The 144,179-nt window shown below is 30.5% G+C and overlaps 9 protein-coding genes and 1 long non-coding RNA gene across 10 annotated transcripts; 5 read left to right on the top strand and 5 right to left on the bottom strand.

The window, feature by feature from the left end:
• Positions 1-46,301: 46,301 nt before the first annotated feature.
• On the top strand, positions 46,302-51,452 carry Smyd4-4 (SET and MYND domain containing, class 4, member 4). The gene is made up of 3 exons (XM_075309984.1): positions 46,302-47,060; positions 47,130-48,253; positions 50,495-51,452. Exons 1-3 carry the CDS (start codon positions 46,797-46,799, stop codon positions 50,973-50,975), a joined length of 1,869 nt encoding a protein of 622 aa, XP_075166099.1. The 5' UTR covers positions 46,302-46,796; the 3' UTR covers positions 50,976-51,452.
• Positions 51,453-60,022: 8,570 nt separating this feature from the next.
• OSCP1 (Organic solute carrier partner 1) lies at positions 60,023-68,731 on the bottom strand. The gene is made up of 2 exons (XM_075312674.1): positions 68,470-68,731; positions 60,023-61,063 (listed from the first exon to the last, which is right to left on the bottom strand). The coding sequence occupies exons 1-2, from the start codon at positions 68,606-68,608 to the stop codon at positions 60,051-60,053; spliced, it is 1,152 nt and encodes a 383-aa protein (XP_075168789.1). The 5' UTR covers positions 68,609-68,731; the 3' UTR covers positions 60,023-60,050.
• A 5,499-nt stretch (positions 68,732-74,230) lies between these two features.
• On the top strand, positions 74,231-74,671 carry LOC142237831 (uncharacterized). The gene has a single exon (XM_075309262.1). It carries the CDS (start codon positions 74,261-74,263, stop codon positions 74,669-74,671), a length of 411 nt encoding a protein of 136 aa, XP_075165377.1. The 5' UTR covers positions 74,231-74,260.
• Positions 74,672-74,689: 18 nt separating this feature from the next.
• On the top strand, positions 74,690-76,334 carry LOC142237829 (putative methyltransferase-like protein 25). Its single transcript, XM_075309260.1, has 3 exons — positions 74,690-75,079; positions 75,143-75,343; positions 75,401-76,334. Exons 1-3 carry the CDS (start codon positions 74,690-74,692, stop codon positions 76,310-76,312), a joined length of 1,503 nt encoding a protein of 500 aa, XP_075165375.1. The 3' UTR covers positions 76,313-76,334.
• Prosbeta5 (Proteasome beta5 subunit) lies at positions 76,319-77,353 on the bottom strand. The gene has a single exon (XM_075309261.1). The coding sequence runs from the start codon at positions 77,256-77,258 to the stop codon at positions 76,413-76,415; it is 846 nt and encodes a 281-aa protein (XP_075165376.1). The 5' UTR covers positions 77,259-77,353; the 3' UTR covers positions 76,319-76,412.
• Positions 77,354-81,890: 4,537 nt separating this feature from the next.
• LOC142239648 (uncharacterized) lies at positions 81,891-103,432 on the top strand. The gene is made up of 5 exons (XM_075311439.1): positions 81,891-82,520; positions 86,353-87,135; positions 88,784-89,083; positions 101,689-102,981; positions 103,055-103,432. The coding sequence occupies exons 1-5, from the start codon at positions 82,056-82,058 to the stop codon at positions 103,331-103,333; spliced, it is 3,120 nt and encodes a 1,039-aa protein (XP_075167554.1). The 5' UTR covers positions 81,891-82,055; the 3' UTR covers positions 103,334-103,432.
• A 7,474-nt stretch (positions 103,433-110,906) lies between these two features.
• On the bottom strand, positions 110,907-122,867 carry LOC142241258 (cytochrome P450 6g1-like). Its single transcript, XM_075312993.1, has 3 exons — positions 122,365-122,867; positions 112,157-112,936; positions 110,907-111,294 (listed from the first exon to the last, which is right to left on the bottom strand). The coding sequence occupies exons 1-3, from the start codon at positions 122,824-122,826 to the stop codon at positions 111,001-111,003; spliced, it is 1,536 nt and encodes a 511-aa protein (XP_075169108.1). The 5' UTR covers positions 122,827-122,867; the 3' UTR covers positions 110,907-111,000.
• geminin (geminin DNA replication inhibitor) lies at positions 113,728-115,116 on the top strand. The gene is made up of 2 exons (XM_075312995.1): positions 113,728-113,926; positions 114,035-115,116. Exons 1-2 carry the CDS (start codon positions 113,905-113,907, stop codon positions 114,640-114,642), a joined length of 630 nt encoding a protein of 209 aa, XP_075169110.1. The 5' UTR covers positions 113,728-113,904; the 3' UTR covers positions 114,643-115,116.
• Positions 122,868-129,910: 7,043 nt separating the features above from the next.
• LOC142242028 (proteasome-associated protein ECM29 homolog) lies at positions 129,911-138,747 on the bottom strand. The gene is made up of 19 exons (XM_075313942.1): positions 138,672-138,747; positions 138,220-138,350; positions 137,914-138,146; positions 137,615-137,861; positions 136,657-137,546; positions 136,319-136,595; positions 136,079-136,256; positions 135,817-136,010; positions 134,330-134,498; positions 134,099-134,266; positions 133,564-134,043; positions 133,311-133,494; positions 132,759-133,246; positions 132,323-132,438; positions 131,919-132,263; positions 131,740-131,856; positions 131,516-131,656; positions 130,354-131,443; positions 129,911-130,232 (listed from the first exon to the last, which is right to left on the bottom strand). The coding sequence occupies exons 1-19, from the start codon at positions 138,688-138,690 to the stop codon at positions 130,015-130,017; spliced, it is 5,685 nt and encodes a 1,894-aa protein (XP_075170057.1). The 5' UTR covers positions 138,691-138,747; the 3' UTR covers positions 129,911-130,014.
• Positions 138,748-139,263: 516 nt separating this feature from the next.
• Positions 139,264-139,737, bottom strand: LOC142241879 (uncharacterized). The gene is made up of 2 exons (XR_012723852.1): positions 139,535-139,737; positions 139,264-139,477 (listed from the first exon to the last, which is right to left on the bottom strand). It is a non-coding gene; the product is annotated as an uncharacterized LOC142241879 (long non-coding RNA).
• Positions 139,738-144,179: the final 4,442 nt, after the last annotated feature.

Genomic DNA, 144,179 nt, shown 5'->3' with positions numbered 1-144,179 from the left:
TAACGACCTTCCAATTTTTGATACCATTTTGGTGTACTCCTTCGGTTTTACCTCAAAATAGGCCTCAGTTTTGGCGATCACCTCTTCATTGCAGCCAAATTTTTTCCCTGCGAGCATCATTTTGAGGTCTGAGAACAAGAAAAAGTCACTTGGGGCCAGATCTGGAGAATACGGTGGGTGGGGAAGCAATTCGAAGCCCAATTCATGAATTTTTGCCATCGTTCTCAATGACTTGTGGCACTGTGCGTTGTCTTGGTGGAACAACACTTTTTTCTTCTTCATATGGGGCCGTTTTGCCACGATTTCGACCTTCAAACGCTCCAATAATGCCATATAATAGTCACTGTTGATGGTTTTTCCCTTCTCAAGATAATCGATAAAAATTATTCCATGCGCATCCCAGAAAACAGGGGCCATTACTTTGCCAGCGGACTTTTGAGTCTTTCCACGCTTCGGAGACGGTTCACCGGTCGCTGTCCACTCAGCCGACTGTCGATTGGACTCAGAAGTGTAGTGATGGAGCCATGTTTCATCCATTGTCATATATCGACGGAAAAACTCGGGTGTATTACGAGTTAACAGCTGCAAACACCGCTCAGAATCATCCACACGTTGTTGTTTTTGGTCAAATGTGAGCTCGCGCGGCACCCATTTTGCACAGAGCTTCCGCATATCCAAATATTGATGAATGATATGACCAACACGTTCCTTTGATATCTAGCATGTGCTACCTCGATCAACTTCATTTTACGGTCATTCAAAATCATTTTGTGGATTTTTTTGATGTTTTCGTCGGTAACCACCTCTTTCGGGCGTCCACTGCATTCACCGTCCTCCGTGTTCATTTCACCACGCTTGAATTTTGCATACCAATCAATTATTGTTGATTTCCCTGGGGCAGAATCCGGAAACTCATTATCAAGCCAAGTTTTTGCTTCCACCTTTTTTTCCCCCTTCAGAAAACAGTATTTTATCAAAACACGAAATTCCTTTTTTCCATTTTTTTCACAATAACAAAAGTTGCTTCACAATGACGCTTCATCCCGCAAACTAATTGACTTACAGACGTTAAATTTTGACACGAAGCATTTGAAGGTTGGTACTACCAACCTTCAAATGATTCGTGATCTATGTGTCAGACCGGGGCCTTATCAGCCAACCTGTTAAGAAGAATGAGATCCGATCAGTGAACCTTATAGCCTCTGTGACGATCTATCAACCTCTTATCAAAGGAAGAGAACTAGAACCGAGTATTTTATATTACTCCCTATACTTTAAAGATCAATCATCCAACATCACCACATTCGCATTTTCTTCTTTAGCAAAAATGCGAACATGGCTGCTAGACGATCCTTATTTACGTAAGTGGCGAATTTATAGATCAATTGGTCGGAATGAGGAAGAAGAGATTGTCGATGAGGCATAACACACTTTTTTCAAATGTAGCCGATGTAGAGAACAACGCAAGGAAGTGGATAATGAGATTGGCCGTTTCAAGTCTTCAATTAAAGTCTTGGAATAAAGAGGTCAATTAGAAGCTCTAAATCTACCCACGTGGCTAGATCATATCCACGTTCCAAAACGCCAAGTTTCAAAGCGTGAAGATTGGATCTTATGAGTGGAAGTGATCTTGCGTTGGGAATGAATACTTAACTCCTATCCAATTAGAGTCTACATTGCCAACACGGTATATTCACATCAAAAATTGCTAAATTTCTCAGCGTAAAATTTGACAAGCTATCCTCCTTTAATGGAAATGCTGATGAGACTTTTAGGTGATCCGAAGGACTTATGTTATATGGCGTTAGTGGAGCGTTTGAAGGTCGAAATCGCGGCAAAACGGCCACATATGAAGAAGAAAAAAGTGTTGTTCCACCAAGACAACAAAACCGTGCCACAAGTCATTGAGAACAATTGCAAAAATTCGTGAATTGGGCTTCGAATTGCTTCCCCACCCACAATATTCTCCAGATCTGGCCCCAGCGACTTTTTCTTGTTCTTGGAAAAATTTTGGCTGCAATGAAGAGGTGATCGCCGAAACTGAGGTCTATTTTGAGGCAAAACCGAAAGAGTACTAGCAAAATGGTATCAAAAAATTGGAAGGCCGTTATAATCGTTGTATCGCTCTTAAAGGGAACTATGATGAATAATAACAAGTATATACGGCCGTAAGTTCGGCCAGGCCGAAGCTTATGTACCCTCCATCATGGATTGCGTAGAAACTTCATCTAAACACTGCCATCCACAATCGAATTACTTAAGTTGCGGTAACGCTTCCCGATGGCAAGGTATCTTAAAACCTCCTAACACCATCTTCTAAATTGTATGTAAGTCCATACGTGGTATAAATTAAATCAAAAAAGATCGATCCAATACGTATATAATTCAGTTTGACAAAGTAGACATAAAATTTTGACAAAATTTTCTACAGAAATAAAATTGTAACAACATTTTCTATAGAAATAAAATTTTCACAAAATTTTCTATAGAAATAAAAATTTTGACAAAATATTCTATAGAAAGAAAATTGTGACAAAATTTTCTACAGAAATAAAATTTTAACAAAATTTTCTATAGAAATAAACTTTTGATAAAATTTTCTATAGAAATAAAATCTTGGTAGATTATTTGTGGCTCGAGTGGCAACCATGATTATGAACCGAATAAAATTTGAACAAAATTTTCTATAGAAATAAAATTTTGACAAAATTTTCTACAGAAATAAAATTTTGAAAATGATGAAAATTTTATTATGAACCGAATAAAATTTTAACAAAATTTTCTCTAGAAATACAATTTTGACAAAATTTTCTATAGAAATAACATTTTGACAAAATTTTCTATAGAAATAAAATTTTGGTAGATTATTTTTGGCTCTAGTGGCAACCATGATTATGAACCGATATAGACCAATTTTTGTGTGATTGGACCAATTTTGGTATGGTTGTTAGCGACCATATACTAACACCACGTTCCTAATTTGAACCGGATCGGATGAATTTTGCTTCTCCAAGAGGCTCCGGAGGTCAAATCTGGAGAACGTTTTATATGGGGGCTATATATAATTATGGACCGATATGGACCAATTCTGGCACGGTTCTTAAAGATCATATACTAACACCATGTTCCAAATTACAACCGGCTTGGATGAAATTTGCTTCTCTTGGAGACTTCGCAAGCCAAATCTGGGGATCGGTTTATATGGGGGCTATATATAATTATGAAGCGACCAATTTTTGCATGGTTGTTAGAGACCATATACCAATACCATGTACCAAATTTCAGCCGGATCGGATGAAATTTGCTTCTCTTTGATGCTCCGCAAGCCAAATCTGGGGATCGGTTTATATGGGGGTTATATATAATTATGGACCGATGTGGACCAATTTTTGCATGATTGTTAGAGACCATATACCAACACCATGTACCAAATTTCAGCCGTATCGGATGAAAATTGTTTCTCTTAGAGGCTATGCAAGCCAAATCTGGGGATCGGTTTATATGGGGGCTATATATAATTAAAGACCGATATGGACCAATTTGTGCATGGTCATTAGAGACCATATACTAACATCATGTACCAAATTTCAGCCGGATCGGATGAAATTTGTTTCTCTTAGAGGCTCCGCAAGCCAAATCGGGGGGTCGGTTTATATGGGGGCTATATATAAGTATGGACCGATGTGGACCAATTTTTGCATGGTTGTTAGAGACCATATACTAACACCATGTACCGAATTTCAGCCGGATCGGATGAAATTTGCTTCTCTTAGAGGCCTCGCAAGCCAAATTTGGGGGTCCGTTTATATGGGGTCTATACGTAAAAGTGGACCGATATGGCCCATTTGCAATACCATCCGACCTACATCAATAACAACTACTTGTGCCAAGTTTCAAGTCGATAGCTTGTTTCGTTCGGAAGTTAGCGTGATTTCAACAGACGGACGGACGGACATGCTCAGATCGACTCAGAATTTCACCACGACCCAGAATATATATACTTTATGGGGTTTTAGAGCAATATTTCGATGTGATACAATCCTATGGTGGAGGGTATAAAAAGTGTTGTTCCACCAAGACAACAAAACCGTGCCACAAGTCATTGAGAACGATGGCAAAAATTGATGAATTGGGCTTCGAATTGCTTCCCCACCCACAGTATTCTCCAGATCTGGCCCCAGCGACTTTTTCTTGTTCTCAGACCTCAAAAGGATGCTCGCAGGGAAAAATTTGGCTGCAATGAAGAGGTGATCGCCGAAACTGAGGTATATTTTGAGGCAAAACCGAAGGAGCAAAATGGTATCAAAAAATTGGAAGGTCGTTATAATCGTTGTATCGCTCTTGAAGGGAACTATGATGAATAATAAAAACCAATTTTGACAAAAAATGTGTTTTTCTTTGTTAGACCGGGGACTTATCAGCCAACCTGTTATAGGTCGATTATGCTTCTCTCGTTTGGACTCTGAGTATCAGAAGAATGGGTAGGGTCCTGCCTTGACTTCATCCCCCATTTCTCTTCCTTCTTATGTGTAATATATATTTCCAGTGTGTTCGGTACTGGACAAACACTATATTGGCATATACTTTTTTTCTGTGTAGTTTTAACTATTTTTCATCAGAAATAAACGACTCACTCTGGCAATTTGACAAACATAGAGGTCGAAGTAGTGTCGAGACATCCAAAGGATCACCAATCAGTGAATACAGTCGTTTTGAAATTGTAGTACAGGGGTTTTTGTGCTGTGTGCTCAATTATGGTTTGAAAAGTTGTTGTGGTTGTTATCCGTCAATGTGTTATCCGTCCTTCAAAATGCATTGAATAAAAATTGTATCGAATGAGTGCACAAATGGAATAGTGTACTTGACACAGACACAAACAAGCAAGTACAACAAACACAAACAAGCAATCAAACGATAGCCAACATATACATATGAAAAACTTAACAATTACAGTTAAGAGACATATAAAACATCATCATCATCATCATCATCATCTACATCAACGATATGGCAAAAACCAGACCACATTTGATATCAGTCTATTATCCTTTGGGATTTTGTGTTAAAAAGAAATTAAATTGATGCAAAAGCTATATAGAAAATTATAGTTTTTCCTACTTCTTCCAGGAATATTTCTAATTGAAAGGCAATTACATGGTACATTAGTTAAATACCAAGAATGACAATTCATGGAATTGTGAAGAGATCATGAATTATTTTGTAATATCTTCATAGCTTTATACTCATTGTATTTAATTTATATGTGGTATTTATACCCTGCGCCACACTGTGGAACAGGGTATTATAAGTTAGTGCATATGTTTGCAATACCCAGAAGGAGACGAGATAGACACATGGTGTCTTTGGCAAAAATGCTCAGGGTGGGCTCTTGAGTCGATATAGCGATGTCCGTCTGTCCGTGAACACATTTCTGTAATCAAAGTCTAGGTCGCAGTTTTAGTCCAATCGACTTCAAATTTGGCACAAGTATGTGTTTTGGCTCAGAATAGAACTCTATTGATTTTGGAAGAAATCGGTTTAGATTTAGATATAGCTTCCATATATATATTTCGCCCGATATGCACTAATATGGACCCAGCAACAAGAGTTTTATACCGATTTGCTTGAAATTTTGCACAAGAAGAACAATTAGTACTATAGTCAAGTGTGCCAAATTTTATTGCAATCGGTTCAGATTTAGATATAGCTCCCATATATATCTTTCCCCCGATATGGACTAATACGGTCCCAGAAGCCAGAGTTTTATCCCAATTTGGTTGAAATTTTGCAATAGGAGTACAATTAGCAGTGCAGTCAAGTGGGCCAAATGTGGTTGAAATCGGTTCAGATTTAGATATACCTCCCATATATAACTTTCGTCCGATTTACACTCATATGACCACAGAGGCCAATTTTTTACTCCGATTCAGTTGAAATTTTGCACAGGGAGTAGAATTAGCATTGTAGCTATGCGTGCCAAATTTGGTTGAAATCGAAATCTGATTTCGACAAAAATTGCCAAAATACCAACATTTTCCTTGTAAAATCGCCACTGCTTAGTCGAAAAGTTGTAAAAATGACTCTAATTTTCCTAAACTTCTAATACATATATATCGAGCGATAAATCGTAAATAAAGTTTTGCGAAGTTTCCTTAAAATTGCTTCAGATTTATATGTTTCCCATATTTTTTTACTAACATTGTGTTCCACCCTAGTGCATTAGCCGACTTAAATTTTGAGTCTATAGATTTTGTAGAAGTCTATCAAATTCTGTCCAAATCGAGTCATATTTAAATGTATGTATTTGGGACAAACCTTTATATATAGCCCCCAACACATTTGACGGATGTGATACGGTATTGAAAATTTAGATCTACAAAGTGGTGCAGGGTATAATATAGTCGGCCCCGCCCGACTTTAGACTTTCCTTACTTGTTTTCTGTGTTGTAGTGAAACCACTTAGAGAAGCTTTGAAACCCTCAGAAATGTCACCAGCATTACTGAGGTGGGATAATCCACCGCTGAAAAAACTTTTTGGTGTTCGGTCGAAGCAGGAATCGAACCCACGACCTTGTGTATGCAAGGCGGACATGCTAACCATTGCACCACGGTGGCTCAGATTTAAATATAGCTCCCATATATATCTTTCGCCCGATATGGACTTATATGGCCCCAGAGGCCAGAGTTTTACCCTAATTTGCTTGAAATGTTGCACTATGAATACAATTAGTAGTGCGGTAAATTGTATTGAAATCGGTTCAGATTTAGATATAGCTCCCATATGTATCATTCGCCCGATTTGGACTATGTTAATATGACCACAGAGGCAAAAGTGTTACTCTGATTTACGTGAAATTTTTGCAGAGTGAATAGAACTGAACTTGAAACTTTGCACAGGGAGTAGAATTAAGGTTCTGCATATGCGTGCTAATTTTGGTTGAAATCGGTTCAGATTTTGATATAGCTCCCATATATATCTTTCGCCCCATTTTCCGTCATATGACCACAGAGGTCAAAGTTGTAATCCGATTTACGTGAAATTTTGCACAGGAAGTAGAATTAACATTGTAACTATGCATGTGAAATTCGATTGAAATCGGTTCAGATTTCGATATAGATTCCATATATATGTTTTTCCGATTTAGGTAAAACTGGCCGAAATACCCATATTTTTCTTATCAAATCGCCACTGCTAAGTCGAAAACTTATCAAAATGACTGAAATTTTCCTATTTCTCTAATACACATCTATCGACCGATAAATCATAAATACACTTTTGCGACGTTGCCTCGAAATTGGTTCAGATTTAAATATTTCCCATATTTATACCCTGCGCCACATTGTGGAACAGTTAGTGCATATGTTTGTAACATCCAGAAGGAGACGAGATAGACACATGGTGTCTTTGGCAATAATGCTCAGGGTGGGTCCCTGAGTCGATATAACCATGTCCGTCTGTCCGTCCGTCCGTCTGTCTGTGAACACATTTTTGTGATCAAAGTCTAGGTCGCAATCCAATCGCCTTCAAATTTGGCACATGTTCCTCATTTGGGTCAGAATAGATCCCTATTGATTGTGGAAGAAATCGGTTCAGATTTAGATATAGCTCCCATATATATCTTTCACCCGATATGGACTAATATGGTCCTAAAAGCCAGAGTTTTGGCCCAATTTGGTTGAAATTTTGCACAAGGAGTATATTTAGCATTGTAGCTATGCGTGCCAAATTTTGTTGAAATCGATTCAGATTTAGATATAGCTCCCACATATATCTTTCGCCCGATATGCACTTATATGGACCCAGAAGCCAGAGTTTTATCCCGATTAGCTTGAAATTTTGCACAAGGAGTACAATTGGTAGTATAGTCATGTGTGCTAAATTTTATTGAAATCGGTTCAGATTTAGATATAGCTTCCATATATATTTTTCGCCCGATATGGACTTATATGGTCCCAGAAGCCAGAGTTTTGGCCCAATTTGGTTGAAATTTTGCACGAGGAGTACAATTAGTAATATAGTCATGTGTGCCAAATTTGATTGAAATCGGTTCAGATTTAGATATAGCTCCCATATTTATGTTTTTCTGATTTCGACAAAAATGGTCAAAATACCAACATTTTCCTTGTTAAATCGCCACTGCTTAGTCGAAAAGTTGTAAAAATGACTCTAATTTTCCTAAGCTTCTAATACCTATATATCGAGCGATAAATCATAAATAAACTTTTGCGAAGTTTCCTTAAAATTGCTTCAGATTTAAATGTTTCCCATATTTTTTTACTGATTGTGTTCCACCCTAGTGCATTAGGCAACATAAATTTTGAGTCTATAAATTTTGTAGAAGTCTATCAAATTCTGTCCAAATCGAGTGATATTTAAATGTATGTATTTGGGACAAACCTTTATATACTTTTTCTTCATAGAATTCATATTTAAAGAGATATGGGCGACAAATGTATTTTTTAAGTTTTTATCGAAATTTTGATTTGTTTTTAGGATTTTTAGTGAGATTAACGAATAAGCATCATGTTTATCACAATGGACTGAATAGTCTAAGTGAGCCTGAAATTTAATCGGGCTGCCACTTTAACTTTAACCTAAGCATCATGTTCGGTATTGGATGGATTTTATAAGGCGATGTAAATAATTTTTTGATAAAAACGAACGAAACAAGCTATCGACTTGAATCTTGGCACAATTAGTTGTTATTGATGTAGGTCAAATGGTATTGCAAATGGGCCATATCGGATCACTTTTACGTATAGCCCCCATATAAACGGACCCCCGTAATTGGCTTGCGGAGCCTCTACGAGAAGCCTATTTCCTCCCATCCGGTTGAAATGTGGTACATGGTGTTGGTATATGGTCTTTAATAGCCATGCAAGAATTGGTCCACATCGGTTCATAATTATATAGCCCCCATATAAACCGATCCCCAGATTTGGCTTGCGGAGCCTATAAGAGAAGCAAATTTCATCCGATCCGGCTGAAATTTGCAACATGGTGTTGGTATATAGTCTCTAGCAACCATGCAAAAATTTGTCCACATCGGTTCATAATTATATATTGCCCCATACAAACCGATCCCCAGATTTGGCTTGTGGAGCCTATAAGAGAAGCAAATATCATCCGATCCGGCTGAAATTTGGAACATGGTGTTGGTATATGGTCTCTAACAACCATGCAAAAATTGGTCCACATCGGTCCATAATTATATATTGACCCCATATAAACCGGTCTCCAGATTTGGCTTGCGAAGCCTCAAAGAGGAGCAAATTGCATCCGATCCGGCTGAAATTTGGTACATGATGTTGGTATATGGTCTCTAACAACCATGCAAAAATTGGTCCACATCGCTTAATAATTATATATAGCCCCCATATAAACCGATCCCCAGATTTGGCTTGCGAAGTCTCCAAGAGAAGCAAATTTCATCCAATCCGGTTGTAATTTGGAACATGGTGTTAGTATATGATCTTTAACAACCGTGCCAGAATTGGTCCATATCGGTCCATAATTATTTATAGCTCCCATATAAACCATTCTCCAGATTTGACCTCCGGAGCGTCTTGGAAGAGCAAAAGTCATCCAATCCGATTCAAATTTGGAACGTCGTGTTAGTATATGGCCGCTAACAGCCATAACAAAATTGGTCCTTATCGGTCTATAGTTATATATAGCCGATCTCCAATCACACAAAAATTGGTCCATATCGGTTCATAATCATGGTTGGCACTCGAGCCAAAAATAATCTACCAAAATTTTATTTCTATAGAAAATTTTGTTAAAATTTTATTTCTATAGAAAATTGTTGTTAAAATTTTATTTCTATAGACAATTTTGTCAAATTTTTATTTCTATAGAAAATTTTGTTAAAATTTTATTTCTATAGAAAATTTTGTTAAAATTTTATTTCTATAGAAATTTTTGTTAAAATTTTATTTCTGTAGAAAATTTTGTCAACATTTTATTTCTAAAGAAAATTTTGTCAAAATTTTATTTCTATAAAAAAATTTTTGAAAATTTTATTTCTATAGAAAATTTTGTTAAAATTTTATTTCTATAGAAAATTTTGTCAAAATTGTATGTGTATAGAAAATTTTGTCAAACTGAATTATATACGCATTTGATCGATCTTTTATGATTTAATATATACCACGTATTTACATACAATTTAGAAGACGGTGTTAGGAGGTTTTAAGATACCTGGCCATCGGCAAGCGTTACCGCAACTTAAGTAAATGAAGTTTCTACGCAATCCATGATGGAGGGTACATAAGCTTCGGCCTGGCCGAACTTACGGCCGTATATACTTGTTTTAATTGATTCAATTAAAAATTTAATTGATGTTGATTGCAAAACTCAATTAATTTATTAATTAAAAAAGGTAACTATTTTTATTACTTTCTAAATTGGCTTAGAATTTTTATTTGGATTAACAAATGATTGTTTGAAATACATTTTTAATTGAAAATTAAAAAAAAATCAGGACTTTTTTTAACTGAATTAGTCTTCCGAATTTGATTAAAAAGTTAATTGTATCAATTAATTTCTTAATTGAAAAAATTTTCAACTTCAATTAACTTTTTAATTGGAAATATTTTGGTGATATTTTTTTCTGTGTTGTAGTGAAACCACTTAGAGAAGCTTTGAAACCCTCAGAAATGTCACCAGCACTACTGAGGTGAGATAATCCACCGCTGAAAAAATTTTTGGTGTTCGGTCGAAGCAGGAATCGAACCCACGACCTTGTGTATGCAAGGCGGACATGCTTACCATTGCACCACGGTGGCTCAGATTTAAATATAGCTCCCATATATATGTTTCGCACGATATGGACTTATTTATATGGCCCCAGAGGCTAGAGTTTTACCCTAATTTGCTTGAAATGTTGCACTATGAATACAATTAGTAGTGTGGTAAATTGTATTGAAATCGGTTCAGATTTAGATATAGCTCCCATATATATCATTCGCCCGATTTGGACTATGTTAATATGACCACAGAGGTAAAAGTGTTACTCTAATTTACGTGAAATTTTTGCAGAGTGACTAGAACTGAATTTGAAACTTTGCACAGGGAGTAGAATAAGGTTCTGCATATGCGTGCTAATTTTGTTTGAAATCGGTTCAGATTTTGATATAGCTCCCATATATATCTTTCGCCAGATTGTCTAAAGCGGCTGACCTCAAACATTTTCAAAAATCAATTTTTCAAAAATGGATGTAATATTTTTCCGACAAAATTTAAATAATTTGTACCATTTTATTAATGATTACTCTGTTTTAATTCAAATTCAAATAGGTTATACTTGAAACAAAAAAAGTTAAAAATACCCCTTATAAAATATTGTATTAAAAGAACTTCCTATGTAGTTAAAATAAATAACATTTTTGGGAGGACATTTTTAGAAGTTGTGCTTTGAGAAAAAATTTCAATTTTTTTGCTGGGATATTAAAGCAGATATAATCAAAAAATATGTTTAAAAAAAACGGTGTTTTGTTGAGAATTAATGAAATAACCTGATTTTCATCATAAAACACATATGGACAACTAAATAAGTCTTGCATAGAAAATTTTTATTGGATCATATGCGTAGATAGGATTTTACAAAGTCCTTTCTAATTAAGATGACATTTTCAATATTTACCCTTTAACCACAACCATCCCCTTAAAGAGTTTTTCCAAATGTTGGTTTTCTTCAAATCGAAGTGATTTACACACCACAACCGTGAGTTTTCCCTAAATTAACTCAATTTAGGGAAACTCACACAGTAACATAATGCAACCATAGGCACACATACTCACACACACCCACAAACAAACACCAATTAACAATTTCAAATAAATTGCTGTAAGATTGTTTTCTCATATCAGTGTTGGTATAGCTGCTGGTGGTGTTGATTTTGTTTGCTTCCTGTTGTGTGAGGAGGAGCTATGTTACATGGTTTTGTGCTACTGCCTATGTAACTGGATAATGCTGTTGCCTCGTGGAGTCTTCATTTGTTTGGATTTCCAACACGTGTTGGTTATGTGAAACTTTAGCCTCTAATGAAAATATCTATGTATCCGGATGCATGCATCATGGAGGACGGGTTTGAAATGTTATACACAGCTTCTTGGCCTTTTCAGGATCCCTTGTTTTTTTTTTTTTGTTTTTTTGCTCCATTGTTTTTCTAACTCAAATAGCACCTTTGGTTTTTATGGCTTTAGCCTGGTGAAAATTGTTAAGCGTGGATCATGTCATGCCATGCCATATGAGATGCAATTTTTTATTCCATAGTTGAACATTGGCATTGAAATCTTAAACATGATGGTCAGGTATGTACCAAGGTAGGTGGAGATAACATTGTAAATTGCAAATGTAGACAAAACGAGTTTAACATTTAGGGTTCATGGAGAGGGGGGGTAAAAAAGGCGGTTTTAGATGAAGAAAAAAATATAAAAAAAATCTAAAGGTCAATGGCGACCTACATAAAGGAAATTAAACGCAATAAGCTCGGACTGTATTCAAGGTTGCCGCAGTTGGTAGAGTTCTAGCAAAAATTGTAGATTTTGCAAAATATTCCTCTCCTATAAAAATAAAATTTTGATAATTTTTCTTATGGAAATAAAATTTTTGACAAAATTTTCTATAGATATAAAATTTTGACAAAATTTTCTATAGATATAAAATTTTGACAAAACTTTCTATAGAAATAAAATTTTGACAAAAATTTCTTAAAAAAAAATTAACAAAATTTTCTATAGAAATAAAATTTTGACAAAATTTTCAATAGAAATAAAATTTTGACAATATTTTCTACAGAAATAAAATTCTGACAATATTTTCTATAGAAATAAAATTTGACAAAATTTTCTTTAAAAAACAAATTAACAAAATTTTCTTTAAAAAAAAAATTAACAAAATTTTCTATAGAAATAAATATTTGATAAAATTTTCTATAGAAATAAAATTTTGACAAAATTTTCAATAGAAATAAAATTTTGACAAAATTTTCTATAGAAATAAAATTTTGACAAAATTTTCTATAGAAATACAATTTTGACAAAATTTTCTATAGAAATAAAATTCTGACAAACTTTTCTATGGAAATCAAAATGTCGACAAAACTTTCTGTAGACATAAAATTTTTGACAAAATTTTTTATATTAATACAATTTGACAACATTTTCTATAGAAGTAAGATTTTGATAAAATTTTCTATAGATATAAAATTTTAAGAAAATTTTCTATACATATACAATTTTGACAAAATTTTCTACAGAAATTAAATTTTGACAAAATTTTCTACAGAAATAAAATTTTGACAAAATTTTCTATAGAAATAAAGTTCTGACAATATTTTCTATAGATATAAAATTTTAAGAAAATTTTCTATACATATATAATTTTGACAAAATTTTCTACAGAAATTAAATTTTGACAAAATTTTCTACAGAAATAAAATTTTGACAAAATTTTCTGTAGAAATAAAATTCTGAAAATATTTTCTATAGAAATAAAATTTTGACAAAACTTTCTATAGAAATTATATTTTTGACAACATTTTCTATAGATATAAAATTTTGACAAAATTTTCTATAGAAATAAAATTTTGAAAAAATTTTCTATAGAAATAAAATTTTTACAAAATTTTCTATAGAAATATTTTTTTTAATTTTCTATAGAAATGAAATGTTGACAAAAAATCTCAATAACATTTTCTATAGAAGTAAAATTTTGACAATATTTTCTACAGAAATAAAATTCTAAAAATATTTTCTAAAGAAATAAAATTTTGACAAAATTTTCTATGGTAATAAAATTTTGACAAAATTTGCTATTGTAGTAAAATTTTGACAAAATATTCTATAGATATAAAATTTTAAGAAAATTTTCTATGCATATATAATTTTGACAAAATTTTCTATAGAAATTAAATTTTGACAAAATTTGCTATAGTAATAAAATTGTGACAAAATTTTCTATAGATATAAAATTTTAAGAAAATTTTCTATGCATATATAATTTTGACAAAATTTTCTATAGAAATTAAATTTTGACAAAACTTCCATAGGAAAAAACTTTTGACAAAATTTTCTATAGAAATAAACTTCTGACAATATTTTCTATAGAAATAAAATTTTGACAAAATTGTCTATAGTAATAAAATTTTGACAAAATTTTCTGTAGTAAAAAAATTTTGATAAAATTTTCTATAGAAATAAAGTTTTGATAAATGTTTCTATATACATAAAATTTTGACAAAATTTTCTATAGAAATAAATATTTTTGGAAAAATTTTCTATAAAAATAATTATTTGACAACTTCATTTATAGAAATAAAATTTTGACAAAATTTTCTAGAGAAATAAAATTCTGATAATATTTTCTAAAGAAATAAAATTTTGACAACATTTTCTATATATATAAAATTTTGACAAAATTTTCTATAGAAATAAAATTCTGACAATATTTTCTATAGAAATAAAATTTTGACAAAATTTTCTATAGTAATAAAATTTTGACAAAATTTTCTGAAGTAAAAAAATTTTGATAAAATATTCTATAGAAATAAAGTTTTGATACATTTTTCTATAGACATAAAATTTTGACAACATTTTCTATAGAAATAAAATTTTGACAAAATTTTCTATAGAAATAAAATTTTGACAAAATTTTCTATAGAAATAAAATTTTGACAAAATTTTCTATAGAAATATAATTTTGACAAAATTTTCTATAGAAATAACATTTTGACAAATTTTTCTATGGAAATAAAAATGTCGAAAAAATTTTCTGTAGACATAAAATTTTTGACAAAATTTTTTAAAGTAATACAAGTAATACAATTTTTACTTCTATAGAAAGTAATACAAATTTTACTTCTATAGAAAATGTTGTCATTCTATAGAAGTAAAATTTTCTATACATATATACTTTTGACAAAATTTTCTACAGAAATTAAATTTTGACAAAATTTTCTATAGAAATAAAATTTTGACAAAATTTTCTATAGAAATAAAGTTCTGACAATATTTTCTATAGAAATAAAATTTTGACAAAATTTTCTGTAGAAATAAAATTCTGAAAATATTTTCTATAGAAATAAAATTTTGACAACATTTTCTGTAGTAAAAAATTTTTCATAAAATTTTCTATAGAAATTATATTTTTGACAACATTTTCTATAGATATAAAATTTTGACAAAATTTTCTATAAAAATATTTTTTTTTAAATTTCTATAGAAAATGTTGACAAAAAATTTCAACAAAATTTTCTATAGAAGTAAAATTTTGACAATATTTTCTACAGAAATAAAATTCTGACAATATTTTCTAAAGAAATAAAATTTTGACAAAATTTTCTATAGACATAAAATTTTGACAAAATTTGCTATAGATATAAAAATTTAAGAAAATTTTCTTGCACACACAAAAAAAAATTTTTCTGATTCAATCACGAAATTAATTGATCCAATTAATTTTTTAATTGAAATGTCTTCAATCACGAAAATGATAGTATCAATCAGAGTTTTAATTGGGCATAGTAAAAATTCTTGATTAAAAAATTAATTGATTTCATTACCAAATTTCAATTAATTTTTTAATTGATTCAATTAAAAATTTAATTGTTGTTGATTGCAAAACTCAATTAATTTATTAATTAAAAAAGGTAACTACTTTCAATTACATTTTGAATTGGCTTAGAATTTTTATATGGATTAACAATTGATTGTTTGAAAAAAAAAATTTTAATTAAAAATTTCAAAAAATGTTCATCACTTTTTTAACTGACTTAGTCTTCCGAATTTGATTAAAAAGTTAATTGTATCAATTAATTTTTTAATTAAAAATTTTAAAATTTTCAATCATTGACTTAATTAACTTAATGTTTCTATCATGATTAAAAAGTTAATTGTATCAATTAATTTATTAATTGAAAAAATTTTCAACTTCAATTAACTTTCTAATTGGAAATATTTTGGTGATATTTTTTTCTGTGCATATATAATTTTGACAAAATTTTCTATAGAAATTAAATTTAGACAAAATTTGCTATAGTAATAAAATTTTGACAAAATTTTCTATGCATATATAATTTTGACAAAATTTTCTATAGAAATTAAATTTTGACAAAACTTCTATAGAAAAAACTTTTGACAAAATTTTCTATAGAAATAAAATTCTGACAATATTTTCTATAGAAATAAAATTTTGACAAAATTGTCTATACACACAAAAAAATATTTTTCTGATTCAATCACGAAATTAATTGATCCAATTAATTTTTTAATTGAAATGTCTTCAATCACGAAAATGATAGTATCAATCACAGTTTTAATTGGGCATAGAAAAAATCCTTGATTAAAAAATTAATTGATGTCATTAGCAATTTTCAATTAATTTTTTAATTGATTCAATTAAAAATTTAATTTATTTTGAATGCAAACCCCAATTAATTTTTTATTTAAAAGGGTAACTATTTTCAATTACTTTCTGAATTGGCTTAGAGTTTTTATTTTGATTAAGAAATGTTCATCACTTTTTTAACTGACTTAGTCTTCTGAATTTGATTAAAAAGTTAATTCTATCAATTAATTTTTTAATTAAAAATTTTAAAATTTTCAATCATTGACTTAATTAACCTAATGTTTCTATCTAGATTAAAAAGTTAATTGTATCAATTAATTTATTAATTGAAAAAACATTCAACTTCAATTAACTTTTTAATTGGAAATATTCTGGTGATATTTTTTTCTGTGTAGTAATAAAATTTTAACAAAATTTTCTGTAGTAAAAAAAAATTTTGATAAAATTTTCTATAGAAATAAAGTTTTGATACATGTTTCTATAGACATAAAATTTTGATAATATTTTCTAAAGAAATAAAATTTTGACAACATTTTCTATATATATATAAAATTTTGACAAAATTTTCTATAGAAATAAAATTCTGACAATATTTTCTATAGAAATAAAATTTTGACAAAATTGTCTATAGTAATAAAATTTTGACAAAATTTTCTGTAGTAAAAAAATTTTGATAAAATTTTCTATAGAAATAAAGTTTTGATAAATTTTTCTATAGACATAAAATTCTGACATTTTCTATAGAAATAAAATTTTGACAAAATTTTCTATAGAAATAAAATTTTGACAAATTTTTCTATAGAAATAAAATTTTGACAAATTTTTCTATAGTAATAAAATTCTGACAAAATTTTCTATAGAAATAAAATTTTGATAAAATTGCCTATAGAAATAAAATTATGACAAAATTTTCTATAGTAATAAAATGTTGATAAAATTTTCTATAGAAATACAATTTTCAATAGTAATAAAATTTCGATAAAATTTTCGATAGAAGATTTTTTGTTTGGTAGGTTTTTGGTTTCCAAATATTTGTAGATTATTTTTGGCTCGTGTGGCAACCGTGGCTGTATTGCATCTATGCAACATCAGCAACAGCACCAGCATCTATTGCCACATGCCTTGCTCTGTGTAAACATTAATGTTCTGGAACAGATGCACGACTACTACTACAACAACAACAATGCTGACAACAAGAAAATAACATAAATTAACTTTATGTTGTTCATTTCTTCTTCTTGTTCTTCTCTGGCATTTGTTGGAGTTTTTGAAATGCGTAAGGAAAAGTTGAAAGTTCAAAAATAATGAAACCAGGAAATTGAAAATTGATTCCGGAAAGTAAATAAAAAACGGATGTTAAGATTTATGCTAAAATGGAATTTCAAATATATTTCACTACCAGGATTTATGCTAAAATGGAATTTCAAATATATTTCACTACCTTTAGGATGTATTTGCTCTTATAATAAAATCGTGGGGAAAAGGTTTAAGGTCAAAAGATAAGCGATTTTATATCGATGCCTATCAAGAAAGTCTATTTAATACATATTTTTATTCAATTCACTAAGCCTAAGATAAATTGAACGAACTCCTAATAAAGATGTGTTTTATCCACTACACTGAAAAAAAATCCGTAGTTAAACTAACGCTAAATATAATTTAATTTTTATTTCAAAAAAATTTTTTGTTTGTAGATAAATTTGATTAAATTTTTTGAAATTTTCCATATAAAATTTTGCAAAAATTTTCTATAGAAATAAAATTTAGCGAAAATTGTCTACATGAATAAAATTCAACAAAAATTTCTATAGAAAAAACATTTTGCAAAAATTTTCTATAGAAAAAAAATAATGTAAAAATTTTCTATAGAAATAAAATTTTGCAAACATTTTCTATAGAAGCAAAATTTCGTAAAAAATTTCTATAGAAATAAATCTTTAAAAACAAAATTATGTACAAATTTTCTGTAGAAGTAAAGTTTTGTAAAAATCCAACCCAATAAAATTTTTCTTTTGTTCTAGATTAGATTATGCTTTTTTCCTGTGTAGAATTCTACCATAAATGGTCGATTTTTTCTGTTTGATAGATTGGTAGTATTCTTGATTTTGAGGTAGATTTTGCAAAACATTCCTCAATTTTCTGTCGAAATAAAATTCAGCGAAAATTTTCTATAGAAACAAAATGTAGCAAAAATTTGTATAGAAATAATATCTTGCAAACATTTTCTATAGAAATAAAATTTTGCAAAAAAAATCTTTAGAAATAAAATACCACATTCCTCATCAGCATCCTCTACTTGCAGCAAACCTATTATCAGAATAAATTCGGGCAGTCACTAAACCCAAAGTGAACCACACTTGAACCTTCCGAAACAAGGTTTATGATAGCCGGCTTATGCCGAAATAAATTCATACACACATTTCTCTTTTCCTTTGCCACCATCAAATCATCGATTTGAGTGCAGTTGGCTGGGTTTATTTTGAGGGGTGCTTCCTCTTACAACATTTCAAAATTTTATTTCTACGGAAAATTTTTGCTACAATTGTATTTCTATAGAAAATTTTGTAAAAATTTTATTTCTACGGAAAATTTTGTCAAAATTTTATTTCTGTAGAAAATTTTGCAAAAATTTTATTTAATATTTGTTGTTTGATCTCAGCTTAAAACATTGCGTTGACTAAACAACAAGAGTAGCTTAACCAACAGAGGAAAAGAATGTTTGTCAAATTTATCTCGGCAAAGCCCTATAGACTGCAAGATGTTTGGATGGACGCACGTTTCGGAAGTACCAACCTTAATTTTATTTTATTACGCAACCTTAATTTTAGGATACGCAATTTATACAATGTTAATGAAAAATCTGTTTAAAATAATGAAATAGTAAAAAAATAAAAGAAAGTTCATAATCTATGCTTCAGAAATATTTTTTATTAAATTTAGGACACAAATTTTGGAAATTTTCTTCCCCCTATTAAAGTCATATGTGTTTGAACTCAAGCAAATTTTCTTAAAATTAGAAAAAAAAAATTATTTCTATGTCAAATTCTATTTCTATAGAAAATTTCGTCAAAATTTTATTTCTATAGAAAATTTTTGTCAAGATTTTATTTCTATAGAAAATTTTGTCAAAATTTTATTTCTGTTGAAAATTGTCAAAATTTTTGTCAAAATTTTATTTCTATAAAAAAATTCTCAACATTTTATTTTTAAAAAAATTGTCATTATTTTATTTCTATAGAAAATTTTTGTCAAGATTTTATTTCTATAGAAAATTTTGTCAAAATTTTATTTTTATAGAAAATTTTGTCAAAATTTTATTTCTATAAAAAATTTTGCCAAAATTTTATTTCTATGGAAAATGTCTCTTCTATAGAACATTTTGTCAAATTTTTTTTATTAAGAAAACTTTTGTCAACGTTTTATTTCTATATCTTTTTTTTAATTTTATTTCTAAAATCTTTTGTCAAGGTTTAATTTCTATAAAAAAATGTTTCAAAATTTTATTTCTACAAAAAGTTTTGTCATAATGTTATTTCTATAGAAAATTATTCAAAATTTTATTTCTATTAAAATTGTTTTCAAAATTCTATTTCTATAAAAATTTTGTCAAAATTGTATTTCTATAGAAAATTTTGTCAAAATTTTATTTCTACAGAAAATTTTGTCAAAATTTTATTTCTACAGAAAATTTTGTCAAAATTTTATCACTATGAAAACTTTTGTCAAGGTTTTATTTCTATAGAAAATTTTGTCAAAATTTTATTTCTATAAAAAAATTTTTCAAAATGTTATTTCTATAGAAAATTTTGTCTAAATTTTATTTCTATTGAAAATTTTGTCAAATTTTTTTTATTAAGAACATTTTTTGGTTTTATTTAAATATTTTTTTTTCAAAATTTTATGTCTACAACTTTTTGTCAAGGTTTAATTTCTATAAAAAAAATTTTCAAAATTTTATTTCTACAAAAAATTTTGTCATAATGTTATTTCATTCGTTTTGTTTGTTATTGTTGGCTTCCCTTCAATCGTTATTGTTGTTTTTGATCTCAGCTTAAAGCAATGCATTGACTAAACTACAAGTGTAGCTTTACCAACTTTTTTCGGAAGGTTCAAGTGCAGTTCACTTTGGGTTGAGTGAATTACCCGAATTTATTCTGATAATTGGTTGATAGTTTTGCTGCAAGTAGAGGATGCTGATGAGGAATGTGGTAATTCCGAAACAGCTGTACATCCAACCATCTTGCAGTCTATAGGGCTTTGCCCAAATAAATTTGACAAGCATACTTTTCCTCTGTTGGTTAAGCTACACTTGTAGTTTAGTCAATGCATGGCTTTAAGCTGAGATCAAAAACAACAATAATAATGTTATTTCTATAGAAAATTATTCAAAATTTTATTTCTATTAAAATTGTTTTCAAAATTTTATTTCTATAAAAATGTTGTCAAAATTTTACTTCTGAAGAAAATTTTGTCAAAATTTTATTTCTACAGAAAATGTTGTCAAAATTTTATTTCTACAGAAAATTTTTGTCAAAATTTTATTTCTATAGATAATTTTGCCAAAATTTTGATTTCTATAGAAAATTTTCTCAAAATTTTATTTCTATAGATAATTTTGTCAAAAATGTTTTTTCTATAGAAATTTTTGTCAAAATTTGATTTCTATGGAAACTTTTATCAAAATTTTATTCCTGTTGAAAATTTTGTCATAATTTAATTTCTATAAAAAAATTCTCAAAATTTTATTTTTAAAAAAATTGTCATTATTTTATTACTAAAAAAATTGTTATTATTTTATTCCTTTAGAAAATTTTGTCAAAATTTTTTTTTTTATAGAAAATTTTGTCAAAATTTTATTTCTATAGAAAATTTTGTCAAAATTTTATTTCTATAAAAAAAATTCTTAAAATTTTATTTTTAAAAAAATTTTCATTATTTTATTACTAAAAAAATTGTCATTATTTTATTCCTATAGAAAATTTTGTTAAGGTTTTATTTCTATAAAAATTTTTCTGATAGTTTTATTTCTATACATTTTTTTTTAAATTTTATTTCTATTGAAAATTTTGTCAAAATTTTATTCCTGTTGAAAATTTTGTCATAATTTTATTTCTATAAAAAAAAATTCTCAAAATTTTATTTAAAAAAAAATTGTCATTATTTTATTCCTATAGAAAATTTTGTCAAAATTTTATTTCTATAAAAAATTTTTGTCAAGATTTTATTTCTAAAGAAAATTATGTCAAAATTTTATTTCTTTAGAAAATTTTGACAAAATTTTATTACTATGAAAACTTTTGTCAAAATCTTATTACTATCAAAACTTTTGTCAAGGTTTTATTACTATAATTTTTTTCAAAATTTTATTTCTACAAAAAATGTTGTCAAAATTTTATTTCTATAAAAACCCTATGGGAAATGGATCAACCGCAGGACCGGTACAGGACTAGTCTCTGGTATGAATGGACCAGTCCTGGTCAAGACGTATGGAAGGGATCGGCCACTTTAACATGGATTTGACGGGGTATTTTTTACACTTTAGGACACGCCTTGGAGACGTCCTGGGGCATTTTAGTAGTAGCACTCCATAGACAGGTCCTCATGAACCAGTCTCGGACAAACTGTTAGAAATCTGTTTCAATTTGGTTATACGAATCGCACCAGAAATTAAAACCTTTTGAAATATGTTGAACAATAGGTTATTGTGGTAATTCTACTTCACTAAATGTGTAGATCCAATAAGATTTTTATATCAAGCGAGCATGTAAATCATTAAATTATCACAATTTAAAAACTGCGACAAACTGGATCACCGGTACCAGTCGTGTGATAGGTCCGTCAGTGGCAATTTGCACCAATTTCCCGTAGGGAAATGTTGTCAAAAGTTTTATTTCTAAAGAAAATTGTGTCAAATTTTTATTTCTATTTTGTCAAGGTTTTATTTCTATATTTTTTTCAACATTTTATTTGTATAGAAAATTTTGTGAAAATTGTATTTCTAATAAAATTGTTTTCAATTTTTTTCTATAGAAAATTTTGTGAAAATGTTATTTCTATGTTAATAAAATTGTTTTCAAAAATTTATTTCTATAGAACACTAGCGTAACCCGGCCCGCTTCGCTGCGCCTTCCGAAGCGTATTTGGAGGAACATTTTGCGTTAACTTAGTCAACTATATCCTTCGTGCTGAAAACAAATTCGAAAAGATTTGAATTCTTTTAAACAAATCGGACTACTTGATTTTTCGTTTATAGGTACAAATACGGCGGTAGAGGGTATACCCTTTCCTCCAATTTTTTTTAATAATGTTCTGTATTCAAGTAGTTGGACAATCTTCTATATTTCTTGTGAATTTTAAGTGTGGTTTGTCAAGGAAAGGTATCCTTTTCCTCAACAAATCTGAAAATTAAGCACTATATTATCCAATAAATCGGAAAAAGCAAACGTAGTAAAAAATTTTACCACATTAACATTTGCTAAAATGTTGGAAAATGATGTACCCTCTACGTTGGCTACCAATTTCATGTAAATTTAAGTTCTTTACTAAAAAGAAGTCTGGCAGAAGCCTGTGCAAAAATCATAAAATTATGTACCGAGTTCCAATTTATGGACAACCCTCTACTTTCAATTTAAGAAAAAAAAAACGGACAAAAGGGCACCCTCTCCCCACCTTCGCACCACTCCGACCTGATATCGGACTATCACGTACCCTATATTAATTTCGCAACTACTCAATGGTCCCTATAAATTCTATCGAAGTAAATCGATAGAATTTACTTAGATAGAATTCCCACGTTCCCTGTAAATTTCAAGTAGATCGGCGATGTTCCCACGTTCCCTGTAAATTTCAAGTAGATCGGCGATGTTTAAATTTTGCTCTATTGTTTTAAAGGGACGTCACTTTCCCCGATACAATATCGACAAACACCGTAGTGAATAGCACCTAACCTTCCCTGAAAATTCTTTAAACCTTCCTTCAAGTGTGGGGCAAGGAAGGTTGCCTCTTCGTTCATAACCTTCCCCCACTGCTTTTGTAAATTTCAAGAAAACTTATTTTTTTTTTTTGCAGTTTTAGAGGAGGACCTCCTCCCCGACCAAATATCGAAAAGTGATGTAGCGTATCTTTTGTAAACGTCCCAGAAAATGTCAAACAAATTATAAGCCTAAAGGGTCGGCCTCCCTTTCTTCCAAATATCACAAAATCAGGTATCAACTATTAATATCGTAACCTCTCCCCAGTCCTCAAGTAACTCAGTGAAGTTTAATTGTTTCTCTGTATGTACTTAAGAGAAGCGGATGTTTCCCTATGCCCTTTTATTTTTATTAAAAAATCAGGAAAGTGATATAAATTTCATAACCCGTTTTTCCGTAAATTTCAGTCGGGGGAGTTTAGTTTTGTTTGTACTTTCAAAAAAAATCGGCAAAGGGGAGGTCCCCCTCCCCGACCAAATACCGAAAAATAATGTACCGGATTTTTGTCTAGATGCCAACCCCAACATTCAATGAAAATTTCAAGCAAATCGCATAATTTTGTTCCAAGTTTCAAAAAGTAGGGCAAGGGGGAGGTCCCCCTCCCCATCCACATATGAAATCATCAGGTACCCCATATTAATTCCATAACCTCACCACATGTTTTCTGTAAATCTCAGATAATTTAGAGAATTTTAGTTTTTTCACTGTACTTTAAAAAAGTCGAACAAAGGGGAGGCCCCCTCCGCCGCCAAAATATCGAAATAAAAAGTAGCGGATCTTTGTCTAGATGCCAACCCCAATCTTCAATGAAAATTTCAAGCAAATCGGTCAACTTTGGTCTAATTTTCAAAAAGTCGGACAAAGGGGAGGTTCCTCTCCGCGACCATATGTCAAAAAATGAGGTACCCTATTTTCAGCACATGAGTGCCCCGCACGATCTCTGAAAGTTTCAAGTAAATCGGTTCAGCCGTTTTCGCGCCAACCCGGAACATACAAATAAACAAACAAACAAACAAACAAATAAACAAACATAATTTAATATATATATATATATATATATATATAGATAGATAGATAGATTTTGTGAAAATTATATTTCTAATAAATTTTTTTATTCAAAATTTTATTTCTATGGGAAATTTTGTAAACATTTTTTTCTATAGAAAATTTTATCAAAATTTTATTTCTATAGAAAATTTAGTTGTGGAATTTTTGCAAAATCTACCAAAACATCAAGAATTCTATCAATCTACCAAACTGTAAAAAATCTACCATTTTTGATAGAATTATACCAACTGTGGCATCCACGGTCGCAACATTGTCAATAACGAGCAATGGTATAATAAACAAAAGATTTGTACATATTTAAATAACGATAGCCACTTGTTGCTTTTCAGCCAAATATCAATAACATTATCAAGCTTTAATTTCATCACGAATAGCTTTATATCTGAATGTAATAGATGACAATGTGTTTGCTCTCTCAGCTGTAGAACGACCCAGCAAAAAAATTGGAAGTTCTACTAAAGGCACAACTTTAAAAGCATGTTCGTTATTTTAACCAGGGCTGTGGAGTCGAGCCAATTTTGCTCGACTCCGGCTCCAGCAAAATCTTCAGAGTCCGACTCCAAGACTCCGACTCCGGCTCCACAGCATTTATTTGAACTACACAGGAAGTTCTTTTATAGTTTTAATGGTTAATTCAATAATTTTTGTAGTTGTTTTTTTTTTTTTTAAGAAGAAGAAATATCTATTGTTTTTGTAATTTTTAGAAATATTTAAATTGCAATTCCCAACAGATGTCTTTTTATATTATTGAAATAACAAAGGATTGCTTTGAGAAACCGAACCCAAAAAACGTGAAATCAAATTATTATCAGACGAAGTAACAAAAAACCAACTTCATCTTTGTTCTATTTTACGAGAGGATATCACAAGAAAAAATTCAGTATTATTTTTGTTTGCAAAATATAAATTTCGGGGAAATTTATACCATTTAGGATTCGCATATCTAGAATTTGAAATGATGGCTTTTGGTATTCCTAGAAAAAATCCTTTGTTTCAATTTCTATTTCAAGATACCTGTCTACGGCTATAACATTTCACTGAGAAAATGATAAGGATGGGACTTCTCCTTGCTTCATATCTTCAATCTCTCTCTCTACCTTTATGGTTTCGTACAACATAGATGCTCATATTTCTTCAGGCAATGTTAAGTATCTTTCTTGACATTTTCTCACCAAATTTTGGAGTTGCCTTACCCGCCCACCTAACAACCTACTCATTCCCAAGTAGAGCCACTCGAAAATAAAAAGTTCAAAAACAAAATATGTATATAAAAAAACCAACATTGAAGAAAGGCGAAACAAATTAACGAGAAAGATTTTTTTAAGTAATTTGTCAAGGGATCATGTTCCTTATAGAGCTTTCCCACAAAAAAAAAGAGTAAAAGAAAAAATTGTTAGCTTCTAAATGTAGCCTGCCCTTGGTTTGTTTTTGTTTGGCAACATTTGAATGGGAAAGGGTGAAATATGCAACAAGTGAAACTTAATTTTCATAAACTCAAACCATTTCGTCACCTTGGCACAATCAAGTGTACAATGGAAGCGAGTTAATGTTAATACACTTACCATCCATTACTGGAAATCCCAAGGTGCAAGTTATAACCCAGCAAACTATTTCTTGTTAACACAAGAATTTAAGCTTAAACAAATTTCAAGCTAAATTTGAGATACTCATTTCTTTAAAATTTTGATGAAAAAAAGACATAAAATAAAATAAAACAAGTATATACACCTGTAAATTTGGCCGGGCCGAATCTTAAATACCCACCAACATGAATCAAATATAATAGCTTCCTTTGAAAACTCTTCCTCGCAGCGGGTTACTTGATAATATATAGAATTTCAGGGGGTTTGATGGCAAATATTCTCCCATGCAGATCAATTCAACTAGAACACTTCCCGAAGATAAATTTAAAGATTCTATCTATCAAGAGTAAATCAGATTTATAAGAACCATTTAAATTTGAATTTTAGAGGAGTCATAAACATCTCGTGTAAGTTTACTAGAAAAAGATTAAATAACGCCTTGATATTCATCACACCTAATTGGGGTTCTGAAAACCCTACAGAATCTAGCATTACTGAGGTAGGATAATCCATCGCTGAAAAACTTGTTGGTGTTCGTTCGAAGCAGGAATCGAACCCACGACCTTGTGTATGCAAGGCGGGCATGCTAACCATTGCACCACGGTGGTAGATTGGTAGAATTCTTGATGTTTTGGAAGATTTTGCAAAATATTCCTCTCCAACTAAGAGGTGCTTCATAAATTTCTATAGAAATAATATTTTGACAAAGTTTCCTAAATAAATAAAATTTTGACAAAATTTCCTAAAGAAATAAAATTTTGAAAATTTTTTCTATAGAAATATAAATTTTTGACAAAATTTTCTATGACAATAAAATTTTGATAGATTATTTTTGGCTCTGGGGATCGGTTTATATGGAGGCTATTTTCTGAATTTTAATAAAGTCGAAAAGTCGACTTTTTCAATTTTTAGAAAAGTCGAAAACTCGAAACATTTACTTTTGTAAATTCGACTTTTCCAAATTTTCATAAGTCGAAAACAACCTACCTCCCAGAATGAGATGGAGGGGTTTGAAAACATTAAAGCAACACCTTTTCACAGAAACAAAATCCATCGTCGTATGCCTACACATATCCTCGACAAAATATTAATCACATGGTGTGTTGGTCTTTATATATCTCCCCAACTATTCATCACAATTTTACCTTGTCCATTATTCAACAACCCTATAACTTTCTCTTGTATATTAAATTACTTGTAAGTGAACTGCTAATTTTCCCCCTATATCATCAAAACCCAAAATTTTGTATTCTTTCCTTAGCACCTTCGAAAACTTTAATATTCGTTGTTAATGCAACACAATTTATGCAGTTGTAATGAGGGGTAAACCAGTGTTAATTTTAGAATAGGAAAAGCCAAAAGAAAGTGTTAAAATATAACCATCAAAAGATGTTAAACATGTTTGGAATATATGTGTAAGTAAATCGATAGGGTGGTGTTTGAAGGTAAAATTTTATTCCTATGGAAAATTTTTCTAAAATTTAATTTCTATAGACAATTTTGTCAAAATTTTATTCTTATAGAAAATTTTGTCCAAATTTTATTTCTAAAGAATTTTTTTTCAAAATTTTACTTCTCTAGAAAATTTTGTCAAAATTTATAGAAAATTTTGTCAACTTTTATTTCTATAGATAATTTTGCAAAAATTTTGATTTCTATAGAAAATTTTCTCAAAATTTTATTTCTATAAATAATTTTGTCAAAATGTTGATTTCTATAGAAAATTTTCTAAAAATTTTATTTCTATAGATAATTTTGTCAAAAATGTTTTTTTTATAGAAATTTTTGTCAAAATTTTATTTCTATAGAAAATTTTGTCAAAATTTTATTTCTATAGAAAATTTGTCAACATTTTATTTCTATAGAAAATTTTATCAAAATTTTATTTCTATAGAAAATTTTGTCAAAATTTTTTTTTCTATAGAAAATTTTGTCAAAATTTTATTTCTATAGAAAATTTTCTCAAAATTTTATTTCTATAGATAATTTTGTCAAAAATGTTTTTTTCTATAGAAATTTTTGTCAAAATTTTATTTCTATAGAAAAATTTGTCGAAATTTTATTTCTATAGAAAATTTTATCAAAATTTTATTTCTATAGAAAATTTTGTCAAAATTTTATTTCTATGGAGAATTTTATCAAAATTTTATTTCTGCAGAAAATTTTGTCAAAATTTTATTTCTATAGAAAATTTTGTCAAAATTTTACTTCTCTAGAAAATTTTGTCAAAATTTTATTTCTATAGAAAATTTTGTCAAAATTTCATTTCTATAGAAAATTTTGTCTAAATTTTATTTCTATAGAAAATTTTTTCAAAATTTTGATTTCTATAGAAAATTTTCTCAAAATTTTATTTCTATAGATAATTTTGTCAAACATGTTTTTTTCTATAGAAATTTTTGTCAAAATTTTATTTCTATAGATAATTTTGTCAAACATGTTTTTTTCTATAGAAATTTTTGTCAAAATTTTATTTCTATAGAAAATTTTGTCAAAATTTTGATTTCAATAGAAAATTTTCTCAAAATTTTATTTCTATAGATAATTTTGTCAAAAATGTTTTCTTCTATAGAAATTTTTGTCAACATTTTATTTCTATAGAAAATTTTGTCAAAATTTCAATTTCTATAGAAAATTTTGTCAACATTTCATTTCTATAGATATTTTGTCAAAAATGTTTTTTTCTATAGAAAATTTTGCCAAAGTTTTATTTCTATAGAAAATTTTCTCAAAATTTTATTTCTGTAGAAAATTTTGTAAAAATTTTATTTCTGTAGAAAATTTTATTTCTATAGGAAATTTTGTCAAAATTTTATTTCTTTAGAAAATTTTGTCAAAATTTTATTTCTATAGAAAATTTTGTCAAAATTTTATTCCTATAGAAAATTTTTTCATGCAGTAGCCGACTATCAAACCCTTTTTCGGGAGGTTCAAGTGTAGTTTACTTTGGGTTGAGTGAATTACCCGAATTTATTCTGATAATTGGTTGATAGTTTTGCTGCAAGTAGAGGATGCTGATAAGGAATGTGGTAATTCCGAAACAGCTGTACATCCAACCATCTTGCAGTCTATAGGGCTTTGCCCAAATATATTTGACAAGCATACTTTTCCTCTGTTGGTTAAGCTACACTTGTAGTTTAGTCAATGCATGGCTTTAAGCTGAGATCAAAACCAACAATTTTATTTCTATAGAGAATTTTATCAAAATTTTATTTCTATAGAAAATTTTGTCAAAATTGTATCTCTATAGAAAATTTTGTTAAAATTTTATTTCTATGGAGAATTTTACCAAAATTTTATTTCTATAGAAAATTTTGTCAAAATTTTGATTTCTATAGAAAATTTTCTCAAAATTTCATTTCTGTAGAAATTTTTGTAGAAATTTTATTTCTATAGAAAATTTTGTCGAAATTTTATTTCTGTAGAAAATTTTGTCGAAATTTTATTTCTATAGAAAATTTTGTCAAAATTTTGATTTCTTGAGAAAATTTTGTCAAAAAATTACTTCTATAGAAAATTTTTTCAAAATTTTATTTCTATAGAAAATTTTGTCAAAATTGTATCTCTATAGAAAATTTTGTCAAAATTTTATGTCTGTAGAAAATTTTGTAGAAATTTTATTTCTATAGGAAATTTCGTCAAAATTTTATTTCTATGGAGAATTTTATCAAAAAAAAATTTTGTCAAAATTTTATTTCAATGTTATTTCTATAGAAAATTTTGTCAAAATTTTATTTCAATAGAAAATTTTGTCAAAATTTTATTTCTATAGAAAATTTTATCAAAATTTTATTTCTATAGAAAATTTTGTCAAAATTTTATTTCTATAGAAAGTTTTGTCAAAATTGTATCTCTATAGAAAATTTTGTCAAAATTTTATTTCAATAGCAATTTTTGTCAAAATTTTATTTCTATAGAAAATTTTGTCAAAATTTTATTTCTATAGAAAATTTTTTCAAAATTTTATTTCTATAGAAAATTTTGTCAAAATTGTAGCTCTATAGAAAATTTTGTCAAAATTTTATTTTAATAGAAATTTTTGTCAAAATTTTATTTCTTTAGAAAATTTTGTCAAAATTTTATTTCTATAGAAAACTTTGTCAACATTTTATTTCTATTGACAATTTTGTCAAAATTTCATTTCTATAGAAAATTTTGTCAAAGTTTTATTTCAATAGAAATTTTTGTCAAAATTTTATTTCAATAGAAAATTTTGTCGAAATTGTATTTCTAAAGAAAATTGTCAAAATTTTATTTCTATAGAAATTTTTGTCAAAATTTTATTTCTATAGAAAATTTTGTCAAAATTTTATTTCTACAGACATTTTTGTCAACATTTTATTTTTAATTTTATTTCTATAGAAAATTTTGTCAAAATTTTATTTTTAATTTTATTTCTGTAGAAAATTTTGTCAAATTATAATTTTTAATTTTATTTCTATTGTTTTTATACCCACCACCATAGAATGGTGACGGGGGTATAATAAGTTTGTCATTCCGTTTGTAACACATCGAAATATCGATTTCCGACTATATAAAGTATATATATTCTTGATCAGGGAGAAATTCTAAGACGATATAACGATGTCCGTCTGTCCGTCTGTCTGTCTGTCTGTCTGTTGTAATCACGCTACAGTCTTCAATAATGAAGCAATCGTGCTGAAATTTTGCACAAACTCGTCTTTTGTCTGCAGGCAGGTCAAGTTCGAAGATGGGCTATATCGGTCCAGGTTTTGATATAGCCCCCATATAAACCGACCTCCCGATTTGGGGTCTTGGGCTTATAGAAATCGTAGTTTTTATCCAATTTGCCTGAAATTGGAAATCTAGAGGTATTGTAGGACCACAAATACGTGTGCCAACAATTGTGAGTATCGATCCATATTTTGGTATAGCCCCCATATAGACCGATCTCCCGATTTTACTTCTTGGGCTTATAGAAACTGCAGTTTTTATCCAATTTGCCTGAAATTTGAAATCTAGAGGTATTTTATGACCATAAAGAGGTGTGCCAAAAATGGTGATTATCGGTCCATTTTTTGGTATAGCCCCCATATAGACCGATCTCCCGATTTTACTTCTTGGGCTTATAGAAATCGTAGTTTTTATCAAATTTATCTGAATTTGGAAATCAAAAGGTACTTTAGAACCGTAAAGAGGTGTGCCAAAAATGGTGAGCATCGGTCCATGTTTTGGTATGGTGCCCATATAAACCGACCTCCCGATTTGGGGTCTTGGGCTTATAGAAACCGTAGTTTTTATCCAATTTGCCTGAAATTGGAAATCTAGATGTATTTTAGGACCATAAATAGGTGTGCCGAAAATGATGAGTATCGGTCTATATTTTGGTATAGCCCCCATATAGACCGATTTCCCGATTTTACTTCTTGGGCTTCTAGAATCCGAAGTTTTTATCCTATTTGCCTGAAATTGGAAATCTAGAGGTATTTTCGGGTCATAAAGAGGTGTGCCGAAAACGGTGAGTATCGGTCCATATTTTAGTATAGCCCCCATAAGAACGATTTCCCGATTTAACTCCTTGGGTTTCTAGAAACCGTAGTTTTTATCTGATTTGCCTGAATTTGATAATGCCTCCATATAGACCGACTTCACTTCTTGACGGTGTAGAAGGCGCACTGATCATGAAAATTGCTTGAAACTCAATGTAAAATTTCCAGATTTAACTTCTACAGATTTAAGATTTCAAATTAAGACGTTATTTTATAATTTTCTTGCACGCTTACAAGAGATGTTAATGATTCCTCTAAAACTCAAACAAAAATGGTTCTTGTAAATCTAGAATCTGATATAGTCTTCATAGGTGAAATCTTTAAATTTATCTTCCGGAAGTGGCCTCAAGCCCTGAATTTTCAAAGGAAACCCTAATATTTGGTTAATGGTGGTGGGTATTTAAGATTCGGCCCGGCCGAACTTACTGCTGTATATACTTGTTTTATAAAATTTTGTCAAAAATTTATTTCTACAGAACATTTTGTCAAAACGATGTACAGGATGCACTAAAAAAACCATAGGAGAAAAGGAACTTGCGAAAAAAAACTTGATCTTAAATTCCTTTTTATTAGACTATTTCTCATTACTCAATCGCCCACACAAAAATGATTTATATCCCCTTTTTAGCATAAGAGGCAAAAATCTATTTATAGACAAAATACATTTAACTTATGTTTTCACAATTATGACAAAAGGAAACTGCTGTTTCCAAATACCTTTAGGAAATAATACAATAAAAAATGCCTACAAATGCAGCACAATAAACCGCAAATGATGATTTCAAAGAATCCTTAGACATTTGTTTAAATTTCTACAATTGTTATTTTATTTCTCCCTCGTCTTGTTTCTACGCCCTTTATAATTTCCAATTCACCTTCATGACTCCAAAGGCCTGGTCGTCGTCATAAAGGTTCCCCACCAAAGTGGAATAATTTAAATTTAAAAGGAATCATCTTCATACACACCAACAGACACACACAAATTGGTGGCATGTATGCGTTGGCCACGTTGGTCCCTTGACTTCTAGCAATTCGCTTTCCTTTGACTTTCTCTTTTTTTTCGTTCTCCATTACGTTCGCTGATTTGCAATGAGGCAGCCAACAGCTTTCCTTATGCTCAGCTCAATATTCTTTTAGAATTTAATGGAAATTTACCCCCGAGACTATTAGCCAAAGCAGAATTTCAAAGTCAGGATGCATTACCGTACAATAGGATGAGGAGCGAAAGTTAAAAGGAAGGAAATAAAAGTTTCGATGCTGCTAGTTGGCGAGGGGAACAAGTAACTCGGAAATTATTATGATAGGAATAATTTGACTTTAAACGAATGGGGTTTTATGCTAAGCCCATTTGGAAAAGGTCATTTGTGATTCTTCCTGTTAATAGGGGAGAATAATAGAGTCCATAAAATTATTTAAAAACTACCTACAACTATGATCAAATAACAAGGGTATTGGTAGCTCTACAAAGCCTCTGAATGGCGATGGAACGCTTTGGTATGGCGTAGCAGATAATGCGCTTTAAATACTATTCAGTTATTCCGGACGGAATGACGGTGTTTGTAAAAAATCTTACAGTGTGTCGGATCGATACGACTTGTCGGCGATGACTAAATAATCGGTAAATGTGTTATCGGTCCCATAAACATGCAGCAGTATCGATTATGCCTTCGGACTTAACTTATAGTGTACACAATATATGGGATATGTTTGACACGAGCTCTGTCGTCCGGAAGAACTCATAGTCTGTAAAGCGCATAAAGCCTCGTATGTATCTCTAACGAAAACACCCGTTGCATTCCAATAAGACAGTTTTGACATATATTTCTTATGGGAGAAAAACAATCCACAATGACGTCTCACGAAATTTTCGTTAGCAAATTAAGGTAAGATTAGAATAGGTATAGTGACAGAACGATATTTCAGGCTTACTTAGGCTATTCAGTCCATTGTGATACCACAGTGGTGAACGTCCCTCTAATCACTGAGTGTTGCCCGACTCTATGTTAAGCTCAATGATAAGGGGCCTCCTTTTTATAGCCGAGTCCGAACGGCGTTCTACATTGCAGTGAAACCACATAGAGAAGCTTTGGAACACTCAGAAATATCACCAGCATTACTGAGGTGGGATAATCCACCCCTTAAAAAGCTTTTGGATGTTTGGTTGAAACTGGGTTTGACCGACCCTGTGTATGAAGGGCGGGTATGCTAACCAACGCACCACGGTGGCTCCCTGCCTGAGGCCCTTTGGATTATACAAATGAGGCTCAGCAGAAACGGCGAGATGAGCGCTGTCGTGCTTATTCCTTCCCTAGAATCAGAATCTGAATCCAGAGATTAGTAAAATAGTCGACGAGCGAAACACATGGTTAGAGCACCTGAAACACCAATGTAAACAGTATATACGACCATAAGTTCAGCCAGGCCGAAGCTTATGGACCCTCCACCATGGATTGCGTAGAAACTTCTTCTAAACACTGCCATCCACAATCGAATTACTTAAGTTGCGGTAACGCTTGCCGATGGCAAGGTATCTTAAAACCTCCTAACACCGTCTTCTAAACTGTATGTAAGTTCATACAAGGCCGTAGCCATGATTTTAATTCGGTGGGGGGGGGGGGGGGTTTCAATTTAAAAAACAAAAATATTCATATAATCTCATGTGTAGAAAATTTTATTTATGCATAGGTATGTATACAATATTTTTATAATATTAAATTGAGCCAACGGGCTTTTTGGTCAGCAAATAAATCAATGACTTCTTCAGTCGGCACATTTATTCGGCGATGAACCGACATTAATGCCAATCTATTAAGTCTAGTCTTGCTAGTCGAATTTCTAAGATACGTCTTTAATCTCTTCATTGCTGAAAATGAACGTTCGGATGAGCACGTAGTAACTGCAGGGATGGAAAATGCAGTACTATAGTACTTTTTTCAATACTTTTTCACCCCGGTCAGTACCGTAGTACCACCGCGAATGATTTAGTACCTTTTGTGTAGACATTTTTGAGTCGATATCAGATTTATGGTACAATAGCAAAATTTTCTATAGAAATAAAATTTTGGTAGATTATTTTTGGCTCAAGTGGCAACCATGATTATGAACCGATATGGACCAATTTTTGTGTGATTGGAGATCGGCTATATATAACTATAGACCGATATGGACCAATTATGGAATGGTTGTTAGCGGCCATATACTAACACCACGTTCCAAATTTGAACCGGATCGGATGAATTTTGCTCCTCCAAGAGGCTCCGGAGGTCAAATCTGGAGAACGGTTTATATGGGGGCTATATATAATTATGACCGATGTGAACCAATTTTTGCATGGTTATTAGAGACCATATACCAACATCATGTACCAAATTTCAGCAAGATCGGATGAAATTTGCTTCTCTTTCAGGCTACGCAAGCCAAATCTGGGATCGGTTTATATGGGGGCTATATATAATAATGGACCGATGTGGACCAATTTTTGCATGGTTGTTAGAGACCATATACCAACACCATGTACCAAATTTCAGCCGGATCGGATGAAATATGCTTCTGTTAGAGGCTCCACAAGCCAAATCTGAGGGTCCCTTTATATGGGGGCTATACGTAAAAGTGGACCGATATGGCCCATTTGTAATACCATCCGACCTACATTAATAACAACTACTTGTGCCAAGTTTCAAGTCGATAGCTTGTTTCGTTCGGAAGTTAGCGTGATTTCAACAGACGGACGGACGGACGGACATGCTTAGATCGACTCAGAATTTCACCACGACCCAGAATATATATATACTTTATGGGGTCTTAGCCCAATATTTCGATGGAATGACAAAGTTAATATACCCCCATCCTATGGTGGAGGGTATAAAAATCTCTCGAATCCCGCTAAAATAGTTGATGTGATCTCAGTAATTTTGGCGACGTGACGGTGAATGATTCGAAAAGCTGCGCGAGGTATTTCAACAGACAATTTGTTGAGAGTGGTAAAGCGAAAGGGGAGCCATTGGTCGCATTCGTGGTCTTCGAGCCAGCGACGTTACTAATGTCAGGAATGCAAAGCCATCCAATGCGTTAGAGCCCGAAGAAATTTAAATGCTTCTATTTAGTAACTTCTAAGAATAGGGGAAGTTGAGTGATTGTCCTGGGAATCACTCAGTACACCCGATGCCTGTTAAACCCGGCTGATCTTTGAATCAGGGAACTGAAGCTAGAGTTTAGAAAGATAGTCGATGAGTATAAGCGAAACACAGGGTTAGAGCACCTGAAGCCATGTAACATAAGAGCCCTCTCGAACCCCGCTACAAGGTATGATGTGATCTCAGACATCTTTGCGACGTGACGGTGACTGATGTGAGGAGATGCGCCAGGATTTTCAACCGAAAAAAAGGAGAGGAGCCATTGGTCGCCTTCGTGGTCTTTGAGCAATTTACCCAAGGCTAAGTTACCAATATTGATGTTGATAATCTGAACGAAATCTTTGCGCGTCAATCCATTTCTACTAATGCGTCAAATGATTTAGCATACCCGATTATAACATCAAATTATGATGATTCTAATATCGAATTCAATTTTAACTGTGTTGAACAATGTGAAGTCCTGAAATGTTTCCTATCTATAAAATCAAATGCTGAAGGAACAGACGAACTAAGTCCAAAATTCATTAAATTATTGCTTCCAAAGTGCCTGCCCTATTTCACTTTCATTTTTAATACAATTCTCACAAAATCTGTTTTCCCCAAGTCATGGAAATTTACCAAAATTATTCCTTTACCTAAGCCTAAATCAAATGAATTTCGTCCCATAGCCATACTGCCATATCTGTCGAAAGTTCTGGAACGTATTATGTGCAATCAAATGAACACATATATTAAATCGCACAACCTTCTAACAGATAAACAATCAGGATTCAGACCTCAAAGAAGTTGTATCACCGTGCTTACGGATGTAATTGAGTATCTGAGATCAAAACTGGATGAAAACATGGTATCTGTACTTGTACTGCTTGATCATAGTAAGGCGTTCGACACTGTGAACCATGGAATCTTAACACGAAAATTAAAACAAATGTTTTACTTTTCTGACTCTGCCTGCAGGCTTCTTTCTTCGTACTTAAGCGGCAGAACACAATCTGTTTATCACTGTAATCAAAAATCTAGTGCGCTGAATATCAACAAAGGTGTTCCACAGGGATCATTGCTTGGTCCGCTATTATTTTGCTTGTATGTAAATGATCTGCCTGCAGTTTTACGGTATTGCAAAGTCCACCTATATGCTGATGATGTTCAAGTTTATGCTAGTACATTTGTTAATAAACTGCCAGTATGCATCGAAGAAATTAATAAGGACTTGGAAAGAATAAATAATTGGGCACTAACGAATGAACTTATGATCAATCCCACCAAATCGAAATGCTTGTTTATTTACAAGAAAAATGTCAAGATAAACAAGCAACTTCCGATATATATTAATAATGAGGTGATAAACACTGTTCAATCTGCAACAAATCTGGGAGTTACTTTTAATGAGCATCTAACTTGGACTAACCATATTCAAAGCAATATTGCTAAAACCTACGGAATGTTGCGTAACTTGTGGACTGTGCAATCATCAACACCACATCATATTCGAATGCTTCTATCCAAAACGTATCTTATTCCTGTTCTTCTGTATGGAGTTGAAATATTTGGAAACTGTAGCAGCGCTGATAAGCAAAAGCTAAGAGTAGCTTATAACAATATTGCAAGATATGTATTCAATAAAAAACGCTATAACCGAATTTCTACATTTGCCTACCAACTATTCAACATGACTTTCGACAGCTTTTTAAATTTCAAATGTCTTGTATTTTTCCAGAAAATTATTTATACTGGTGAACCAACATATCTATATGATAGACTTCAATTTTCTCGATCAAATGGAGGGAAGAGGATCACTCAACTTCGCTATAAATACGCTGCATCTGAGAATCAATTCCTGATCTGCGCAATACGTCTTTGGAACAATCTTCCTACCCATATTCAGTTAATAAGCAACGCATTTCAATTTAAGAAAACACTTCAATCATTTTTTAATAACCAAGTTTAAGTAAATTTTTTTTAATTTTCTTTCATTTTTTACTTATTATCCATATATAAATTCATTATTAATTTTAACAATTGTAAGCATTTACTTATCTACCTTACTATTCTTAAATGCTTTTTTTTTCTACTTTTTTTTTTTTTTGTTTTTTTTTTTTTCAATCATATTTTACAATTATTATTATATTTATACATCTTTTTTATTATTATATTTTTTTTTTTCTTTCAATTGCAATGTTAATTATCAGACTGTGATGCGAAAATAACATTATTTTTACCTAGTACTGTAACTTATAAGATATAAAATCTTGTTGTGCTAGGACAAATCAAATTTATAAAATAAATAAAAATGTAAATAAATATCATCATCAGCGGGCCCTAGGGCCCGACAGAATTCCTACGCTAATGGTGAAGTATCTGGGAATATTGGGAGAACTCCTCAATACTTGGGAACTCCCAACTCCTTAGAGCTTCAGGTGCTCTAACCCTGTGTTTCGCTTATACTCATCGACTATCTTTCTAAACTCTAGCTTGAGTTCCCTGATTCAAAGAAGAGGAGGAAGGAGAATTGAATCTAGAGATTATTAACATAGTCGACGAGCACACATGGAATACATGGTTAGAGCAAACGAAGCACTTTAACCTAGGCATAGACACAAGTAAGTGATCAAGAGGAAGAGCCCTCTCGAACCCCTCTACAAAGGATGATGGGATCTCAGACATCTTTGAAGACACGACGGGGAATTGGTCGCATTCGTAGACTATGAGTCAGCGACACACCACAATTTACCCTAGTCAAAGTTCCCAAAGTCATCAATAGCCCAAAACCATCCAAGACACTTTAACCTCACAGAATTTCCGCGCTAATACCGAAGCATCTGGGAATACTGGGAGTTAATTACTTGACCAGACTCCTCAATTTGTTCTTGGAATCAATCCTTATACCCAATGCCAGGAAACCTCTGCTGATCTTTGCATCGGGCAAGTTGAGGCTCTTGGACTGACTCACTAAACTCAATGTATGGAAAACGCTGCTGCTCCTAGAATCGGGGAACTGAATATAGAGATTATTAACGTAGTCGGCGAGCACAAGCGGAATACATGGTTAGAGCAATCGAAGCACTGTAACCTAGGCATTGGCACAACTAAGTTATGGTCAAAAGGAAGAGCCCTCTCAAACCCCACTACAAGGGATGATGGGATCTCAGTAATTTTTGCGACATGACGGTGAATGATTCGAAAAGATGCGCCAGGTTTTTCATCCGACAATTTGTTGAACACCCCGAGAGTGATAAAACGAATAGGAGCCATAAGTCGCATACCTAGTTTTTGAGGCAAAGATACATCACAGCATCAACGCAAAATCATCCAAGGCGCTAGGAACCGCCAGAATTTCCGCGCTAATACCGAAGCATCTGGGAATACTATGAGTTAAATACTTGACCAGACTCCTCAATTTGTTTTTGGAATCACTCATTATAACCGGAGCCTGGAAACCCCTGCTGATCTTTGAATCAGGTAACTGAATATAAATATTAATAAGATAGTTTTCCAACAGACAGTTTGTTGAGCATTCCGAGAGTGATAGTACAAAAGGGAGAGCCTTTGGTTGCCTTCGTGGTCTCCAAGCCAGCGACACACCACAATTTATCGCAGCCGAAGTTACCATCAAGAGCGCAAAACTATCCAAGGCGCTAGGTTAGGTTAGGTTAGATGGCAGCCCGATGTATCAGGCTCACTTAGACTATTCAGTCCATTGTGATACCACATTGGTGAACTTCTCTCTTATCACTGAGTGCTGCCCGATTCCATGTTAAGCTCAATGACAAGGGACCTCCTTTTTATACCCGAGTCCGAACGGCGTTCCACATTGCAGTGAAACCACTTAGAGAAGCTTTGAAACCCTCAGAAATGTCACCAGCATTACTGAGGTGGGATAATCCACCGCCGAAAAACTTTTTTGTCTTCGGTCGAAGCAGGAATCGAACCCACGACCTTGTGTATGCAAGGCGGGCATGCTAACCATTGCACCACGGTGGCTCCCATCCAAGGCGCTAGGATCCGGAGGAATTTCTTTGCTTCTATTTTGAAGAATCTAGGAATACCGGGAGTTAAGTACTTGACCAGACTCCTCAATTTATCTTCGCAATAACTTATTATACCAGATGAAACCTTGTTGACTACCAATAACGCAATTGGCAGGTCAATGGTAAACTATGCAACGACAGTGTAGTCAGCTCAGACGAGTGATACGCAGCTGAATAACATACAAAGCTTTCAGAACACTGTCCTTAGAATTGTGACAGGATGTCGCCACAATAAAACCCTGGTTTATCTTTACCACACAGGAAGGGTTTATATTCTGTACCTTGAATGGGAGATCCAGCGTTACAAAAGAGACCTCCTAGATAAAATAGCATATCAGCAGTTCTAAACAGGATACTGAGGATTCTACAACTGAAGAACATACAAAATTAATCCTGTTCTCGACACGACAGACGAGGGTAGCTTTGGCCCAACTAAGATAATTTCCTTTGACTTCTGCAAACTAATTTTCGTTAGGCCGATGTTATCGATTGTTTACACTTTCTTCTATAGAAAGACATGGCAAATCTGCCTTATAGGTGAGTATTAAGTTCGAGTTTAGCCGCTAATTTTCACTAAAGTGAAAACTAAATCAGTTAAAACAGTCATAAAATTATACATATTTGTTGCAGATTTCATTATAACTTGATGGGGAATATCCCAAAACAAATTTTTAAAAAGTTTGTATTCCTTAAAATGGAGTAGTAAAGAAAAGTAATCGTGAAAAAAATTACGATTTTAGCGGCTAAACTCGAACTTAATACCCACCTTAAGTCTGATATGCATACGATAAAAAAATTTAAATCAGCTGGCTTCTAACTTAAGCCAGCTGATTTAAGAGCTCCATACCGAGCTTTATGGGAGAAAATGTAACTAATCGATAACATCGTCCCAAGAAATTTTCACTGGAGCCAATATGTAAAAAATGTTTGGTGAATCATTTGTACCATACTTTAATTTAATCATACACTTCAATTGCAACATTTAATGCATTACATTTCTCAATTAAGAAAAGTTTTTCAATGGCATTGTCAACGTTGTTGAAACCTCAACATTGTACACACAACAAAGTCATCTTCCACACGAACCAGAAATGTCGCGATACAATTTTGTATACATTCTTTAGTGGGAATCATGGGAAACATCAGTTGTGTTGTATCCTCTGAGAGAGACAACAATGTCAAGTTATGTCCCGTATAAATGCAACAAAAGCAACAAAGTGAGTAAACGATTTCATTTATGGAGGACTAATAATGAAAGCATTTCATGCAGATGCTAACAAAGTCATCAACGGATTTATGCCCTTGACGTAGAATTTTTTTTTTTTTTTTTTTTTTTTTTTTTTTTTTTAACACAGTAGGTATTGTAATGAGAATAAAAACGTCGATATTTTCGAATTTTCGTCATTTTGAAAATGTGTAATAGTTGACTTTTCGAATTTTCGACTTTTTCAAAAATTCGATAAATCGAGTTTTTAACTTTAAAAATGTTACTTTTAAAAAATTTTCAGCTCGGATTAAAACCTTCAGCTCTTAATGCAATGTTGACTTTTCGACTTAAATTTTGCCGGCTTGGTTCGATTTTTTTCGATGCCAAAAGTCGATTTCGACTTTTATGACCCTAGTAGACAATATCTTTACTGGATTCTTTAACATTCTTATAAAGATTTTTAAATTAAACAAGTATATACGGCCGTAAGTTCGGCCAGGCCGAAGCTTATGTACCCTCCACCATGGATTGCGTAGAAACTTCTACTGAAGACTGTCATCCACAATCGAATTACTTGGGTTGCGGTAACACTTGCCGATGGCAAGGTATCTTAAAACTTCCTAACACCGTAATATATACCACATAGTCCATACGTGGTATATATTAAACTAAAAAGGCCGATTAAATACGTTTATAATTAAGTTTAAAGTTTCTATAGAAATAAAATTTTGACATTTTCTATAGAAGTAAACTTTGGAAAAAATTTCTATAGAAATAAAATTTGGAAAAAATTTTCTATAGAAATAAAATTTTGACAAAATTTTCTATAGAAATAAAATTTGGAAAAATTTTTCTATAGAAATAAAATTTGGAAAAAATTTTCTATAGAAATAAAATTTTGACAAAATTTTCTATAGAAATACAATTTTGACAAAATTTTCTATAGAAATAACATTTTGACAATGTTTTCTATAAAAATAAAATTTTGGTAGATTATTTTTGGCTCGAGTGGTAACCATGATTATGAACCGATATGGACCAATTTTTGTGTGACTGGGGATCGGCTATATATAACTATAGACCGATACGGAGCAATTTTGGTATGGTTATTAGCGGCCTTATACTAACACCACGTTGTAAATTTAAACCGGATCGGATGAATTTTGCTCCTCCAAGAGGCTCCGGAGATCAAATCTGGGGAACGGTTTAAATGGGGGCTATATATAATTATGGACCGATATGGGCCAATTCTTGCGTGTTTCTTAGAGACCACAATCTAACACCAAATTTCAACCGGATAGGATGAATTTTGCTCCTCCAAGAGGCTCCGGAGGACAAATCTGGGGATCGATTTATATGGGGGCTATATATAACTATGGACCGATATGGACCAATTCTTGCATGGTTGTTAGAGACCATATACTAACACCACGTATCAAATTTCAACCGGATCGGATGAAGTTTGCTCCTCTAAGAGGCTCCGGAGGTCAAATCTGGGGATCGGTTTATATGGGGGCTATATATAATTATGGGCCGATGTGGACCAATTTTTGCATGGTCATTAGATAACATATACCAACATCACATACCAAATTTCAGCCGGATCGGATGAAATTTGCTTCTCTTAGAGGCTCCGCAAGCCAAATCGGGGGATCGGTTTATATGGGGTCTATATATAATTATGGACCGATGTGGACCAATTTTTTCATGGTTGTTAGAGACCACATACTAACACCATGTACCAAATTTCAGCCAGATCGGATGAAATTAGCTTCTCTTAGAGCAATTGCAAGCCAAATTTGGGGGTCCGTTTATATGGGGGCTATACGAAAAAGTGGACCGATATGGCCCATTTTCAATACCATCCGACCTACATCAATAACAACTACTTGTGCCAAGTTTCAAGTCGATAGCTTGTTTCGTTCAAAAGTTAGCGTGATTTCAACAGACGGACGGACGGACGGACATGCTCAGATCGACTCAGAATTTCACCACGACCCAGAGAGACCATATACTAACACCATGTACCAAATTTCGGCTGGATCGGATGAAAGTTTCTTCTCTTAGAGCAATCGCAAGCAAATTTAGGGGTCCGTTTATATGGGGGCTATACGTAAAAGTGGACCGATATGGACTAATTTTTTTCATGGTTGTTAGAGACCATATACTAACACCATGTACCAAATTTCAGCCGGATCGGATGAAATTTGCTTCTCTTAGGGCAATCGCAAACCAAATTTGGGTGTCCGTTTATATGGGGGCTATACGTAAAAGTGGACCGATATGGCCCATTTTCAATACCATCCGACCTACATCAATAACAACTACTTGTGCCAAGTTTCAAGTCTATAGCTTGTTTCGTTCGGAAGTTAGCGTGATTTCAACAGACGGACGGACGGACGGACGGACGGACATGCTCAGATCGACTCAGAATTTCACCACGACCCAGAATATATATACTTTATGGGGTCTTAGAGCGATATATCGATGTGTTAAAAACGGAATGACAAAGTTAATATACGCCCATCCTATGGTGGAGGGTATAAAAATAAATAAAACAACAGGCATTGTTTGATAAAAATTTCCTAGCAAGACCCTATATTTTTTCTACACATAAGAATTGTATTTTTATTTTTACTAGCGAAATTTTTGTTTTAATAATGTTATCGATTGTTTACATTTGCTCTAATAAGAATTATACTGTAAAACTGCTTTATTGGCACGTAGCAAGAATTTCCGTAAAGGTGGGTATTAAGTTCGACTTTTTTCACTAAAGCCTAGTACTAAGATAACGTTTTCGCACGAAAAACTGTTATACTCCATATAAAAAACGTTAGCGCGGAATAAATGCGAAATCTAATTTGGGCGCGGAATAAATGCGAAATCAAATTTGGGTGTCCGTTTATATGGGGGCTATACGTAAAAGTGGACCGATATGGCCCATTTTCAATACCATCCGACCTACATCAATAACAACTACTTGTGCCAAGTTTCAAGTCTATAGCTTGTTTCGTTCGGAAGTTAGCGTGATTTCAACAGACGGACGGACATGCTCAGATCGACTCAGAATTTCACCACGACCCAGAATATATATACTTTATGGGGTCTTAGAGCGATATATCGATGTGTTAAAAACGGAATGACAAAGTTAATATACCCCCATCCTATGGTGGAGGGTATAAAAATAAATAAAACAACAGGCATTGTTTGATAAAAATTTCCTAGCAAGACCCTATATTTTTTCTACACATAAGAATTGTATTTTTATTTTTACTAGCGAAATTTTTGTTTTAATAATGTTATCGATTGTTTACATTTGCTCTAATAAGAATTATACTGTAAAACTGCTTTATTGGCACGTAGCAAGAATTTCCGTAAAGGTGGGTATTAAGTTCGACTTTTTTCACTAAAGCCTAGTACTAAGATAACGTTTTCGCACGAAAAACTGTTATACTCCATATAAAAAACGTTAGCGCGGAATAAATGTATATTATTTCGCATAAATAAGTTAACATCCCTGGGCTTGAGATCCTATTTACGGATATAAATGAAGATATTCGTTTTTCGCAAAAACGAACTTAGTAAAGTGAAAACTAAATCAGTAAACGGCATACAATTATACATATTTGTTGCAGATTTTATTATAACTTGATGGGGAATAGCCCAAAGCAAGTTTTCACAAAGTTTGTATTCCTTAAAAAATATTAGTATAGAAAAGTAATCGTGAAAAAATGGCGATTTTAGCGGCTAAACTCGAACTTTATATTAACCTTAAAGATTTAAAAAAAGTCTTCACGATTTCTTTTTGAAGCATGAGCCAGTTTTTAGGCGTCAGTAAGACAGCATGTTTAGAAAAATATCCACATCGCTTTATTCCACATTATAATGCACACTGAACTGCCTCATCGGCACATATGAGAAACTTTTTGTAACGATTTCTTTCTACACAAACTCTGGCAGCCAGTGTTTTTATGCGTCAGCGAGGCAGTATGTTTATAAAACTCTCCGCATCGCCTTTTTCTTATTAAAAATACAATTGAAACTGTTTTATCGGCACAAGAATTTTCGTAAGAACTGCATATCAGGCTCTAGTGATATTATAGTTGGTTTCTATAATTTTTTTCGCAAGAATGAACATAGTACCGGCCTTTATTCCACATTAAAATACACCATAAACTGCTTTATCGCCAGGCAGTAAGAATTTCCGACGTATATATGGCTTAAAGTCCGATATGCACCCCCTGCCAACATTTTTTGAATTTGACGGCGCTTCTGAGAATCCCCACCACGTCGAAAACAATCGTATACGACATTCAAAACTCGTCGGAAAAGCGCAGTCACTATTGAGAAGTTGTACCACGCCAAGTTACTACAAAAAAAGTATCGCATGAGTTCAATTATTAGGTGCCTTTTTTTAATAAATTTAGAACGACGCCAATAAGAGCCCTTTCAAACAATCAGAAAAATTGTATTTTAAGATAAGGCCGGTATGCACCTCTCGCGAAATTTTCGGTAGCAAAAATTTATGTAAGTCTACAACAAAAAACAGGGCTGTGTACACAAATTTTAAACCAGCTAATCGCTTTTAAAAATTGTTAATATATGTTCCAAATATTCCTCAAATAAATTGTTTATTATTTACAGACCTTTTAAAACTTTTACGCACACAATGATTGTAATAAATTAAATGTTTGCTGCCAAAATATGCTTTTGACAACCCTGTTATTTTCATTAGAGGTGCGTACCAACTTACGAAATTGAACGCTACCGAAAATTTCGTTAGCATAAATAGCAATGCATTTCTTATGGGAATGAAATTTTTCGCTAGAGGTGCATACCGGCCTTTAACAATTATAATAAAAGTATATTTTTATTCCATTTGAACCACCCTGTTACCATATCGATTAACATCAACAACACCTCCTTACCGACTTTACATTCAGCCAATGTAATCGATTACAACCAGATTTCGAAATCGAGGCAAACATTAGTAATGCCACAATGCGGCCAAAGACAATTTTTCCCAAGATGAATTTTCATAGTGGAGTTTAACAATTATAATAAAAGTATATTTTTATTCCATTTGAACCACCCTGTTATCATATCGATTAACATTAACACCTCCTTACCGACTTTACATTCTGCCCATGTAATCGATTACAGCTAAATATCGAAATCGAAACAAATTTTAGTATTGCCACATGTGGGAAAAATCCGGCTAAAGAAATTTTTCCCAAAATGAAATTCAATATTAAAAATCAAATAACACATTTTTCCTTTGGCAATTTTTAAGTTATAATAATAGAAAAAATAATTCCCTTATTATAATTGCCTCAATGTCTTAAGTCTCTCAAAAATTTTCTCCATTCACTTCAATATGGAATCAATAGGCAAGAGAGATTTTTGTATGCTGCCACGGGGGTGGTGTACGAAATAAATTTCTGGCAACATAGGCTAATTTGCACCGTCTTGGAGGAATTGACTAAAAAGATTTCTTTGATTTATTTTATCATTTTTACAACAAATCACGACGAATTATTCAATCTAGAACCTTCTAAAACATCCATCTTTGACGATAACAATTTGTGCAGAAGTTTTATGCAGTGAGAGTGAAATTTAGTTATTTGGTGAAGAAGACAAAAAACAGGCGGTGTAACAAACACCTGACACACATCGAGACACTTCCATAGCAAGTCCTACGGGAATCCCAATTCTTATAAATGCTGAAAGGGAACTTTGTTTTTGAAAGTGCAATTATTTAATACATCCGTTTGGAGTCATTTTACAGTAAAATTGGAGTTGTGGTGTTGCCTTACATAAGGACTATTGTATTGGCCTAGCCCTGAAGACCTCCCACAAACAAGTGTGGTAGACCAAGGGGTTAATTTAACGTGCGTCGTTCTTTTACCGTGGCGCCAGCAACATTGTAGAGAACAGCAAAATGGATGTTTACGATGTTAGTGATGATTTGGTTAAAAAACTCAATGATTGGAAACTTATAGGAATTATATCGGGTAAATTTAATGAGCTCAAGGAGAATCATTCAAAAGTAAATTTTGTGGAGCATGCATTAAAAGATTTCAAATATATCGAAAAGATCAGATTGAATGTGAAATTACGCGAGGAGAAATCAAATAAGCGTAGCTCTGAATATCGGATGCTGGGAAACGAGCAGTTCTCATTGAAGAATAAAAAATACTTCCAAGTAAGTTTTCCCATTTGGCCGTATAATTTCTTAGCATTATTTAATGGCTAATGTTTTTATTTCTTATAGGCTTTGGAATTGTACAACAAAAGTATTTGCTTCTCCGAGCCAGGTTCCGAAAATATAGCCATTGGCTACGCTAATCGTAGCGCGGTTTTATTCGAATGGAAACGTTACCGGGAATGTTTGCTAAACATAGAATTGGCACGCAAAGCTAACTATCCGGCCAGACTAATGCACAAATTAGACAAACGCGAAAAGGATTGTCGCAAGCTATTGGATTCACAACCTCCGGATGTGCAGCCTTATGACTTTGAAATGGAATTCGAGCCACACCCACAAGTGCCCAATATTGCCAACTGTTTGGAAATGCGTTCGACACCTGAGGAAGGCCGCTATATATGTACAAAAAGGGATTTGGCCGTTGGCGATTTAATAGCCACCGAAGAACCATTTTGTTCCACTCTACTGCCACCTATGAAATTTATACGTTGTGCCACCTGTAAAATTGAGAATTATCTCACATTGATACCCTGTGAAAGCTGTTGTTCCGTTATGTTTTGCTCCGAAGAGTGCAAGGAAAAGGCCGTGAACACCTTCCACAAGTACGAGTGTCCAGTTATAGATCTTCTGCACACCATGTTCAACAAGATCCATGGTATTGCATTGAGAGTATGCCTTTCGGCACTGGAATTGTTCCCCACCATTGAAGAGCTAATGGCTTTTTGTGAAGATCCCGAAAATCAAAATCGCTCATCATTTGATTTGGATTACAATAATTTCACACCACGTGAACACTATCGGGCCATCCATGGCTTAGTTACTAATCAACATCTGCGTTCAGTATCGGATTTGTTTCAACGTTCTGTCGTCTGTGCTGTCCTCAAGCATTTTATGATCAATTTCACACCCCTTAAAGATTATTTGGGTGGTGAGGATGGACAGAATTTCTTTACAGAATTATTGTTTCGACACTTGCAGACATCACCATCAAATATGCATGGAATCGATTTGGTTGAACAGGTGAATGAGACCAAGGATGATACGACTCATTCGTCAGGTGCTTTTGCTTTCCTATCACTTTTAAATCATTCTTGTGCCCCAAATACTGTGCGCATTTACAAGGGTTGCAAGGCATATCTGTTTGTTTTTCGTCCCATACCAGCTGGCGGTGTGCTCTATGATAATTATGGGTAAGTGGAATAATATTTGGTACTTAAAAACTTTTTGTTTTTTTTTTAAGTAAGCCTATGACTGAACTTTGAAGGCTTTGATGCTGGTTAAAAAGTAGAGAGTATTGGTTGGCCGGGGGAGTCACCGTGGCGCAAAGGTTAGCAAAAACAATTTGGCGACTACTGAACACCAACAAGATTTTCGGCGGTGGTTCATCTCCTCTCAGAGCTCATTAAATCTTTTGCATGTGGTGGTCACACATGTTGTGAAACACCGTTCTAACTCTGCTATAAAAAACAGGTCTCTTGTCATTGAGCTAAATATAGATTTGGACAGCATTCATTGATAAAATGGATCGGATCACGTTTTACTATAGATTTCATATACAGAGAACGCAAAGTCAATAGATGAATGAACACGGGAGACACATAAAATGATGTGGACCAATGCAGCGGTCGGAAGGGCGACGAAAATACTATGAATATCTGGAGATGCCAGATATTAGCCGACCTGATCTCTCTATACAGCCGTCTCTCGTCATCGCTTACAGGCGGCGATCTTCCAACCAATACAACGCTTAACTGGTAGGAATCTATTGCTTGTAGGACATGGTTTGAGAATAATGAGACCTTGGTCACTACCCTGCCTTTACTAGGCAGAGTTGTTGTTGTTGTTCTAGCCCTGCGAAATGATGTATGAGAAAAAATAGGGAGAATAAACGACAAAACAAAACAAATTATTAGGATTATACATTTAGGCTTCTACATCCAGTACGAAGAAGGGAGCTGCCTCTACTAGATGAGTCCAGAGTGAGATAGATGTCAGGTCTGTCGGCTTCGCAGGACACGCGAATAGATGTCTCGTAATGTGAGGCAAGTGTCCACAAGTTGGGCAAAGATCTTGAATTGCCGGGTTCAGAAGGGCGAGGTAACTATTTAAATATCTGGTGATGCCACATATTAGCCGACCTGATCTCTCTATGCAGCCGTCTCTCGTCATCGCTTACAGGTGGCGGTCTTACAACCAGCACAACGCTTCACTGGTAGGAATCTATTGCCTTCTGAATCGCTGCCGTGTGTGTGGCCCTCAATGCAAAGATTTAACCATGGCGGTGAAGAGGTGATTGGGGTTCTTTCCCAGTTCCGGGAATAAAGGAAGGTTACGATGGAAAGAAGAAGTTAGAGCCCACAATAAGCCGAATACTACCTTCGGTATATGTCAGCCGACATCAGAGAGGGCAACCAGAATCCTCTTTACAGCCTAACCTAACTTATACAGTGTAAACCCTCTGAAGTGGACACCACGATCGCAATAATTTTGTCCCCATTTGGAAGGTGTCCACTTATGAGAAGTTACTTTTAAAGCGATAATATAGCAAACGTCTCACGAAAATAATTGTCCACTTTTGCGATGTGTCCAAGTATACAACATATTTCATCGTAGATCCATCCTCTCTTTTGACACTTAAACATCTTTTTTGTCCGAGTCGCCTAAATTTATATGTTGGCTACATAAGCATCTGGGATCTTAATTTTTTAATCCGAATCGCCTTAAATTATTTGCTGATGTTATTTTAAGTGGGCTGAAGATGGTTGACAATGGTTCTTTGTTTGGTATACCACCGATCTTCACAAATAGACCAAATTGGAATTTAGTGTTCTGTTAGACCCCACCGTGGTGCAATGGTTAGCATGCCCGCCTTGCATACACAAGGTCGTGGGTTCGATTCCTGCTTCGACCGAACACCAAAAAGTTTTTCAGCGGTGGATTATCCCACCTCAGTAATGCTGGTGATATTTCTGAGGCTTTCAAAGCTTCTCTAAGTGGTTTCACTGCAATGTGGAACGCCGTTCGGACTCGGCTATAAAAAGGAGGTCCCTTGTCATTGAGCTTAACATGGAATCGGGCAGCACTCAGTTATAAGAGAGAAGATCACTAATGTGGTATCACAATGGACTGAATAGTCTAAGTGAGCCTGATACATCGGGCTGCCACCTAACCTAACCTAACCTAGACCCCATATAAACTAATGCCTTGGTCTCTCCCGAATTTGAGTACCTCAGTATCTGAAAGACGACATTTATCACCGAGTTATCTAGAGTTTCTTTAGATTTCAAAAACCTGGACATTTAGGCATATAATAATCAGTCAGCTTCCTTTTTGGAAAGGAGTTACTACAATTATTTCCCTTTTCTATATGAAAATTAAAGTAAAGTTTGTTATTAACATTTCTTTTCTGTTTTTTTTTTGTTTACTTTCAGAGCTCATTTTGCAATATTCCCCAAATCAAAACGCATTGAAACGCTTTCGATACAATATCGTTTCACTTGTAAATGTGAAGCTTGTGAAAAGGATTATCCGACATTTATAAGACTTCAGCCCAAACTATTTGTACCATATGTAATCGATGAAACTCACACAGCTAGTCTGATAGCTTACGATTTCGATTTCGCATTGAAAAATTATAGAAAATATTGCGAATTTCTAACCAAACATGGTGAAAACTATCCCTGCCATCAAATTAGTTCGGCCGAAGAAAGTCTCAAAATGGCCTTACATATACTGGTCGATGCGGTTCCTCTAAAGGCAAAAATGAATCAAAGCAATGCCAATTTATTCGAAAAAACATCTGAAGCTAAATTTACCGCAATCAAACAAGAACTGGAAGAATCTTTAAAAGCCGAAATAAAAACCACAGCAACGGAAGTTAAGACGGAAGTGCAAAAACAAATCAATGCATGAACATCAAAAACATCATACCCATAACCTTCTTCCCCCCAACAAAAACAAAATCAACTGCATAACGAAACAACATAATGAAACAAACCCTAGGTTTACATAATATTCGTATGTAGGTTCTCAAACCTATAATCTATTCATTTGTGAATATAACGAGAAAAGATATCAGCATATTTTTTAGTGGAAACAAAACAAAAAGCAACAAACAAGCATATATCATACTGAGCAACATAAACCATTTTGACTGTTCTATTATCTGGATTTTTTTTAATGAAGACGAAGAAAAGAACTTCGCCTGTAGTCCTTTCTTTTTAATGAAACTTAAAGTAACAAGACACTATACTTTTCTCTATGTTTTCCTTAATTACTTCTAATTTTCTGCATTGCTTTTAGAGGTTTTTGTTTAATTATATTTTTCGCCTTATCATGTAACTTTTCTTTAATGACTTAAGTGAAAAAAGAGAAACACTTTGTAACGAATTTAATTGTGTTTATTTTGTTTTTAATTCCAAAGTGTTCACAGCACAGTTGCCCCACTGGTACCTATCTATCAATAACCCACCTGGTCGGCTGTAACAGTAAGGGAAAGAAAAGGGGATTTTATTTTACAGTGTTGGACCCTTTGTTGTTGTTATTGTAACAGAGTTTTATTTGGTTTCATCCATTTTATTCTATGCTTTGGTACTTCAGCTAGTATCCAAATCAAGAAACTTTACGACAGATGAGATGCGTTCAGAGTGATCTGGTGGTGAGCACGTTTACCACAATTGGTAGAATTCTACCAAAACGGGTAGAGGTAAATCACAACTGTAATTTACCTCTACCAGATGTAAGAGGTCCTTTCTATAGAAATAAAATTTTGACAAAATTTTCTATATAAATACAATTTTGACAAAATATTCTATAGAGATCATAAGGCGGTCAGCTCGCACTGATAGGAGAAAATACATTGAGAAAATGGCCAAAGATGCAGAAGCAGCGGCTGGTTGCCAATAATATGAAAGAGTTATACAGAATAATTAGTCGTCTGACCAACCAGTCACTAAACCATACACATCCGGTAAAAGACAGCGACGGAAAACTATTAACTAATGTAGAACAACAAATAAAGCGATTGAAAGAACATTTCGAGGAAATAAGTAATATAGCAGATGGAAATGATGACGCAAATTATCAATACACGGAAGAAATGCATCACGAAGATGAATCTATCGACACCGATCCACTCACCATAGAAGAAATTACTTTGGCAATAAAGAAACTGAAAAAGAATAACTCCCCAGGAGAAGACGGTATACCACCAGAATTACTACAAGTGGATGCAGTAATATCAGCAACAATAATACAACCACACGTACAAGATGCTTGGAACTCCTCCCGGCTGATTGGATAAAAGGAACGATAATAAAGTTACCGAAAAAAGATGACTTAAAACTCTGCGACAACTGGCGGGGAATAACACTCCTTAATACAATCTATAAAATAATCGTAATAATAATAAACTAGACTGCAAGTCATTGAAAAATCACTACGCGATGAACAAGCTGGTTTTCGCCAACATCGAAGATGCGTAGACCAGACGAATACATTGAGAGTCGTTATAGAGCAGTCAATAGAATGCAGATCCCCCCTATATCTAGGTTAGGTTAGGTTAGGTTAAAGTGGCAGCCCGATTAAGATTCAGGCTCACTTAGACTATTCAGTCCATTGTGATACCACATTAACTAAAAGTACCTATTACATATGGGCACTTCTAGTTTTAACCGCTGAACCTTCTTGATTATTTTTCTTTGTTGAACCAACCAGATTGTTCCAAAAACAGTAGCAGACTGCTTAAGTTAACGTTTTCCAGATCCGCCAGTAATCTGAAGCTATATGCTCCTAAAAGTTGCTTGCGCTTTACACAAAATGCAGGACACTCACACAAGAGGTGTTTAATTGATTCTTTTTCCTCCGCATCATGACAGCTCATACAATAGTCATTATACTTCGCGCCAATAGTTTTTGCAAAATCGCCTATCAGGCAGCGACCCGTTATAGCAGATATCAGGAGTGATATCTGACGTCTCGAGAACATTAGCATATCTAGTGTGCGGTTTAAGTTGAAATGGGGCCATATTTGCTTGGTGTCGTTACAACCCTTGCAATTCTCCCATCGAACATTTGCCATCATAACAGCCTTCTCACGCAGCATGAGCTTGCAGGTAGCTAGGGGCATACCAACAAATTCTAGTTCCCCTGGAATATGTAAGGTAGTCCCTAGCCTTGCCAACTCATCCGCTTCGCAGTTCCCCGGTATGTTCCTATGGCCAGGCACCCATATTAGGTGAATATTGTACTGCTCAGCCATCTCATTGAGAGATTTGCGGCAGTCGATGGCCGTTTTCGAGTTGAGGAACACAGAGTCCAAGGATTTTATTGCAGGTTGACTGTCTGAGTATATATTAATGCCCACATTTTTTGGAACATTACTTCTCAGCCAATTCGCCACCTCTCTTATTGCTAATATTTCAGCCTGAAAAACACTACAGTGATTAGGTAATCTTTTCGCTATTCGAAGTTCCAGATCATTAGAATATACTCCGAACCCCACTTGTCCATCCAATTTGGAGCCATCAGTGTAGAAATCTATATATTCTTTATTCCCCGGGGTCTGTGTGCACCACGCCTCACTGTTGGGGATTAGAGTCTCAAACTTTTTGTCGAAAAGTGGACTCGCCAAAGTGTAATCCACTACGTTAGGCACATCTGGCATTGTTTTGAGGACAGAACTGTGACCGTAACCTTTTTCCGACCACAGCGATAGTTCGCGCAACCGCACAACCGTTGTTGCAGCTGACTGTTTGGCCAAAATGTCTAAAGGCAATAGATGCAGCACGACATTAAGGGAATTTGTTCCTGTCTTGCTGAATGCGCCTGAAATACACAAACACGCCATACGCTGAACTTTATCTAAACAAGTCGGTTTCTGAAGTGCCGGCCACCAGACTACAACACCATATAGCATTATAGGTCTAACCACTGCCGTGTATAGCCAATGCACAATTTTTGGTTTCAGTCCCCACTTTTTTCCTATTGCCTTTTTGCACGAGTACAAAGCTACAGTTGCCTTTCTCGCCCTTTCTTCAATATTAAGCTTAAAGTTCAGCTTCCTGTCCAAAATAACGCCAAGGTATTTTGCACATTCACCAAAGGGAATTTCAATACCCCCTAAGGAAATAGGCCTAACCGTGGGAGTTTTGCGATCGTTGCAGTACATGACTAATTCTGTCTTTGCAGGATTTACCCCAAGACCATTGTCTTTCGCCCATTTCTCAGTCATCCGGAGGGCCCTCTGAATAATATCTCTGATTGTGGATGGGAATTTTCCCCTGACTGCCAGAGCCACATCATCTGCGTATGCCACCACTTTTATCCTTTCTTTTTCTAGAGTAACCAGAAGGCTATTTATAGCAACATTCCAAAGAAGAGGTGATAGGACTCCTCCTTGGGGAGTGCCTCTGTTCACATACCTTTGTATGTTTGCTTGTCCTAGTGTGGCTGAAATACGTCTCTTCATTAGCAGTTCGTCTAACAGCCTGAGTATACATGGATCAACATTCAGAGTTGTCAGTCCATTTAATATCGAGCTCGGATGGACATTATTGAACGCCCCTTCGATGTCTAGAAACGCCACGATTGTGTATTCTTTGACAGATAGTGAGCTTTCAATAAAGCTGACTAGTTCATGTAGTGCGGTCTCAGTAGACCTGCCCTTCGAGTATGCATGCTGTCGTTTCGAGAACAAACTTGAATCGATGCTAGTTCTAAGATAAATATCTATCATCCTCTCCAGAGTCTTAAGTAGGAATGAGGATAAGCTGATTGGTCGGAAATCCTTCGCCCTCGAGTGAGAGGCTTTTCCCGCTTTAGGTATGAAAACGACTTTTGTTTCCCTCCACTTTCCTGGGATATATGATAAGTTGATACATCCTTTATATATCACCGACAACCAGGTGCGTAGACCAGACGAATACATTGAGAGTCGTTATAGAGCAGTCAATAGAATGCAGATCCCCCCTATATCTAGTATTCGTTGACTTTCGCAAAGCTTTCGACTCCATCAAAAGACACGCAATTTGGGCGGTATTGAAGAGAAAACATGTACCTCAGAAAATAATAAACATCATAAAAGCAATGTACATCAATACAACACTACAAGTCAAACATAGCGGAATGATGAGCGAACCTTTCACGACGAACGCGGGGGTAAAACAAGGATGTCCTCTATCTTCACTCTTATTTGCAATAGTGCTCGACGACGTAATGGATAGGATCTGCACGAAAAAGAGAGGAATAGTATGGAACTTCCAACACCATTTGGAGACCTAGACTTTGCTGACGACATTTGTCTCATGTCACACAAGCACTTCGACATGCAAGACAAATTAAACGACCCCGTACTCCGAGCAAAAGAAGTAGGACTTGACATAAATATAAAAAAGACCCATGTCATGCGTATAAATAATACATCTGACAATCAATTAAAGATTGACAACGAACCCCTAAATATGTAAAATCTTTCTGCTTCCTAGGATGTTTCATGAGTGCAGATGGAGGAATAGAAGATGATGTTAAGAATGGACTGAACAAAGCCAGGTCCGCATTTGGCCGTATGAATAAAACATGGAAATCGCCGCATTTATCTCTCCGAAGGAAACTAAATAACAGGTTGGCTGATAAGTCCCGGTCTGACACATAGATGGCGTCGCTAGTATTAAATGCATATTATTTTTATATAGTACCAACCTTCAAATGATTCGTGTCAAAATTTGACGTCTGTAAGTCAATTAATTTGTGAGATAGAGCGTCTTTTGTGAAGCAACTTTTGTTATTGTAAAAAAATGGAAAAAAAAGGAATTTCGTGTTTTGATATAATACTGTTTTCTGAAGGGAAAAAATACGGTGGAAGCAAAAACTTGGCTTGATAATGAGTTTCCGGACTCTGTCCCAGGAAAATCAACAATAATTGATTGGTATGGTGAAATGAGCACGGATGACGGTGAACGCCCGAAAGAGGTGGTTACCGATGAAAACATCAAAAAAATCCACAAAATGATTTTGAATGACCGTAAAATGAAGTTGATCGAGATAGCAGAGGCCTTAAAGATATCAAAAGAACGTGTTGGTCATATCATTCATCAATATTTGGATATGCGGAATCTCTGTGCACACACAGACCAAAAACAACTACGTGTTGATGATTTTGAGCGGTGTTTGCAGCTGTTAACTCGTAATACAACCGAGTTTTTCCCTCGATATGTGACAATGGATGAAACATGGCTCCATCACTACACTCCTGAGTCCAATCGACAGTCGGCTGAGTGGACAGCGACCGGTCAACTGTCTCCGAAGCGTGGAAAGACTCAAAAGTCCGCTGGCAAAGTAATGGCCTCTGTTTTGTGGGATGCGCATGGAATATTTTTTATCGATTATCTTGAGAAGGGAAGAACCATCAACAGTGACTATTATATGGCGTTATTGGAGCGTTTGAAGGTCGAAAACGCGGCAAAACGGCCCCATATGAAGAAGAAAAAAGTGTTGTTCCACCGAGACAACGCACCGTGCCACAAATCATTGAGAACGATGGCAAAAATTCATGAATTGGGCTTCTAATTGCTTCCCCACCTACTGTATTCTCCAGATCTGGCCCCCAGCGACTTTTTCTTGTTCTCAGACCTCAGAAGGATGCTCGCAGGGGAAAAATTTGTCTGCAATGAAGAGGTGATCGCCGAAACGGAAGCCTATTTTGAGGCAAAACCGAAGGAGTACTACCAAAATGGTATCAAAAAATTGGAAGGTCGTTATAATCATTGTATCGCTTTTTCAGGGAACTATGTTGAATAATAAAAACGAATTTTGACAAAAAAAAATATGTTTTTCTTTGTTAGACCGGGGACTTATCAGCCAACCTGTTATATTCAATGCGTGTGTCAAATCTATATTGTTATACGGAAGTGAAACTTGATTGTTATCAATATCAATCGTTCAGACACTGCAAATCTTCATAAATAAATGTCTGCGTATAATTTGTCATATATTTTGGACGAACAAAATATCAAATATGGAATTGTGGAACAAAACGAACGAAGAACCCATTGAGCGCCAAATTACAAAGAGAAAATGGATATGGATAGGCCACACACTTAGAAAAGGTCCTGAGAGCATAGCCAAATCCGCCCTGGATTGGAACCCCCAAGGCTCAAGACGACCTGGGCGTCCTAGAAATACTTGGCGCAGAACTGTTGCAATGGAAATAAGAAAAATTAATAAGTCATGGGATGAAGTTAAAAAAATCAGCGGAAATAAAATACAATGGAATTCTCTTGCAAATGCCCTATGTTCCCAAGTGGAATGAATAAAGGAAAAAAATCTATAGAAATAAAATTTTGACAAAATATTCTATAGAAATAAAATTTTGACAAAATTTTCTATAGAAATAATATGTTGACAATATTTTCTATGGAAATAAAATTTTCACAAAATTTTCCATAGAAATACAATTTTGACAAAACTTTCTATAGAAATAAAATTTTGACAAAATTTTCTATAGAAATAAAATTTTGACAAAATTTTCTATAGAATTAAAATTTTGACAAAATTTTCTATAGAAATTAAATTTTGACAAAATTTTCTATAGAAATTAAATTTTGACAAAATTTTCTATAGAAATTAAATTTTGACAAAATTTTCTATAGAAATTAAATTTTGACAAAATTTTCTATAGAAATAAAATTTTGATAAAGTTTTCTATAGAAATAAAATTTTGACAAAATTTTCTATAGAAATTAAATTTTGACAAAATTTTCTATAGAAATAAAATTTTGACAAAATAATAAAATTTTGACAAAATTTTCTATAGAAATAAAATTTTGACAAACTTTTCTATAGAAATAAAATTTGGACAAAATTTTCTATAGAAATAAAATTTTGACAAAATTTGTTTTAGAAATAAAATTTTGACAATATTTTCTATAGAAATAGAATTTTGACAAAATTTTCTACGGAAATAAAATTTTGACAAAATTTTCTATAAAAATAAAATGTTGACAAAATTTTCTATAGAAATAAAATTTGACAAAATTTTCTATAGAAATAAAATTTTGACAAAACTTTCTATAGAAATAAAATTTTGACAAAATTTTCTATAGAAATAAAATTTTGACAAAATTTTCTTTAGAAATAAAATCTTGACAAAATATTCTATAGAAATAAAATTATGACTAAATTTTCTATAGAAATAAAATTTTGACAAAACTTTCTATAGAAATAAAATTTTGACAAAATTTTCAATAGAAATAAAATTTTGACAAAATTTTCTGTAGAAATTAACTATTGGCAAAATTTTCTATAGAAATAACATTTTGACAAAATAAATTTTTTAACAAAATTTTCTATAGAAATAATATTTTAGCAAAATTTTCTATAGAAATAAAATTTTGACAAAATTTTCTATAGAAATAAAATTTTATATAGAAATAAAATTTTGACAAAATTTTCTATAGAAATAAAATCTTGACAAAATATTCTATAGAAATAAAATTTTGACAAAATTTTTTATAGAAATAGAATTTTGACAAAATTTTCTATAGAAATAGATTTTAGCAAAATTTTCTATAGAAATAAAATTTTGACAAAACTTTCTATAGAAATAAAATTTTGACAAAATTTTCAAGAGAAATAAAATTTTGACAAAATTTTCTGTAGAAATGAACTATTGGCAAAATTTTCTATAGAAATAAAATTTTGACAAAATAAATTTTTTAACAAAATTTTCTATAGAAATAAAATTTTAACAAAATTTTCTATAGAAATAAAATGTTGACAAAATTTTCTATAGAAATAAAATTTTGACAATATTTTATATGGAAATAAAATTTTGACAAAATTTTCTATAGAAATAAAATTTTGACAATATCTTCTTTTCTTTTGAGAAAATTTTCTATAAAAATAAAATTTTGACAAAATTTTTTATAGAAATAAAATTTTGACAAAATTTTCTATAGAAATAAAATTTTTACAAATTTTTCTATAATATAAAATTTTTTGAAATAAAATTTTGACAATATATTCTATTTAAATAAAATTTTCACAAAATTTTCTATAGAAATAAATTTTTGACAAAATTTTCTATAAAAATAAAATTTTGACAAAATTTTCTATAAAAATAAAATTTTGACAAAATTTTCTATAGAAATAAAATTTTGACAAAATTTTTTATAGAAATAAAATTTTGACAAAATATTCTATAGAAATAAAATTTTGACAAAATTTTCTATAGAAATAAAATTTTGACAAAATTTTCTATAGAAATAAAATTTTGACAAAATTTTCTATAGAAAATAAAATTTTACAAAATTTTCTATAGAAATAAAATTTTGACAAAATTTTCTATAGAAATAAAATGTTGACAAAATTTTCTATTGAAATAAAATTTTAACAAAATATTCTATAGAAATAAAATTTTGACAAAATTTTCTATAGAAATAAAATTTTGACTACATTTTCTATAGAAATAAAAGTTTGACAAAATTTTCTATAGAAATAAAATTTTGACAAAAAATTCTATAGAAATAAAGCTTTGACAAAATTTTCTATAGAAATAAAATTTTCACAAAATTTTCTATAGAAATAAAATTTTCTATAAAAATACAATTTTGGCAAAATTTTCTATAGAAATAAATTTTTGACAAAATTTTCTATAGAAATAAAATTTTGACAAAATTTTCTATAGAAATAAAATGTTGACAAAATTTTCTATAGAAGTAAAATTTTGACAAAATTTTCTGTAGAAATAAAATTTTGACAAATTTTTCTATAGAAATAAAATTTTGACAATATTTTCTATAGAAATAAAATTTTGGAAGGTTATAAGAGATTAATTTTCAAGTATTGACATATCAAACATTTCACGAGAATTGTCCACTTTTGAGAGGTTTCAGCTTTCCAGAGTGTCCTCTTTGTGAGGTTTCACCGTACTATACTTTCATAGATTTAACACTAAAAATCTCTAGTTATTTTTGTTTTGTATTTTTCAGACTAATTCAATTTGCTATATAAATCCAAAAGATCTTTATTAATCACATTCGATGATTGCTGATTACCACTCGTAGTTGGCTGAGTCTCTGCATTTAATGGTGCTGTATTTTGACCGGCGGCCATACCTTCCAAACTTTGACGATTATAAATTGGATTCAAATGAATAAATTCTCCAGCATCATCTTTGTGTACATTACCCGATGAACTGGAGGCACAATTCCTATGCATAACATTAACATCCAAATCTTCAAATAGAATATTGCATTGTTGAAGATTTTTCTCAAATTGTTTTTGAAAATCTTGAAAATTTATTGGTTTAAAATCATCCGAATCCGATGTGTTATGACTTGCGGAAATTCCAGTCGTAGATGGTGTGTAATTCAACATATCCGCTAATTGATTAACACAATTCGCTGAACTATTTACAGTGTGGGACGATGGCGTCATTTCTTGTCTCTTAAGTTGAGCAATTTCGGCACTTTTCATATAAATATTATCACCTATGCAATCTCGAAAATCATTGAAATACGATTCATTGACATGAGCATAGAATGTTCCATCCATAGCTTGAAAACCCAAACGTATCAATAATGAAATCTTAATGCGAAAATCTTTTAACCATGTGATATTAGTAGCATATATACAATTTTGTTCATCATCTGTACAAGCATTCCAAAAATCCAAAAGAGTATTTTTCGTATAGTCAATAAGAAGTGAATTTTTTTCCTCCGGATACAGTTGGCCAATTGACACCAAATGGCGAAATGTTATGTCCATTAATTGATATTGATATTTCGTATGAAATAACTGCCATTTATAGATCATTGTCATAAGATTCCATAATTTATCCATGGAGACTTCATCGAGACGCATTAGGGAGCAGGTGGCTATGTCTTTGAGCATAAATTTACAATGTTCTTCAGTCAAAAGTTGTCCTCCGTCAGCGGAAGAGCCTACTATTAGCGATTCTATGAATTTTGGCTCCAACAATACCGAGGTTACATCGTGTAAAACTGGAAGTATAGCAAAATTATTTAAAGAAATAGTTATTAATAATTACAAAATGGGTTAAGTAAAACCCAATAAACACAAGCATTAGAGAAATGTTTATATTCAATACGCTTTCAAACAATTATTCAAAGAATTAGCTTAGAATTCAATTTGAGAAATTGTTGAGAAAATCGCGTTCTCAACAAAAAACAGACATTGCCCTCAACAGTAGAATTCAACACGTTAGTAACAATTTCTCAACATAGTAGCAACAACTTTTCAAACTAAATTTAATTTTAATGTTTCAAACCCATTGGAAAATTTGTTGAAGGCAATCAATATGCAAGGCCATTTGAACTAATGTTGAAGGTGGGATTCACTATCAAATTGATATGGCGTTACCTACGAAAAATGATCATCCTTGTGTTTGTTGGGAATGGTTTTTATATTTCATCTGGATCGGGTAAAATTTGTTCTCCATGGGGCCTCAGATGTCAAAATCTTGGGGGCTTTATCTAATTGTGAAACGATATGGGCCAATTTTGCACGATTATTATAAAGCATATACTAACACCGCGCTACAAATTTCAACCGGATCGCTCGAAATTAGCTCTTCCAAAAGACTCCGGAATTCAAATCTTGGATCGGTTTATATTTGGGCTATATATAATTATATATGATATAAAGGGTGATTTGTTAAGAGCTTGATAACTTTAAAAAAAAAAAAAAACGCATAAAATTTGCAAAATCTCATCGGTTCTTTATTTGAAACGTTAGATTGGTCCATGACATTTACTTTTTGAAGATAATTTCATTTAAATGTTGACCGCGGCTGCGTCTTAGGTGGTCCATTCGGAAAGTCCAATTTTGGGCAACTTTTTCGAGCATTTCGGCCGGAATAGCCCGAATTTCTTCGGAAATGTTGTCTTCCAAAGCTGGAATAGTTGCTGGCTTATTTCTGTAGACTTTAGACTTGACGTAGCCCCACAACAAATAGTCTAAAGGCGTCAAATCGCATGATCTTGGTGGCCAACTTACCGGTCCATTTCTTGAGATGAATTGTTCTCCGAAGTTTTCCCTCAAAATGGCCATAGAATCGCGAGCTGTGTGGCATGTAGCGCCATCTTGTTGAAACCACATGTCAACCAAGTTCAGTTCTTCCATTTTTGGCAACAAAAAGTTTGTTAGCATCGAACGATAGCGATCGCCATTCACCGTAACGTTGCGTCCAACAGCATCTTTGAAAAAATACGGTCCAATGATTCCACCAGCGTACAAACCACACCAAACAGTGCATTTTTCGGGATGCATGGGCAGTTCTTGAACGGCTTCTGGTTGCTCTTCACTCCAAATGCGGCAATTTTGCTTATTTACGTAGCCATTCAACCAGAAATGAGCCTCATCGCTGAACAAAATTTGTCGATAAAAAAGCGGATTTTCTGCCAACTTTTCTAGGGCCCATTCACTGAAAATTCGACGTTGTGGCAGATCGTTCGGCTATTCATGATGAAATGTCAAAGCATACTGAGCATCTTTCTCTTTGACACCATGTCTGAAATCCCACGTGATCTGTCAAATACTAATGCATGAAAATCCTAACCTCAAAAGAATCACCCTTTATATATATGAAATAATTTTTGCATGGTTGTTAGAGGGCGTATGTTAACGTCACATACCAAATTTCCATCAAATTGCTCTCTTTTTTTTGTAAAAATTTTTTACAAAAAAATTTTATTATAAATTTAAATTTATTTTTATGGAAATTTTTAGATAAAGTTTTGCCAAATTTTAATTTTTATAGAAAATTTTGTCAAAATTTTATTTCTATAGAATATGTTGTTATAATTTTATTTCTATAGAAACTTTTGTCAGAAATGTTTTCAAATTTTATTTTTATATAAAATTTTTCAAATTTTATTTTTATGGGAAATTATTTTTATATATATTTTTTATATATTTTTATGGGAAATTATTTTATAGATTAATTTTTTTTATAGAAAATTATTTTTAGATAAAGTTTTGTCAAAATTTTATTTCTATAGAAAAATTTGTCATAATTTTATTTCTATAAAAAATTTTGTCAAAATATTATTTCTATAAAAAATTTTGTCAAAATTTTATTTCTATAGAAAATTTTGTCAAATTTTTTTTTTCTATAGAAAATTTTTTAAAATTTCATTTCTATAGAAATTTTTGTCGACATTTTATTTTTATAGAAAATTTTGTTAAAATTTTATTTTTATAGAAAATGTTGTTAAAATTTTATTATAGAAAATTTCTATGGAAAAGTTTGTCAAAATTTTATTTCTATCGAAATTGTATTTTTATGGAAATTTTTTCATTTTTTTTTTTGGTCATAGAAAATTTTGTCATAATTTTATTTTTATAAAAAATTTTGTCAAAATTTTATTTTTGTAGAAAACATTGTCAAAATTTTATTTCTATAGAAAATTTTGTCAAAATTTTATTTCTGTAGAAATTTTTGTCAATATTTTATTTCTTTAGACATTTTTGTCAACATTTCATTATTATAGAAAATTTTGTTAAAATGTTATTTTTATAGAAATTTTTTTTCAAAATTTTATTTGTTTATAGAAAATTTCTATAGAAAAGTTTAATTTATTTAAATTTATTTTTATGGAAATTTTTTTAAATTTTTTTTATAGAAAATTATTTTTAGATAAAGTTTTGTCAAATTTTAATTTTTACGGAAAATTTTGTCAAAATTTTATTTCTATAGAAAATGTTGTCATAATTTTATTTCTATAGAAAATTTTGTCTGAAATGTTTTCAAATTTTATTTTTATATAAAATTTTTTCAAATTTTATTTTTATGGGAAATTATTTTTATAGAAGATTTGTCAAAATTTTATTTTTATGGAATTTTTTTTTCAATTTATTTTATAGAAAATTATTTTAGGTAAATTTTGTCAAATTTTAATTTCTATAGAAAATTTTGTGAATTTTTTTTTCTATAGAAAATTTTTTAAAATTTTATTTCTATAGAAATTTTTGTCGACATTTTATTTCTATAGAACATTTTGTTAAAATTTTATTTTTATAGAAAATGTTGTTAAAATTGTATTTTTATAGAAAATTTTGTCAAAATTTTATTTTTTATAGAAAATTTCTATAGAAAAGTTTGTCAAAATTTAATTTCTATCGAAATTGTATTTTTATGGAAATTTTTTTCCTGTTTTTTGTTATAGAAAATTTTGTCATAATTTTATTTTTATAAAAAATGTTGTCAAAATTTTATTTTTGTAGAAAAGATTGTCAACATTTTATTTCTATAGAAAATTTTGTCAAAATTTTATTTCTGTAGAAATTTTTGTCTATAGAAATTTTTGTCAACATTTTATTTCTATAGAAAATTTTGTCAACATTTCATTATTATAGAAAATTTTGTTAAAATGTTATTTTTATAGAAAATTTTTTCAAAATTTTATTTGTTTATAGGAAATTTCTATAGAAAAATTTAATTTATTTATATTTATTTTTATGGAAATTTTTTTAAATTTTTTTTATAGAAAATTATTTTTAGATAAAGTTTTGTCAAATTTTAATTTTTACGGAAAATTTTGTCAAAATTTTATTTCTATAGAAAATGTTGTCAAAATTTTATTTCTATAGAAAATTTTGTCTGAAATGTTTTCAAATTTTATTTTTATATAAAATTTTTTCAAATTTTATTTTTATGGGAAATTATTTTTATAGCAGATTTGTCAAAATTTTATTTTTATGGAATTTTTTTTTCAATTTATTTTATAGAAAATTATTTTTAGATAAAGTTTTGTCAAATTTTAATTTCTATAGAAAATTTTGTCAAAATTTTATTTCTATAGAAAATTTTGTCAAATTTTTTTTCTATAGAAAATTTTTTAAAATTTTATTTCTTAGAAATTTTTGTCGACATTTTATTTCTATAGAACATTTTGTTAAAATTTTATTTTTATAGAAAATGTTGTTAAAATTTTATTTTTATAGAAAATTTTGTCAAAATTTTATTTTTTATAGAAAATTTCTATAGAAAAGTTTGTCAAAATTTTATTTCTGTCGAAATTGTATTTTTATGGAAAATTTTTTCAATTTTTTTTATAGAAAATTTTCTCATAATTTTATTTTTATAGAAAATTTTGTCAAAATTTTATTTTTATAAAAGATTTTGTCAAAATTTTATTTTTATAAAAAATTTTGTCAAAATTTAATTTTTATAAAAAATGTTGTCAACATTTTATTTCTGTAGAAATTTTTGTCTATAAAAATTTTTGTCAACATTTTATTTCTATAGAAATTTTTGTCAACATTTCATTATTATAGAAAATTTTGTTAAAATTTTATTTTTATAGAAAATTTTGTCAAAATATTATATTTTATAGAAAATTTCTATAGAAAAGTCAAAATTTTATTTCTATCGAAATTTTATTTTTATGGAAAATTTTTTCGATTTTTTTTTATAGAAAATATTCTCATAATTTTATTTTTGTAGAAAATTTTTTCAACATTTTATTTTTATAGAAAATTTTGTCAAAATTTTATTTTTATAGAAAATTTTGTACGTCTTGCGGCCATTTTCATGTATCTCCGTTAGAGTTTGTCAAAATTTTATTTCTATCGAAATTTTATTTTTTTGGAAAATTTTTTCGATTTTTTTTTTATAGAAAATATTCTCATAATTTTATTTTTGTAGAAAATTTTTTCAACATTTTATTTTTATAGAAAATTTTGTCAAAATTTTATTTTTATAGAAAATTTTGTACGTCTTACGGCCATTTTCATGTATCTCCGTTAGACTTTAACTCCCAGTTAACAGAAAGTAAAATAAAAATATCTTCTCTCCGGTTAACTTTAACTGAAAAATTTTTAGCAGTTAAGTTGCTAACTGGCATATGGAATATATAGACATGATGACAGACATGTCCATAGAACGGTTTAAAAGTTCGTTAGCTAACGTAGCACTAACGGAGCTTCCTGAAAATAGGGGTTAGTTGAGAAGGAATATTTTGCAAGACATATCAAAACATGAAGAATTCTACCAAAAAATCTACCATTTTTGGTAGAAATAATAATGAACAGATATGGTCCCACGTACCACGTACCAAATTTCGCATCGGATTTTCATCCGATTTCATCTGATCTGCGAAGAGACTCCGGAAGTGGTCCCATATGCACCAGTTGCAATACCATCACCTACATCCATAACAACTGCTTGTGCGAAGTAGATTTCAACATACAGACGGACGTACATCGCTACAACCTCACAAAAAATCGCTTCTGTAACATATACTCCCAAACATATTTTGCTTCAAGCATATACATTTTTGGGTATTGCCCAAACATTTATATGTTTGATCTCTACCAATATATAATATGTTTGAAAGCATATTGGTCTAAACAATATATGTTTGGGTAGTCTAAGTTCCAAACATTTTGTATTTTTGCATCCAAATTCAATAATGTTGTCTTCCAAAAAACAATGTGTTATTATGTGACCATATAATATGTTTGGAAGCATTTTGCACCCAAAAATATTATATGCTTAAAAAAAATTCTCCCAAACAATATTGTGCTCAAAATTTTATTTATTTATTTATATATTTACAATCATAATGAATTATGAAAATAAACAGGTAATATAGGTGCTAACAACATAGGTTTTCGACCTGAATGCTCAAAATTTTGTTTCTGCCTAATTGTATATTCCCTCACATCTTTCTCACTTCCACGAGATTTTTTAGTTCTTAGCTCCTTCTTCTGTAATACAAACATTGTAGAAGAAATTATTCAATTTTATGATTTTTTTTATACCCTCCACCATAGGATGGGGGGATATTAACTTTGTCATTCCGTTTGTAACACATCGAAATATTGCTCTAAGACCCCATAAAGTATATATATTCTGCGTCGTGGTGAAATTCTGAGTCGATCTGAGCATGTCCGTCCGTCCGTCCGTCTGTTGAAATCACGCTAACTTCCGAACGAAACAAGCTATTGACTTGAAACTTGGCACAAGTAGTTGTTATTGATGTAGGTCGGATGGTATTGTAAATGGGTCATATCGGTCCACTTTTACGTATAGCCCCCATATAAACGAACCCCCAAATTTGGCTTGCGAGGCCTCTAAGAGAAGCAATTTTCATCCGATCCGGCTGAAATTTGGTGCATGATGTTAATATATGGTCTCTAATGATCATGTAAAAATTGGTCCATATCGGTCCATAATTATATATAGCCCCCATATAAACCGATCCCTCGATTTGGCTTGCGGAGCCTCTAAGAGAAGCAAATTTCATCCGATCCGGCTGAAATTTGGTATATGGTGTTAGTATATGGTCCCTAACAACCATGCAAAAATTGGTCCACATCGGTCCATAATTATATATAGCCCCCATATAAACCGATCCCCCGATTTGGCTTGCAGAGCCTCTAAGAGAAACAATTTTCATCCGATCCGGCTGAAATTTGATGCATGATGTTAATATATGGTCTCTAATGATCATGCAAAAATTGGTCCATATCGGTCCATAATTATATATAGCCCCCATATAAACCGATCCCCCGATTTGGCTTTCGGAACCTCTAAGAGAAGCAAATTTCATCCGATCCGGCTGAAATTTGGTAAATGGTGTTAGTATATGGTCTTTAACAACCATGCAAAAATTGGTCCATATCGGTCCATAATTATATATAGCCCCCATATAAACCGATCACCAGATTTGACCTCCGGAGCCTCTTAGAAGACCAAAATTCATCCGATTCAGTTGAAATTTGGTACGTGATGTTAATATATGGCCTCAAACACCCATGCAAAAATTGGTCGATATCGGTCCATAATTATATATAGGCCCCATATAAACCGATCCCCAGATTTGACATCCAGAGCACCTTGGAAGAGCAAAATTCCTTCCTTTCGGTTGAAATTTGGTACGTGATGTTAGTATAGGGTATCCAACAACCATGCAGGAATTGGTTCCTATCAGTCCATAATAATATATAGCTCCCATATAAACCGAATCCCCAGATTTTACCTCCGGTGCCTTTTGGAGAAAAAAAATTCATCCGATCTGGTTGAAATTTGGTACGTGGTGGTAGCATATGATATTTAACAACCATGTGAGTTGAAATTTGTGGATGACAGTCTATCGTAGAAGTTTCTACGCAATCCATGGTGGAGGGTACATAAGATTCGGCCTGGCCGAACTTACGGTCGTATATACTTGTTCTTTTTCCCTTTTAAAGAACCACACTTTCAATTTAAAACATCTGTGTCTTCCCATCAATATGCATAATAAAATACTTTAATTCTATTATATGCACTGGTTAACCTATTCTTTTAGACATACAGATTTACACCATGTGTATGTGTTATGTGATTATAACAAAAATATACAATTTTCTTAAAACGTCTTATTAAAAATATATTTCGAACCTTGTCTAGATTTATCTGTTGCAATTTTTTGAGCTTTCAAACGTTGGTCAATCACATAGAGCATTTCACAACCCAAATTGACAATAATAAAGACATTCGCTTTAGGATTTAGTGACGGTAGGTCAGGTGGTGATGACATTTCTTTACACAATTTCGAATTATCCTCGAAGCAAAATAGTATGTCCTTAGACAACGGCTAACAAAAGGAAACTAGCCATGGCAATAGCAAACACACTAGAACTTCTTTACGACCACCACACGAAGCTTCGTGTATTAGCCATTGCCATGTGAACAACGCTCGCTCGTTGCTTATTTTGTCAGCAAAGGAAAAATTAGAGAGCATATACGAGTCCTTCGTTTTTTTTTTTTTTTTTGGCTATGTGTTAGCTTTTTATTTGTTAGCTTGCTTGTTAGCTATTCTAAAGTAGTTCTTTGCTACTCAATAAGAACAGTAAACCTTTTGTACTATCTTCTATTGGCACCGTTCAACAGTTATTTGTTCTCAAGCTTCTTCTGTTATGGGAAATGAAAAAACACCAGGTTTCAATTGTTTATACACCCAACAAAATTTAATAGTACCAATTTATTTTTTTAATTGGATCAATTAATTTTTAACTTGACTTTCAATTAATTTTTTAATTGATACTATCATTTCTGTGATTGAAGACATTTCAATTAAAAAATTAATCGTGATTGAATCAGAAATTTTTTTGGTAAAATTTTTTATAGAAATAAAATTTTGATAAAATTTTCTATAGAAATAAAATTTTGACAAAATTTTCTATAGAAATAAAATTTTGAAAAAAATTTTCTATAGACATAAAATTTTAACATTTTCTATAGAAATAAAAGTTTGACAAAATTTTCTATAGAAATAAAATTTTGACAAAATTTTCTATAGAAACAAAATTTTAACATTTTCTATAGAAATAAAATTTTGACAAAATTTTCTTTAGAAATAAAATTTTGAGAAAATTGTAAAAATTTTCTATAGGAATAAAATGTTGGCAAAATTTTCTACAGAAATAAATTTTCGATAGAATAAAATTTTGGCAAAATTTCCTATAGAAATAAAATTTCGACAAAATTGTCTATAGAAATAAAATTTTGAATAAATTTTGTATAGAAATAAAATTTTAAGAAAATTGTCTAAATTTTCTACAGAAATAACATTTTGAGAAAATTGTCAAAATTTTCTATAGGAATAACATGTTGGCAAAATTTTCTACAGAAATAAATTTTCGATAGAATAAAATTTTGACAAAATTTCCTATAGAAATAAAATTTTGACAAAATTTTTCGATAGAATAAAATTTTGGCAAACATTTTCTATAGAAATAAAATTTTGAGAAAATTTTCTATAGAAATAAAATTTTGAGAAAATTTTCTATAGAAATAAAATTTTGAGAAAATTTTCTATAGAAATAAAATTTTGACAAAATTGCTTTTATAGAAATAAAATTTTGACAAAATTGCTTCCAGTACCCATTAGCGTAGCTAGACAATTTTCCTAGGGGGGGGGGCTATAGCCCCCTAGCTAAATATTAATAGACTGAACTTATAGGTTCAATTAATGTTTGGCAAAATTTTCTACAGAAATAAATTTTCGATAGAATAAAATTTTGACAAAATTTCCTATAGAAATAAAATTTTGACAAAATTTTTCGATAGAATAAAATTTTGGCAAAAATTTTCTATAGAAATAAAATTTTGAGAAAATTTTCTATAGAAATAAAATTTTGAGAAAATTTTCTATAGAAATAAAATTTTGACAAAATTGCTTCCAGTACCCATTAGCGTAGCTAGACAATTTTCCTAGGTGGGGGGGGGGGGGGGCTATAGCCCCCTAGCTAAATATTAATAGACTGAACTTATAGGTTCAATTAATGTTTTATTTTATAAAAATGAATAAAAATCAGACATCAACATAACTAGACAGTTAATTTTAATAAAGCAACTGAAAGTAATTCCACACTTTTTCCCAGCAAAAAAAATGGGAGTTGTTCTGAAGGCACAACTTTAAAATGTCCCCACAATGAAGTTAACTATTTTAACTACACAGGAAGTTTTTTCAGTCAATGTTTTATAACTCGTGTTTTTCATATTTTAATGGGTAATTTTTGTTTGTTTTTTTCAAATAGGTTAAAAAGAATTAACAAAATGGTACAAATGCTAAATCCATTCTAGAAAAATCGACAATGTTTGAAAATATTCCAGGCCAAACCTTTCAGACAAGCATTGGAATGCATTAAAAATTATAAAAATTATTTGGGAAAATATTACAAAATGTTTTAATTCATATTCAAAACACTGAATTCGGATCACACATAAGAAGTGATGCAAATTCAGTGCAACGGCTGTTTAAATGGTAGACATCCGTCCTATGACAAGTTCATATTACAGTCATCGATTCTCCTCCAATTTTGCACCACTCCCAGTTCCAAAAAGAACTTTTTCACTATTTTTTGGCGACGTTTTTTGCAGCATTATGAATATATGCATTTATGAAAAAATTGTTTTAATATCAATTACTATTTAAATTAAATTGACTAAAAATCAGACTAAACAAAATTATAAAAAAGCTTTAGTTATTAAACTAAATATAAATATAGAAACTTAAACCATAAGTTCTACCACAGCTTTATTTCATAAATATCAGACTTCAAGCATTCACTTATAATAAAGAAACTAACTTACAATTTAGAAGACAATGTAAAGAAATAAAACTATATATTGCCATCGGCAACTGCTACTACAACCCAAGTAATTCGATTGTGCATGTGCACTTGATTGTGCACTTTGTGTATTTGCTTGTTTAATTTTATATAAAAACAATGTAAAATCGTAAATAGCTTTTTTAAATTCTGGGGGGTCTAAGCCCCTCCCCCAGAGTCCTTCCTATACTTGTGCCAGTACCAATTTACCATGAACTAATTTTCAGCAGCATTTGTTTGTTTATTTTTTTCAGCAGTTTCAACTAACGGATGTTTGGTTCAACAGATAATAGTTGCTTTTTTAGCAAACTAGTTATGAATAATACATTTTTTGTGTTATGTTCTAGTTTTTGTAAATTTTTTGAATTTATATACGTGGAACTGAAGTTAACCTAAATTTATTTATATTATCATATAAACTTATGTATCAAAACACTATGTCTTCTATTAATGACAGACTTATTTTTCTGGGTGTACAATCCAATTATTTTTATAAGGTGGTTTCTATATGATTTGTGTTCTTATTGTATTCCTACAGAGCTAATACTATTCTATACAAGGTAATTGAGTTAGACTCTTGCCTGCTAGTAGAAGTGTAAGGACTTTCTTGCCAACTACTATTATGTTTATTATATATTAGCTTATTTAATTGTTTATGTACTCATATTACGTATAATGGTATTGCGACATAACGTTTTTCTTGTATTCTTATTGTTTTGTAAGTATCTATTAGTTTTCTTATATATCAATGGAGTTATGACAAAAATTAGGCAAAGGTGGCCTTGACCTTTGTTTCACCGTCATACGAAATTGGGAAATTATTCAAATATTATTCTTTCAGTCTGAAAACGGAAATGCTAATTAAAAAAACAATTGAGATAAATTTATTTAAAAACAATTGTCCCTGAAAATGTTCATTAACCCTTTAATGCCCAAACCCGCCTTTAGGCGGTCTTTTAGTAAAACACATCTAACAACAACAAAAAGGTAGATAAAATAAAAACAAAACTTAGTCAAAACTCTACAATAGACCTTGCAGCATATACAGTATTTTTCCGTATTGATTTCACTTTATTCATTTTCTTGCTTTCGTGTTATAAACCTCGATTATTTTATCAGCTGGCAAAAAATGGGGTATTAAAGGGTTAATAATGAGCGGAGCCGACAATATTATACCCTAGATTGAATCTACTGAGTTGGTAAGTAGATTCAAAAAGAAAAAGTAATATGGCCAAATATAAAACTGAGCCACCGTGGTGCAATGGTTAGCATGCCCGCCTTGCATACATAAGGTCGTGGGTTCGATTCCTGCTACGACCGAACACCAAAAAGTTTTTCAGCGGTGGATTATCCCACCTCAGTAATGCTGGTGACATTTCTGAGGGTTTCAAAGCTTCTCTAAGTGGTTTCACTGCAATGTGGAACGCCGTTCGGACTAGGCTATAAAAAGGAGGTCCCTTGTCATTGAGCTTAACATGGAATCGGGCAGCACTCAGTGATAAGAGAGAAGTTCACCACTGTGGTATCACAATGGACTGAATAGTCTAAGTGAGCCTGATACATCGGGCTGCCACATAACCTAACCTAACCTAGGGATGCCAGATTTTGAAGAGGCAAAAAGAGTACATTCAGCTTATAAAAAGAGCACATACGAAAAAAATAGAGCACACTTTTTCAAATAACAGAAAAACATTTAATTCCAATTTATTGAAATATAATTCATTTAAACATAACAAAAAGGTTCATATCATAAACATAAAATAACCTACATTCATCTCAAGCTAATTTTCTTACGATACTTTGTAAGTCATTTTTTGGTGTTTTTGTGAAAAACGTTATTGAAGAAGTTTGTTTACATTTAGAACTGAGTACAAAGTTAAGAAGCAACATCGGCATGCTCTTCTACGACCCTGATATATAAAGTAAAACAATATTTAATTAGAAAATAACGGCTAGGAAAATCTCTTCGTGCGACATTTACGTATTTTCAGTTTACTTTTATCATTTATTGAATCGCGTGGGATTAATATTTGCTGTGATGCATGAAAAGCGCACTTAACTAAAAATAGAGCACTTTTACGTGCTCTTTTGACCTATCTTGTTTTAAGAGCACATTTTGTAAAAAAGAGCACATGTGTTCTTTAAAAGAGTACGTCTGGCATCCCTAACCTAACCTAAATATAAAACTGAACCGATATGCGTGATATTTCACAGGTTCCACTGAGGATTACCATGAAGGTAGAAATAAAAGCATTTCATGTAAACCATTATTGCAAAACTGTTTTGTTCAAAAAATTCCCATAAAAAATAGTACTAGTAATTAAAGACGAAAAATTAAAGTCTTCCGTAGTTTTCACTATAGGTGGGTATTAAGTTCGAGTTTAGCCGCTAAAATCGCTAAAGTGAAAACTAAATCAGTAAAATAAGGCATAAAATTATACATATTTGTTGCAAATTTTATTATAACTTGTTGGGGAATAGCCCAAAGCAAATATTCACAAAGTTTGTATTCCTTAAAGTGGATTAATTAAGAAAAGTGATCGTGAAAAAATGAAGATTTTAGCGGCTAAAGGTGGGTATTAAGTTCGAGTTTAGCCGCTGAAAACGTAATTTTTTCACGATTACTTTTCTTTAATAATCCATTTTAAGGAATACAAACTGTGAAAATTTGCTTTGGGCTTTTCCCCATCAAGTTATAATAAAATTTGCAACACATATGTATAATTTCATGCATTTTTCTTACTGATTTAGTTTTCACTTAAGCGATTTTAGCGGCTAAACTCGAACTTAATACTCACCTTAAACTCGAACTTAATACCCACCTTAAGAGCTTTAAAAATATAACAACAACGGTCGTAAATTCATATCGAAAACATTTGTTAAATGTCACCCTGTTACTTATTAGTCACCCAGTCTCGTAAGCGAACAGATATATGTACACTTTGATACCAAATTGAATTCAAACACTCCTCAATTCACTATTGAATACCAAGTACTTGCAAATATACTCCAATACCCCACCAAACGTAAACAGCTGATCGTGTTTTGAAAACTGCCCACGTTGTTTACTTACTGCAATGTCTTCAATTGAACGTGATATAAATGATATATTCGATGATATCGCTTTAACTGAAAATCGTTTGGTGGAAGCGAGTTATAAGGAAGGCTTCGCTGCAGGCTGTCAACAAGGAAACGAAGAAGGCTATAGATTAGGCTATGCCCAGGGCATACAATTAGGAGAAGAGTTAGCAGAAATATATGGCAAAGTGGTGGCATTGTATTTACAACCAAAGCATACGGAACGAGTTAAACGTTGTTTGGAGCAATTAAGACTGGCTATAGAATCTTTCCCCAGAGAAAACGATCCAGAAGCAGATATTATTGGAGCTGTGGAAAATATAAGGACATTAAATAAAAAACTACTTGTATTGACGGGAAGAAAAACTGGGGAGAATACAAGCAAAGAAAGTAAAGACTATTCGTTTTAAGATTTTGATATACAGACCATGTCTGTTCCACAAATATGTCGGCGCCTTGATGGAATATTAAAATTTATGGAACCCTATTGGCCATGGGTAAATTGTCACATGGTCAATTTTCTTACGGACAGACATTGGCAAACATTTGTCCCGGAAAAAGTGCAAGCAGAACTTAGCGATAAAGATGATATACTATCATGCATAGAATCGGTATTTTGGAACAATGAGCAAGGTGTTGGTGAACAATTTCCTGAACTAAAATCATTTCTTGGAGAAGCTGATGGCAATAATGTATCAAATTTTCACGAAATTGTTTATACCAAACAATCTTATGAAAAATCTATATTAAATATATGTCGAGAAGAAGAAAGGAAGATTAGCATTAAGGAGTTCTTGAGTGAAAAGAAAAGACATGAGGTAATTTTGAAAATGGATGGAGAACAACAATAAACTTAATATAACTTTGTTTCCTTCTTCCAGGTTGAAATAACAGCCAGCCTCATTAATGATTTAATTCGGGGAATATTGCCAAACTACGAAGCGGTGGTCATAGTTGATGCAGGTGATGGTAAAGGCTATCTATCATCCCGGTTAGCTTTAGAATATCACTACAAGGTGTTGGGTATAGATAGCAATCCTTCCAATACAGAAAATGCGATCGAAAGGAATAAAAAACTTAAGGTAAAATTTATAACAAGTAATGGAAGCCAAGTTCATTAAAAGCCAGTAATATTTCAGAGAGCTTGGAAAGGTCTAAAAGAGAGAGCTGAACTTGAATCGAAAGGCATTACACCACCAAGAAGAGGTAGACAAAAGCAAATAACACAATGTACCGATGGAAGTGATAAAACAACGACGGATAGCAATCTTAGTGATAACTATAAAACAATTGATAAATTCATAACAACCAATATGGATTTACCAGCATTGATCGCGGAAAACTATCCCGAATCACCTGAACAATCTGCAATATGTCTCACTGGCCTTCATACCTGTGGAAATTTAGCTGCCACTTGTTTGAAACTCTTCCACAATCAACCTCAATGTAAACTGCTCTGCAATATTGGCTGTTGTTATCATCTATTAAAGGAAATGTACTCTGGACAAGAGTATTTTGGCAACAAACATATATCGGATTTAAATCAGGAAATTGGATTTCCCCTGAGTTCATATTTACAAAAGAAAAATGTTAAATTGGGCAGGAATGCAAGAATGTTAGCTGCTCAGTCAATAGAGCGCACTAGATCCAGCAAAGAATTACCCAACATTTCGTTGTTCTACAGATCCCTATTTGAGGTATTAGTCTGTGAATACCATCCCGAACTCAAAGACTCTGTACAAGTGGGAAAACTGAAAAAGTTTGAAAATTTTGCTCAATATGTAGAACTGTGTAAAAAGAAATATCCTGAACTCGACAATATACCTAACGAAAGGGTCAACTCTCTACAGGACGAAGCCCAAGCGTACAAATATTTTCTTGACATGTTCTATCTACTGCGTATGACCTTTGCCCCTGTTTTGGAAAGTATCATTTTACTGGACCGCTTGCTTTACCTTCAAGAATGCGGCCATAATAAGAGTTATCTTATTGCAGCCTTCGATGCTGTGGTATCTCCCCGACGATTTGCTATTGTTTCAATAAAAGAATGACAACACTTTGGTGTTCCAAATATCCAAGTTTAGTGTTTATTTCAGGGTTTTATTTATTTAAAAAATACAAGAATTTAATTCTGTTAAACTATTCTTAAAATTAGTGCTTCATATTTTTCTTTTCCTCTTCGTATTTGTAATGCAATTCCATGCAATCCGTGTTGGAAATATTAATCCAACCATTAGGGGTCATGTGATAGACACGTACAATACCACCCGAATATGCGTCTCTGAAGGTTGCATGATAGATGGCACGGCGACCCAATTCTTGAGCTTCATCATCTTTCAAATCCCAATGATATCCAGAATCCAAGACACCAAAAGCATAAATGGAACCACTGCCTACAGAGAAAACATTGCCGGGTGTGCGAGATCCTTCAGAGTCCACATAGTAAAGGCCTGGGCCACGTTTATCGTATCCCGCCAACATCATACCCATGCTTAAGCCCATGCCCTTGTATTCATGGGCTATATTTGCCATAATTTTACTAGCAGCTGCTACTGAGATACGTTCCTTATTACGCAGTTCATGTAAACGACATTCCTTGGCCAATACACGATCCCAGTATACACAATCGGCAGCACCTCCAGCCAAAGTACCCAGCAAAAATTGATTGATCTCCACAATTTTCTTCATTGTTTGTGAACCAATGAATTGACCACCAGTAGCACGAGAATCAACAGCCAGAATGACACCACCCTTATATTTGAAGCCTAATGTTGTGGTTCCATGATCAAATTCAATTTTAATGCCGGTCTTATCACTGCATGCTTGAATTTTGTTTAAATTTTCCACTGGATTCTCAAATGGGGGAGCCAACAAAGTGTAGGGATTCGTCAGATTTGATACATACTGTTCACTATCCTTTTCCAAATGGGATGTGGTAAAGTTACGCATCTGCATGTAAGGAGCATCAGCTATTTTACAAATTTCTGCCAAAGCCATGATTTCTATTAAATTCGAATGAAAAAGAAAAGTGTATGAAAATGCCGTATAATTCCTGCAGAATGACAAACAAGAAATTCTTCTTCTTACTCGTTTTGTTAGTGATTGGCAAATTTTGCAATATCCGATTATCAGAAAAAATCGAGTATAGGTCATTATCGATGATTATTTATCGATTTATATGCTAATTAACTGTAAGTGGAAGCTAATCGTAAATCGGAGCGGGACAAAACAAAATCGCGTTTCCGTCTATTGATATTACGAAAATGCTAATTTTCTAACATTGTATTCAAACCGGGAATGCCGCTAGTGAATATACACTTTGCTAGTGAAATTTACATGCGAACTATTTTATCGGTTATTTACGTTTACTCCCATGTCGCTCTATATGTACCTCAAACGAAACCCATAAGACATATGTATATATCTACCCAGTAAAAAAATTTGGAAGTTCTTCCAAAGGCACAACATTAAAATCACTTCCAGAAGATACACTCCCAATGATGTTCTTTTAATTCAATTTTTTATAACTTGGTTTTTTCATGCTTTTAATGGATAATTTTAACTTTTTTTTCTCAAATAGGTTAAAAACAGAGTAAGAATTCATAAAATGGTACAAATCATTTAAATTTTGTCGACAAAAATGCTAAATCCAATCTGAAAAAATTGTGAATTGTCGAAAATATTTGAGGTCAAACGTTTCCGACAAGCGTTAGAATCCATTAAAAATTATAAAAAATTATAAAAATGATCTATTTAACAAAATATCACAGATTTTTTTTTAATTTATATCCAAAACATTGAAATCGGATCACACCTAAAGAAGTGATGCAAATTCAGTGCAACGGCTTTTGAAATGGAGGACTTCCGTCCTATGACAAGCCCCTGTTAAATTCATCGCTTCTGCGTCAATTTTGCACCACTTCCGGATCCAAAAAGAACATTTTCATTGCATTTTTGGCGACGCTTTTTTTGCTGGGTATGTTTACAACCGTAAATTTACATTATTATCGACTGTTTAAATGTTGCGCCATAACCCTGCCAGCATTTCAATGTTCCATTTCATCCTCATCGCTGTGAAACACCAAGCGCAACTGGCTTATTATAATTTATTTCAATGAAAACGAAAATAAAGTGCTGAAAACATAGTTATTACGCTTAAAATTGTGAAAAGTAAATTGGTGAACAATTTTTGACTTTCCAAATGGAATAAAGTGATAGTTTTTCAATTTTTTTTCCCGACACGCTGCCTCCATTGGAAATAAAAGTACTGGCTGATAGACGCTACAACATTTAACTTACAACTTGTAACTCAACATCAATCTCTTATTAATGCATAAAAATGTGTTAAATGTGATGTGATAGTCGTATAAATGTTATATTTATAAGAATTTATAAATGTTTCATAAAATTAATAAACATCTAAACAATCGTGTTTTACTTGACCACAATGATTCTTTTACAACTATCTTAAAATGCACTTTGTCTGATTGTTTGAAGGGGCTCTTATTGGCGTCCTTCTAAATGTATCCAGAAGGGCTCCTAATAATTGCACTCATGCGATACTTTTTTGTAGTAACTTGGCGTGGTACAACTTCTCAATAGTGACGGCGCTTTTCAGAGGAGTTTTGGATATCGTATACGACTGTTTTCGACGTAGTGGGGATTCTCAGAAGCGCCCCCAAATTCAAAAAATATTGGCAGGGAAAGCCCGATATGTGTAATTTCGTTTGTATGCCAATAACACAGTTTTGTCATGTATTTCGTATGGGCAAAACTGTGTTATTGGCACGAAACAAATTTTTGCTAGAGGTGCCTATCTTCAAGGCCGGTAATAAATTCCTGCGAATTTTTTGATTCTGAAATGCATACACACATAGAAAAAATCTGGTAAAAAGCAACCCAAAGCCTATTTAAAAAAATAGGTTTTTGTATATATTTCTGAAATCTAATATCCTTGAAAGTTTCCAAAATGCGACCAGTAAAGATGTTGTTTGCTGTTATGCCTTATTTTGATAAATATTCAGAGTTTTGGGCAAATTAAAGACAATTTTCAAAAAAACAATATATATTTTTTGTTGTTTCAGTTTTAGTGTAATTGAGTTTAAACAAGTATATACGGCCGTAAGTTCGGCCAGGCCGAAGCTTATGTACCCTCCACCATTGCGTAGAAACTTCTACTGAAGACTGTCATCCACAATCGAATTACTTGGGTAAATACGTATATAAATAATTAAGTTTGACAAAATTTTCTATAGAAACACGATTTTAACAAAATTGTCTATAGAAATAACATTTTGACAAAATTTTCTATAGAAATAAAATTTTGACAAAATTTTCTATAGGAATAAAATTTTGCTAGATTATTTTTGACTCGAACGGCAACCATGATTATGAACCGACATGGACCAATTTTTGTGTGATTGGGGATCGGCTACATATAACTATAGAGCGATATGTACCAATTTTGGCATGGTTATTAGCGGCCATATACTAACACCACGTTGCAAATTTGAACCGGGTCGGATGAATTTTGCTCCTCAAAGAAGCTACGCAGTTCAAATCTGGGGAACGGTTTATATGGGGGCTATATATAATTATGGACCAATTTTTGCATGGTTGTTAGAGACCATATACTAACACCACGTACCAAATTTCAAACGGATCGGATGAATTTTGCTCCTCTAAAAGGCTCCGGAGTTTAAATCTGGGGATCGGTTTATATGGGGGCTATATATAATTATGGTCCGATATGGACCAATTTTTGCATGGTTGTTAGAGACCATATACCAACACCATGTGCCAAATTTCAGCCGGATCGGATGAAATATGCTTCTCTTATAGGCTCTGCAAGACAAATTTGGGGGTCCGTTTATATGGGGGCTATACGAAAAAGTGGACCGATATGGCTCATTTGCAATACCATCCGACCTACATCAATAACAACTACTTGTACCAAGTTTCAAGTCGATAGCTTGTTTCGTTCGGAAGTTAGCGTGATTTCAACAGACGGACGGACGGACGGACGGACATGCTCAGATCGACTCAGAATTTCACCACGACTCAGAATATATATACTTTATGGGGTCTTAGAGCAATATTTCGATGTGTTACAAACGGAATGACAAAGTTAATATACCCCCCATCCTATGGTGGAGGGTATAAAAATAGCAGGCAATGTTTGTTTTTTGCTGCTTTTCATTTTTCCAGCATATTTTTTTGCTGTTTCAGCAGACTTTCTGTGTGTGTGTACAAACAATTTTCTATAGTTGTATTCATATTTGCTAACGAAATTTTCGTAAGGCCTATGTTATCGATGTTTTGCATTTTTTTTTTTTTTGATAAAAAATATGCCTTATTGGCATGTAATAGGAATGTTTGCAGAAACTGCCGTTCGGCGTTAAGACCAATATGAACCTCTACCACGTTAAAATATTACCTAGTACATTTTTCCATTGATTCCCAGCAAAAAAGCGTCGCCAAAAAAATACTAAAAATGTTCTTTTTTGCACCGGAAGTTGTGCAAAAATGGCGCAGAGGCGATGAATTTAACATGGACTTTTCATAGGACGGATTCCACCATTTCAACAGCCGTTGCACTGAATTTGCATCACTTCTTAAGGTGTGATGGGAGTTCTGTGTTTTGGATGTGAATTAAAAAAAATTTGTGATATTTTGCTAAAAAAATTATAATTTTTTATGATTTTTAATTAATCGCTTGTCAGAATCGTTTGACATCAAATATTTTAAAAAATTCGGAATGAATTTAGCATTTTTTTATACTGTAAATGTAAATAATTTTTACCATCCCATTACTCCTTACTCTGTTGTTAACCTATTTGAAAAAAATCAAGTTAAAATTACCGATTAAAAATATGAAAAAACCGAGTTATAAAAAATTTAATTAAAAGAACTTCCTGTGTAGTTAAAATAAGGAACATCTTTGGGAGTACATTTTTGGAAGTGCTTTTAAAACTGTGCTTTTATAACAACATCCACATTTTTTGTTAGGTTGTTTACCCCATCTCATCTTATTTCTTGCATATTTTCAGCTACGTGAAAACACACATTATTCGTGGATTTTTACAACGCAGTTGAAATCTAGTTCAAGTGCACTGCATTTGTAAAAAAAAATCCATTTCGTGATGCTTTCCAGCTCTTTAGTGTTATTCCTTGAAATTTAATGGAGTCGCGTTAAGTGAAGTGTGACAGAATTGTACATATATTACGTCCTATACGTTTATATTGCATATACATATATTTAAATTATCAATTTAAATTTCTGTTATGTTATGAAATGGAGCAAAATATCTATTATCAATATTTTTGCAAGTAACGTTGTGACAGTAGAGATATCATTTTGTGGTTTATGAGACTTTCAGACTACTTGTAGGGAATTTCATATAAAACACGGACATCATCGATTTGACTTCGAATGATTTTTAAAAGCAGATGAATTTGATATTTTTTCGTTTATTTAAAGAAAATATTATTTGGGGTAATTAAAACGAGAGATAAATGTAAACAATCGATAACGACATCCCTAATAGGAATAGCAGAATCAAGTCATTTTCCACATGCTATAAAAGTTATATGAAATGAATAAAATTCACTTAGTTTAAATAATAACGTATTTCGAATTGTTAAACAATTCCGGTAGTTAAGATATATGAAGTGAATATTTATTAAAAGAAAAACAAAAATATTATACAAAAATCTTTAAGGATATTAAATATTCTTAAAATTAATAAAATAAGCTAGCGTCGTTCGTTATTGAAACAAACCTTCAAAAAAAAAATGATTGCCTCAAGTATCCTTGTTGTCATTACCCTCGTTTTAATGGCTATCTATTTATGGTGTCGCCGAACCTATTCCTATTGGCAACGTCATGGTATACCCTATGTTAAACCCACCATGATCATTGGTAATACAAAGGAAGCTTTTAGTTTAAAAACTAGCATTGGATTACATCTGTCCCAATTGTATAATCTACCTGAGATGCATGATGAACCCGTTATTGGGATCTATATGTTTCATCAACCTGCCCTTGTTGTTCGTGATCCTGAGATTATCAAATCGATATTAATTAAGGATTTCAATTTGTTCAATAATCGTTATGGCAAGTGTGATCCACACGGCGATGTATTGGGCAATAGTAATTTGTTCTTTGCACGCAACAGCTATTGGAAAGAATTGAGAACGAAAATTTCACCAGTATTTACAAGTGGCAAAGTTAAGCAAATGTATCCGTTAATGTTGGAGGTGAGTTTGTTTGTCATGCAATTCCATTCAATGTGATATGATAACTGCATATAATTATAAAATGTAAAGGGTTCTGGTAAATTTTGACAAATTTTCCATAGAAAAAAATTTTGACAAAATTTTCCATAGAAATAAAATTTTGACAAAATTTTCCATAGAAATAAAATTTTGACAAAATTTTCTATAGAAATAAAATTTTGACAAAATTTTCCATAGAAATAAAATTTTGACACAATTTTCTATAGAAAAAAATTTCTACAAAATTTTCCATCGAAAAATATTTGACATAATTTAATATGGCAAAAAAATTACAACATTTTCTGTAAAAAAGAGGTTGAGAAAGTTTTCTATAGAAATAAAATTTTGACCAAATTTTCTATTGAAATAAAATTTTGACAAAATTTTCTATAGAAAAAAAATGTCTACAAATTTTTCCATCGAAAAATATTTGACATAATTTACAATGTCAAAAAAAATTACAAAATTTTCTGTAGAAAAAAAAAGATTGACAAATTTTTCTATAGAAATAAAATTTTAACAAAATTTTCTAGAATATTAAAATTATGACAAAATTTTCGAACGAAATAAAATATTGGCAAAATTTTCTAACAAAATAACAAAATAATATTTTGCCAAATTTTCTAAAAAAATAAAATTTTGGCAGAATTTTCTATAGAAATAAAATTTTGACAAAATTTTCTATAGAAAAAAATTTTGACAAAATTTGCTATAGAAAAAAATTTTGACATAATTTACTATAGCAAAAAAATCTACAAAATTTTCTGTAAAAAAATTTACAAACTTTTCTATAGAAAGTAAGATGTACTTCAGTTTTTATAGAAATACAGTTTTGATATAATTTTCTATAGAAAAAAAAATTTTAAAAATTTTCTATAGAAAAAAATTTTGACAAAATTCTCTATAGAAAAATTGTTGACAAAATTTTCTATAGAAAAAAATGCTGACAAAATTTTCTATAGAAAAAAAATTTGACATAATTTGCTATGGCAAGAAAATATACAAAATTTTCTGTAAAAAAAATGACAAAATGTTTTATAGAAACTAAGATGTACTTCAGTTTTTATAGAAATACAGTTTTGACATAATTTTCTATAGAAAAAAAATTAAAAAATTTTCTATAGAAAAAAGTTTTGACAAAATTCTTGACATAATTTACTATGGTAAAAAAATACAAAATTTTCTGTAAAAAACAAAATTGACACAATTTTCTATTGAAATAAAATATTGAAAAAATTTTCTATAGAAATAAAATTTTAACAAAATTTTCTAGAGTATTACAATTTTGACAAAATTTTCCAACAAAATAAAATATTGGCAAAATTTTCGAACAAAACAAAATTTTGCCAAATTTTCTAACAAAATAATATTTTGCTATATTTTGTAAAAATTAAAATTTTGACAAAATTTTCTATAGAAAAAAAAATTTACATAATTTACTATAGCAAAAAACAAAAATACAAAATTTTCTTTTTGACGAAATTTACTAAAGCATAAAGAATTTACAAATTTTTCTGTAAAATGAAATGACAATAGAAATACAACAAAATTTTCTAGAGTATCAAAATTTTGACAAAATCTTCCAACAAAATAAAATTTTTGGAAAATTTTCTAACGAAATGAAACTTTGCCAAATCTTCTAACAGACCAAATTTTGCCAAATTTTCTAACAAAATAATATTTTGCTATATTTTCTAAAAAAAATAAAATTTTGACAAAATTTTCTATAGAAAAAAATTTGGCGTAGTTTACTATAACAAAAAAAAAAAAATACAAAATTTTCTATTGAAAAAAAATGTTGGCATAATTTACTATAGCATAAAAAATTTACAAAATTTTCTGTTAAAAGAAGTGACAATAGAAATACAAAAAAAAAATTCTAGAGTATCAAAATTTTGACAAAATAAAATTTTTGGAAAATTTTCTAACAAAATAATATTTTGCTATATTTTCTAAAAAATTAAAATTTGTACAAAATTTTCTATAGAAAAAACTTGACGTAATTTACTATAGCAAAAAAATACAAAATTTTCTATTGAAAAAAATTTTGACATAATTCACTATAGCATAAAAAATTTACAAAATTTTCTGTAAAAAAAAGTTGGCAAAATTTTCTATGAAAAAAAAAAATTGGAAAAATTTTCTATAGAAATAAAGTTTTGGCAAATTTTTCTATACAAATAAAATTTTGGCAAAATTTTCAATAGAAATAAAATTTTGACAAAATTTTCTATAGAAAAAAACTTCTTGACATAATTTACTATAGCAAAAAAAATTACAAAATTTTCTGTAAAAAAATGACAATAGAAATACAAAAAAATTTTCTATAGTATCAAAATTTTGACAAAATTTTCCAACAAAATAAAATTTTTGGAAAATTTTCTAACAAAATGAAACTTTGCCAATTTTCTAACAAAATAAAATTTTGCTAAATTTTCTAACTAAATAAAATATTCAGAATTAAGATTTTGAGAAAATTTTCTAACGAAATAAAATTTTGGCAAAATTTTCTATAGAAAAAAAATTTAACAAAATTTTCTATAGAAATAAAATGTTGAAAATATTTTGTATAAAAATTAAATTTTGAAATTTTTTTCTATAGAAATAAATCTTGATAAACAAAATTTAATAACAAAATTTTCTGTAGAAATAAATTTTGACTAAATTTTCTGTAGAAATAAAATTTTATCAAAATTTTCTGTAGAAATAAAATTTTGACATAATTTTGATCAAAAACTTCAAAATAAATATTTTTAAATTTGATAGATTTTTGGTAAAATTTTCTTCAAATTTTGGTAGATTAATTTTGGCACGAGTGACAACCGTGATTAAGGCCCGGTACAGCATTGGTTTAGCGAAATTTCTGATACCCCTAAAAAATGTGCATGCACTTTTGCTAACGTAATTTCCTTTAGGACAATGTTATCGACTGTTTCTACGATATAGTCCGGTAGGCATTTCTAACGGAAATTTGCCATATACTGAGTGCTGATATGTAAATCAACAAAGTAAAACTCTAAAATTTATTTAAAATGTCGGTAATAACATCAAATTTTAGAATCTGTTTAGATTTGTTCGAATTGGCTATCTTTAACAGAATTGTGGCCTTGAAGCACACGAAAAAGCCATCTGCTCTGGGGTATTTTGTCCCATTCCTGGCGAAGTGTCGTCATGGAACAATCGACACTTTCGTAGTTTTAGTGCCAACCAAATGCCCTAGGCATAAAAGTCCAAGGTATTGAGATCCGGAGATTTGGTTCGTCATTGTTTAAATTTTCAATTACCTCTTGGCCAATATATTTTGTTGACAAACTGCTCAATTTGGAATGGCTTCTCATCGGAGAAAACCAAGTTCGGTAGCTGGCTATTTTCATGCAAGCGAAGCAATTCCTTGGCTCTTTGCTGCCTATCTTTTCGTTTGCATCGTTAAGCTCCTGCTTTTATGTAGCTCTTAGAACTTCCACGGCATTAGTCCAAGCTCATTTTTCGATGAGTTGCATCCATTGTCGCGATATGTCTAGCTCACGAGCAAATTTTCTATGACTGCGGCGAAACAGACGATTTATTCACAGAGAGAGTTCTAACGATATCTCGAGTTTAAAAGGGACCCCTACCCCTATTACACGGAAATCCTTTGTACGATTTGTTAACCACAGTTGAAATCCTTCCACTGAGATCTGAAAAGAAACTTGTAATAGGTACCATTCCAGGTACCTATTACGATAGCAATACAACCAAATATTGAATGAACATTGATATCTCGAGTTTAAAATGAAATGAATTGTAAATTTGTAATTCTAATTTTTATTTACAGGTAACCGCACAATTGGAAGAATATTTGTCCCGCCAGGGTAACAATTTCACAACCGAAGTCAAAGAAATATGTGCCTTGTTCACTACAGATCTAATTTCAACCATAGCATTTGGCATTAATGCCAATAGTCTCACAAATCCCAATGGTGAATTTCGTGTCCAGTGTCGTAAAATGTTTACCTTCACTTTATCCAGAGCCTTTGATTTCTCAATGGCTTTCTTTTTGCCAAAACTTGTATCACTGCTAAGGGTGAAAATTTTTTCATCGGAATTTTCGAAATTCTTACGTTCTACCATTAACCATGTCATGAGTGAACGGGAGCGTACGGGTGTACCACGCAATGACTTAATCGATATACTGGTGGCATTGAAAAACGAAGGTGGCCTTAGCGATGTTAAGAACTATCAAGATTGTCTAGTGGCACAGGCGGCAGTTTTTCTAACAGCTGGTTTTGAAACTTCATCATCAACCATGGCCTTTGCCCTATTTGAATTGGCCAAAAAGCCTCAATTACAAGAAAGATTAAGACAAGAAATCACTGAAGCCTTGGTCATGGAAAAGAACGGTTTTTTGTCATATGAAAAGATCCATTCATTGGAATATTTGAATATGATTGTCGAAGAAACTTTACGTATGTATCCTGTACTACCATTTTTGGATCGACAACATCAACGACCTTCGGGTATTCGAAAGGGGTTTAATTTAAAGCCCTATTATGAATACGCATTGCCCGATAAAATGCCAGTGTATATTCCCATATATGCTATACATCGTGATCCCAAGGTAGGTTATAAGTGAAAAAGGTCTGTGTAATTTTTTGTTTTTTAATAGTAGGAAAATAATGTATGAACCTGATGTGCACCACAATTTGAAGAAAATTTTACCAAAAAAATACCAAACAAAAAAATTTTTGTCAAAATTTTATTTCTATAAAAATTTTTGTAAAAATCTTATTTCTATTGAACATTTTCTCCAAATTTTATTTCTATAGAACATTTTCTCAAAATTTTATTTCTATAGAAAATTTTGTCAAAATTTTATTTCTATAGAATATTTTGCCAATAGTTTATTTCTATAGGAAATTTTGTCAAAATTTTATTTCTATAGAAAATTTTATTTCTATAGAAAATTTTGTCAAAATTTTATTTCTATAGAGAATACTGCCAACATTTTATTGCTATAGAAAATACTGTCAACTTTTTATTTCTATAGCAATTATTTTTCAAAATTTTATTTCTATAGAAAATGTTGTCAAAATTTTATGTCTGTAGAAAATTTTGTCAAAATTTTATTTCTATAGGAAATTTTGTAAAAATTTTATTTCTATCGAAAATTTTGTAAAAAAAAAATTTTATAGAAAATTTTCTCAAAATGTTATTTCTATAGAAAATTTTCTCAAAATGTTTTTTTGTAAAAAAAATTATTTTTTTAGAAAATTTTCTCAACATGTTATTTCTATAGAAAAATTTCCAAAAATTTTATTCCTATAGAAAATTTTCTCGAAATGTTATTTCTATAGAAAAGTATTTCAACATTTTATTTCATTTCTATAGAAAATTTCATTTCTATAGAAAATTTGTGAAGTACCTCTTAGTTGGAGGGGAATAGTTTTCAAAATTTATTTCTATAGAAAATTTTGTAAAAATCTTATTTCTATTGAAAATTGTCTTAAAATTTTATTTCTATAAAAAATATTGTCAAAGTTTTATTTCTATAGATAATTTTCTCAAAAGTTTATTTGTATAAAAAATGTTATCAACATTTTATTTCCATAAAAAATGTTATCAAAATTTTATTTCTATAGAAAATTTTGTCAAAATGTTATTTCTATAGAAAATTTTGTCAAAATTTTATTTCTATATTCTGATTCTTTTTTAAGGGCTCTTAGAGTTGTTTTTTCAGGTCTGAATCCGAAATGTATCGCGGACAGACCCCAATAGTCCTGATAGTCTCGTCGAGCCTTGGTTTGATGACTTGTTTGAATAGCTTTCCAGCTGTGCTCAGCATGCAAAATGGCTGTACGACGATTGCAATGTGTGATCGACCTTTCCCTTGCTGATCAGAACTAGTCTGTGCTCTTTCCACGCATTTGGGAAAATACAATAGAAAGTATTTTGAAAAAGAAACTTTCCTGCAAAAATGGTCCATAACAGCCCATAATTTTATATAGTCCCCATATAAACCGATCCCCAGATTTGATCTCCAGAGCCTCTTGGAGTAGCAAATTTCAGCCGATTCGGATGAAATGTTGTACGTTTGGTTAGTATATAGCATCTCACAACCATGCAAAAATTGGCCCTCATCGGTCCTTTTACTTTTATTTTTAATTTAACGTTTCCTAAATATTTCAGTAAAATCATTAAATAATTTATAAAAAAATAATTTTTAAAAATACATCTAAACTATATACCCTTCTCACTCTCTTTCACAGTACTGGCCAAATCCTAATGAATTTGATCCGGAACGTTTTTCAGCTAATAACAAGAATTTAAACAACAATTCCATGTCATATCTGCCATTCGGTACAGGACCACACAATTGTATTGGAAGTCGTATTGGATTACTGCAAACCAAATTAGGTTTAGTACATTTCCTAAAAAATCATAGAGTACAAATTTGTGATAAAACACCAGTTCGAGAGGAGTTTGATCCCAAAGCCCTGGTATTACAATTTGAACAGGGTGTATCTTTAAATGTGGTGCGTGACAATCTTTACAATAATATGTCAAAATAATATTGAAGTTAAATCAACTATAGAATTAACTTATATACAAAAAAAGTTTATATGTCAGAATCTCTCTATTAAGAATGATTCATAAAAAGTTCCAGTGATTGGCTTAAATATAAGTTATACACCTAGGTATATATTTATGGTATAGTAAATGTATGTATTTTCTATAATATAACTAATTGTGCATGACATTATGGTATTTAAATAAAAACAAATGTTTGTGTAACTGAAAACTTTTTTTTTCAAATTTGTGGATTTTTTTGTTCCCTTGTTTCATAGACCTGAAATCTTGGCCGTATTTCCTGTAGATATGAAATTGTGCGAAATGAAATTTTGACATAATATATAAAAAAAATTTAACAAAATTTCATATGGCAAAGAAATATGACAAAATTGCCCATAGCAAAGATATTTTGACAAAATCTCTTATAAATGAAATTTTGACAAAATTTCCTATAGAAATGAAATTTTGACAAAATTTCCTATAGAAATGAAATTTTGACAAAATTTCCTATAGAAATGAAATTTTGATAAAATTAGCTGTACACACAAAAAATTTTTTTTCTGATTCAATCACCAAATTAATTGATCCAATTAATTTTTTAATTGAAATGTCTTCAATCACGAAAATGATAGTATCAATCACAGTTTTAATTGGGCATAGAAAAAATTCTTGATTAAAAAATTGATTATTTTTTTAATTGATTCAATTAAAAATTTAATTGATGTTGATTGCAAAACTCAATTAATTTATTAATTAAAAAAGGTAACTATTTTTAATTACTTTCTGATTTGGCTTAGAGTTTTTATTTGGATTAACAAATGATTGTTTGAAATACATTTTTAATTAAAAATTAAAAAAAAATCAGCGCTTTTTTAACTGAATTAGTCTTCCGAATTCGATTAAAAAGTTAATTGTATCAATTAATTTTTTAATTAAAAATTTTTAAATTTTCAATTATTGACTTAATTAACTTAATATTTCTATCATGATTAAAAAGTTAATTGTATCAATTAATTTATTAATTGAAAAAATTTTCAACTTCAATTAACTTTTTAATTGGAAATATTTTGGTCATATTTTTTTCTGTGTAGAAATGAAATTTTGACAAAATTTCCTATAGAAACGAAATTTTGACAAAATTTCCCATAGAAATGAAATTTAGACAAAATTTCCTATAGAAATGAAATTTTGACAAAATTTCCTATAGAAATGAAATTTTGACAAAATTTCCCATAGAAATGAAATTTAGACAAAATTTCCTATAGAAATGAAATTTTGACAAAATTTCCTATAGAAATGAAATTTTGACAAAATTACCTATAGAAATGAAATTTTGACAAAATTTCCTATAGAAATGAAATTTTGACAAAATTTCCTGTAGAAATGAAATTTTGACAAAATTTCCTATAGCAATGAAATTTTGACAAAATTTCCTATAGAGATGAAATTTTGACAAAATTTCCTATAGAGATGAAATTTTGACAAAATTTCCTATAGAAATGAAATTTTGACAAAATTTCCTATAGAAATGAAATTTTGACAAAATTTCCTATAGAAATGAAATTTTGACAAAATTTCCTATAGAAATGAAATTTTGACAAAATTTCCTGTAGAAATGAAATTTTGACAAAATTTCCTATTAAAACGAAATTTTGACAAAACTTCCTATAGAAATGAAATTTTGACAAAATTTCCTATAGAAACGAAATTTTGACAAAATTTCCTATAGAAATGAAATGTTGACAAAATTTCATGTAGAAATTAAATTTTGACAAAATTTCCTATAGAAACGAAATTTTGACAAAATTTCCTATAGAAATGAAATTTTGACAATATTTCCTATAGAAATAACATTTTGACAAAATTTCCTATAGAAATAACATGTTGACAAAAATTCCTATAGAAACGAAATTTTGACAAAATTTCCTATAGAAACGAAATTTTGACAAAATTTCCTATAGAAACGAAATTTTGACAAAATTTCCTATAGAAATGAAATTTTGACAAAATTTCATGTAGAAATTAAATTTTGACAAAATTTCCCATAAAAACGAACTTTTGACAAAATTTCCTATAGAAACGAAATTTTGACAAAATTTCCTATAGAAATGAAATTTTGACAATATTTCCTATAGAAATAACATTTTGACAAAATTTCCTATAGAAACGAAATTTTGACAAACTTTCCTATAGAAATGAAATTTTGACAATATTTCCTATAGAAATAACATTTTGACAAAATTTCCTATAGAAATAACATGTTGACAAAAATTCCTATAGAAACGAAATTTTGACAAAATTTCCTATAGAAACGAAATTTTGACAAAATTTCCTATAGAAACGAAATTTTGACAAAATTTCCTATAGAAATGAAATTTTGACAAAATTTCATGTAGAAATTAAATTTTGACAAAATTTCCCATAAAAACGAACTTTTGACAAAATTTCCTATAGAAACGAAATTTTGACAAAATTTCCTATAGAAATGAAATTTTGACAATATTTCCTATAGAAATAACATTTTGACAAAATTTCCTATAGAAACGAAATTTTGACAAACTTTCCTATAGAAATGAAATTTTGACAAAATTTCCTATAGAAATAACATTTTGACAAAATTTCCTATAGAAACGAAGTTTTGACAAAGTTTTCTATAGAAATGAAATTTTGCAAAATTTCCTTTAGAAACGAAATTTTGCAAAATTTCCTATAGAAACGAAATTTTGCAAAATTTCCTATAGAAAATAACATTTTGACAAAATTTCCTATAGAAACAAAATGTTGACAAAATTTCCTATAAAAATGAAATTTTGACAATATTTCATATAAAAATGAAATTTTGACAAAATCTCCTATAGAAATGAAATTTTGACAAAATTTCCTATAGAAATGAAATTTTGACAAAATTTCCTATAGACATGAAATTTTGACAAAATTTCCTATAGACACGAAATTTTGACAAAATTTCCTGTAGAAATAAAATTTTGACAAAATTACCTATAGAAACGAAATTTTGCAAAATTTCCTATAGAAATGAAATTTTGACAAAATTTTCTATAGAAATGAAATTTGGCAAAATTTCCTATGGAAATGAAATTTTGACAAAATTTCGTATAGAAATAACATTTTGACAAAATTTCCTATAGAAACGAAATTTTGACAAAATTTCCTATAGAAATGAAAGTTTGACAAAATTTCCTATAGAAATGAAAGTTTGACAAAATTTCCTATAGAAATGAAATTTTGAAAAAAATCCCATAGAAATGAAATTAAAAAAAAAAATCCCATAGAAACGAAATTTTGCAAAATTTCCTATAGAAACGAATTTTTGACAAAATTTCCTATAGAAATGAAATTTTGACAAAATTTTCTATAGAAATTTAATTTTTACAAAATTTCCTATAGAAATGAAATTTTTAAAAAATTTCCTATGGAAATGAAATTTTGAGAAAATTTCCTATAGAAATAACATTTTGACAAAATTTCCTGTAAAAATGAAATGTCGACAAAATTTCCTATAGAAATGAAACTTTGACAAAATTTCCTATAAAAGTGAAATTTTGACAAAATAGAAATGAAATTTTGATATATATATCAAAATTACCTATAGAAATGAAGTTTTGACAAAAAATCCCATAGAAATGAAGTTTTGACAAAATTTTCCTATAGAAATGAAATTTGGACAAAATGTCCTATAGAATAGCAGTTTGGATCAAATTGCCTATAGCAAAGAAATTTTAACAAAAATTTCATATAAAAGTGAAATGTTGACAAAACTTCCTATAGAAATGAAATTTTGATATAATTTCTTATAAAAATTAAATTTTGTCAAAATTACCTATAGAAATGAAACTTTGACAAAATTTCCCATAGAAATGAAATTTTGACAAAATTTCCTGTAGAAATGAAATTTTTCCTAAAATTTCTTATAGAAAAGAAATTTTTACAAAATTTCCTATACAAATAAAACGTTGACAAAATTTCCTATAGCAAAGAAATTTTGATAAAACTTCCTATAGAAATTAAATTTTAACAAAATTTTGAAATTTTAATTTTAGAAAAATTTCCTATAGAAATTAAATTTTTGCAAAATTTCCTATAGGAATGAAATTTTGTCAAAATTTCCTATAGAAATGCAATTATTACAAAATTTCCTATAGGATGAAATTTTGTCAAAATTTCCTATAGAAATGAAATTTTCGGCAAAATTTCCTATATAAATCACTTTTTGACAAAATTTCCTATAGAAATGAAATTTTTAAAAAAATTCGTATAGAAATGAAATTTTGACAAAATTTCCTATAGAAGTCACATTTTGACAAAATTTCCTGTAGAAACGAAATTTTAACAAAATTTCCTGTAGAAATTAAAGTTTGACAAAATTTCCTATAGAAATGAAATTTTTGACAAAATTCCCTATAGAAACGAAATTTTGACGACATTTCCTATAGAAACGAAATTTTGACAAAATTTCCTATAGAAATGAAATTTTGACAAAATTTCCTATAGAAACGAAATTTGGACAAAATGTACTATATATAATAGCAGTTTGGATCAAATTGCCTATAGCAAAGATATTTTGACTAAATCTCTTATAAATGAAATTTTGACAAAATTTCCTATAGAGATGAAATTTTGACAAAATTTCCTATAGAAATGAAATTTTGACAAAATTTCCCATAGAAATGAAATTTAGACAAAATTTCCTATAGAAATGAAATTTTGACAAAATTTCCTATAGAAATGAAATTTTGACAAAATTACCTATAGAAATGAAATTTTGACAAAATTTCCTATAGAAATGAAATTTTGACAAAATTTCCTGTAGAAATGAAATTTTGACAAAATTTCCTATAGCAATGAAATTTTGACAAAATTTCCTATAGAGATGAAATTTTGACAAAATTTCCTATAGAGATGAAATTTTGACAAAATTTCCTATAGAAATGAAATTTTGACAAAATTTCCTATAGAAATGAAATTTTGACAAAATTTCCTATAGAAATGAAATTTTGACAAAATTTCCTATAGAAATGAAATTTTGACAAAATTTCCTGTAGAAATGAAATTTTGACAAAATTTCCTATTAAAACGAAATTTTGACAAAACTTCCTATAGAAATGAAATTTTGACAAAATTTCCTATAGAAACGAAATTTTGACAAAATTTCCTATAGAAATGAAATGTTGACAAAATTTCATGTAGAAATTAAATTTTGACAAAATTTCCTATAGAAACGAAATTTTGACAAAATTTCCTATAGAAATGAAATTTTGACAATATTTCCTATAGAAATAACATTTTGACAAAATTTCCTATAGAAATAACATGTTGACAAAAATTCCTATAGAAACGAAATTTTGACAAAATTTCCTATAGAAACGAAATTTTGACAAAATTTCCTATAGAAACGAAATTTTGACAAAATTTCCTATAGAAATGAAATTTTGACAAAATTTCATGTAGAAATTAAATTTTGACAAAATTTCCCATAAAAACGAACTTTTGACAAAATTTCCTATAGAAACGAAATTTTGACAAAATTTCCTATAGAAATGAAATTTTGACAATATTTCCTATAGAAATAACATTTTGACAAAATTTCCTATAGAAATAACATTTTGACAAAATTTCCTATAGAAACGAAATTTTGACAAACTTTCCTATAGAAATGAAATTTTGACAAAATTTCCTATAGAAATAACATTTTGACAAAATTTCCTATAGAAACGAAGTTTTGACAAAGTTTTCTATAGAAATGAAATTTTGCAAAATTTCCTTTAGAAACGAAATTTTGCAAAATTTCCTATAGAAACGAAATTTTGCAAAATTTCCTATAGAAAATAACATTTTGACAAAATTTCCTATAGAAACAAAATGTTGACAAAATTTCCTATAGAAATGAAATTTTGACAATATTTCATATAAAAATGAAATTTTGACAAAATCTCCTATAGAAATGAAATTTTGACAAAATTTCCTATAGAAATGAAATTTTGACAAAATTTCCTATAGACATGAAATTTTGACAAAATTTCCTATAGACACGAAATTTTGACAAAATTTCCTGTAGAAATAAAATTTTGACAAAATTACCTATAGAAACGAAATTTTGCAAAATTTCCTATAGAAATGAAATTTTGACAAAATTTTCTATAGAAATGAAATTTGGCAAAATTTCCTATGGAAATGAAATTTTGACAAAATTTCGTATAGAAATAACATTTTGACAAAATTTCCTATAGAAACGAAATTTTGACAAAATTTCCTATAGAAATGAAAGTTTGACAAAATTTCCTATAGAAATGAAAGTTTGACAAAATTTCCTATAGAAATGAAATTTTGAAAAAAATCCCATAGAAATGAAATTAAAAAAAAAAATCCCATAGAAACGAAATTTTGCAAAATTTCCTATAGAAACGAATTTTTGACAAAATTTCCTATAGAAATGAAATTTTGACAAAATTTTCTATAGAAATTTAATTTTTACAAAATTTCCTATAGAAATGAAATTTTTAAAAAATTTCCTATGGAAATGAAATTTTGAGAAAATTTCCTATAGAAATAACATTTTGACAAAATTTCCTGTAAAAATGAAATGTCGACAAAATTTCCTATAGAAATGAAACTTTGACAAAATTTCCTATAAAAGTGAAATTTTGACAAAATAGAAATGAAATTTTGATATATATATCAAAATTACCTATAGAAATGAAGTTTTGACAAAAAATCCCATAGAAATGAAGTTTTGACAAAATTTTCCTATAGAAATGAAATTTGGACAAAATGTCCTATAGAATAGCAGTTTGGATCAAATTGCCTATAGCAAAGAAATTTTAACAAAAATTTCATATAAAAGTGAAATGTTGACAAAACTTCCTATAGAAATGAAATTTTGATATAATTTCTTATAAAAATTAAATTTTGTCAAAATTACCTATAGAAATGAAACTTTGACAAAATTTCCCATAGAAATGAAATTTTGACAAAATTTCCTGTAGAAATGAAATTTTTCCTAAAATTTCTTATAGAAAAGAAATTTTTACAAAATTTCCTATACAAATAAAACGTTGACAAAATTTCCTATAGCAAAGAAATTTTGATAAAACTTCCTATAGAAATTAAATTTTAACAAAATTTTGAAATTTTAATTTTAGAAAAATTTCCTATAGAAATTAAATTTTTGCAAAATTTCCTATAGGAATGAAATTTTGTCAAAATTTCCTATAGAAATGCAATTATTACAAAATTTCCTATAGGATGAAATTTTGTCAAAATTTCCTATAGAAATGAAATTTTCGGCAAAATTTCCTATATAAATCACTTTTTGACAAAATTTCCTATAGAAATGAAATTTTTAAAAAAATTCGTATAGAAATGAAATTTTGACAAAATTTCCTATAGAAGTCACATTTTGACAAAATTTCCTGTAGAAACGAAATTTTAACAAAATTTCCTGTAGAAATTAAAGTTTGACAAAATTTCCTATAGAAATGAAATTTTTGACAAAATTCCCTATAGAAACGAAATTTTGACGACATTTCCTATAGAAACGAAATTTTGACAAAATTTCCTATAGAAATGAAATTTTGACAAAATTTCCTATAGAAACGAAATTTTGACAAAATTTCCTGCAGAAATGAAATTTTCACAAAATTTCCTGCAGAAATGAAATTTTAACAAAATTTCAAATAGAAATGAAATTTTGACTAAATTTCCTATAGAAATGAAATTTTGACAAAATTTCCTATAGAAACGAAACTTTGACAAAATTTCCTATAGGAACGAAATTTTGACAAAATTTCCTATAGAAATAACATTTTGACAAAATTTCCTATAGAAATAACATTTTGACAAAATTTCCTATAGATATTAAGTTTTGACAAAATTCCCTATAGAAATGAAATTTTGACAAAATTTCCTATAGAAATGAAATTTTGACAAAATTTCCTATAGAAATGAAATTTTTATATAATTTCTTATAAAAATTAAATTTTGTCAAAATTACCTATAGAAATTATACTTTGACAAAATTTCCCATAGAAATTAAATTTTGCAAAATTTCCTGTAGAAATGATTTTTTCCTAAATTTCCTAAAATTTCTTATAGAAAAGAAGTTTTTAAAAAAATTCTTATAGAAAAGAAATTTTTACAAAATTTCCTATAGCAAAGAAATTTTGATAAAACTTCCCATAGAAATTAAATTTTAACAAAATTTCCTTTAGCAAAGAAATTTTAACAAAATTTCCTTTAGCAAACAAAACAAAAATTTTTAACAAAATTTTGAAATTTTAATTTAAATTTTAGAAAAATTTCCTATAGAAATGAAATTTTTAGAAAATTTCCCATTGGAATGAAATTTTGTCAAAATTTCCTATAGAAATGAAATTTTTGGCAAAATTTCCTATAGAAATGAAATTTTGACTAAATTTCCTATAGAAATGAAAATTTAAAAAAAAATGTCCAATACAAATAAATTGTTTACGAAATCGAAGATAGTACCCACTTTTACATATAAATTTGATATATTGACTTTTCTTTCCATAGAAATAACGATTTTGTAACACAATCTACGTTTCTACCCCAAGTCTTAGGAAATGTTATGACTTGCAATTCTAGATATCACGAACCATGTAATGGTGAATGAAGTGTAATAAAATATATATGATTAAGGTAATTGATGTCACGTAAGATTGTCCTCTCTATGGTACACGCTATTTGGTATGGGATCTGGTGTGAATCAAGTTGGTTGCCATTCGATGATGATGCTAATGCATATAGACTTTTTCCCATTGCTATTTGATGATCCTCTATATTCATAGAAAAAATCTACTAAAAAATTGGATTTTTGTGCAAATACAAGATATATTCCAAATTTTCTTTTATTTTAAACTAAACTATGTTTCGGGTTTAGAACATATCAGATAATGATTGTTATTTCAGCAAACAATGACTGATTTCCCGTTTTCAGCAGGCATTTTGGTGTTTTTGTAGAATTTTATTATGGATATACTAACAAATTTCTTTGGGTGTAACATTTTGTGACTTCATAATGCCGGTATGCACCTCGGAAATTTCCGCTACCCATAAGAAATGCATTGCTTCATATTTGCTAACGAAAATTATCGATAGTTTAAATTTATATTTCATAAGTAATACTTGTTAAAACTGTATTATCGACACGCAAAAGAAATTTTCGCTAGTGGTGCATAACGAGCTATAATAAAAAAATTTCACCGCGTCACTGCTAGTCTAGTAGGAGTGAAAAAATTTATTAGAAGAAGAAGTGTTTGGTTGCTAATATCTATTGTATATTGTGTGTAATATTATCTTAAGAAGAAAATCAAGCAAAGATTAGGATATTTGCAAATATTAATAATTTCGAGCAACACTTTTATAAAACGCACAATATAATCGAATCGAATGACAACGCATAGGTGGACATGACTTTTGTAGTTCATATAAAAACATTGCATGTTAGCATCCATTATAATGCAGTAGTCATTATAATATAGACACTTCATACCTACTAAAATCTAGTTATAATGATCATTTCAAAAGTGATATTCTGTGCAATAATAACGGTTGGTCTTCGCAGATAAGTAGTAATAATCGAAAAGGAAGTTAAATATTTGGTATTTTCAATATTTAAAGAAACTCGTGTGAAAAATCCTGTTACCTGCCCATAAGGTAGTTTTATCGTACCTGTTTTGTGAGAAAAAATTTAAACGATCGATAACACTTCCCTAACGAAAATTATACTAGTAGCAATGACCACGCATTCCTTATGAATATATTTGTTAGTGAAATTTTCGTTTGGCATATATTAGCGTTTGTTATCATTCTCCCATAAGAATCGTGGGTGTTTTTTGAGAGAAAAAGTAAACTATCGATAACACCGTCGTTAAGATAATTCCGCTAGTAACAATGGCCACGCATTCCGTATGGATATATTTGCTAGTGAAACTACCTTTTGGCCTATATTAACGTTTGTTATCATTCTCCCATAAGAATCGTGTGGGTTTTTGAGAGAAAAATTAACGATCGATGACAACGACGTAAGGAAATTGGAGCTAGTAACAATGATCATGCATTCCTTATGGATATATTTCTCAGTGAAATTTTCGTTTGGTTTATGTTATTGATTTTTTTATCTATTCTCACATATGGATCACAGGACAAAAATGTACTTTTGGCACTCAAACGAAAATTACGCTAGCAAAAGTAGTTTGTATTTGTGATTGGTGGTAAAATTTTCTGCGAAAGCACATACCGACTTTTTTTAATTTTCCTTCCTAAAGGCCGGTACTATGTTCACTTCTTAAGTTGAGGACAACCTTATTTTCGCGATTAGTTATGTAAAATAATTAAAATGTAAATTAAAATCGACATGGCTGATTTTGCCAATAAAATTTTTGGAGGTATCGTTATCGACTATTGTTCCCATAAGAAGCGATATTGATGGCATACTAGCATAAATTCTGCTAATGGTGTATACAAGACTTTGATATCAATAATGTTAGACAAAAATAGAAATGAATGGACATTTACGAAGGAACACATACAGGGTGGTTGATATGTAATGCACCAAAGTAAAGTGCAATTTTTATTTATTTTTTATTTTATTGTTCAAGAGCTAAAAAATATCTGAAATAACATAACATAAAATTTTATTCGGATTGGCTACCTTTCGCACGAATTATGGCTTTCAAATGGCCTACAAAGCTATATATATAAGCTGCACGAAAGTGGCTCTGCCCCAATCTCTGCGTAGATCCGTCTTGAGATTACGTCTAAGTGCAAGCGTTTTTTAGTTCAATGGATTGAGATTCGGAGATATTGGTGGCCATTGTGCGGTAGAAATGAGTCGAGGAACCTCTTTTTTAAGTCATTACTTGTTGACACGGGCTGAGTACGATGGTGCTGTATCCTGTTGGAATCTCCATGGTATGTGGTCGTCTGGCCAGGGCTTCAATACTGTCTTTGGGACATTTTGAAAATTCGGCATTAATTTTGAACCCACCATCGATGAATACGAGAGCGGAGCGACCATCGGCCGTTATAGAGACGGTTGTGTTCCGATCGCCACACAAAAGTGTACATTTTCAGCTGACCTCTTTGGCAAGTAAAAATCATTTTGTTTGGTCACAAACTTTTCAAATTGAAATGGCTTCTCAACGTAGAAGCCATTTCATATAAATAAATAAATGAAATGAAAATGAAATTCGGTTACTGACAAAGTCAAGGACAATGTGAGCTGTTGCACTTATTGGAACTTTAATGGCATTAGTCCAAGCTCATTTTTATACCCTCCACCATAGGATATTAACTTTGTCATTCCGTTTGTAAAACATGGAAATATTGCTCTAAGACCCCATGGGTCGTGGTGAAATTCTGATTCGATCTAACCACGTCTGTCCGTCCGTTTATTGAAATCACGCTAACTTCCGAACGAAACAAGATATCGACTTGAAACTTGGCACAAGTAGTTGTTATCGACTTTTACATATAGCCCCCATATAAAACGACACACAGATTTGGTTTTGGACCCTTTTGGACGAGCAAATTTTATCCGATTCAGTTTGTAATTTGAGTTAGTATATGGTCTCTAACAACCATGCAAAAATTGGCCAGTATCGGTCCATAATCATATATGGCCCCCATATATAGCGATCCTCAGATTTTGTTTTGGAACCTTTTGGAAGAGCAAATTTTATCTGATTCAGTTGAAATTTTATAGTTTGAGTTAGTATATGAAGACTAACAACCATGCACAAATTAGTCCATATCGGCCCATAATTATATATAGCCCCCATATAAACCGATCCCCAGATTTGACCTCCGGAGCCTTTTGGAGGAGCAAATTTTATCTGATTCAGTTGAAATTTTGTATTTTGAGCCCCCAAATAAACCGATCCCCAGATTTAACCTCCGGGGCCTCTTGGTGTTAATAGAGACCACATATTAACACAACCATGCAACAATTGGCCCATATATATATGGTCTATAATCATATATGGCCCCCATATAAACCGATCTCCGGATTTGGTTTTGGAACCTTTTGGAAGAGCAAAATTTAACTGATTCAGTTTAAATTTTGTATTTTGAGTTAGTATATGGACACTAACAACCATGCAAAAATTAGTCCATATCGGCCCATAATTATATGTAAACGATCCCCAGATTTGACCTCCGGAGCCTTTTGGAGGAGCAAAATTGATCCGATCCGTTTTAAATTTGGTTCGTGATGTTAGTATATGGTCTCTAACAACCATGAAAAAATTGGCCCATATCGGCCCATAATTATATATAGCCCCCATATAAACCGGTCCCCAGATTTAACCTCCGGAGCCTCTTGGAGGAGCAAAATTCATCCAATCCGGTTGAAATTTGGTACGTGCTGTTAATATGTGGTCTCTAACAACCATGCAAAAATTGCCTCGTATATATATGGTCCATAATCATATATGGCCCCCATATAAAACGATCCCCGTATTTGGTTTTCGAGCCTTAGCAATCTAAAATTGGTTGATATATATATCTGTGACCCTGTATAACATATTTGTAATTCAAGTTGAATTTATGTTTTCTTTTATTGCAGGCCTTCACAATGATATTCCCACTTGTAGTGGCCCTGTTGGCAACATGTATTCTAATATTTATTCTATACTCGGTGTTATCGACCAAACATAAACTGGAATACTGGAAACGTCATCGTATACCATATGTAAAGCCATTGCCGTTATTTGGAAATCTAAAAGATCTATTCGCATTGAAAATTTCTTTTGGAGAACTTTTTCAAAATTTCTATGAAAATTCTGATATACGACATTGTTCAGTTGCCGGAATATATTTATTCCATAAACCAGCTCTAATATTAAGAGATCCAGATCTTATAAAACTAATTTTCATAAAACATGCTGATAAATTCCAAAATCGTTATGAGGCTGCAGATGAAGAATATGATAAAATGGGATCATTTTCCCTGCCCTTATCAAAATTTCCCATATGGTGGGGTTGTCGCAAGAAAATGTCACAAGCATTTACCAGTGGACAAATGAAATTTCGTATGTACCCCCTGATGGTAAAAGTTGCTCAGGAATTGGAAGAGTTTATACAAAACAAACTTCAACGGGCGAAAATACCTGAAGATGGTATAATCGTGGAAGTTAAGGAAATGTTGGCTCTCTTTACAACTGATCTTACCTCGGTTCTTCATTATGGCAAAGATGTTAAAGGCCTAGCACATGGTCATTCTGTGTTAAGGGAACAAACCTTATTACTATTTGATATAAGCTTGCGAAAACTACTCGATTTCTTTATTATCTTCTTTTGTCCGGAGTGGACTACACGACTAAGAGCTAAAGTGTTTAGTGGAGCCTATAGAAAATTTATGCTTAAATTTACCAAAGAAATCCTCAGTGAGAGAAATCAAAATATCTGCAAGAATTCTATCGAATGCGACCTGATTGATATTCTAATAAAATTCCAAAAAGAGAAGCAAGCAGATCCTTTACATTATAGTCAGCATGAAGAATTTATAGCATCACAAGTGGCCATATTTTTGCTGGCTGGGTTTGAGACATCCTCATCGGTCATAGGCTTCATTCTATACGAATTGGCTAAACACCACGAATGTCAACTAAAATTAAGGCAAGAGCTAAAGCAGGCTTTTCAAAGCCAGTCTCATCTATCCTATGAAGATTTACAGAATCTTACGTATCTACAACAAGTCCTTTGCGAGGGTTTAAGGATGTATCCTGCAGCTTCGTTTATCAATAGAGAATGTACCACTAAACCATTGGAAAATGGTTTCCAATTGACTCCGGAACTCTTCATACCACATGGTATGCCGGTTTATGTCTCTATTCTGGGACTTCATCGTGATCCCAAGGTAAGAGATGAATGAGATAATTAAATTGTAGTTACTACACAAAATTTATAATTTCTCATATGTTCATTTCCAGCATTGGCAAGATCCTCATAATTTCAACCCTGATCGCTTTGCTTCTCATCATCTGCAGCATATTAATTCCATGATATATCAACCCTTTGGTGTTGGACCACATTCGTGTATTGGCAGCCGTTTGGGTCTTCTACAAGTAAAATTGGCTTTAGCCCATATACTAAGTCAATACCAAGTTCGTATGTGTTCCAAGACCCCAAAGGAAATCCAATTTGATCCAAAATCATTTATGCTCGCAGCCAAGGGAGGGATTTATTTGAAATTTATTAGAGATACATAGTATGTGAAATTTATTCTATACACCGAAAGAATTTTCTTCGTAAAAAGAACGAAAAATTTCGTTAAAAGTACGAAATTTGTCATTGTTTTACAACCAAAGAAACTTTTCATTAAAAGTACGAAATATTTCGTACTTTTTACGAAGAAAAGTTCTTCCAAAATTTTCGTAGTTTGTAAGAAAAAAATCGTACTTTTTATGAAGAATCTTCGTACTTTTTATGAAAAATCTTCGTACTTTTTATGAAAATGTTTCGTACTTTTTATGAAAAATTTTCGTAGTTTTTATGAAAAATTTTCGTACTTTTTATGAAAAATTTTCGTACTTTTTTCTGAAAAATGTTCGAACTTTTAGAAAAAAAATTTATAGTCGAAAGTGCATTTGGTTGTAGTTGCAAGTGTGAAAAATGACATCACTACTTTACATCTTAAGTTTTTGAATAATTTTTAGTTTTATTGCTTCACTTTTATTCATAGCGCGCTATCACCCAAATGAGAAGTAGCATAGACTTGCATAAAAAAATAGAATAAAGGAATACACTCAAGCACATTATAAAAGACAATTTAATGCCGCGAACGGAAATTTTACAACTTCAATGAAACTTCTTCGTTATTTCAAAGAAAATGTTTCGTACTTTTTATGAAGAAATTTTAACGCAGAATGTTTCGTAAAATATTCGTAAAAACTTCTTCACAAAATTCATGAAATGTGAAGAAAGTTTCGTTAAAAGTACGAACTTTTTACGAAGAAAAGTTAATGTAGAATGTTTCGTAGAAGTTTCGTATATTCGTAAAATGTTCTTCGTAAAATTTACGAAAATGAATGAAAATTTCGTTATTTTAATGAAGAATTCAGGAAGAATAGTTAATGAAGAATTCTTCGTAAAATTAACGAAGAGAATTCTTTCGGTGTATCGACCAATAGGCTGTGTATTATTAGTGTTGTATTTTTATTTATAAGATTTATAAAAATAATAAATATGTATACAAATAGTAATACAAAAAAATTTGGTACTATCAGCATAGTTTATTATATTAGATTTTTTTTTCCTTCATTCCACTTGGGAACATAGGGCATTTACAAGATAATCCCATTCTCTTTTATTGTGACAATGGTGAGAGATCTTCGTCATGTGTTTCTGCAAAATTTTATCTTGCAAAATTTTATTTCTATAGAAAATTTGGTCAAAATTTTATTTCCATAAAAATTTTTCTCATAATTTTATTTCTATAGAAAATTTTGTCAAAATTTTATTTCTATAGAAAAGTTTGTCAAAATTTTATGACTATAGGATGTATGTATGTATGTATGTATATATGATTTATTGTGTATAAATTCAAATTACAAATGATAAATAACAATGGTGTGTTAAAGCAAAAAAGTATGAATAAATAAATCATAGTAAGACAAAACAAATATTTGTTGTGTGTCTGATTGGCTCAAAGAAATTTAAAAAATAAGTATAAAAATAAAATGTTAAATCTGATCGAATTCAGAAATTAACAGGGATCTGTATTTAATGCAATTTTGTAAATATTTGTATAGCCGCATGTGGTCGGTGCTGTTTAATAATTCTCTAATTTCATCGATTGTGAGAACTCTTTTTCCAAAATAATATAGACGATAGCTTGCAAATATTGGGCATAATCCCAGGAAATGATATGTATCTTCCACTTCACCAAGGTTACAAATTGTACATAGATTAGTATTTACAGATCGAAAAGCACGGGAGTTTAGGTCCAACAAACCACCTCTAACCTTCATAATCGAACCTACGAGATGTGCCGAATTACTATCTATAAAGTAAGGAGTTATGTCATACCGTAATGTTGAATATAAATCGTGATTCATTGAGTTTCTGGCATCACGAACAAAGTTATCATACTCCAAAGCCCCTATAGATTCGAGCATAAACGTATGTAAAACTGGTAGATCTGTCCTCCACTGTCCAAAATCTAAACTGAAATCAGCTTGGTTACATAAAGAAACCCATTTCGCGTACCAAAACGTATTCTGACGTACTGTCTCCTCCGCCAACAATCTTGGCAATCTTTCCATACCTAGTTTAAATACTCTATTAATATAATTCAAATGTAGTCGAAGCGTACTGGTATATAGCGAGGGCAAGCCAGTTTCCAAATGGAGCATATAATTAGGCGTGTTCGCAGGAAGAAATAACATCTTCTTGAGAAAGAATCGTTGCAACCTTTCAACCTGTTCAAAAAATTGGAACCCCCAAACTTGGGCACCATAAAACATGATCGATTTGGCTGCGGAGTCAAAAATCTTCAACTTGTTTGATAAGTTTATCTTGGGATTGTAGATGTAGCTTAACCAATTAGCGTTAATTGCCGTCTTGGCAGATATAAGTTTCTGATCAAGATGTTTGTTAGCAGATAGGTTGAAAGTCACAAGAAAACCTAGATACTTATATTCGTTAACAATATCGATGTGTTGCTCACCATAATACCAACCCATATTGCTACTGATTCTAGCGCCTTTCCTGAAAACCATTATCTTGGACTTGTTAAGGTTTATATCTAAAGCCCACAAGGCACAGTACGAAAAAAGCTCATCAATCATAATTTGTAATTCTGATGGAGAATCCGACAGTAGGACAATGTCGTCGGCATACATTAAGACTTTGATTGAAGTACCAGCAATTGACACACCATGTGACAGAAAGTCTGGAAGATCCTTGAGATAAATCGAAAACAAGGTAGGGCTTAGAAGACATCCCTGTTTGACACCACATGTGACATGAAAAGGCTCCGATAGATATGATCCGTCCCAGACTCGACACGACGTATTCTCGTATAACTTTCGCAATATGTTTAGGAACTTGGAGGAAATACCGATCTGGCTGAGTTTGTAGAACAGAAGATTACGCGGAATTTTGTCAAACGCCGCGGAAAAATCAACAAAGAAAGCGTAAATTCTTTTATCCGAAAGAAAATGTAAACGGACTATAGATTCTAAGCAGAATAAATTATCCACAGTCGAATAACCCTTGCGAAAGCCAGCTTGGAATTCAGTAAGACGACCGTTCGTATGAAGCCAGCTGTCGATTCGGTTTAGGAGTATACCAGTGAAACATTTGTAGATGGTATCCAGTAGTGACAAGCCTCTGTAGTTAGACAATGTATTAACGTCACCTTTTTTAAAAAGCGGAATTAATATGGAAGAAAGAAAAGAAGCAGGTATGTCGTCAAACAAGAAAATCTGGTTAAAAAGAAATAACATTTCATTCAGAAATTCAGTTGGGGCATATTTGTAAAATTCATAGGAGATTCTATCGAGCCCTGGGGCCTTATTATGCTTAGCCTTCCCCAATACCATAATGAGCTCTCTGAGTTCGAACGGCGGGTCCAGCCACGGATCAATATGATTGCGCTCACACCAAAAAATATCACGCTCCAAAGAAGCACCGAGAAGAGACTTAAAATAACCGTAGAAGTCAGTAGTAGATAAATTATTGTTTTGCTTATGTGCGATACCCTTAATGGAGTTGGTAATCCTCCACCATTCCCTACTATCCTTAACAAAATTTAGTCTATCGATGTTTCTATTTTGATGAGCAATTTTTCTCTCCGTACATAAAATTCTATATCTAGTTCTGGAATCTATATAAGATTTTCTATCCACATCAGAACCAGAAACCCGGTACTTATCAAGTCTCCGAAACATGTCTCTGCGATATTTCTCACATTTAGAATCGTACCATTTGTTCTTAGGTTCAAAAAATCTCTTACGAGGGGTGGGACCTACCGCAGAATGAATCTTGCCAACTAAAATGTCCACCTTATCTTGAATACTTAAGTCTGTATCTAGGTAATGGCTGTCAGAAAGGCTTGTAAGTTTCGCAACATACTGACCCTGTATCTGTGGTGACCAACGCAAGCTCTGAGGCAAAATCAACTCTTCGGACTCACGAACATCAGAAACTGTGCAGAGTGAAATAGATAATGGCATGTGGTCCGAAAAAGGTTTACTCAGTATGCGGAAGTCCGATAAAAGCTTCAGTACATCATAGGAACAGATACAGTAATCAATGACTATAGGAAATTTTGTCAAAATTTTATTGACATAGAAAATTTTGTCAAAATTTTATTTCTATAAAAAAAGTTTCTCAAAATTTTATTTCTATAAAAAAAATTCTCAAAATTTTATATCTATAGATAATTTTGTCAACATTTTATTTCTATAGATAATTTTGTCAAAATTTTATTTCTATAGAAAATTTTCTCAAAATTTATTCTATAGAAAATTTTCTCAAAAATTTATTTCTATCGAAAATCTTGTCAAAATTTTATTTCTATAGAAAATATTGCCAATATCTTATTTCTATAGAAAATTTTGTCATATATATAGTTTTGTCACAATTTTATTTCTATAGAAAATTTACTCAAAATTGTATTTCTATAGAAAATATTGTCAAAATTTAATTTCTATAGAAAAATTTATCAAATTTTATTTCTTTATATAAAATTTTGTCAAAATTTTACTTTTATAGAAAAATTTGTTAAAATTTAATTTTTATAGAAAAATTTGTCAAAATTTTATTTCTATATAAAATTTTGTCAAAATTTTATTTCTATAGAAAATTTTGTCAACATTTTATTTCTATAGAAAATATTGTCAAAATATTTTTTCTATAGAAAATTTTATCAAAATTTTATTTTTACAGAAAATTTCGTCAAAATTTTACTTTTATAGAAAAATTTGTCAAAATTTAATTTCTATAGAAAAATTTGTCAAAATTTTATTTCTGTATAAAATTTTGTCAAAATTTTATTTCTATAGAAAATTTTGTCAAAATTTTATTTCTATAGAAAATTTTGTCAAAATTTTATTTCTATAGAAAATTTTGTCAAAATTTAATTTCTATAGAAAATTTTCTCAAAATTTCATTTCTATAGAAAATTTTCTCAAAATTTAATTTCTATGGGAAATTTTGCAAAATTTTATTTCTATAGATAATTTTGTCAAAATTTTATATCTATAGAAAATTTTCTCAAAATTTATTCTATAGAAAATTTTCTCAAAAATTTATTTCTATAGAAAATTTTGTCAAAATTTTATTTCTATAGAAAATATTGTCAATATCTTATTTCTATACAAAATTTTGTCATATAGATAGTTTTGTCAAAATTTTATTTCTATAGAAAATTTACTCAAAATTGTATTTCTATAGAAAATATTGTCAAAATTTCATCTATAGAAAAATTTATCAAATTTTATTTCTTTATATAAAATTTTGTCAAAATATAATTTTTATAGAAAAATTTGTCAAATTTTATTTCTATATAAAATTTTGTCAAATTTTATTTCTATATAAAATTTTGTCAAAATTTTATTTCTATAGAAAATTTTGTCAAAATTTTATTTCTATAGAAAATATTGTCAAAATTTAATTTGTATAGAAAAATTTATCAAAATTTTATTTCTATATAAAATTTTGTCAAAATTTTATTTCTATACAAAATTTTGTCAAAATTTTATTTCTATAGAAAATATTGTCAATATCTTATTTCTATAGAAATTTTTATCAAAATTTTATTTCTATAGAAAATATTGTCAAAATATTATTTCTATTGAAAATTTTGTCAAAATTTTACTTTTATAGAAAAGTTTGTCAAAATTTAATTTCTATAGAAAAATTTGTCAAAATTTTATTTCTATATAAAATTTTGTCAAAATTTTATTTTTATAGAAAATTTTGTCAAAATTTAATTTCTATAGAAAAATTTGTCAAAATTTTATTTCTATATAAAATTTTGTCAAAACTTTATTTCTGTAAAAAAATTTTGTCAAAATTTTATTTCTATAGAAAATTTTGTCAAAATTTTATTTCTATAGAAAATTTTTCAAAATTTAATTTCTATGGCAAATTTTGTCAAAATTTGTTTTCTATAGATAATTTTCTCTAAATTAATTCTATAGAAAATTTTCTCAAAAATTTATTTCTATAGAAAATTTTGTCAAAATTTTATTTCTATAGAAAATATTGTCAATATCTTATTTCTATAGAAAATGTTGTCAAAATTTTTTATCGTTGTTGTTGTTTTTATTGCAGCTTAAAACCATACATTGACTAAACTACAAGTGTAGCTTAACCAACAGAGGAAAAGAATGTTTGTCAAATTTATTTGGGTAAAGCCCTATAGACTGCAAGATGGTTGGATGGACGCACGTTTCGGAATTAGCACATTCCTCATCAGCATCCTCTACTTGCAGCAAAACTATCAACCAATTACCAGAATAAATTCAGGCAGTTCATTAAACCCAACAATGAACCACACTTGAACCTCCCGAAAAAAGGTTTTGTATGATTAGCCGGCTTATGCCGAAATAAATTCGAAACAAACTTATCTCTTTTCCTATGCCACTGTCAAATCATCGATTTGAGAGCAGTTGGCTGGGTTTATTTTGAGCGTGCTTCCTCTTCTTTTTCCATTCGTCTTGTTTTGTTATTGTTGGTTTTGTTCTTTAAGCATTGTTGTTGTTTTTTTTTATTTCAGCTTAAAACCATAGTTTGTCAATGTATGGTTTTAAGCTGAAATAATAAAAATAATAATAAAAAAACAACAACAAAATTTTATTTCTATAAAAAAAATTCTCAAAATTTTATTTCTATAGATAATTTTGTCAACATTTTATTTCTGTAGAAAATATTGTCAATATCTTATTTCTATAGAAAATTTTGTAAAAATTTTATTTCTATAGAAAATATTGTCAAAATTTAATTTGTATAGAAAAATTTATCAAAATTTTATTTCTATATAAAATTTTGTCAAAATTTTATTTCTATACAAAAATTTTTAAAAATTTAATTTTTATGGGAAATTTTGTCAAAATTTTATTTCTATAGATAATTTTGTCAAAATTTTATTGACTTAGAAAATTTTGTTACAAATGTTTTTTATAGATAATGTTGTCAATATCTTATTTCTATAGAAAATTTTGTCAATATTTTATATCTAAACTTTTATTTCTATAAAAAATATTGTCAATATTTTATTTCTATAGAAATTTTTGTCAAAATTTTACTTTTATAGAAAAATTTGTCAAAATTTAATTTGTATAGAAAAATTTGTCAAAATTTTATTTCTATATAAAATTTTGTCAAAATTTTATTTCTATAGAAAATTTTTTAAAAATTTAATATTTATGGGAAATTTTGTCAAAATTTTATTTCTATAGATAATTTTGTCAAAATTTTATTTCTGTAGAAAATTTTCTCTAAATTTATTCTATAGAAAATTTTGTCAAAATTTTATATCTATAGAATATTTATTTAAAATTTTATTTCTATAGAAAATTTCTGAAGTACCTTTTAGTTGGAGGGAAATATTTTTCCCTCTATCAGGGGTAAGAGATATCACAATTTTGAGTGTAATAGGTATGTTTTAATGATGAGGATTTTTTTATTGTCTTCGAATAATTTAAGATATTTGCTCTTGGTTTGCGATTGATATAATGTCACTTAAGAGTCTATGGAAGAGATGGGGATAAAATTAAACATAGAAATACCGGCATGGATAATGAGTCCAATAATTAAAACCACAAAACTAAATTCCGTAACAAAATCTTAGTACATATATATTTTAAGAATTATTTGAAATTTATACAAATACATAAAAAATTATTTAAATCTTAACAAAAAAATTTTATTGCGATTTGATCAAAGGATCTCTATTAAGATTTAAATAAATTCCATCCTCTGACTGGATAATTATAGCTTTGGGACTTAATTTCATTTCAACTGGTGTTTGCTTACATGGTGTCACATAATGATTGCGCAAAAAATTAATAAGTCCCAATTTAGCTTGCAGCAACCCGAAACGTTCTCCGATACAATTGTGAGGTCCAATTCCAAATGGCATAAGGGCCATAAGATTGTTGTATAGCTTATTCTCAGGATTAAAGCGATCAGGTTCAAATCGATCGGGATCTGGAAAATACTGTAAAAGAATATATATGTAAATAATAGGAATTTCCTAATTGTAGCTCAAAAGGTCACTATAGATAATATCCCTGTATGCACCTCTAACGGAAATTTCATTGGCGTGCCAATAAAACAGTTTTGCAATGTATTTCTTATGGGAGCACTGAATTTAAATGTCAGTTTGGTTGTACGATTGTTTGTACAACTAATCTCATAGTAGTTCGGATTCGATTAATTTGATTTTTAATGCGTCGTTCAGACTATAAGTTATTCCGGACGGAGTGTCCGTATTTGTAAAGAATCTTATAATGTGTCCAATCCATACGAATTGTCGGCGATGACTAAATAATCAAAAAATGTGTCATCGATTACATTAACAAGCAGCAGTATCGATTATGCCTTCGGACATAACTTATAGTGTGGCCAACATCTGGGATATGTTCGACACGAGCACTGTGGCCTGGAGAAACTTATATTTTGGCGGCGCATAATGGGCCCAGCTATTGGCCACACTATAAGTTAAGTCCGAAGGCATAATCGATACTGCTGCATGTTTATGGGATTGTTAACACATTTACCGATTATTTAGTCATCGACGACAATTCGTATCGATTGGCCACATTGTAAGATTCTTTACTTTTCTCTAATAATCCATCATAAATAATATAAACTATGTGAAAAGTTGCTTTGGGGTATTCCCCATAAAGTTTTAATAAAATTGGCATAAAAGAGGTATAATTTTATATTGTTTTTACTGATTTGTTATCGATATTAGCGGCTAAACTCGCACTTAATTCCCACCTTTATATAAAATCCTCAAAAGCTTGTACAAATTAAAATAGAGTTTAAAAATACAGTGCTTCGAGAACTTCGCTTACCTTTTCATCCCTTTGAATCGCACTGGCTGGTATATAAATAGGCATTCCGGGTGGTATAGTAAAATCAAAAAATGGTTTAAGTGAATATCCCTGTGGTGCTGTACATTCTCTGTCCAGAAAAGGCAATGGCGGATACATTCTCAATACTTCCAATATAACATTGTGTAAAAATTTCATTTCGTTTATTTGTTCATAGCTGGGCTGACCATTTTCACTCTGCAATAATACAGAACGTATTTCCTCTCTCAGACGTGATTGAATGTCTTGATGCTTGGCAAGTTCATAGAGACTAAAAGACATAGTTGCAGAGGAAGTTTCAAATCCAGCTGTGAAGAAAATAGCTGCCTGCCCTATGACCAAATCCATATTATTTGCAAAATGTGTGGGATCCTTTTCAGCCTCTTTTCGGAAATTCACTAGAACATCGATGAGATCATTACGATGCATGGTAGATTTCATGCGTTCCTCAATAACGTGGGTCATAGCCTTTCGTAAGAATTCGCTTGTCTGCGAGGAGAATGTTTTGAAGTGTAATGGCTTCACCAGTTGAGGAACAAAGAATATGGATGTGAACTCTGCAGCTCGTCGATATGTAAACTCAAATACACGGGCTCCATTTCTTCGAAACTCTCCCTTGGGATCTTCTAAACTATTTGCAAGTACTCCAAAAGCTATGGAGGCTATAACATCTGTTGTAAAGAGGGCATTGATTTCTTTAACCTCGTGGACTCTTGATACATCAGTTAATGAACATAAATGCTTATCCAAATTACGGCCAATCTGAAAAGAAAATACATTAATTTGCATAAAACTCAAGGAACCATTCAGCATTCAGAAAAAACTGGCATCCACAATGCGAAATTTCGTTTGCATGTCCATAATAAAGTTCTTCCAAGAATTTCTTATGGAAGATAAATGTTAAGAACCGATTGGATGGCAGAAACAATCGGTCTTGAAGCCCCATATATTTCCACTAGAGGTAACATCGTTTATGTTCCGGTAGTACTTCCATGTATTTCCTATGCTTGGTATTAGCTAGAGGTGCATAGAGGGCATTAAGGCTCTAACGAAATTTTCATTACCTTAAGAAATGCATTGATATTTTTGATACCGAAAAATCGGCGAGGAATTATCATGACAGAACTTTATTATCGACATACAGCAGGAATTTTCGTAATGAGCCGTCTAGACTATAAGTTCTTCCGGACGGAATGTCTGTGTTCGCAAAGAATCTTACAGTGTGGCCAATCGATACGAATTGGCGGCGATGACTAAATAATCGCCAAATGTGTTATCGATCCCATAAACAAACAGCAATACCGATTATGTCTTCGAGCATAACTTATTGTGTAGCCAACATTTGGGATATGTGCAACACGAACACTCGTCCGGATAAACTTATAGTCGGTATGTAGCTTTGCGGAAATTTCTGTTGCATGCCATGTATTCTAGCGTAACTTTCGTTCAAGGTGCATACCGGCGTAATGGAATTATTATCGATTATTTACACTTTGCTCCCACAAGTAATACTGGATAAGACCGTGTTATTTCCATTCGGTTAAAAAATTTAAGCAATAGCAGCGCCATCTTTCGCCAAATTATGTAAACAAAGAAAACTACAACTAACTTCACACTATTTGGGGAAAAAATGGCGCGATTTTTTGACATTTGAAGGCAAACGAAAGAAAAACCACCACCATATTTATGCATCTATCATCGTAAATACACAACAATTTGAATTCCAACAGATGAAAGCGTCTTCGATCGCGCGTGAGTAAACGATCAAACAAAACGTTCCAATATTGTGATTAATTTATTTAAAACAACAAATACATACCATTGCTATTGTAAACATGTCCAACGTTTCCGCAAAGAAAGTCTTCATCCAGATTGAATCGGCGGCCGAACAACAGGAAAATATCAAAAACCAAAGGAAAACCCTAAAAGTCTTGCAAGGGGTAGCCACAGATAAGGAGAATTTGACGGGTCGCCCACAAATAGACAAACTGAGTCGTCTTAAAGCAGCCACTGAAACGACATTGTCTGCCAGCACAGACTATGCCAAGCGTAAAAAGATCGAGACAAGGGCAGCTGAGACCCAGACGAGTCCCGATAAATCTGAAGCAGGCACAAGCCAGAAAAAAATTACAGCCGAAGATTTAACTGGCGAGGCAAAACCAGGTGAGCATTATTGGGAACGTTTAGCTGAAAAGCGTCGTGAAGCTTTAGAGCAAAGCCTAGAGGAAAATCAACGTCTCTACGAACGCATTGAAGGTTTGGAGGAAGAACTAAATACTTCCCGCAAACAATTGGAAGAAGCTCAGCATTTGGTTGCTGTACTCACTGAAATGTTAGACGAAAATGAAGAAGAACAAGGCATTGAGAATGAGGACAAAGCTGCTGATGTTGAGGAAGAGAAAGATTCCAATGACGACAATTCAGATGATGAATCAAGTGATGACTCCACACCAACAAAAGCTGAATAGTGCATATAGTACCAAAACAAACAAACACACATCGCTCAATACCACAAAGACTTAGGAGAGAGTGGAAAGTGTCCATGCAATTATTTTGGTCATTTTTTTCTCCGTCCTATATTCCTAAACAATTTCCTTAATGCTTAGTTGAGTTTTTATTATTACGATTATCTTTGATTTAGATGTACCTAGATGCTAAGAGAGAGAACTGCTGGAATTGAATGTTCTAGATTTTATTGTATTTGTTTTGAATTTCGATTTGCAATCAAACTTTATTGATGAACTTTTTTTTTAAGTATTCATTTTCGAATTCCGACCTTAAACACCTCTATGATTGTTGCATATACTTGAATCACACTCACAAATAGATTTTAGGATATTTCTCATATATATTTCTTTTTTACTTCCGTTCTATCTATGTATTAGACAATCACGTTTTTTTTATACTAATTTAATATATTGAAACTGTTAGATGAAAACGAATATTGCATTGCACATTGATTTTGGCATTTTACTTATATAAAGGTTTGTCCTCTACTCTAAAGTAGTATAGAACAGGAAAGGTTCTTTTTTTTGGGAACAATCATCTTTTTTGGGAACAATCGTTGGTATCGAATGATTTTGCATGCGTAAGTAAACTTTTAACTTTGAGGCGACAATTTTTTAGCTATCCGAAAAGGTGGTAGCAAATTTGACACCATTTTTGGTAATTCTTATTACTAACCTTTACGTAGGCCCTGTTCGAAAATGAATTACTGCCATGCATCATGTCGGTATCGCTTTCATAGAACACTGCAAAAGTCAAATATCCAACAATGCAATCACGAAAAAGACTTATGCAATACAAGGGTAATAGAGGTGTGCGCGTGACACGATATTTTCGTGACACGCGTGATTCACGCGTGAGTCACGTGATTCGTGAATGAAATTTTGACCAAATCACGTGAATGTGCGTGAATGGGACTGAACAAAAATGTGTCGTGCGTGATCGTGCGTGAACATCAAATTCTGTTCGTGAATGTGCGTGAGTAAATTTTTTTCAAAATCACGCTCAAAATTCACGTTCACGAAAAAATTCACATTCACGAACAATTCACGCTCACGACAAAATTCACGCTCACGAAGAAATTCACATTCACGAAAAATTCACGCTCACGAGAAAATTCACGCTCACGAAGAAACTCACATTCACGAAAAATTCACGCTCACGATGACATTCACGTTCACGAAAAAATTCACGTTCACGAAAAATTCACGCTCACGAGAAAATTCACGCTCACGAAGAAACTCACATTCACGAAAAATTCACGCTCACGATGAAATTCACGTTCTTCTTGTGCAAAATGTTAAGCAAAGTGGGGTAAAACTCTGGCTTCTGGGGCCATATAAGTTCATATCGGCCGAAAGCTACATATGGGAGCTATATCTAAATCTGAACCGATTTCAACCAAATTTGGCACGCATAGTTACAATGCTAATTCTACTCCCTATGCAAAATTTCAACTAAATCGGAGCAAAAAATTGGCCTCTGTGGGAAAATAAGTGTAAATCGGGCAAAAGCTATATATGGGAGCTATATCTAAATCTGAACCGATTTGGCTGATATTTGGCAAGTTTTTTGAGACTCATAAAATATTCGGATGTACGGAATTTGAGGAAGATCGGTTGATATACACGCCAATTATGACCAGATCGGTGAAAAATATATATGGCAGCTATATCTAAATCTGAACCGATTTTTTCCAAAATCAATAGGGATCGTCTATGAGCCGAAACAGGACCCTATACCAAATTTTAGGACAATCGGACTAAAACTGCGAGCTGTGCTTTGCACACAAAAATACACCGCTCGCTAAATCGACTCAGAATTTAATTCTAAGACGATCGGTATACTAAACGATGGGTCTCAGACTTTTCCTTCTTGGCGTTACATACAAATGCACAAACTTATTATACCCTGTACCACAGTAGTGGTGAAGGTTATAATAATGATTGAACATTTTTACATTTTTAAATTGAAAACATACTTCCAAATACAAAATTAATAATTTTCGGAAATAATTGGTTTCATTGGTTCATTAAATTTTGGCTTAGATGTAAAAAAAAAATAATTCTATATAGTATAATTATAATATATGTAATTATAATATAATAAAAAATAAAATAAGTAAACAATAACACTATAAATCATTGATTGCCTCAATTAAAAATTAATTAAGTTTTTCGGCCAAAATCAATCCAAATTTTAATTGAATTTATATTTTGATTTGATTAAAATGTTAATTGTATCTGTTAATTTTTTAATTGAGTACGTTTTCAACTTCAGATTTTTAATTAGAAATATTTTGGCGAATTTGTGTGGGTAGCTCATTTGTATCACGAGCGAGAGTGAGTAAGTTTTTAAGTTCGTACTCATTCGTGAATTACATTTTTTCGTTTGTTTTGTAAGTATAATAGTCGTGAACGTGCGTGAGTTGCATTTTACATCGTGAGCGTGCGTGAATAGTTTTTTTATGAATCGTGAGTGTGTGGAAGTACGTTTCATTGTTCGTGGACGTGCGTGAGTAGTTTTTTTTCGAATCGTGAGTGTGCGTGAATAAGTTTGTTGTTCGTGAACATGCGTGAGTTGATATATCCCGTCGTGAGCGTGGGGTAGTCACTATTCTGCAATCGTGAGTGTTTATTTTTGCAGGATTTTGGTTCGTGAACGTGAGTGAGCGAGAATCAATAAAAACCTTCGTGCGTGAATGTTACGAATTCATTCGTGAGCGTGCGTGAGTGTGAGCAATTCCAAAACGGGCGTGCGTGATCGTGCGTGAATGTTACGAATTCATTCGTGAGCGTGCGTGAATGTGAGCAATTCAAAAACGGGCGTGCGTGATCGTGCGTGAATGTTACGAATTCATTCGTGAGCGTGCGTGAGTGTGAGCAATTCTAAAACAGGCGTGCGTGATTGTGCGTGAATGACATTTTGAATTTGGGAGCGTGCGTGAGCGTGCGTGAAAACTCCCTCACGCGCACACCTCTAAAGGGTAAGTAAACATTTTATTACATATTAAAAAATGTTTCTTTAATTTATTATTGTTTATGTATTTTATTTCGAGTCGGATGTTCATGCAAAATTCATAAAAGGTAAGATCAGATAAACAGGAAGTTTTTTTAAATTTGTTAACAACATAAGAAGAATCACCAAAAGAAATATGAAATTTCGAAGAAGCTCGTCAACATGACAGTTTTTTTATGATTTCGATGAAATTTGCGGAAACAGACAAACACTACTCCAAATAATTCATATCAGAACATGGAGGATGTTCCGATATTCGGAATCCCAAATTTAGTTTTCTTACAAAGAAATAAATAAAATTTTAACAAAAATTTTCTATAGAAATAAATTTTTGAGAAAATTTTGAGAAAATATTGTATAGAAATAAAATTTTGAGAAAATTTTGTATAGAAATAAAATATTGACAAAATTTTCTGTAGAAATAAAATGTTGACAAAATTTTTCTATAGAAATAAAATTTTAATAAAATTTTCTATAGAAATAAAATTTCGACCAAATTTTCTATAGAAATAAAATTTTGACAAAATTTTCTATAGAAATAAAATTTTGACAAAATTTTGGCAAAATTTGCTATAAAAATAAAATGTTGACATAATTTTCTATAGAAATAGAATTTTATATAGAAATAAAATTTTGAGAAAATTTTCTATAGAAATATAAATTTTGACCAAATTTTCTATAAAAATAAAATTTTGACAAATTTTTTTGTTATTGTTGGTTTACTCTTCAATCATTATTGTTGTTTTTGATTTCAGCTTAAAACCATGCATTAACTAAACTACAAGTGTAGCTTAACCAACAGAGGAAAAGTACGCTCTTCGAATTTATTTGGGCAAAGCCCTATAGACTGCAATATGGTTGGACGGACAGCTGTTTCGGAATTACCACATTCCTTATCAGCATCCTCTACTTTCTATAGAAATAAAATTTTGACAAAATTTTCTATAGAAATACAATTTTGACAAATTTTTCTTTAGAAATAAAAATTTGACAACATTTGCTATAGAAATAAAATTTTGACAAAATTTTCTATGAAAATAAAATTTTGACAAATTTTTCTAAAGAAATAAAATTTTCACAAAATTTTCTATAGAAATAAAATTTTTAAAAATTTGCTGTAGAAAAAATGTTGATAAAATTTTCTATGGAAATAAAAATTTTGACAAAATTTTCTATGGAAATAAAAATGTCGACAAAATTTTCTATAAAAATAAAATTTTGACAAAATTTGCTATAGAAATAAAATTTTGACAAAATTTTCTATAGAAATAAAATTTTGACAAAATTTTCTATAGAAATAAAATTTTGACAAAATTTTCTATAGAAATAAAATTTTGACAAAATTTTCTATAGAAATAACATTTTGACAAAATTTTCTATAGAAATAAAATTTTGACAAAATTTTCTATAGAAATAAAATTTAGACAAAATTTTCTATAGAAACAAAATGTTGACAAAATTTTCTATAGAAATAAAATTTTGACAAAATTTTCTATAGAATTAAAAAAAATAAAATTTTTACAAAATTTTCTATTGACATGAATTTTATAAAGAAATTAAATTTTGACAAAATTTTCTATAGAAATATAAATTTAGTCCAAATTATAGAAAATTAAAATTTTGTTGGTTTACTCTTCAATCATTATTGTTGTTTTTGATTTCAGCTTAAAACCATGCATTAACTAAACTACAAGTTTAGCTTAACCAACACAGGAAAAGTATGCTCTTCGAATTTATTTGGGCAAAGCCCTATAGACTGCAATATGGTTGGACGGACAGCTGCTTCGGAATTACCACATTCCTTATCAGCATCCTCTACTTTCTATAGAAATAAAATTTTGGCAAAATTTTCTATAGAAATACAATTTTGACAAATTTTTCTTTAGAAATAAAAATTTGACAACATTTGCTATAGAAATAAAATTTTGACAAAATTTTATATGGAAATAAAATTTTGACAAATTTTTCTATAGAAATACAATTTTCTATAGAAATAATATTTTTACAAAATTTGCTGTAGAAAAAAATGTTTTGACAAATTTTTCTTTAGAAATAAAAATTTGACAACATTTGCTATAGAAATAAAATTTTGACAAAATTTTATATGGAAATAAAATTTTGACAAATTTTTCTATAGAAATAAAATTTTCACAAAATTTTCTATAGAAATAAAATTTTTACAAAATTTGCTGTAGAAAAAAATGTTGATAAAATTTTCTATGGAAATAAAAATTTTGACAAAATTTTCTATAAAAATAAAATTTTGACAAAATTTTCCATAAAAATAAAATTTTGACAAAATTTGCTATAGAAATAAAATTTTGAAAAAATTTGCTATAGAAATAAAATTTTGAAAAAATTTTCTATAGAAATAAAATTTTGACAAAATTTTCTATAGAAATAAAATTTTGACAAAATTTTCTATAGAAATAAAATTTTGACAAAATTTTCTATAGAAATAAAATTTTGACAAAATTTTCTATAGAAATAAAATTTTGACAAAATTTTCTATAGAAATAAAATTTTGACAAAATTTTCTATAGAAATAAAATTTTCACAAAATTTTCTATAGAAATAAAATGTTGACAAAATTTTCTATAGAAATAAAATGTTGACAAAATTTTCTATGGAAATAAAATTTTGCCAAAATTTTCTATAGAAATAAAATTTTGCCAAAATTTTCTATAGAAATAAAATTTTGACAACATTTTCTATAGAAATAAAATTTTGACAATATTTTCTATAGAAATAAAATTTTGACAAAATTTTCTATAGAAATAAAATTTTGACAAAATTTTCTTTAGAAATAAAATTTTGACAAAATTTTCTATAGAAATAAAATTTTGACAAAATTTTCTATAGAAATAAAATTTTGACAAAATTTTCTATAGAAATAAAATTTTGACAAAATTTTCTATAAAAATAGAATTTTGGTTTAAAATAAACCTTTTTTTTATTTTCTATAGAAATAAAATTTTCTATAGAAATTAATCTTTGATAAAATTTTCTATGGAAATAAAAATGTCGACAAAATTTTCTATAAAAATAAAATTTTGAAAAAATTTTCTATAAAAGTAAAATTTTGACAAAATTTGCTATAGAAATAAAATTTTGACAAAATTTGCTATAGAAAAAAATGTTGACATAATTTTCTATAGAAATAGAATTTTATATTGAGATAAAATTTTGACAAAATTTTCTATAGAAATAAAATTTTCACAAAATTTTCTATAGAAATAAAATTTTCACAAAATTTTCTATAGAAATAAAATGTTGACAAAATTTTCTATGGAAATAAAGTTTTGACAAATTTTTCTATAGAAATAAAATTTTTCCAAAATTGTCTATAGAAATAAAATTTTGCCAAAATTTTCTATAGAAATAAAATTTTGACAACATTTTCTATAGAAATAAAATTTTGACAAAATTTTCTTTGGAAATAAAAGTATGACAATATTTGCTATAGAAATAAAATTTTGACAAAATTTTCTAAAGAAATACAATTTTGACAAAATTTTCTATAAAAATAAAATTTTGACAAAATTTGCTATAGAAATAAAATTTTGACAAAATTTTCTATAGAAATAAAATTTTCATTTGTTTTGTTTTGTTATTGTTGGTTTTGTTCTTTAAGCATTGTTGTTGTTTTTTATTTCAGCTTAAAACCATACATTGACTAAACTACAAGAGTAGCTTAACCAACAGAGGAAAAGAATGTTTGTCAAATTTATTTGGGCAAAGCCCTATAGACTGCAAGATGGTTGGATGGACGCACGTTTCGGAATTACCACATTCCTCATCAGCATCCTCTACTTGCAGCAAAACTATCAACCAATTATCAGAATAAATTCAGGCAGTTTATTAAACCCAACAAAAACCACACTTGAACATTTACAATTTTGACAAAATTTTCTATAAAAATAAAATTTTGACAAAATTTTCTATAAAAATAAAATTTTGACAAAATTTTCTATAGAAATAAAATTTTGACAAAATTTTCTATAGAAATAAAATTTTGACAAAATTTTCTATAGAAATAAAAATTTGACAAAATTTTCAATAGAAATAAAATTTTGGAAAAAATTCCTATAGAAATAAAATTTTGACAAAATATTGTATAGAAATAAAATTTGGACAATTTTTTTTAAAATTTTTTTTTCTGTATATAAATTTGTATTTCCCAAATAGTTTCCAATTGTGAACTCCAAAAGTCAAAAAACAAAAAAATAATAGTTTTGTCTAATTAAATTTCAATTTGTGGACAAATATTTACTTAAAGTTGATTGTTTTACTTCTCATTACAACGTCTAGTTTTGAAACCATTTAACATGTTTTCAGTGTATATTTTTTCTTCGTTATAAAGTTTTTTTGCAAAACAACTTCTTTTCAATTTTTTTCTTTATATGACCTCTAAGCAATTACAAAAGTGTGTCTTCTAACACAAAATTATTAAAGTTTCACCAATAAATAGACACACATGTACAAAATTAACGGAGTTCTGTTAATATCTTAACACGCAACCAAATTTGTTAAAATGTAGGAGGAACTTTGCATTTATTAATTTCAGATTTTCTGACACATTAATTACATGTTACAAATTAAAAATAAACATACGACTATATTGGCAAATATGTATGTCTCTATAAAACAAAACAAATAACACTTACCTCTTCCACCAAATGAAACATTTGTTTTATTTTGCCACTGGTAAATACTGGTGTTAATTTTGCGCGTATTTCTTTCCATTTGGGATTTTTAACAAAAAATAAATTATTTGCACCAATACTATCTGTATGAGGATCAGAGGCTGAATAACGATTTGAGAACATATTGAAATCCTTTATAAGGATATTTTTAATTAAATTCAAATCCTTAACTAGTAATCCAGGACGATGAAAAACATAAATGCCCACACAAGGAACATTATCCTTTATACTTTCGTATAATTTTTTAAAATGTGTACATGGATCATTTTGCCACAGAGCAATTTCTTTAAAATTTCCAAATAAAGGATGTGGTTTTATATAAGGAATATTCGCACGTTTCCAATATTGATTTCGATAGCGTAGCCATAACCAAAAGACAGTTGATACAGTTACAAGGAATATGAATATCTCCGCTAATACCATTCTTGGTAGATGAAGCTTGACGACTTAATTTATAACTAAAGGCTTACTAATGAAGTAATCTATCTTTTATACTTTCACTAGGCTACACCATTTCATATTGAATTTAGATGTTTTTAATTTTTTTTCTTTTTTTTGAAATCGCTTACAATGAAACCTTTTCATGTTAGCCTGATAACGAAATAAGCAGTGAAATCTCTCAGAAGTGAACTCCTTCCAAGTTTTTTGTTATTTTTTTTTTTTACTAAAAATCAATTAGTTGAGAATTAAACTTTTGTATCCTTATTGTGACAATTACCTTGCTTACTAATTTCTCTATATAATAAATTTGAAAATGAAAATAATCCAATTATTATATAAAATGTTTGAATACATTTTTAACTACAGGAGGATGCATGTTTTGTTTTGGAAATGGTGTATGGAAGATACTGCGTCTTTATGCGAATTGATAGCAGTTGAAAATGATGTATCAAACAAACGAGATGCGTGTTATGTGTCAAGTTTGTCTGGTCACATATTCATTTTTGCTTTTGTTTCATACAAAAACACATCAATAATATGCAATTATTGTTATTTGCTTATGCCAGTTGCATAGTCTAATAATCCGCAATCTAAAAATTTACCTAAAGCTTTAGATTTTATTGGCACTATGCGATTCTTATATAAAAATTTTTGCTCTACTTTAATACAAACGTTTCTTTTGGACGATTTGTCTAAAAGGACAATCAAAATAGTTTAACCGAGTGAAAGGTCCCTTAGTCAAGGTACAACTCGATATAAGTTTTAATATAGTATTATACACTCATAGAAAAACAATTCTGCTAATAATAGCAAACACTGACTGCTACTATTTTAGCATACACACAAAAAATATTTTTTGTCTTCAATCACGAAATTAATTGATCCAATTAATTTTTAGTTGAAATGTCTACAATCACAGAAATAATAATTTCAATTAAGAAATTAATTGAAATTCAATTAAAAAATGAATTGATCCGAATAAAATATTATTTGATACTATAATTTTTGTGATTGATTTTTGTTTCAATTAAAAAATTTGTTGAATCGATTAAATCAATTAAGACTTAAACAGGTTGACTGATAAGTCCCCGGTCTGACACATAGATGGCGTCGCTAGTATTAAATGCATATTATTTTTATATAGTACCAACCTTCAAATGATTCGTGTCAAAATTTGACGTCTGTAAGTCAATTAGTTTGTGAGATAGAGCGTCTTTTGTGAAGCAACTTTTGTTATTGTGAAAAAAATGGAAAAATAAGGAATTTCGTGTTTTGATAAAATACTGTTTTCTGAAGGAAAAAAATACGGTAGAAGCAAAAACTTGGCTTGATAATGAGTTTCTGGACTCTGCCCCAGGGAAATCAACAAAAATTGATTGGTATGCAAAATTCAAGCGTGGTGAAATGAGCACGGAGGACGGTGAACGCAGTGGACGCCCGAAAGAGGTGGTTACCGACGAAAACATCAAAAAAAATTCACAAAATGATTTTGAATGACCGTAAAATGAAGTTGATCGAGATAGCAGAGGCCTTAAAGATATCAAAGGAACGTGTTGGTCATATCATTCATCAATATTTGGATATGCGGAAGCTCTGTGCAAAATGGGTGCCGCGCGAGCTCACATTTGACCAAAAACAACAACGTGTTGATGATTCTGAGCGGTATTTGCAGCTGTTAACTCGTAATACACCCGAGTTTCTCCGTCGATATGTGACAATGGATGAAACATGGCTCCATCACTACACTTCTGAGTCCAATCGACAGTCGGCTGAATGGATAGCGACCGGTGAACCGTCTCCGAAGCGTGGAAAGACTCAAAAATCCGCTGGCAAAGTAATGGCCTCTGTTTTTTGGGATGCGCATGGAATAATTTTTATCGATTATCTTGAGAAGGGAAAACCCATCAACAGTGACTATTATATGGCGTTATTGGAGCGTTTGAAGGTCAAAATCGCGGCAAAACGGCCCCATATGAAGAACAAAAAAAGTGTTGTTCCACCAAGACAACGCACCGTGCCACAAGTCATTGAGAACGATGGCAAAAATTCATGAATTGGGCTTCGAATTGCTTCCCCACCCACCGTATTCTCCAGATCTGGCCCCAGCGACTTTTTGTTGTTCTCAGACCTCAAAAGGATGCTCGCAGGGAAAAAATTTGGCTGCAAATGAAGAGGTGATCGTCGAAACTGAGGCCTATTTTGAGGCAAAACCGAAAGAGTACTACCAAAATGGTATCAAAAAATTGGAAGGTCGTTATAATCGTTGTATCGCTCTTGAAGGCAACTATGTTGAATAATAAAAACGAATTTTGACAAAAAAATGTGTTTTTCTTTGTTAGACCGGGGACTTATCGGGCAACCTGTTAATTGGAATATTTTTCGTGAAATTTTTTTCTGTGCATGAATTGCTGTTAAGTTTTTTTTTGTATGAATTCCCATAAAAAACAACAACACAATCAAAATAGATTGACTAATCGACTTTTGATATTTTTGAAAATCGAAGAATAGGAAAAATTCAAGAATAGGAAAAATCGAAAAGTTGCACTCATTTCAAACTTTCAAGAAGTCCAAGACACGAAAATCTACTTTTCCGAAAGTCGACTTACCCAAATTTTCAAAATGTCAACTTTTCCAAACGTTTAAAAAGCTCGGAATTCGAAAAGCAGTTTTTTGAAAAAAAAAAAAAAAATAAAAAAGAAAACTGCAAAAAAGGATTTTTTCTAATTTAAAAAAAAAGTTGACCTTTTTAAAATTTCAAGAAGACTAACCCCCATTTTCTGGAAGCTCCGTTAGTGCTACGTTAGCTAACGAACTTTTAAACCGTACTATGGACATGTTTGTCATCTTGCCTATATATTCCATACGCCAGTTAGGAACTTAACTGCTAAACATTTTTCTGTTAAAGTTAACCGGAGAGAAGATATTTCGATTTTACTTTCTGTTAACTGGGAGTTAAAGTCTAACCGAGATACATCAAAATGGCCGTAAGACTCTAAAATTTGGCTTTCAAGAAGTCACCCTATCCAAATTTTCAAAAAGTCGAAACTCGCAGTCGATTTTTCCAAATTTTTATAAAGTGAAAAAATCGACATGTCGACTCTAAAAAACAACTTTCACAAAATCGAAACTTGAAGTCAACTTTTGATAAAGTCAGAAAATCGAAAAGTCGAATTTTTGATACTGTATCGAATAACATTTCGCAACATATATGAAGTTCGCTTTCCAGCGCAAACAGTGAATAGAACAGTTGTTTATCAAATACCAACGGGTACTTATCCGCAATAATTTGTGCTCCATAAAAAATTAAAAAAAAAAAAAAACAATATATAAAAACTTAAGTACTAGAGAAAGATAACTACATGCATTTTACATGCACTTCACGTGGAACCTCGAGTATTTATCAGTTATATGCGAAGCAAAATTGTAGATTATTACAAATCAAATATATGAATATACGACACACATTTACCTCAATCGTAGCCGTTCTTTATTACAAACACTGTTGCCACAATTGGTAGAAATCTACCAAAAAGGGTAGATTTTTTACTGTTTGGTAGGTTGATCGAATTTTTTAAAACATTCCTCTTCTATTATATTCCACAGTAATAAAATTTGGACAAAATTTTATTTCTATAGAAATAAAAAAAGACAAAATTTTATTTCTATAGAAAATAAAATTTTGACAAAATTTTCTATAGAAATAAAATTTTGTTTTTTTGTGTTTTTGATCTCAGCTTAAAGCCATGCATTGACTAAACTACAAGTGTAGCTTAACCAACAGAGGAAAAGTATGCTTGTCAAATTTATTTGGGCAAAGCCCTATAGACTGCAAGATGGTTGGATGTACAGCTGTTTCGGAATTACCACATTCCTCATCAGCATCCTCTACTTGCAGCAAAACTATCAACCAATTATCAGAATAAATTCGGGTAATTCACTCAACCCAACGTGAACTACACTTGAACCTCCCGAAAAAGGGTTTGATAGTCGGCTACTGCCTAAAACAAATTTGCCAGCATATCTCTTTTCCTTTGCCAAACTCAAATCATCGATTTGTATGTATTTGGCTGGGTTTGTTTTTGAGCGTGCTTCCTCTATCTTCATTCGTTTTGTTTGTTATTGTTGGCTTCTCTTCAATCGTTATTGTTGTTTTTTTGTGTTTTTGATCTCAGCTTAAAGCCATGCATTGACTAAACTACAAGTGTAGCTTAACCAACAGAGGAAAAGTATGCTTGTCAAATTTATTTGGGCAAAGCCCTATAGGCTGCAAGATGGTTGGATGTACAGCTGTTTTCGGGAGGTTCAAGTGTAGTTCACGTTGGGTTGAGTGAATTACCCGAATTTATTCTGATAATTGGTTGATAGTTTTGCTGCAAGTAGAGGATGCTGATGAGGAATGTGGTAATTCCGAAACAGCTGTACATCCAACCATCTTGCAGTCTATAGGGCTTTGCCCAAATAAATTTGACAAGCATACTTTTCCTCTGTTGGTTAAGCTACACTTGTAGTTTAGTCAATGCATGGCTTTAAGCTGAGATCAAAAACACAAAAAAAAAACACCAATAACGATTGAAGAGAAGCCAACAATAACAAACAAAAAGAAATAAAATTTTGACAAAATTTTCTATAGAAATAAAATTTTGACAAAAATTTCTAGAGATACAATTTTGACAAAATTTGTTATAGAAATAAAATTTTGACAAAATTTTCTAGAGATACAATTTTGACAAAATTTGTTATAGAAATAAAATTTTGACAAAATTTTCTATAGAAATAACATTTTGACAAAATAATAAAATGTTGACAAATTTATCGATAGATATAAAATTTTTACAAAATTTGTTATAGAAATCAAATTTTGACAAAATTTTTATATAGAAATACAATTTTGACAAAATTTTCTATAGAAATAAAATTTGGCAAAATTTTCTATAGAACTAAAATTTTGACAAAGTTTTCTATAGAAATAAAATTTTTTATAGAAAAAAAAATTTACAGAATGTGCTATAGAAATAAAATTTTGACAAAATATGTTATAGAAATAAAATTTTGACAAAATTTGTTAGAGAAATAAAATTTTGACAAAATTTTCTAAAGAAAAAAAATGTTGACAAAATTTGTTATAGAAATAAAATGTTGGCAAACATTTTTTATAGAAATAAAATGTTGACAAAATATTCTATAGAAATAAAATTTAGACAAAATTTGTTATAGAAATATAAATTTGTTGTTGTTTTTTTGATTTCAGCTTAAAACCATGCATTGACTAAACTACAAGTGTAGCTTAACCAACAGAGGAAAAGAATGTTTGTCAAATTTATATGAGCCAAGCCCTATAGACTGCAAGCATCCAGCATCCTCTACTTGCAGCAAACTATCAACCAATTATCAGAATAAATTCAGGCAGTTCACTAAACCCAAAAGTAAACCACACTTGAACCTTCCGAAAAAAGGGGCTTTACAATAATTTTAACAAAATTTTTATATAGAAATAAAATTTTGACAAAATTTTCTATAGAAATAAAATTTGGCAAAATTTTCTATAGAACTAAAATTTTGACAAAATTTTCTATAGACATACAATTTTGACAAAATTTTCTATAGAAATAAAATTTTGACAAAATTTTCTATAGAAATAAAATTTTGACAAAATTTTCTATAGAAATACAATTTTGACAAAATTTTCTATAGAAATAAAATTTTGACAAAATTTTCTATAGAAATAAAATTTTGACAAAATTTTCTATAGAAATAAAATTTTGACAAAATTTTCTATAGAGATAACATTTTGTCAAAATTTGTTATAGAAATATAAATTTGACAACATTTTCTATAGAAATAAAATTTTGACAAAATTTTCTATAGAGATAACATTTTGAAAAAAATTGTTATAGAAATATAAATTTGACAACATTTTCTATAGAAATAACATTTTGACAAAATTTTCTATAGAAATAAAATTTTGACAAAATTTTCTATAGAAATAAAATTTTGACAAAATTTTCTATAGAAATAAAATTTTGACAAAATTTTCTATAGAAATACAATTTTGACAAAATTTTCTATAGAAATAAAATTTTGACAAAATTTTCTATAGAAATAAAATTTTGACAAAATTTTCTATAGAAATACAATTTTGACAAAATTTTCTATAGAAATAAAATTTTGACAAAATTTTCTATAGAGATAACATTTTGACAAAATTTTCTATAGAAATAAAATTTTGACAAAATTTTCTATAGAAATAAAATTTTGACAAAATTTTCTATAGAAATAAAATTTTGACAAAATTTTCTATAGAAATAAAATTTTGACAAAATTTTCTATAGAAATAAAATTTTGACAAAATTTTCTATAGAAATAAAATTTTGACAAAATTTTCTATAGAAATAAAATTTTGACAAAATTTTCTACAGAAATAAAATTTTGACAAAATTTTCTATAGAAATAAAATTTTGACAAAATTTTCTATAGAAATAAAATTTTGACAAAATTTTCTATAGAAATAAAATTTTGACAAAATTTTCTATAGAAATAAAATTTTGACAAAATTTTCTATAGAAATAAAATTTTGACAAAATTTTCTATAGAAATAAAATTTTGACAAAATTTTCTATAGAAATAAAATTTTGACAAAATTTTCTATAGAAATAAAATTTTGACAAAATTTTCTATAGAAATAAAATTTTGACAAAATTTTCTATAGAAATAAAATTTTGACAAAATTTTATATAGAAATAAAATTTTGACAAAATTTTCTATAGAAATAAAATTTTGACAAAATTTTCTATAGAAATAAAATGTTGAAAAAATTTGTTATAGAAATAAAATTTTGACAAAATTTTCTATAGAAATAAAATTTTGAAAAAAAAGTTTTATTTGTATATTCTACCTCTTAAAACTGGTAAAGACACATTTTTAAAACAATTAGCTCTTTTTTATGTGTCTTTTTGTACTACCAAATCTTTTGTTAATTTTTTGGTAATTAAGTAATTATTAGATTGATAAAATAATTGCCACAAACACGTAACTTTTAATAAAACCGCAAAAAATAAAAAAAATGTGATCCTATTTTTAGAAATGTTATTTTAATTGAGACCATACCTCTCCCATTAGTGTATATTTCCCATTTACGTAAGTATGCTTATATTAACAAATGAATCTCAATGATCAGTGATCTTGAAAACCTGATTTGCTTAACTTCTCCTCAATATCCTTAATGCGACAACGTACTTCTGGTGCTGAATCCTTTTGAAATTTAGGAAGATTTTCGTCAAAGTTTTGCTTAATCATTGTTAAATGTTTCATGTCCTTGGCTTCGCTAAGGCGTTTAATTAAGATTAACACAATGCTGAGAGCCTCTTTTTTCAAGCCGGTATGGGGTATGCCTGGAAGGAAAAAAGAAAGAAATATGCACAATCGTATCATAAATAAAGTCTGAAGAAACCACAACTTTTTTCCTTATATGCACACCAGGCATCAATTGTTAGCTTAGCATATAAAAATTACCTGAGGCATATGTAACGGCCGAGAGGACATCTTGACAAATTTTCTCCACTATAACATTACGCTCCATCTCTTTGTCCACTTTCACTTTCTTCTCTTTGTTGACTATAGCATTGGCGTCTTCATTTCCCTCGGTTTGATTGCTGAGAATCTGTAATCTTTCTGTGAATTTCGCTAGGGCTATCATAAGGGCCACTTGTACTGGTCTTGTGTTATCCACAATAATGGTGGAGCAACGTTCAGCAAATAATTGTTGGTATTTTGTTTGAGTCTCTAGAGAGTGGCGTGGCCATGATTTACCCAAGGTCTCACAAACATTTTCCTTGAGTTTATTTAATACGGTGGCCCTGCGGTTGCGTTCATCTGTTGTCAAATCTGTTTCATCCTCCTCACCATCATCGTCTGATGTGGATAATTTACGTAATGCTTTCTTATCTAGAATATACCAAAGCATATTGTAGACTTCTTCAAAGCGATCAACTTCTAGCTCCTCCAAAATATCGCCCAAACTGGATAGAACTAAAGTTCTATACTGGGGTTCCTCCTTTCGACATTCCTTCATTGCGGCCTCTACAATTTTCTCACATATTTCATGTTTTGGATCTAGACCCTTACAAAGAGCGGCCAATGCTTGCAGTAAACGCTCTTTACCCTGAAATGTACGACCTTGAAGACCATTGATGAGTAAGTTAATTAGGCGTAAGCGATCTTTTTCCTCCAAGGTGTCTTTGAGGCGTTTGGCAATTGTTTTAATGGCATTAGCCGATTGTGCCTTCCTAGACCAGCTGGCATCATTGAGAGCCTGTTCCAATTTGGGAACAATAACATTTAAATTCATGCGAATTCCGGCATCTCCTGAACTAACTTCATTCCATAAATCTTTCCACGATTCAATGGTAGCTTTATTTTCTTCGCTTTGTTCTTCATGCATAGCAAAGAATATTAAAGGCAGGGCATTATCCAAATAGTCTTTTATTAACTCATTATGGCGTTTATTAATCGATTGTAGAACTAATATAACGGCTGTGCGATTCGAAGTATTTTCCATATATGATTCATCCAATTTAATAAATAAATTTCGAATTGATTGTTCCTGTATGACATCAATGGATATTTTTAGGAATCAACATTCGAAACGATGTGGTGTTTTACACAAATATCTTACCTTGGCAATACCAACTAAATGGCCAATAGCACTAGCATAGTATTTTCTCACAGTGGCATTACGATCCTTTATGCCCACAAAACAAGCACCCAAATATTTACCAACTAAAGGTGTCATTTCCTTACCTAAACGTATGCTAATCTAAAATAAAAATTATGGTATACAAATTATGGTATGTTGAACCATTTACCGTTCGCAATATTTTGGAAAACCTTACGACTTACCAGACATATTAAATGGGCAGCAGCGATTTTACTACCCAAATTTACAGAAGTCTTTATAATATCTAAAACGGCTGGTGTCATTTTTTCCAAGGCAGCATAATCCACAAAGCGAACACACTATTATAAAATATTTTTAACTAATTAGGAAACAAAATTTCAATGGAAAAAAATCCATTTACCTTCGCTGTGGTCTCTGTGGTATGATGTGATTTTGCCGCCTCTGCTCTTAGAGAATCAACTTTTTCTTGAGCATCATGATCAGCTCCCAAACGTGTGGATAAATACGAAAGTTTTGTTGATTCCAATTCTCCTGTGGCTTTTAACAAACATGGTATTAGTGAAGGTAAATGTGGTGCTATCAGTGCTCCAGAGGAATCAATCATTTCCGATATAGTTTTTATACTAATTTTCCTGATATCCGCCACTGTGTGTGTTACACCAGTTTCCAAAAGGAAGGGTAAAATGGACGAAGCCACAGCTGTACCCGATTTTCCATGGTCAGAAGAGGCTGCTGTAACACAAAGCTAAGGAAAATGTCCTTGGTTGTATTGGTGGCTGGCATTACGAAAAGTCTAAAACATACCTTGCTAAGGAATAATGCAGTACCCTCAGCCGCCAGTCTTGTACCCTCGTGTATATCATCCATTACACGGAAAAGTTGACACCATAATTCCTTCAATTCCGGTTCGGGAACCTCGTCTATATAAAAAATAATAAAAATTAATGTCGTTCGGAAGTAGAATCATTTTCCAAACTTTAAAGATAAAAATGGCATTCTAAAGTAACCACCTAGGTAGCCTTCATCTTTATGCGTTCGATGTTGTTCTGTATTCTACGATATTTATCAAAGATAATCTATCGCGTGCAGCTGATATCTGTATCATCCTATTTAAAACCCATTTCAGGTTTTAGTATGGTAATGGATGTATGAAGGCATCGCATATATTCGTATCTCCTCCGATTTTAATTTTTTTCATTTTCCTTTTGTAAATAATCAGTTTGTTTACAAAATAACTTACCCACTTCCATGGCATTAGTTTTGGAAGGTGATTTAGATCCACCGGCATAACGATTTTTCTCCTCCGTTCGTAGGCGTAAACCATTGGGACGCCTTAATAAATCTCTTACGGCTAAACAACATGCAATACGGACTCTCCATTCGTTGAAAGTTAAATTATCCAAAAGTTCACGTAAAATTTCCCAATAATATTGTTCAACAACTTCTTTGGGTTCCGTCACTATGGAATCCCATATGGAAATCATAGAATTTTGAATTTTCGGTGTTGGATCATATTTGTAACGATATAGGCGGGGTATTATTTTTCCAAAATAAGGTTGCATTTTGGCTTTCTGTTCACTTGATAGAGATTTTAGGCCAAAGGCAGCTCCCAGTTTACTAGTCCATGAAGCATTATGATTAGCCAATTGCATAAATTGATAAATCATTTCGGGTTGATTGAGGTCAGAGGCTAAAGAGCATAGCTCTTTATAGGTTGTTATATTGCCGCTAAGAAAAATCAGACATTTAAGTAAAGACTTTTTTTCAAAATAAAATAATTGAAAATTCTTACCCAGTTGGAGTTTTGCCCAGCATACCTTCGGCAAATAGTTCAGTATCTTCATTGACCTTATTTACTTTGCGTTTACCACCCATGAGTTGATCCAATAGAGAATTGGCTAGATCATTTTGGCTATTGGGATCCGATAAGTTATAAACTAAACCCAAACCTCTAGAGGCAACATCTTGGACAAATTCTACAAGCAAAATTACAAATCCTTTACAAAAAATTCTTCCAACTTAGTTATGTAAGTTTATCAACATACCACTGTCATCCGATAATAATTCGGTAAAAGCATATTGCAACATTTGCTTTTTGTTTAACACAGCTGGACGATAACTACAATTTTTGACCACTGCTAAAAGCCATACAGAGCATGACTGGCGACATTGAGGATTTGGTTCGGGTACCAAACGTATGAGTCTATTCAAAAATTTCTCAAATAATTCATCATTACAATGGGGATTCACGAAATTCTCACTGGGTATACCCTCATTTATATCATAACCACATAATGTTGTAGCCATGGCATCAGAAATGGCTATGTTTAATGCGGCATCTTTTTGAATTTTTGCCAAATCCAGGAATTTATCCAAGTTACGTTGTGTAAAGTATTGACCATCGCCTATGGCTAAATTACCTAGACATTTAGCAGCTTCTGCTCGAATTTTCGGACGAACTGAAGAACTTTTCAAAAGTCTATGGACCACAGTGAATATAAAGAATTTTGTAGATCCAGTAGCAGCTAAATATAAGGATTTGGAATTAGTTAACATTTGAATATTTTAACTAGAACTTACTGTATTCGGTCATTGCTTCATCATCGTCATCATCATTGTCGTTTCCCTGAGTTTGGAAAGTAATTTCCAGTTGCACATTTGGTATTTCATTCCATTTGCTAATCATAGAAAAACATTTAGCAGCAGCTGATATGAGCAAATCTTGAGGGCCTTTTACCAAAATTTCAGCTAAAAACAAAAAAACGAAAATATTTAGATTACTTTTGGATATCAAAGATTTCCAAATCTTACCTATAACTTTTATGGCATCAACAAACTCGGGCCATTTTTGTAAATCTTTAGGTGTTTCATTCTCTTTATAGTTTTGTATTATACGGCTAAAGGCATGACCCAAAACTAATAACCATCCATGTTTATGCTCTAAGGATTTCTGTGGCAAATTTTTTAAGGTGTCACTAATCTAAAGGGGAATAAAATAAAGAAAAAAAATAAAAATGATTCAATTAATATGTTTTTATATTTTTTTACTATGCCACCAAAGGATATAAACAAACAAAAAAACTAGAGAGCCGGCCATTGTAATTACGTTATTTTGCAAAAAAAAAAAAAAAAAAACTTAAGACTTAAATAATAAAAAATATCAGTTAACATAAAATTAAATTTTTAGATGATCCAAATATTGATCACAGAAATAATTTATTCCAATTAATATTTTAATGTAACCAATAATTTTTTAATCAATTATTTAGTGAGCCAAAAAAAAAAATGTTTAAGAGGGGTTTTAGACGATGCAACTAGTTGCGTGCAATTTTTTGTATTCTCTTTTAAAGTTGCTTCTTAAAAACTTCAGCATTTATACGTTGAAATTTTTCATGCAATCGCTTGAAATTTCAAGTTTCAGAAATGTCAAAAAATTGCAAGAGGAACGGAAAACATGAAATTTTTTCTACCCCCTTTGCTTCTCTACCCCGTTTGCCTACAAACAAGAATTGCGTGCAATTATTGCATGCAATTATTGCATCGTCTAAAACCCTTCTAATTGTCGTTCCTAATGTTATAAAAAATGTTTACTACATTTTCAAAATAATAATTTTTTATAATTGTTAGGAAAATTTAACTTTTATAATGCTTACTATGGTTTATAAAATTGTAATAAATAAATAAGAAATAATTTTTTAATTAAAAACAAAAATTTTTGTGTGCAGTTCATTGTAATTAAGTTATTTGGCCGAAAGTTAAACATGTAATTAATATTCTAAATGAATTTAGGACACAAAAAATAATATTTGGTGGATGCAATTAAATTTTTAGTTGATTTAAACATTTACAAAATAATTTAATTTATCCAATAAATTAATTTATTTGGTCGAAAAGCCCCAGAATAAATGAGTAAAAATGTCATTAATATTTTAAATGAATTTAGGACCCATAACATAACATTTTGTGGATGCAATAAAAATTTTTAGTTTGGATTCAAATATTTACAAAATAAATTTAATGATCCAATTACCACTTTAATTACACTAATAAATAATTTTTAATGACTAAATAATTTTTTCTTTTAATTAACGTCCCTAATATTCTAAAAAAATTAGTGGTCAAAACATGTTCAATAATTTTAAATAGTTCTTAGATTCAATTAAATTTTTAATTTGCCCAGTTCATGTTATAGTCGGCCAAATAATTTTTGCTAACCGTTGCTAAATTTCTAAATATTTTTTCATAAACACCTAGGCCCTAATGATTTTATATTTACGTTTACAAAAAGAAATATTTACTTGTGCATTAAATTCAGGTTCGTTGAATCCATAAGCCCATAGAATACCAACAATTTGGGCTACATTCGAACGCATTACTTCGGATACATCCTTTAGGGAATTACTTAAAGGTTCTAGTAAATGCATTTGTGACTTGCATAACATGGCCGGTTGGGCATTCAGCAAGTCATATAGACACAAAAGATTCGATTCATCTGAAATGAGAAAACAAAAATATTAAAGAAAAACTTAAAAAAAGTATTAAAAAGCACCCAAAACTTACGTCTCCTGGCTTCAACGGCTTTTTGTATAAATAATAGATATTGATGAAGTTCATTATTTTCCGATTCCTCATAATTACACAAAATATATTTCTTTAATTTATGCTGATACTTTGAATCACCGGGTGCACAACGTGCTCCTGCTGAATACCATAGACAAATGCGTAAATAATCCAAAATCTAAATAGGAAATCGATTTTTCTATCAACTGCTGTATATAATAATAAATTATGTATACCCACCTCTTCATATACTTCCAAGGAGAAAGGCAATTTAGTGCGACCAACTACAATGGCAAGATTTTTCTTAAGCCTTTTTTCAGCAATTTCGTTTACATGGCGCATCATTGATTTAAAACTTGGCAATATAACATGTCTTTGCTCCGAGATAAGCTTATTGAAATCTTCCACATCTTTATCTTCGTGCAAAAATTCAATGGAAGACAACATTTGATAGTTGATGTGATCCTTTTTAGAGACTCCATACAAATAAGAGGTAACATTCTCACGCAAGGAATTTCTAAAAATAAAATTATTGAATTTTTTTTGGGTTTTTAAAACAGCAAATTTTCAATATTTACCTTTCGCCTGCTATGAGCAATAGCAAATATCTGGCAGGTGCATAATATTCGGGATAACATGTTGTAAGAAATATACCCGAAACATTTTGGACAATTTGTAATTTAGATTCAGCATTGTCGGAGAGCATGGCCAGCAGTAAATGTTGTTGACCCGTTAATTGCACAACTTCCTCACTCATAGCCTCCTCATTGTCCTCATTCTTTTTATGGTCTTCGGGTTTCCAAGCAAATGCTGGAGACATGGCGACTAAAGCCTCTCTTATAGAGCTATGCAAATCGGGTGGTGAATTTGTTAAATGGTTGAAATATGATAGAACAATTTTCAAATCCTGATTAACAGCCGTGGGACAGGATCTCGATAACTGAGCCAATGCTGAATAGGCAGCATTTTGAACATCGTTAGGCTCATTGGAATCCTTGCCAACGAGTTTAGAAAATCCTGTTAACAAAACTTTGGACACTTTCGTTATGATATCCGAGGGACCTTCTTTAATGAGATTTTCAGCAAATTGCAGGGACAAAACTTTACATTTTTGATTGGTATTTGCTCCAAAAAGGCCTTCGAATACCACCTGTATGCCTTTGGGTACACTAATACCTTTGCCACGACATTTTATGAGATATACTAGCAGTTTCTGTCTTACTCTAGCACAAGACGGTGTTGTTTTACGTTCTGCCACATTAGAGTTATTGCCCGAAAATAAGGTATACAAAGGCATAGTCACATGAGAATCTGTAAAATCGAGTATGGTAACAACTTTACTCAACTCTGCAATGGCTGGTGTAGCAACACTAAAACGGGTATCCGAGGATGCAATCACAAGCAATAGGAAAATATCAATGTCGCTAAATATGCCCGAGCAAATAAAACGTACTATGCCTTTTTTGATCTAAAAGTGAGATAATGGAAAATAATTCAGTTCAGAATGGATTGTTTCTTTCTATTACATAAACCTACATTTTCCAATTCCTCAGCCTTCCAATTATTATTGATTATTCTCTTAAAAGAATATGGGCTCATACCGGGAGGTGGCACATCTTGATCTTGTGTAACTCCATATGGTAAAAGTAATACATCCTGAAGCAACGACATAAAATTCTTTTTAATTTCTGGCTTATCATCTAACTTTAAAACTTCTTTTCTTTGAGCTGGATCATCAGGTAATTTTATTTCATTCAGATCCGATAAAATCAGCATAAATAATCTAAGAAAAAAATCAAAAAATTAGCATGCCCAAGAACCACAAGTTTACATACTTATCCTGATAGCTTTCCAATTTATCCTCACATCCTATGAGCTTGGCTGCTAAGCTTGAACGTGTTTCGAGATTCAGACGTGGGTATCCCATAGTAATAAAAATTATAGCGAAATTTTGTAAAAATGGTGAATTTGATGAGGCCTTGTACTGATCGATTAAAGCTTCAACGGGTATTTGAACCAAAGGTCTGGAACTCAAACGTCGTTTTATATGGGTCAAGACCTCAACCACCTATTGGGGAAAGATTTAAAAAAAAATTATATTTTAATTTAAAAAAATGTTCGTCATATGAAATGTTGCTTACCTTATTTCGTACTGTGTCATGAGGCGATGTGATTTTCAATATGACCGGTGTTAAGAACCGGCCAACACAGGCCTCCAGTTTATCATCCGTATCCGCACATCCCAAACGCAACAATACGCGTTCCAAAAGTTCTGAAAGAGGTGAATTTAATTGTTAATTTGTAACGTTATTGTATAAATGACCAAAAAACAAAGCATGAAAATGGAATACAACTTAAACAATGCTCAAATATCAATAGGTTTTTACAATTTTAATGCCCTTGTTATAGAATCGCTAGAAATTATCCAACAAAGAAATACTCCTTATTTGGAAAACTTGACGAGTAGGGTTTCTTTGGGTCACTCAACGAGAAATAAATCATGTTATTTTTATATGAAATTTCATAATAATAAAGGGTACATGGGTATAGCAATAAATTCACACGGAATAATAATTGAATAATAATTTCTCACCGATTTCTTCAGCAGCCATGACATTTACTTTTTGAGCTGTTGATGGTATCGTTACAGATTATGTGGCAACATCCACGCTGAACATCTGGCATTGTTGACCATTCATAATAATAAAATGCCCTTCTAACGATAAACTCATAATAAACCCAATAGGAAAAGCTAAAGAAAACATCTGTTTGTGTAGCTAAACAATTGCGATAAATATCACACAGTTTTTCAGCGAAAGTCGTTCTTTAAGATCGGTACTATATTCGGTTTTCGCGATGGAAATTTCACGGTTACTTTCTTCAAATAATTTTATTTAAAGCAAATAAATTAACTCAATCTGTACATACTCCCCTGCCAACATTTTTTGAATTTGGGGACTCTTTTGAGAATCCCCACTACGTCGAAAACAATCATATACGACATCAAAAACTCGTCGGAAAAGCGCCGTCACTATTGAGAAGTTGTACCACGCCAAGTTACTACAAAAATGTTTCGCATGAGTGCGATTATTAGGTGCCTTTATAGATCAATTTAGAACGACGCCAATAAGGGACCCTCCAAACAATCAGAAAAAGTGCATTTTAAGATAGTTGTAAAAGAATCATTGTGGTCGAGTAAAACACGTTTGTTTAGATATTTATTAATTTGATTAAACATTTACAAATTCTTAAAAATATAACATTTATACCACTATCACATTACATTTAACATAATTTTTTGTATTAATGATGATGTTGAGTTACAAGTAGCGAGTTACATGTTGCTGCGTCTATCAACCAGTGTTTTTATTCCATGGAGGCAGCGTGTCTGTAAAATATCTGAAAAACAATCACTTTATTCCATTTGGAAAATCACCAAATTGTTCACCAATATACCTTTCACAATTTTAAGCGTATAATCTATGTTTTCAGAACTTTATTTTCGTTTTTATTTAATTAAAATATAACAAGCTGGTTGCGCTTGGCGTTTCACAAAAAATGGCTTTTTTAACAGTAGGGATGGCAAATTACTTGCATGTACTTTTTGATGTACCTTTTCATGATGGTTGAAGTGACATTTACGAGTCCGTGGTAACGATGAGGTTGAAATGGAACTTTGAAATGCTGGCAAGGTCCCCATTTCATCTAATTTCATAAAGATTTAAGGTCTGATTATGCATCTAAAAATGTAGCGTAGCCGTATCATAACGGCAACGTATGATTTTTTTGGCGATTAGCCAACTTGAAAACAACGGACCAAAAAACTATCAAGAACTGGCAGAAAAACGTTTGTTTTTTACATTTCAAATGAATTTCACGAAAAATAGTAATGTCTCATCGTCCATTTTAACCGAAAACAATATTTTAATGAAATATATTTTCACGCTAATCGTACTTTTCATCTATCACGCTTGTTTTTTGATCGGCTGATACGACAACGATACGTAAATTTTTGTTTTTTTTCTGAATCTTACGACACGCTTACGATGTGCAAACGTTGGGTAATCGTTTATATGGGCTGGCATATATCAAAAACAAACAGCTGACACGCCACACAATATGCGTTACGACCCGTTTTTGGATGCATAAGCAGGCCTTTAACAGAAATACGTTGATTTTCATTTAAAAGTATTATTTTTCAAAAAGTAATCGCGAAAATAATATAATTTTCAACTTCGAACATAGTACCGACCTTTAAGCTAAAAATAGCAGCAAAGACAGCCAGAGCGATTAATTTGTAGCACTTGAACATTTTTCTAGAGATGTTCCCCAGGAAATTCCTCTAAAGACCAATTTATGTTCGCATTACCGCGCTAAAATAGCATTTTTTCACATTTTTTTGTGGATCAAAAGTAAAAAAAACCATCAAATTTCAAAATCAGTTTGGATTTGTTCGAATTGGCTACCTTTGGCACTAATTATGGCCTCCAAGGGGCCGACAAAGCCATCACACGCTGCAGGAAAGTTACTCTGCGGTATTTTGACTAGAGTGATCAAAACCGTCGGTGAAAATCGATGGATCGATTTTTCGTTTTGCACCGATTGTCGGTTTTGTATAAAATCCCATTTTCGGTGGACCGGTAGAACCGGTGTTTTTAATATCATAAAAACAGGTTTTCAGTGTAAATTGAAATAATGCGCTTTACAGACTATCAGTTATTCCGGACGGAATGTCGGCGTTTGTAAAGAATCTTACAGTGTGTCGGATCGATACGACTTGTCGGCGATGACTAAATAATCGGTAAATGTGTTATCGATCCCATAAACATGCAGCAGTATCGATTATGCCTTCGGACTTAACTTATAATGTGCACAATATATGGGATATGTTCGACACGAGCACTGTCGTCCGGAATAACTGATAGTCTGTAAAGCGCATAAGAAAACATCCCGAATGTATTTTATGCGCTTCCAACTTGTTTCTGAACACTTCCAACATAGTATTATTCCAAGATGTGAAATAAAATACGTCGGTTTGCTAAAGGAATCTCAGAGATATTTCAATGAAATATAAGCAAATCGTGTTTGTTCAATTAGGAGCGTATATTTTGTCAACAAAATCTATGATATTTCTTACGTTATTATTATTCGACTTAATTTGGTGTATCTTTCTGTAGAAAATGAGCTCTTTGAATATTTCGAAAAACCAATTTTAGTTGGCTTCAGTTATAGTTTAGTTTTCAATATACACAAAAAGTAAATGGATCCAATGGAACAATATTCAAAAAAAGTAAATGGAACCAAAAAATAAAAAATCCAACATTTTAATGTTTATCTACGGTATTGTTACCGCAATTACAGCCACGGAATTTAAAATCGGTTGGACCAGTTATGCCAACCGGTATGGTTTTAAAAAATGGACAGGTTTTTTAGAACCGAGCAAACCCGACTTTTAAAAAACCGTTTTTTTCCGTCACTCTAATTTTGACCCATTCCCTGCGAAGCAAATGGGAAATTTTGGCAAAATTTTCTATAAATTTTGAGAATAAAATTTTCTATAGAGATAAAATTTTGTCAAAATTTTCTATAGAAATAAAATTTTGAAAAAAATTTCTATAGAGATAAAATTTTGAGAAAATTTTCTATAGAGATAAAATTTTGCCAAAATTTTCTAAAGAGATAAAACTTTGACAAAATTTTCTATAGATATAAAATTTTGAAAAAAATTTCTATAGAACTAAACTTTTGGAAAAATTTTCTATATAAATAAAATTTTGACAAAATTTCCTATAGAAATAAAATTTTGACAAAATTTTCTATATAAATAAAATTTTGACAAAATTTTCCATATAAATAAAATTTTGACAAAATTTTCTATATAAATAAAATTTTGACAAAATTTTCTATATAAATAAAATTTTGACAAACATTTCTATAGAAATAAAATTTTGAGAAAATTTTAACAAAATTTTCTATAGAGACAGAATTTTGACAAAATTTTGTATGGAGATAAAATTTTGACAAAATTTTGTACAGAGATAAAATTTTGACAAAATTTTTTATAGCGATAAAATTTTGACAAAATTTTCTATAGTGATAAAATTTTCAATAGAGATAAGATTTTGACAAAATTTTCTATAGAAATAAAATTTTGACAAAATTTTCTATATAAATAAAATTTTGACAAAATTTTTTATAGAACTAAACTTTTGGAAAAATTTTCTATGGAACTAAAATTTTGACAAAATTTTCTACAGAAATAAAATTTTGACAAAATGTCCTATAGAAATAAAATTTTGACAAAATGTTCTATATAAATAAAATTTTGACAAAATTTTCTATATAAATAAAATTTTCACAATATTTTCTATAGAAATAAAATTTTGTATAGAAATAAAATTTTCACAAAATGTTCTACATATAAATAAAATTTTGACGAAATTTTATATAGAAATAAAATTTTGACAACATATTCTATAGAAATAAAATTGTGATAAAATGTTCTATCGAAATAAATTTTTTACAAAATTTTCTATAGAAATAAAATTTTGACAAAAATTTGCATAGAAATAAAATTTTGACAAAATTTTCTATAGAAATTAAATTTTGACAATAATTTGTATAGAAATAAAATTTTGAGAAAATTTTCTATAGAGATAAAATTTTCTGCAGAAATAAAATGTTGACAAAATTTTCTATAGAGATAACATTTTGCCAAAATTTTCTAAAGAGATAAAATTTTGACAAAAATTTCTATGGAGATAAAATTTGGACAAAATTTTCTATAGAGATAAAATTTCCACAAAATTTTGTATAGAGATAAAATTTTGACAAAATTTCGTACAGAGATAAAATTTTGGGAAAAATGTCTATAGAGATAAAATTTTCTATAAAAATTTTTTTTCTATAGAAATAAAATTTTGTAAACATTTTATTTCTATAGAAAATTTTATCTCTATAGAAAATTTTCTCAAAATTGTATCCCTATAGAAATTTTTCTCAAAATTTTATCTCTATAGAAAATTTTGTCAAAATTTTCTTTCTATAGAAAATTTTGTCAAAATTTTATCTCTATAGAAAATTTTGTCAAAATATTTTCTCTATAGGAAATTTTGTCAAAATAATTTCTCTATAGAAAATTTTGTCAAAACTTTATTGCTATAGAATATTTTGTCAAAATTTTATCTCTATAGAAAATGTTGTCAAAATTTTATTTCTATAGAAAATTTTGTTAAAATTTTATTTATATAGAAAATTTTGTCAAATTTTTGTACAGAGATAAAATTTTGACAAAATTTTCTATAGAGAAAATATTTTGACAAAATTTCCTATAGAGAAAATATTTTGACAAAATTTTCTATAGAGATAAAATTTTGACAAAATTTTGTATAGAAATAAAATTTTGACAACATTTTCTATAGAGATAAAACTTTTACAAAATTTTCTATAGATATACAATTTTGACAAAATTTTCTACAGAGATAAAATTTTGACAAAATTTTCTATAGAAATAAAATTTTGAAAAAAATTTCTATAGAAATAAAATTTTGACAAATTTTTCTATAGAGATAAAATTTTGTCAAAATTTCCTATAGAGAAAAAATTTTGACAACATTTGCTATAGAGACAAAAATTTTGACAAAATGTTCTATAGAACTAAAATTTTGACAACATTTTATATAGAGATAAAATGTTGACAAAATTTTCTATAGAGATAAAACATTGACAAAATTTTCTATAGATATACAATTTTGACAAAATTTTCTACAGAGATAAAATTTTGACAAAATTTTCTATAGAGATAACATTTTGACAAAATTTTTTATAGAGATAAAATGTTGACAAAATTACCTATAGAGATAAAATTTTGACAAAACTACCTATAGAGATACAATTTTGACAAAATTTTCTATAGAGATAAAATTTTGACAAAATGTTCTATAGAGATAAAAATTTGACAAAATTTTCTGTAGAGATAAATATTTGACAAAGTTTTCAAGAAAATTTGACAAAATTTTGTATAGAAATAAGAGTTTGACAAAAATTTCTATAGAGAAAAATTTTGGACAAAATTTTCTGTAGAGAAAATATTTTGACAAAG

The sequence above is a fragment of the Haematobia irritans genome, chromosome 5 (assembly GCF_050003625.1).
Source record: "Haematobia irritans isolate KBUSLIRL chromosome 5, ASM5000362v1, whole genome shotgun sequence".
Classification (NCBI taxonomy): Eukaryota; Metazoa; Arthropoda; class Insecta; order Diptera; family Muscidae; genus Haematobia; species Haematobia irritans.
This window is presented reverse-complemented; position numbering and strand designations above follow the sequence as displayed.

Excerpts from the sequence above, each read along its gene's own strand:
- Smyd4-4 (XM_075309984.1), top strand. The coding sequence starts at position 46,797 with ATGGATGTTTACGATGTTAGTGATGATTTGGTTAAAAAACTCAATGAT. Across the intron at positions 47,061-47,129 it reads AGAATAAAAAATACTTCCAA|GCTTTGGAATTGTACAACAA; the intron begins GTAAGTTTTCCC and ends TATTTCTTATAG. Across the intron at positions 48,254-50,494 it reads GTGCTCTATGATAATTATGG|AGCTCATTTTGCAATATTCC; the intron begins GTAAGTGGAATA and ends GTTTACTTTCAG.
- OSCP1 (XM_075312674.1), bottom strand. The coding sequence starts at position 68,608 with ATGTCATCACCACCTGACCTACCGTCACTAAATCCTAAAGCGAATGTC. Across the intron at positions 61,064-68,469 it reads AACAGATAAATCTAGACAAG|TTTTACACGATGTAACCTCG; the intron begins GTTCGAAATATA and ends CTATACTTCCAG.
- LOC142237831 (XM_075309262.1), top strand. The coding sequence starts at position 74,261 with ATGTCTTCAATTGAACGTGATATAAATGATATATTCGATGATATCGCT.
- LOC142237829 (XM_075309260.1), top strand. The coding sequence starts at position 74,690 with ATGTCTGTTCCACAAATATGTCGGCGCCTTGATGGAATATTAAAATTT. Across the intron at positions 75,080-75,142 it reads GTGAAAAGAAAAGACATGAG|GTTGAAATAACAGCCAGCCT; the intron begins GTAATTTTGAAA and ends TCCTTCTTCCAG. Across the intron at positions 75,344-75,400 it reads AAAGGAATAAAAAACTTAAG|AGAGCTTGGAAAGGTCTAAA; the intron begins GTAAAATTTATA and ends GTAATATTTCAG.
- Prosbeta5 (XM_075309261.1), bottom strand. The coding sequence starts at position 77,258 with ATGGCTTTGGCAGAAATTTGTAAAATAGCTGATGCTCCTTACATGCAG.
- LOC142239648 (XM_075311439.1), top strand. The coding sequence starts at position 82,056 with ATGATTGCCTCAAGTATCCTTGTTGTCATTACCCTCGTTTTAATGGCT. Across the intron at positions 82,521-86,352 it reads TGTATCCGTTAATGTTGGAG|GTAACCGCACAATTGGAAGA; the intron begins GTGAGTTTGTTT and ends TTTTATTTACAG. Across the intron at positions 102,982-103,054 it reads GACTTCATCGTGATCCCAAG|CATTGGCAAGATCCTCATAA; the intron begins GTAAGAGATGAA and ends GTTCATTTCCAG.
- geminin (XM_075312995.1), top strand. The coding sequence starts at position 113,905 with ATGAAAGCGTCTTCGATCGCGC. Across the intron at positions 113,927-114,034 it reads GAAAGCGTCTTCGATCGCGC|TCTTCATCCAGATTGAATCG; the intron begins GTGAGTAAACGA and ends CCGCAAAGAAAG.
- LOC142241258 (XM_075312993.1), bottom strand. The coding sequence starts at position 122,826 with ATGGTATTAGCGGAGATATTCATATTCCTTGTAACTGTATCAACTGTC. Across the intron at positions 112,937-122,364 it reads TGTTTCATTTGGTGGAAGAG|ATTGGCCGTAATTTGGATAA; the intron begins GTAAGTGTTATT and ends TTTTCTTTTCAG. Across the intron at positions 111,295-112,156 it reads CGATTCAAAGGGATGAAAAG|TATTTTCCAGATCCCGATCG; the intron begins GTAAGCGAAGTT and ends ATTCTTTTACAG.
- LOC142242028 (XM_075313942.1), bottom strand. Across the intron at positions 136,596-136,656 it reads TTGCTCATAGCAGGCGAAAG|AAATTCCTTGCGTGAGAATG; the intron begins GTAAATATTGAA and ends TTTTATTTTTAG. Across the intron at positions 132,264-132,322 it reads CTGCATTATTCCTTAGCAAG|CTTTGTGTTACAGCAGCCTC; the intron begins GTATGTTTTAGA and ends CATTTTCCTTAG.